The sequence below is a fragment of the Lissotriton vulgaris genome, chromosome 1_2 (assembly GCF_964263255.1).
Source record: "Lissotriton vulgaris chromosome 1_2, aLisVul1.2, whole genome shotgun sequence".
NCBI classification, from domain to species: Eukaryota; Metazoa; Chordata; class Amphibia; order Caudata; family Salamandridae; genus Lissotriton; species Lissotriton vulgaris.
The window spans coordinates 308,921,206-309,065,384 of record NC_141686.1 but is presented as its reverse complement, the minus strand read 5'-3'; the positions used below and the strand labels follow the sequence as shown (position 1 = coordinate 309,065,384).

The 144,179-nt window shown below is 48.5% G+C and overlaps 1 protein-coding gene across 1 annotated transcript; it reads left to right on the top strand.

The window, feature by feature from the left end:
* The first annotated feature begins 37,544 nt into the window (after positions 1–37,544).
* Positions 37,545–113,315, top strand: LOC147736578 (transmembrane protein 176B-like). Its single transcript, XM_086953775.1, has 7 exons — positions 37,545–37,973; positions 50,405–50,623; positions 62,978–63,088; positions 67,448–67,504; positions 97,957–98,154; positions 99,181–99,300; positions 113,095–113,315. Exons 2-7 carry the CDS (start codon positions 50,414–50,416, stop codon positions 113,191–113,193), a joined length of 795 nt encoding a protein of 264 aa, XP_086809901.1. The 5' UTR covers positions 37,545–37,973; positions 50,405–50,413; the 3' UTR covers positions 113,194–113,315.
* The last annotated feature ends 30,864 nt before the right edge of the window (positions 113,316–144,179 follow it).

Sequence of the window (144,179 nt, the reverse complement as noted above, 5' to 3'; positions counted from 1 at the left end):
CCTGCACTGCCCTCTATCTGCCTGCCCCTCTGCTTGCACTGCCCTCTCTCTGCCTGTCCTGCCCCTCTGCCTGTGCTGCCATCTCTCGGCCTGTCCTGTCCCTTTGCCTGCACTGCCCCCTGCCTGCGCTACCCCTCTGCCTCCGGAGCTGCCTGCACTACCCCCTGCCTGCACAGCCATCTGACTGAGCTACCCCTCTACCTGTGCTGCGCCTGCATCTGCTGACCTCTGCCTGCGCTGCTGCTGTCTTATGCTGCCCCTCAGCCTGCCCTGCTACCTGTGATGCCCCTTTGTCAGTACAGCCCCTCTGCTTGTGTAGTGTAGTTCCTATTTTCCCAATAGGCCCTGCGCAATGGAATAACATAAACAGTAGTATGGACGTAGAAGTGCGGATCCTCCAGGTCTCCACTGACTATGCTAAATTTAATTGGGTTTGTTACCAACTAGCTCAGAAATCACTGGAAACTTTCTTGACTGAATAGGAAGTGATCAGCTTCCCTGGTACAGACAAGAAGGGATTCAGTTTTCCAACAATCGCATAAACATGACAACTTTGCTACTTAGAATAAGAGTCAATCTCTAGAGTCGTGTGAAACAATAGACAGTTATTTTACTCAGTCAGTTTTGTGCAGATTACTTTCACCAATATGCAGAGAATAGAGAGACGAGCGTTTTCAATAAAAAGGTATTATTTATTGAACAGTCTTTCTTCTCGTACAAGAGAAATGAATTGCCACAATTGCAAGACTAGTTATTATAAAAAGTGTGTACAGTAAAATGAGGATTGTGAAATAATACTGTAAAAGTATTGATATGGTTTCTTAGCCATACAATGGTTTAAAATGAATAAAACATATATACATTCATATATACATTAGGCTAACGTACTCAACTGGTGCTTCTAACTACGCCTACCCCAGTGTACCTGACCTAAGCCTAATACTTGGGAGGGAGTAAGTAAGTAGCAGTTTTAGTTAAGTTGGTTTTGCCAAGGTTTGCTTCAATAACTCTCTCTAAGGGTTTAGTCAACACCATACCTCTCGAATAGAATGTTGGAGGTCTTGTATCTCCTTCCAGGACTCGATATACCAGTCACTCGCAAGAGTGGGCTGGAAACGCCGGAGCTGGATTTTCTCGGCAGGAGAAAAGACAGCGTCTCTCTCAGCGCGTCAAGGAGGAGGAGGAGGGGCAGCGTCCGTGGGCAGCTTGTATCTGCTGGGCTTTGCAGGGGGACAGCTGTTCTGCTCCTATGGTCACCACACCATCGCTATCATCGATGTCGTTGAGGCAGCGATAGCATCAGCCTCAGCGTTTGCTTAAGGCAACGTTGGTAATATTTATACCTGAAAGGTGCCTGGTTTGACGTAAGTTTTTGGACATAAGACGTCAATAAAGATGTCACTAGGAAGTGATCGTCTCTCAGTGCTCATTAGAGTTCTATTACTAATCAAAACATAGCAAGCGGGGCTTTCCCAGGTTGCTGAGTTTTTATCTTGTTGAAGAACTCAGAGTGTAATCTAGGAATCTTAGATAGTGGCTTCTGCTGTGTCATTTGCTCTAATGAGCTGCAGAGGAAGCTGCAGAGGAAGAGATTCTGAAATGTGGCTCTGATCGTGTGAGGCCAGAGACGAGTTTCTGAATATTGCATTTGATCGTTTATGCCAATATAGGGGTACAAAGGGAATATAGCCGTATAGGGGCATAAGGTCACAGTATTGTTCGGGGTCCTAGATTAGAACGTGACACCCACTCCACGAATTTATGTCCATCAATTTACTAAAACTATAGCAAAAGATGCATGTGTAACATTACCCACCCCAAAATACATATATGCATTTGAAATGGCGTATCTGAAATACGTGGTAATTTTGGTACTGTACGGTTTAAGCATAGAAATCATTCAAAATTATAGCATATGTAATCAATGAACGATTTTGCGAAGAAAAAAATACACATGAAATATCTCTTAATATAGAAAAGAAGGGCGAGATAATTTCATCACATATAAATGCAATTGCTGTAAAATGTGCTAGAGGCTGATGTAAAGTTATTATGTCTCTAGATTTACCTAAAAATAGAAGCTTCTGTTCTTTATGAATAGGTCTACTTTAAGCAAAGAATTTCTGTGCCAGAAAAAGGTAAATATTTTTTTAAAAAGTTTAAATTAAAAAAAAATTCTCGTTGAACGGGGGAATAGAGTTCCAACGCTTTTCAGCAGTTTTTGTTGATCAAAACTGAAGGCGGAATCCAGAGTTCATGGGAACGCTGTGTGTCGGAATGCTTTTCAAAAGTTACTGTTTCTGTTCAGGGGAGAACATCATATCAGACAGGCTCTCAAAAAATTGGTCTACAAAATCAGGTGACAGTTCAACCAAGTTCGATAGTGCTGTAAATTGGCAGGTGTGAGAATGATTGCTATCATCAAAGTCTGGATCAGCAATGCTCACAGAAGGTCGTCCCTGGGTGATGTTGCTTTTGTCTTTCGCTCCACTGTCACCACCTACTCGTAGCACAGGATTCTCAACGAATGCCGTCATCAGGATAGGTAGCCGCTGGGGACAACACAATGCGTGAGCCGTTATCGGACTTAGCAAAGTATCGACATCCATTGATACTGCTGATGGAAGTGCAAGACAGATGTCCAACACGCACTCATCTCCGCATAGCATACATCGAAGCACAGGTAAGATGCAGGTCTGCCATATCGGTCTGAATGAAAGAAACCAGGTCATGTTTAGATCTCTCAGCCTGGCCAATCCAAGGACTCTAGTTATTCTGTCCCGGTAGCGGATTGCTAGGATCGTTTCTTCCATCCCTGTAGGAGTCATGTCTGAGCTTTGGCTTGCCATATCGGAGCAGGAGGGTTAAAAATAAAATGCCTGCTACAAGTCCCAATATCAGGGGTATGCCGCCAAAGACTGAATGGACAAAATTGGGAATGATTCCCAGAATTGCTCTGAATGGTGATAATAGACCCGTATAAATGGTCTTAAATACGCCTGGGATGCCTATGGCGCTAGACATGTTAAGAATTTGGCTAAGCATTTCTGTGAAATGCACGGGGCAATTTGTTGATAAAAGGTCATGTATCTCCGAAGTCGTCCTTGCAACTTGGAGATTATACGTCTCTTTTGATGACGTGATGGGCACTGTTGTCTGTAAAAGCACAGACTTCATTCTGCTTAAAATATCAATTCGTATAGAAGAGAAATTCAGACGAGGCCATAAGGGAGTCTCGGAGTCTCCAGGGCTGTTTGGAAACAATGCTTGCATACAGCATTTGACCATGGATGTTACGCTTACGAGATAGGCTTTTCCTGGCAAAAGGCCACAACAGCTGTGATCCGTTATTAGAATGTAACTCCCATTTGCGAGTTGCATAAAGAAAGGCTCTATCTGCGTTGCAGGTGTGACATGTTGGTGGCATGAAAGATTGTTAGAATTTCCCTCACAGGCTCCGTGTAAATTAATACGTTTAGTGAATGTTTACAGTTTTCACCACTAAGAAATACATTTTTGTTGCTGTCACTATAGCATGTGTGTGTGAATGGTAATTTCCAGGCTGACTTAATGTATCCTTTACCCAATCGTTCATACTGGCCAGTAGGTATGTATTCAAGGCATTTTTTTAAATCGGAAAGTTGTTATCGGAATTGTGATAATCCCGTGTATTATCCATTCAATGACAGGACTTTCTGACATTGTCAAAGGTAATCTCTCAAGTTTTTCGATGCTCAGGATTGTATAGTCTGCTCCTTTCTGTGCCAAGCTGATTTGTTTATCAGTAAGGTTAAAGATGGAAACAATGACGTTGTGTTGATTAAACGCCAAGGCACATAGCCTGAACGAAGATTTTGCAGCGTCCAGCCTAACTGTACAATAGAACGCAATTGTGACTGGCCATGCTGTAACATTAGCAAGTCTTTGTCTATTATATCTATGGCAGATGATACAATGCTGTCCAGTGAATATATTCTGGAGGACAGAGTCATTAACCCATTGTCCACTACAGAAAGTGATTTTTCCAAATTAATACAATCAATTTCTCGTATTTTTTCAGCTGTTTCAATTTGTGTTATTTTCCAAGCCTCGTTGTATGCCGCAAATATACTGGTCGCTATGAAACGCTTTTGACGCTGTTTGCGTGGTCCCATAATGAAATCGCACAAATCAGCACCATCTTTAAGTAAAGATAAGTGTTGCTTAATTTCTGCCAGTGTGGATGATTCTAGCCATTCAAGGCACAGCTTCCCTACACTGTATGTTGTTACTATCCCTGGATGTTGTCTCTGGGAGTATCTAGGGTCTGGTCTGGTCATTGCTAACCCCTGTGTTTTATTCAGGAATCTATCTTGACAGTTGTTTGTGTCAGTAGGGCAGATTAACCACTTTTTCCAATCAGGATGTGTTCTGTTTAGAAGTAAAATTTCGGATATGTCTATCTCAATATCTGTTGTTGCATTATCAGGTATTGGCTTTGGAATAGACGGTTTGTTAAGGTCTTTAATCTTAGCTAGGCCAAGACAAGTTGTTTGTTGAATTGGTTCATTTCAAAACATTATTTGCTCTGGGATCATGCAGGCTCGAAATAGTGCTTCTAGGCCTTGTACCTGCCAATCTTTTGTACCCCAGATTGTTTTTGTTTCAATGTTATTTTTCCAATTATCAAAACCAAATTTCATCATTTTTTCATAAAATGCTTCTGAATATATCAATTTAGTATTTGTCAGCATTGTTTTCAACCCTGTTTTATTTAACAGTTTGTAATAAAACGTTTCTGCATCACTGGTGTTAAACCCTGAGAAGTACTGAAATTTCTCATAGAATGTTTTAGAACTGCTTTTAGGTGGTGTAGCACAATGTTCCCATTGGTTATACTTAAAAACATTTCTAGGTTGTGCAGATTTATGCAAGTAATGATCACCATAGTGTGTGTAGCAGAACATCTGTTCATAACTAGACGAACCTTGTAAATAATCATGTTCTGTGAATCTTGCTGACATTACTAAACCAGACATCATATTGTTAATACTTTCAAAGTCTCAATCATCAGAGAATGTACTAGGTTTTACAAAGTCACTTAAGGAAACCTTGAATTGATGAGGAGACTTCAGGATTTCGACCGGACCATATATTTCATAGTCAGTTTTGTCCCATACTACCCCGCCGGGTATTGGAATGGCTGTGACATTTACTGTTGACAGTTCTCTTTTCTTCACGTGGGATGATCTGTGTGGTTCGAGGACTAAGTTGATGTTCTGACTTGCTGTGTCCATTGTACTATATTTTCCTTCAATGAATTTGCCCAAACAAAGTGCCATGATGAGCCAAAGCAGGAGGAAAAATATACCTAGACCAAACCAGAACTCTAACCATGGAGAAATGAGGTAAATTTCCATGAGTTGATGAAAGAGTTCTGTTGCTTTTTCTTTAAAAGTCTTTTTTGTTTCTGGCATCACTTCGGGGTTGCTTTGATCCTCAGAAAAGTTATCGAAGTTGATGAAGTAGCCAGAGGCAGTTCTGTCAATTGTTGGGATTGTTCTTTCAATTTGTCTTTCAGTAGCACATTCTGATGTTAAATCATTGTAGACTGGTGTTTCTTGACGAACTGTTTCAATCTGTGTCTCCAGAGGCACGAGTTCCATGGCATTATTGCGTAGTCCTTCTCTGTGCACTGCAGGCTGATCGAATGTGATTAGTCTTTCAGTTTGAACCTCTTGGATTGTTGCAAGTTTGGGTATTTCTCGGGAGTCCACTGGGCCTACTGTTGATTATACGCCACATGCTTGTGGTTTTACCAGGTCGATTGATACAACTCTGTTCTCCTTTTTACCAGCCAGGGGCGGTAGTACTACTGATCTTGTTCCTTTGATTGCTAAGACAGGTACTGCTTTTCTGTAAGAAGGCCCAAATTCCTTCTTCACCGCTATTTTTTCTCTGACTAGATCCCCAATCTTTGGAATCCAGACAGGCCTTGCTGGGGCTGGTGGTGCCTCGTCAGTGGTAGCTGGCTGTTGTTTTAACTTTATGTTGCTTAAGGATTTTCTTGTTTCATTCAAGTCCTGTAAAACAGCCAAATGATCTTTGATGTCAAAGTCTGTTTTCTTATCTTTTACCACTGATACCTGGCTATCTAAGTCCTGAATTCGCATTCTAGTTCCGAACAATAGTTTGTATGGGCTGAAACCTTTTAGAGAATTTCTTGGCAAATTGTTTAGGCTTAACTGGACACTTATTAAATGTTTGACCCACCCAGCACCTGAACCTAATACCTTCGCTGTTATAGATTGCTTTGTGTCCCGGTTTTTTCTTTCTACCACACTGTTCCCTTCGGGGTGTGATGGACAAGAATACTGCAATCCAACGCCCATGCTGGCCATGGCCTCCTTATAAGCTCGAGAGCTGAAAGCAGGACCCTGGTCAGAATGGAACATGGCAATTGCGTATGTGCCGATAAAGACTCGCAGATCTCTTATAACCGTTCTGGCGTCAGCCGAGCGCTGGGGCCACATTTTTTAAGTGGGTTTAGCCTTAATGATATACAATGGGACGTGTTTCTCTCGTTTGATTGCGCGGATAGATCGCCTTATGCTTTCTATTAGGGTTTCTGACACGACACTGGCCGGTTCTCCACTGCGATCTCTGTTGCAGTCTTCACAGTTTTTTGCGAAATCATGAATTCCTTCACTCATTTTCGGCCACCAGTACTCTGATTGCAATTCTCTCAGAGAGTCCCTGATTGTTTGGTGTCTCAGACCCAACCCCATATGTGCTTCCTGTAATAGGAAACCTCTCCTGTTCATGTTTGGATTACTCTATCCCCCACTCCAGGGATTCGAGCAAAAGGAACGGAGTTTGCATCAATTACGTATGCATAATTGAGTGGATAGTTCACGGGTAGTGCTGCACAGTCGCCTTTTACGGACGTTTTGACTGCCAGCATGGTTTCCCCGTCTATGTATTTTTCTGAACGCTTTTTTGTGGCTACGGAAGCCGGTTTAGTTGCTTCCGCTGTGGCTGTATTAGCCAATGAATTCCCTGTAACGTGAACGCCATCACGTTGATGACTCAGAGTGTGTATCACGTGAGTCTTTTGTAGTTCTTTCTGTAAAAGAGCTACCTGTTTCCAAAGCATTTTATGCCTTATTGTGGCACCTGTGTCATCTTTGTAATCATTTTCAATCCAGCTCTGTAAATTATTATTGTAAGAGTTGACGCAAAAATGAGAATCGCACACGATTAGTGTCGGGAATTCACGTTCTGCATTTTCAAGCGCCATCTTTAAACATCTGATTTCAGCTTTCTGAGCCGAACAGTTTCTTACTGATTCAGTTTTTGTTATTTTCAGTCTGAATTTACCGCACAGCCAACGACCTTTAACAATCGCACAGGCTGCATCGTAGGATTTGCTCTCTACGTTAAAATGCTGTACAAATCTATCTGTATAGATTATACAGGTGTACTGTGGGAGAGGCAGAAGTTCGATTGGCAGAGGATATTCTTCTTCATAAGTCAAATCATTCAGTTTTTTGAATTGCGGACGAAATAGTATTTCACATCTTCTGCTCCAAGAGAATTTACACACTGTATCCATTTCGGATCCAGTGACACTAGGCAGGTTTACTGGGCTGAATAGCGCCTCGAAGGCAGATTCCGCTGTGAGGATAATAATCCTTTTGCCGTGTGCTAGTTCTCGTTCATTCGCTAATGCAGTTTTTAATGCTTTCACTGTATTTTCTGTGGTACTGAATGTTTTTTCTGCTTGTGTGTACAAGTGAGATTTAATTGAAATTGGTACCTTTTCTCCCTCATTAGAGGTCAGGTACGTGAATCCGCATCTTCCTGGGATGACTCCGATTACAAGATCTCATGTGTTGTCATGTGTATCTAATTTTGTTTTTGCTAACATGTCTGTTTGCAGTGATCTCAAAATTTCTGTGTGTTTTTGAGTCCAGGTGATTGGTTTAAAATCAGGTTTAATTAGTTCGTAGAGAGGTTTAACCCTCTCTGCGTAATTTAGAATGTAAGTTCTACTGAAATTCAGGAAGCCTAGAATCGATTGTAAGTTCTTCAGCGTTTTTGGTGCTTGGAGCACAGCGCACTTCTCTAAGAAGTTGTCCGCTAGGCATTTTCCTTCACTTGACAATTCATATCCTAAAAATAATACTGTCAGATGGGCAATTCGAGACTTTTTAAAGTTGAATTTGTAACCCAAGTATAATGGTGTTCACTCTTTTCAAGTGAGTCTCCAAGTCGTCGTCTGTGAGATAGATATCATCTACGTAAGATAATGCCTCATCATCATACATTTGTAGTAACTCTGTTACTCTAGCTGAGAATAGTCCTGGGCTGTTCTTGAATCCCTGTGGGAGCCTACAGAAATTTTTCAGAGACCCCATTACTGAGAAAGCGGTTAAGTATCTGCTTTCTGGTGCAATGTTTTGACAAAAGAAACCATTTGATATGTCTAATGTAGTTTTATATTTTTTCCTAACTATGTTATTCATTAGTGCAGCACTATGCGAATTTTGTACTGCAAATGTTTTGCAACATGCGTTAAGGTGTCTGTAGTCCAAAACTAGAAGATATGAATTGTCTGGTTTGGAGACAGGAAACAAAGGATTGTTCATTTGAGAGGTGCATGTTTCAATCACCCCCTGGTATTCAAGTTTATCTAAAATCTCCCTGACTTGTTTTTTAGCTTCTTGCTTAATGGGATACTGCCTTTGTGCAGTCGGTTGACTTTTTAACTGGATTTTGTGAGGAGGAGAGTCCTCATCCCATCCTACATGATTTTTATATAATGCTGGTGCCTGGGCTACTGCCCATTTCCTTGCATAAGTATATTTTTTGTGAATCGGAATGTGATTTGAGAAGGCAGGCATAATCATTTCTTCGCCACGAGGGCACTCCCTGACAAACTCTGGGGGCCAGTCTTTTTCAGCTAACAGGATATCATAGCCTTTTGAGAGTTTATCCCAAAATAGATCCCTTATTTTCCTAGTCTTATCACCCTCTATACGCAATGTTATTTCATATATCTTATGGGGTTTGCTAATTCTGGTGTCGGCAGTTTCAACCTGAATGTATTCATTCGTATCCACTGTCTCCAGATGACTCATCAGGATCTTGCGAGCTATACTGATTTCCGCTGCACTGTCTAACATTGTCTGTGCCCACTCCCCGTTTTTCAACTGTGTCCTCAGTATTCTCGGCATGTTCGATTACTCTAATACTGGCTACCTTCTTTTTTGGAAATTGTAACTTTTTACTTTGAGCAGGTTCCTTGTCTTTGGACTTGGTGTGCTCTCCTGGGTCTGACCGTCCTCTTCTTTCCGATTTATGCGAAAAAGATCGAGAGGGACGTCTATCAATACTTTGATATCTATCAGGCTTCTTCAAATTATCCCTATTTCTAAGGTTATATCTTTTCTCAGAGGGCTCCCTCTGGGGAGACTGGTGTTCTCGAGTCGGAGTTCTTTCCCTCCGTCGAGGAGACCTTCCCCTGGACTGGAAAACTTTTTCCTTGGGAGTGGATTGTTTATTTCCATCCCAGCTCTTTTTAGTGTTTGAATTATTTTTAATAAATAATTGTACTAACTCTTTATATGCCTTTGTTAATTCTCTTATTTTAACTAAGAGTTCTTCACTTGACATTTCATCAATGTACGGATGTGGTGTGTAGCTGGCTGGAACCGGCCACGTTGCTCCTGGTCTACCTAGTGGACCGAGCCTGGTAATATGATCATTATGTTTTAGGGCGCCTTTAAACCAGAGCAGATGCTCTTGGAATTTTAATGGGATTTCAATCTCCTCGACAGGAGCGTATTCTTCCGGTGGATCCCCTATTTTGTAATAGTGGAACTCGTGTGTTGCGGCGTTTGCCGCTGGAAATTTTATCCAAGAATAGAATACCTCTGTCTGCCGATATTCGTGTGCCTCTATCACGAAGACGACTGTGCCACCTTCTGTGGGCAGTCCATTGTCTATAAGTTTTGACGTTATAGATTTTCTTAAATGTGCCGGGATGATTATTGCACCCGGTTCAGTAATACCGGTGTCCCTTTGATTTGCATCTACTGCGGTTTCAACGGTCCTGTTTTCAGTGTCTGACATTTTACTGTCAGAAAGGTTTTGCAGAGCAGGTCTCCAAGGAGACAAAGATTAGGTGCACAATATTTTGGAACACTGTATCCTTCAACGTTGAATAAACCAGAGCTTTACATAGGAATCTCTTCCTACTAAGGTCGGGCGGATTTTAACCTTTCATCCATTCCAGACGTCTATTGGAGTATTTACGGGACAAAGGGGTCTGTGTGAAAAATGCACGACTGAGTTACTCTAACGTCTTGCGTTAGTTTTATCGCCTTACTAAACATTGGGCGCCATGTAGTGTAGTTACTATTTTCCCAATAGGCCCTGCGCATTGGAATAACATAAACAGTAGTATGGACGTAGAAGTGCGGATCTTCCAGGTCTCCACTGACTATGCTAAACTTAATTGGGTTTGTTACCAACTAGCTCAGAGGTCACTGGAAACTTTCTTGACTGAATAGGAAGTGATCAGCTTCGCTGGTACAGACAAGTAGGGATTCAGTTTTCCAACAACCGCATAAACATGACAACTTTGCTCCTTAGAATAAGAGTCAAACTCTAGAGTCGTGTGAAACAATAGACAGTTATTTTACTCAGTCAGTTTTGTGCAGATTACTTTCACCAATATGCAGAGAATAGAGAGACGGGTGTTTTCAATAAAAAGGTATTATTTATTGAACAGTCTTTCTTCTCGTACAAGAGAAATGAATTGCCACAATTGCAAGACTAGTTATTATAAAAAGTGCGTACAGTAAAATGAGGATTGCGAAATAATACTGTAAAAGCATTGATATGGTTTCTTAGCCATACAATGGTTTAAAATGAATAAAACATATATACATTAGGCTAACGTACTCAACTGGTGCTTCTAACTACGCCTACCCCAGTGTACCTGACCTAAGCCTAATACTTGGGAGGGAGTAAGTAAGTACCAGTTTTAGTTAAGTTGGTTTTGCCAAGGTTTGCTTCAAGAATTCTCTCTAAGGGTTTAGTCAACACCATACCTCTGGAATAGAATGTTGGAGGTCTTGTATCTCCTTCCAGGACTCGATATCCCAGTCACTCGCAAGTGAAGTGGTGTGGCTCACTGGTTAGAGGCGGCAGACCCGTAAGCAGAGGACGGCCCGGGACCAGGGTTCGATTCCCGACGCGGCAGGGTCGTGGACCAGGGTCAGCGGGCTCGATGATTCTCGCCTCGGTGCCTACTCCAGTCAGGGACCACACTCGGCAACTCTGGGCATTAGCTTGCCTCATCTTCACAACGGCCCCCCCAGACCGCCGGGGATGCTTGGTCGCACCTTAGAGATACCCATTAGGGACCATCTCTCAGGGTGAGCCAGGACGGGTTCCCCAGCGGTCGAAGCGCGGAGATACTCCCCCGGGAGTCGATTCTAGCGCTATATAAACCCGCAATTAAATTAAATTAAATTAAAGAGTGGGCTGGAAACGCTGGAGCTGGATTTTCTCGGCAGGAGAAAAGACAGCGTCTCTCTCAGCGCGTCGAGGAGGAGGAGGAGGGGCAGCGTCCGTGGGCAGCTTGTATCTGCTGGGCTTTGCAGGGGGACAGCTGTTCTGCTCCTATGTTCACCACACCATTGCTATCATCGATGTCGTTGAGGCAGCGATAGCATCAGCATCAGAGTTTGCTTAAGGCAACGTTGGTAATATTTATACCTGAAAGGTGCCTGGTTTGACGTAAGTTTTTGGACATAAGACATCAATAAAGATGTCACTAGGAAGTGATCGTCTCTCAGTGCTCATTAGAGTTCTATTACTAATCAAAACATAGCAAGTGGGGCTTTCCCAGGTTGCTGAGTTTTTATCTTGTTGAAGAACTCGGAGTGTAATCTAGGAATCTTAGATAGTGGCTTCTGCTGTGTCATTTGCTCTAATGAGCTGCAGAGGAAGCTGCAGAGGAAGGGATTCTGAAATGTGGCTCTGATCGTGTGAGGCCAGAGACGAGTTTCTGAATATTGCATTTGATCGTTTATGCCAATATAGGGGTACAAAGGGAATATAGCCGTATAAGGGCATAAGGTCACAGTATTGTTCGGGGTCCTAGATTAGAACGCAACACTTGCACTGCCCTCTCTCTGCCTGCACTGCCCTCTACCTGTGCTGCCATGTGCCTGTGCTGCCCCTCTGACTGTGCTGCCTCTGCCTGCACCATACCTTCAACCAAGAGCTGTGCCTGCGCTGCCCTCTGCCTATGCTGCTGTTGCCTGTGCTCCGCTGCCCCTCCGCCTCCTCTGCTGCTAACTGCGCTGCCCCTCTGCCTGCACTGCCCCTCTGCCTCCGCTGCTGCTGACTTGAGCTGCCTCCGCCTCCTCTGCTGCTGCCTCGATACCCCTCTGCCTGCACTGCCCCCTGCCTACACAGCCCTCTGACTGAGCTGCCCCTCTACCTGTGCTGCGCCTACATCTACTGACCCCTGCCTGCGCTATTGCTGTCTTGTGCTGCCCCTCAGCCTGCCCTGCTACCTGTGCTGCCCCTCTGTCGATGCAGCCCTTCTGCTTGCACTGCCCTCCCTCTGCCTGCACTGGCCTCTGTCTGTGCTGCCCTCTGCCTGCGCTGCTGCTGCCTGTGTTGCTCACTGCATGTGGCGCCCTCTGCCTGTGCTGCCCTCTGCCTGTGTTGCCCTCTGCCTGAGGTGCTCCTTGGCCTCTGCTGCTGCTGCCTGCAATGCCCTCTGCCTGTGCTGCACCTCTGCCTGTACTGCCCTCTGCCTGCGCTGCTGCTGCCGCCTGTGCTGCCCTCTGCCTGTGCTGCCCTCTGCCTGCGGTGCCCTCTGCCTGCATTGCCTTCTCTCTGCCTATGGTGCCCTTTACCTGCAGTGCTGCTGCCTGCCCTCCCTCTGCCTGCCCTGCCCCTCCACCTGCACTACCCTCCTCTCTGCCTGCACTGCCCTCTCTCTGCCTGTGCTGCCCTCTCTCTGCCTGTGCCGCCGTCTGCCTGCGCTGCCCCTCCGCCTGCACTTCCCTCTCTCTGCCTGCACTTCCCTCTCTCTGCCTGCACTTCTCTCTCTCTGCCTGCACTGCCCTCTCTCTGCCTGCCCTGCTGCTTCCACTGCCCTCTCTCTGCCTGCACTGCCCCACTGCCTGCACTGCCCTCTATCTGCCTGCCCTGCCCTCTCTCTGCTTGTCCTGCCCCTCTGCCTGCACTGCCCTCCCTCTGCCTGCCCTGCCACTCCACCTGCACTACCCTCTCTCTGCCTGCACTGCCCTCTCTCTGCCTTCACTGCCCTTTCTCTGCCTGCACTGCCCTCTCTCTGCCTGTGCTGTCCTCTCTATGCCTGTGCCGCCGTCTGCCTGTGCTGCCCCTCCGCCTGCACCTTCCTCTCTCTGCCTGCACTTCCCTCTCTCTGCCTGCAATGCCCTCTCTCTGCCTGCCCTGTCCTGCTGCTTCCACTGCCCTCTCTCTGCCTGCACTGTCCCGCTGCCTGCACTGCCCTCTATCTGCCTGCCCTGCCCTCTCTCTGCTTGTCCTGCCCCTCTGGCTGCACTGCCCTCTCTCTGCCTGTCCGCCCCTCTGTCTGCACTGCCCACTGCCTGCGTTGCCCCTCTGCCTCCGCTGCTACTGCCTGAGCTGCCCCCTGCCTCCTCTGCTGCTGCCTGCGCTGCTCCTCTGGCTGCACTGCCCCCCTGCCTGCGCAGTCCTCTGACTGAGCTGCCCCTCTACCGGTGTTGCTGCTGCATCTGCTGACTCCTTCCTGCGCTGCTGCTGTTTGTGCTGTCCCTATGCCTGCCCTGCTACCTGTGCTGCCACTCTGTCGGTGCAGCCCCTCTGCATGCACTGCCCTCTCTCTGCCTGCACTGGACTCTGCCTGTGCTGCCATGTGACTGATTTGCCCCTCTGATTGTGCTGCCCTTCTGCCTGCACCGTACCTTCAGCCAAGAGCTGTGCCTGCGATGCCCTCTGCCTGTGCTGCTATTGCCAGCGCTGCTGCTGCCTGCGCTGCCCTCTGCCTGCGCTGCCCTCTGCCTGAGCTGCTCCTTGGCCTCCGCTGTTGCTGCCTGCACTGCCCTCTGCCTGCACTATACCTTCAGCCCAGAGCTGTGCCTACACTGCCCTCTGCCTGCGCTGCTCTTGCCTGTGCTGCTTCTGCCTGAATTACCCTCTGCCTGTACTGCACCTCTGCCTGCACTGCCCTCTGCCTGCGCTGTCCTCTGCCTGCCCTGCCCCTCTGACTGCGCTGCCCTCTGCCTGCACTGCCCCTCGGCCTCTGCTGCTGCCTGCGCTGCCCCTTTGCCTGTGCTGCTCCTCTGCCTGCACTATACATTCAGCTCAGAGCTGTGCCTGCGCTGCCCTCTCTCTGCCTGTGCTGCCCTCTGCCTGTGCTGCCCACTGCCTGCTCTGCTGCTGCCTGCGCTGCCTGTGCTGCCCTGTGCCTGTGCTGCCTACTGCCTGTGCTGCCCTCGGCCTGTGCTGACCTCTGCCTGCGCTGACCTCTGCCTGCACTGACCTCTGCCTGTGCTGATCTCTGCCCGCCCTGACCTCTGCCTGCCCTGCCCTCTGCCTGAGCTGCTCCTTGGCCTCTGCTGCTGCCTGAGCTGCCCTCTGCCTATGCTGCTCCTCTGCCTGTACTGACCTCTGCCTGCGCTACTGTTACCTGCGCTGCTCTCTGCCTACGGAGCCCTCTGCCTGCGGGCTGCTGCCTGCTTTTCCTCTGACTGCCCTGCCCCTCCACCTGCACTACCCTCTCTCTGCCTGCACTGCCCTCTCTCTGCCTGCACTGCCCTTTCTCTGCCTGCACTATCCTCCCTCTGCCTGTGCTGCCCTCTCTCTGTCTGCCCTGCTGCCTCCACTGCCCCCTCTCTTCCTGCACTGCCCGCTGCCTGCACTGCCCTCTACCTGCCTGCCCTGCCCCTCTGCCTGCACTGCCCTCTCACTGTCTGTCCTGCCCCTCTGCCTGCACTGCACTCTCTCTGCCTGCACTGTCCTCTCTCTGCTTGTGTTGCCCTCTCTCTGCCTGCACTTCCCTCTCTCTGCCTGTGCTGCTCTCTCTTTGCCTGCACTGCCTCTCTCTGCCTGCGGTGCCCTCTGCCTGCATTACCCTCTCTCTTCCCGCCATGCCCTCTCTCTGCCTGCACTGCCCTCTATCTGCCTGGACTGTGCTCTCTCTGCCTGCGGTGCCCTCTGCCTGCACTACCCTCTCTTTGCCTGCCCTGCCCTCTCTCTGCCTGCACTACACTATTTCTGCCAGTGCTGCCCTCTGCCTGCACTGTCCTCTGGGTGCTTGTGCTGCCTTCTCTTTGCCTGCACTTCCCTCTCTCTGCCTACACTGCCCTCTGCGTGCACTGCCCCTCTGCCTGCGCTGCCCTATGCCTGCACTACACTCTCTCTGCCTGTGCTGCCCTCTGACAGCACTGCCCCTCTGCCTGTGCTGCCTTCTGCCTGTAATGCCCTATGCCCGCCCTGACCCTATGACTATGCTGCCCTCTGCCTGCACTGCCCACTGCCTGCGCTGCCCTCCACCTGCAGTACACTCTGTCTGCCTGCACTACACTCTCTCTGCCTGCACTGCCCTCTCTCTGCCTGCGCTGCCCTCTTGATGCCTGTCCTGCCCCTCTGCCTGAAATACCCTCTCTCTGCCTGCCTTGCCCTCTCTCTGCCTGCACTGCCCTCTCTCTGCCTGCACTGCTCTCTCTCTGCCCTGCCCTCTCTCGGTCTGTGCTGCTCTCTGCCTGCACTGCCCTCTCTCTGCCTGCCCCTCTGCCTGCACTGCTCTCTCTCTGCCCTGCCCTCTCTCTGCCTGCACTGCCCCCTCTCTGCCTGCACTGCCGCTCTGCCTGCACTGCCCTCTCTCTGCCTGTGCTGCCCTCTGCCTGCACTGCCCTCTCTCTGCCTGCACTGCCCTCTCTCTGCCTGTCCTGCCCCTCTCACTGCACAGCCCTCACTCTGCCTGCACTGCCCTCTTATGTCTGTGAAGCCCTCTGCCTGCACTGCCTGCTCTCTCTCTCTCCTGCCCTCTCTCATCCCTGCCCTCTCTCTGTCTGTGCTGCCCTCTGCCTGCACTGAATGCCCTCTCTCTGCCTGCTCTGCCCTCTCTCTGCCTGTGCAACCCTCTCTCTGCTTGCACAACCCCTCGGCCTGCACTGCCCTCTCTCTGGCTGCACTGCCCCCTCTCTGCGTGTGCTTCCCTCTCTCTGCCTGTGCTGCCCTCTGCCTACACTGCCCTCTCTCTGCCTGTGCTGCCCTCTGCCTGCACTAAATGCCCTCTCTCAGCCTGTGCAGCCCTCTCTCTGCCTGTGCAGCCCTCTCTCGGCTTGCACAGGCCCTCTGTCTGCACTGCCCTCTCTCTGCCTGCACTGCCCTCTCTCTTTGCCTGTGCTGCCCTCTGCCTGCACTCACTGCCCTCTCTCTGCCGGTGCTGCCCTCTCTCTGCCTGTCCTGCCCCTGTGCCTGCACTACCCCCCTCTGCCTGCACTGTCCTCCCTCTGCCTGTGCTGCCATCTGCCTGCACTGCCCTCTCTCTGCCTGTGCTGCCCTCTCTCTGCCTGTCATGCCCCTCTGCCTGCACTTCCCCCTCTCTGCCTGCGCCGCCCTCTCTAAGCCTGCGCTGTCCTCTCGATGCCTGTTCTGCCCCTCTGCCTGCACTGCATTCTCTCTCATTGCGCTTCTCCTCTGCCTGCACTGCCCTCTCTTAAGCATGGGCGAATTTTGTGAATCTCGCGTTCGCGAATTTTGCGGATTTGCGAACTCGCAATTCGCAAAATCCGCGAATTCTCGCGAATTTGCTGATTTTTTTTTGTGTTCGCGCGGGTTTCTGCCAGTTCGCGAGGGTTTTGTACAATTTCGCAAACGCGAACTTACCTGTCGGGTCGCAAGTTTTGCGAACTTGTTGTTTCTACGTGTCCAGCCTGTTTGGGACACTCTTCTTCATCACTGCCGCTCTCTGTCACCACTGCCACTCTCTGACTACTCATGCCACCCTCTGGCCCACCCATGCCACCCTCTGTTTCATCACAGCACCCTCTGGTTGTCCAGTCAGTGTACATTATTGTGGCAAAGCAAAGCACACCTTCCCTGCCTCAAGTGACCTGAATTAATTTGGGGCTGATTAATGTGTCACAGAATATTTTTTTAGCTGGTACCTGCTTCCTTAGTGCTTCCTGATTAGTGATCTTTTGCACTTGCTAAGTGCTTTCATTGTTGCAAAATTAGTTACAACACCTGCCCTGCCCCAACTGACAATAATGAATTAGGGGCTGATTAATGGATTTGAACTTCCAGCCTGGCTCCTGCTTGTCTCCCTTAGCTGTAATTCAGGACCTTTGTGGCATATGTGTAACTATTCTGAGGTTCAGAGCAGGGTCACATAATAGTTGCAAGTAGGCAACTGAACTCTGGAGGGGCCCCTCAGGAAGCACTACAGGAAATGGCTACTAATGATGAGTCTGAACTTTTGAACCTGGTAAGTAGTTTCAGTTTTGCTAAGATCGTATTTCTGCAATTTAGCGCTTATTCGCGGGGCGCGAAGTTGTACTGGGAAGCCGCGAACTCACGCGAACAGTGCGAGCAAGCCATAAAATCCGCTGCTCGCGGATTTGCGGATTTTGCGGGAGATTCGCGAATCTCGCGGATTGCGAATTTACCGAAAATCCGCAAAATCCGCGAGCGAAACGGATTTTCCGCCCATGCTTACCCTCTCTCTGCCTGCCCTACCCGTCTGCCTCCGCTGCCCACTCTCTGCCTGTGCTGCCCTCTGCCTGCACTGCCCGCTCTCGGCTGGAATGCCAGAAACCGGTCCTAGGAAGCTTGTTTCCGGTCCAGGGAAGGCATGGCTTGGCAGTTCAGGCTGGACTGGTCCCATGAGGCACAGGGTCAGACTGATTTGCATATGGCCATGTCTGAACTGGGGTGGCAGAGTGGGCTAATGAATGGTGATGGATTAAACCCAGATCTTTTGACTGGGTGTGAGTGTTTAATTGGTTCAGATGCTCCATCCATCACCACCCCCTTTTGTACCACTTTTGGCCGCCATAAGTGTGGCAGGGTATGCTCAGACGTGAGTCCCTTGCTCACTTTGCCACTGGAATCAAGCAAGCCGGGCTGAAGACGGCTGGAATGTCAGAAACCGGTCCTAGGAAGCTTGTTTCCGGTCCAGGGAAGGCATGGCTTGGCAGTTCGGGCTGGACTGTTCCCATGAGGCACAGGGTCAGACTGATTTGCATATGGCCATGTGACACATTAACAGCATATGTAGTTGAAGTGTTAAAATATACGTGCAATGGTGTTTTGAGACATAATTTAAGTCTGTTCACTGAAATACTAGTACACAGACCGCCTTGTTTCTGCTCAAATTGTTTTCTCTTGCTCCCTTGTGGGTTACAGGCCGTACCCACTGTGTAAAAAATCATTGTGTTATTTGTTTATACCACAAAATAAAAATCCTGTCCGGCTGGACAGAGGACATACTCACTATTAAGTGTATGCCTATCATTTTCCTGATCCCTGAAATACTAGGGACCACTGTTCTTTGCAATACGTTACCGCCCAAGGTCCCTAGCCTAATACGTTTGGGTTCCCTTGTTTCTTTGTAAAAGGACTGTTCCCATGAGGCAGAGGGTCAGACTGATTTGCATATGGCCATGTCTGAACTGGGGTGGCAGAGAGGGCTAAAGAACGGTGATGGATTAAACCCAGATCTTTTGACTGGGTATGAGTGTTTGATTGGTTCAGATGCTCTGTTAGACCTGGCCTCGTGGCGTGGTACCCCCAACCCTCTGCGCCCCAACAGTTGCCCCTGTACAGCAGAAACCCCGGTCGTCCCATCTTCTGTCCGCCTCGCTCCCTCCATTACCCTACCAATAGGACGACCATCCCCGTATCCCGCCATCTATCTTCTCGGTACCGGACGCCCCCAACCCACATCAACCCCGAAGGCCTCCGGTAGCCATCACCCTTCCCTAAGATACCTGACTCTATAGCCCCCTGCATGACCCCGGCCCCAGCGAAACACAGGCACCAGACGCGCCATGCCCGGCTGGGGGGTAGAGGGCTGCCTCTGAGTGAGATAGGGTGGAGTAGTTTCGATCACACCTCTGGCCTCCCCCTGAAGACTGGTTTTGATCACCCCTCCGGCCTCCCCGAGAGTGGCCCCACTCCCTGCTGGGTGTCTGGAAACCCCCGGACCCATCTTCAAAGGATCAAAGGGCCGGATAGCAGGAAACCCCGACAATCAGCCACCAGATACCCGCCTGCGAGGGCTCGGACTTCAAAGGGAAACAGGACTATAACCAGGGCCGCTCTGGAACTAGCGGGCAGATGAATCCTGGAACAGAGCCCTGCTGACCTGGTCGCGGCTCAACCATCTCACGGAAAGATCAAGACCCGAACTTTGGAACCGTTGTGAGCCCTGCTGACTTCGTCGCGGCTCCCACGAACTTTAACAACCTCGGCGTGAGCCCTGCTGACTTGATTGCGGCTCCCTTGAAATCTACCGACCTCTGCTTGAGCCCTGCTGACTTCGTCGCGGCTCCCACGAACTTTAACAACCTCGGCGTGAGCCCTGCTGACTTGATTGCGGCTCCCTTGAAATATACCGACCTCTGCTTGAGCCCTGCTGACTTGGTCGCGGCTCCCTCGAACTTTAACAACCTCGGCGTGAGCCCTGCTGACTTGGTCGCGGCTGTCTTGAAACCTCACGACGCTACAACGAACTCTGCTTGAGCCCTGCTGACGTGGTCGCGGCTCCCCAAGAACTGAAGGACACTCCGTTCACTCCTACCCTAGCCCTGCTGACCTGGTCGCGGCTCGAAGAGAACTCTGGTCTGGCTGGACCGACGACACTACCAAAACAACGTAACTCAAGGGGGGTGAGTCGAGCAACCAGTGCGACTGACGCCTACAACAGCCCGTATCCCCCGGCTCGAGGATTGAGAGCCGTGCGCCGGATACGCGTCGTATTAGCCCCAGTACTGTGACTGTCCCGCTTTCCACACCCCTGCAACCAAGAACTTACGAACCCTTGACCTAAATGTAAATACTCGACTATTTTGATCTGAAAGTAACTCATAACTACTGCTTGATAAAGAATCTTTTATTTAGTAGTCTCTGTGTGGTGTCCATTTATAGAGTGGTGGAATCTCAGCACGTACGATCCTAAATACGAAGCCCTCTCCTGTAGGGCCTCACGCCTGTGCTCGGCAGTGTTCCTGGGAGAGGCAGATCACGGGGTGGTCAGGAGAATAACCTCTGCCCCCCCCGGGATCGCCCCTTCTAACATGCTCCGTCCATCACCACCCCCTTTTGTACCGCTTTGTTCGCCATAAGTTGGCAGGGTATGCTCAGACGTGAGTCCCTTGCTCACTTTGCCACTGGATTCAAGTAAGCCTGGCTGAAGACGGCTGGAATGCCAGAAACCGGTCCTAGAAAGCTTGTTTCCGGTCCAGGGAAGGCATGGCTTGGCAGTTTGGGCTGGACTGTTCCCATGAGGCACAGGGTCAGACTGATTTGCATATGGCCATGTCTGAACTGGGGTGGCGGAGTGGGCTACAGAACGGTGATGGATTAAACCCAGATCTTTTGACTGGGTGTGAGTGTTTGATTGGTTCAGATGCTCCGTCCATCACCACCCCCTTTTGTACTGCTTTGTTCGCCATAAGTTGGCAGGGTATGCTCAGACGTGAGTCCCTTGCTCACTTTGCCACTGGATTCGAGCAAGCCTGGCTGAAGACGGCTGGAATGCCAGAAACTGGTCCTAGGAAGCTTGTTTCCGGTCCAGGGAAGGCATGGCTTGGCAGTTCAGGCTGGACTGTTCCCATGAGGCACAGGGTCAGATTGATTTGCATATGGCCATGTCTGAACTGGGGTGGAAGAGTGGGCTAAAGAACGGTGATGGATTAAACCCAGATCTTTTGACTGGGTATGAGTGTTTGATTGGTTCAGATGCTCCGTCCATTACCACCCCCTTTTGTACCGCTTTTGGCCGCCATAAGTTTGGCAGGGTATGCTCAGACGTGAGTCCCTTGCTCACTTTGCCACTGGATTCAAGCAAGCCTGGTTGAAGACGGCTGGAATGCCAGAAACCGGTCCTAGGAAGCTTGTTTCCGGTCCAGGGAAGGCATGGCTTGGCAGTTTGGGCTGGACTTCCCATGAGGCACAAGGTCAGACTGATTTGCATATGGTCAGTCTGAACTGGGGTGGCAGAGTGGGCTAAAGAACGGTGATGGATTATACCCAGATCTTTTGACTGGGTGTGAGTGTTTGATTGGTTCAGATGCTCCGTCCATCACCACCCCCCTTTTTTACCCCTCTCTGCCTGCGCTGCCCTCTACTTGGACTGCCCTCTGCCTGCACTGCCCACTCTCTGCCTGCACTGCCCTCACTCTGCCTGCCCTGCCCTCTCTTTGCCTGTCCTGCCCCTCTCACTGCACAGCTCTCACTCTGCCTGCACTGCCCTCTCTCTGCCCTGCCCTCTCCCTGCCTGTACTGCCCTCTCCATGTCTGTGCAGCCCTCTGGCTGCACTGCCCTCTCTCTGCCTCAGTGGAAGAACTGGGCGGGGACACAGTCCGTTCCCCTACTTCTGTATTTAAAAATGCGTCCCAGGACGGCAGAAATGGTCCGAATTAAAAAGTTATCGCGTGATCGTCCGGCCCTGTGTGTTGCACATTAAGGAAAGCGTCTGCAGTTGACACGACCTCATCCCCCTTCCCCTCCGTGTCTGGGGCAGGGGCCTGCAAAGCAACACTCTAGGAGCAGTCATCCAGCACACGAAAAAGACAACCTTTAGTGGCCCTGCTGCTAGTGTGTGAGGTGCGATTTACACCTCATTTAGAGACAGTGTCAGATTGGGAAGGTGATCAGTCGGGCATGGGGCGACGGGCCGGTGCTTCAGGGGCACCTGTGGACCGTTTTTTTTTAGCCTCTGTCAACTGTCTTCAGCAGGCCAGTGTAATGAGGCGCCAGCATCCCGGGCTCTCTCCTGACCATCTGTATTTTGAGGCTGGGAGCTTGATGTTGCTCTGGCCTTTCGAGCAGTCTGGTCTGGCCCCCTGCCTCGTGGGGCCTGCCTGGCAAGAAGCAGTGCCAGCCCCTGCCGGGTCATCCCCTTCAGGTTATGGGGCAGTGGGGAGGGTGTGAATAGGCATGGGTCTTCATGGGGAGGCTGAAAGGAGAGGTGATTTTATGGCCATTGTGCAATCTCACTCCAGTCTATGGTGGGCTGGCAGGGGGTAAGAGAAGCGGCCTCCCAAGAGGCCAGGTGTTGCCAACTCCGCCCCAGTGTCTTTTAGGCCTTGTTGCTGGGTGCAGGGTTTAAATGACATTAAGATTAATCCTGAATTGCTGCACAAAATGTGTGCCTAGAAAAGTACACAAAGCACTGAGTGGAACAGTGTCAGTGCTGTAAACTAGCACTTACAACAATAGTTAGGTGAACACTGCAGTACAGGCAGATGTCAGCGAGACGTTAAACCAGTGCACAAGTGGTAAAACCAGATGGGCCCCTGATTATAGGAGTGACTGATTAAAGCAGAATTAAACTATTATATCACAAACTGAGAGTCACCTGCAAATCGTGAGCTCCTGTAAAACCAGCTTCATAGATCTAATTATCAGAGGCTCCTTTGCTGTCAGACGGAACGGATGTTCTGCAGCTACAGAACGGGGTTCCTGAACCAGTGTGTTTAGAAGATATTTGATGCCCACAAAGGAGGGGTGTTCCTTATTTTATGGGAGTTGCCCGCAAAAGGTCTGTGTAATTTACACTTCGTGAAAAGTGGGCTACAGTTTTATTTTTAGTTTATTGTTATTCTTTTAGGATTGCAGGTCTCAGGAACATGCAGGCATCTCTGCTTCATGCACAAGCACTTTTAACATGTGCTGCCTGCTTTGGGGCCACTGCAATTACGCAGCAATGGAGGACAAAATGATGCTGCAGTGTTGGCTAAATTATGCAGCAAAGAAAGGCTGCAGCCTAATGTGAGGTACATTTTCCGATACTTTATTATTTTGACTTTTTTACACATCCTACAGTCTCTGCAAAGCTTTTGCCTCAATAATACCAGTTTAACATACAATTGCAGCAGTGAGAATGGTGACCAGCCAACCTTTGAAAAGGGCTTTCTACTTCACAGCAACACAAGTCACATGTTTTAATCCATTTGAGCTACATACAATTGTTTTGTTAAAACCATCAGATTATGCAGCCGATGATGTATTATATGGAAAATATGGCAGAGCCATAATTAGGATATTTTGCCATTCATGTTTGACCTTCCTCGTGCTGTCACTGTTGGGTGGTATTTCTAGACACCTACAGTTCTTTTGGAGAGACAAAGTGTGAAGGTGTTTAATAGTGATTGCAGAGGATAGTAGTCTCAAGGGGGTAAAATAACTGATTGAGATAATCCGAGGAACACTACCTATTACTGACTTTACCACTGTTTGAGTCTCATAATTCAGAATTGATGCATTTGCAATTCTCATGCTAACTAACTTGAGTAGTAATTACACAAACTACTAATATATTAATTGTATCTTATTCATCTGATAATGCTAAAAGCATCTGCAAAACCAACAGGTCTAGGTTGTTTTAGGTGTATATATTCATTTTTGCTTGCTATTTCTAGATACAATAACAGGAAACCAGAAGGCATCTAATGCTGGCTTCATTACATGTTGCGTGAAGCACATAAAAAATGTAGGACTACAATTTTGCATTGACCGAGGGGCACTGAATGATGTACTCAACAGTGCTCCCCAACATGTAGGCCGTCCTGTCATAGAATTTACTCCCAAATTTAATGTTCACAAATGGTTAGGAAAAGGGAAGAGAAGTGCTGATGAAAGAACCAGCATGGCTCGGAGACAACCGGCACCTGGTTCCTCTTATAAGCGTAATTGGGACATTATGTGATTGAAAATGTATCCAACGTTGTAAATGTATTTTAATTTAATTAACTAATATAATAAACCTAAAATAAACGTGTATCCATTGGTTGTGGATGCCAAACATACTAAAAATCGGTATGTATTGCTCTTTTTAGCCTCACGTCTGACTGCTTCCACTGATCCAATCCTCTGGTTATTCCCGCCTCCTGATGCTCCACCCACAGTTCCCCTACTTTTTTCCCCCCACTTCGACCACTGCTCTGCCTGCACTGCCCTCTCTCTGCCCTGCCCTCTCTCTGCCTGCACTGCTCTCTCTCTGCCCTGCCCTCTCTCGGTCTGTGCTGCCCTCTGCCTGCACTGCCCTCTCTCTGCCTGCCCCGCTGCCTGCACTGCCCTCTCTCTGCCTGCCCCTCTGCCTGCACTGCCCTCTCTATGCCTGCACTGCTCTCTCTCTGCCCTGCCCTCTCTCTGCCTGCACTGCTCTCTCTCTGCCCTGCCCTCTCTCGGTCTCCACTGCCCTCTCTCTGCCTGCACTGACTGTCCTCTCTCTGCCTGCACTGCCCTCTCACTGCCTGTGCTCCCCTCTGCCTGCACTGCCCTCTCTCTGCCCTGCCTGTAAAGGGGTGAGTGGCTACGCACGCAGAAACATTATAGAAGGGAGAGACACACACACTATGGATGGTTATTCGACCATTTATTTATACCCTTCTGGCCACGCCTGGCCAGAAGGTGATACAATTGTGCACGTAGTTCCGGCCGAGGCCGGGGCTACCAAGAAACACTAGAGCGCAACATTCCTTCCCAAGTTAGTCTTTGAAACAAACTAGCTTAACATGCAAAGTCTGCGAGTCTTTGGCTGGGCCTAGGGTTAGGCCTGAGATTGTACTGTCTTCTTCCTCTTACCGGAGTGTTCTCGGGGCAGGTTCTCGGAGACGGCGTCGGCGATTCAGGGATTAAGGTGGGGAAGGTGGATACCGGACTGCCCAGCGTAGATCCCGGCGGTTCACTGACGGTGTCATGCCTCTCTCATGTACCGATCTGATGTTCTGTACTGGCAGTTGTTGATGGGATTCGCTTAAACCACGATACGTATCTTGTCACTTCTTCCCCATCGCGTCGGGCTGTCACTGCAGTGCCCCTGCTTGTTCTGACGGTCCACGGTTCAACTTCATATGGTGTTCTGAACTTTCCACCAGGTCTTCGGGCCCGAATGAGCACACGATCCCCTGGGATCAGTGCTCCGTCTTGGGCTCCTCTTTTCCTGCTTGCCTTGTCATTGGTCCTCTTTCGCCGAGCTTGGGCGCTCTCTGGACGATATGGCTCGGGCACCCAGCCTTCTGCCATGGGGAGCAAATCATGTCTAGGTCCTGAAAACATGAGAGACCAGGGAGATCTCTGTTTGGTGCTGTGAGGAGTGCTTCTGTACTCCCGTAGGAAGCATTGGAGAGCGTCTTCAGGGTTGGTTCCTTCTACTGCCGATATTCTCAGCACCTTGTTGATAGTTCTCATGAATCTTTCTACTTCGCCATTGGCTTGAGGCCATTGCGGCGTTATGCGGCGATGGTGAATTCCTAGTCTTTGCATGAACTCCTTGAACTCACTCCCCTGAAAGGGAGGCCCGTTGTCTGTTTTAAGCTGTTGAGGAATCCCAAACATGGCAAATATTTTGCTCAAAATTGGTTGCACGTTCGTGAAGCTTGTAGACTGGGCTACCTCCACTATGGGATACTTTGTGTAGCTGTCGACTAGAACAACTGTGATCCTCCTGTTAGACGGACCGGGAGGGCCGGCTGAGGATAAGGGGAGAGGTCTCCGGGGAGAGCCGTCTCCAGCGATCGTACAGACAAGTAACTTCCCCCCCCCACAGACGTACACCACACAAGGATAAGGTTTAACGATACTTTATAAGCAATTCTTTAGGTACGGTAGAATGGTACAAGGAGGTCTGGACTCAGGGGTCCCCTCGATTCTGGTCTCTGGATTGGGAAAAGGGCAGCGGGACAGTCTTGTTACCAATAGATGAAAATAGCTCTCAATCCTCGAGCTCGGCGTTCTAGATGATCGGGCCGCGGCGGAGCCAGCAGGTCCCGAGATGGACGAAGGAAGCGACGGTCCGCGGCGGAGCCAGCAGGTCCCGATGAAGATGGTAGTTACAAATGGTCCGCGGCCACGCCAGCAGGTCCCGACGACGATGAGGGTTTAACGAAGGTTGCGGCAGCGCCAACAGGCAGGACGATGGTGCTCAAGGCAGAGCTACGGCAGCGCCAGTAGTCCGTCAAGGATGAGTTCCTCTCTGCGTCTCTCGACTCCAGGATACAACTGCCTTCCTGCTCTGGAGCTGCCCCAGTTATAGGGCTGATGCCCTTTGATGTCCGGACCCTCGCACTTGGAGGTCGGGGGGTCCGGGATGAGGGAGTCCAGACACCCAGCAGGGGGGTGGAGCCAGCGCCCGGGGAGGTTGTGGGCGAGCGGCACCTGGCGGGGGAGAACCATCGACACCTCTTTCTCCCATTGACCTGCCAAGTAGTCCGCTCACCTCCTGGGTGGATGGTGGTGCCGGGATGTCTGAGGCCTGGCCAGGCCCAGGGTTGGGGTCGATCGGGGGCCACACGGCCTCGTGGCGGAGTGTCCAAAGATGGCGCCCAGGCTGGGTGCGCGGGCCAGTGGTGGATCGGCCCCACGGGGTCGATATGTTCAGAGGCAAGGGTCCCGGAGGGGACGGAAAACGTGAAGTGGGGGTGTGTGACACTTGGGTGACCGGGCTCGGGCCTGGTCGGGCAGAGGGGGAGCGGCCCTTCATGTGGCCTGTCCAACATGCGTCCCCCCCAGCTGAAGGCGGGGAGAGTCACCCATCCTCTTGGGGATTCTCCTCGTCGAGGCGGAAAAAACGGGACAGGCCATCCGCGTTGGCGTGATCTGGCCCAGGCCGGTGTTCAACAGTGAAGTCCATTCCTTGTAGGGAGATGGACCAACGTAGTAGTTTCGGGTTTTCCCCCCGCATCTGCATCAGCCACTGCAGGGGTCGATGGTCGGTCTGCACCCGAAAGTGTGTGCCAAAGAGGTAGGGCCGGAGCTTTTTGAGGGCCCATACCACGGCGAAGGCCTCCCTCTCGATGGTGCTCCAGCGTTGTTCTCGAGGTAGGAGTCGCCTGCTGAGGAAGGCCACTGGCTGATCAAGGCCTTCGGTGTTCACTTGAGACAGGACCGCCCCAATGCCGTGGTCGGAGGCATCCGTCTGGACGACGAATTCCCGGCTGTAGTCGGGGGCCTGGAGCACAGGGGCGGAGCACATGGCGGCCTTCAGTTGTTCGAAGGCTGTTTGACAATCTGTGGTCCAGTTGACCTTCTGTGATTGATTTTTGGACGTGAGTTCTGTGAGGGGCCCCACTATGGTACCATAGTTTTTCACGAATCGTCTGTAATAGCCCGTGAGTCCCAGAAAGGCGCGTACCTCGGTCTGGGTGATGGGGGGCTGCCAGGACTGGATGGCGGCAATCTTGAGCTGCAGAGGGGCCACCAGGCCGCTTCCCACCTGGTGTCCGAGGTAGGTTACGGACCCCTGACCAATTTGGCATTTGCTGGCCTTGATCGTGAGGCCAGCCCGCTGAAGGGCCTGTAGCACCGCTCGGAGGTGGTGGAGGTGCTCGGACCAATGGTGGCTGTACACAGCGATGTCGTCTAGGTAGGCGGCGCTGAATCCTTCGAGCCCGGCCAAGACCTGATTGACGAGCCGCTGAAATGTTGCTGGAGCATTCTTCATGCCGAAGGGCATGACCTTGAAATGATAATGGCCATCAGGAGTGGAAAATGCAGATCGTTCTTGGGCCCGGGGTGTGAGGCCGATTTGCCAGTAGCCCGCCGTCAGGTCGAAAATACTGAGGTAGCGGGCAGCTCCCATGCGGTCGATTAGTTCGTCGGCCCGGGGGATGGGGTGTGCGTCTGTCCTGGTGACCGCATTCAGGCCCCGGTAGTCGACGCAGAACCGGAGTTCCGGTGTGGTGCCGGGAGTGGCTGCTTTGGTGACCAGCACTACTGGGCTGGCCCAGGGGCTGTCTGAGGGCTCGATGACCCCGAGCGTGAGCATTTTGGTTACTTCTTCCTGGATGCAGGCCCGTACCCGATCTGGTACGCTGTAGGCCCGGTGGCGGATAGGGGGGCTGTCCCCCGTGTCCACGTCGTGCACACACCATGAAGTGACACCTGGAGTGAGGGAAAACAGGCTGGCGAACTGCAACAGAAGGTCTCGACATTCTTGGCGTTGTTCCGGGGTGAGGGCCTCCGAGAGTCGGACCCCATCCACGGAGCCATCTTTCTCCCGAGTCCGTAGGAGGTCAGGGAGGGGTTCGGAGTCTTCTTCGGCTCCATTGTCTGTGGCCATCAGGAGGCTGAGCTCTGAACGCACAAAGTGGGGTTTCAGTCTATTAGCGTGAAGGACCCGGAGGGGGTTCCGTGAAGATTCCATGTCGATGAGATAGGTGACAGGACCCTTGCGCTCGACTACTTTGAAGGGTCCCGTCCATTTGTCCTGCAGGGCGCAGGGTTCGGTGGGGGACATCACCCATACCTGTTGCCCAGGTTCAAATTCGATGGAGGAGGCATTCTGGTCATACCACTTTTTCATGTCCTCTTGACTGGCCTCCAAGTTTGCTTTTGCCAGCTCTCTGAACTGTCGGGTCTGGTTGCGGAGGGTTAGGAGGTATTTGAAGACATCTGGAGGGTTCTTTAGAGGGAGCATTTCCCAGCCTTCCTTGACTAGACTGAGGGGCCCCACAATGTCTATCCCGACCCTCTCGAACGGGGTGGTGACCACGGGAAACGGTTGCAGGGGGGCTTTTAGTTTGCGGCCGCTCTTTCCACTGGCTTGGCACGTGGGGCAAGATCGGCAATGCTGGAGTACATCGTTCCTCATTTTGGGCCAGAAGAAGTGGGTCACCAGGCGGCTGTAGGTTTTATCCTGACCCAGGTGTCCAGCCAGGGGGACATCGTGGGCCAGGTTTAGCAAGAAGTCTCTAAAACGGAGGGGCACCACTAGCACTCGGCTGGCCCCCAACTCCGCGATCCTTTGTTCACTGTATAGCAGATCATTGTCCCAGTAGATCCAATGTGTTCCGGAGGTATCCCCTGCGCTTTGGGCGAGGGCTTGTTGGCGGAGTCCCTCGAGGGAGGGACAGGTCTTCTGCTCTTGGCGAAACTGCTCTTGTGTGGGCCCCCCCTCTTGATACCACTGGTCGAGGCCAGCGAGGTCTGGAGGTTGAGCTGGTTCTGGGGGGACGGCACGGTCGGTGTCCTCGACAGGGGCGACCGGGGGAGGAGGCGCCGGCCATTCGGGTTCCTCTGGTCGGGGATTGGCACGGGTGGCCATGGACCGGGTGGTGACACACGCCCAGTCCGGGATGCCTAACATCCCCAGGTGTTCCCTTCGTTCTACGGCTGCCCACGGGGAGCTTTCAAGGTCATTTCCCAGGAGGCAGTCTACGGGGGCATCATCTCGGACCGTCACTTTCAACATGCCGGAGACCCCTCCCCACTCGAAAGGGACGCAGGCCATCCGACACAGACTTTCTGAGTTATCGGCTGAACGGACAGGGCAGAGAATGTTTGGTAGGAACTGTTCTGGGGTCACCAGGTGACAGCGGACGGCTGTTACACTGGCCCCGGTGTCACGGAGGGCTTCGGCCTTGCGTCCATTGATGCTCACCCATTGGCTATACTTCCGGGTGTTAGCGGGTAGGGGGATCCGCGGGACCATGTCTTTCCCCCCTAAGCATGCTAGAGCCATGGCGGCTGGTTCCCATTCTTGATGCTCTTGCTCATATTCTTCTTGCTCCTCTGAGATCTGTTCTTCCCCCAGAGCAGCAGCGGCCACTTGGCGGGGTCTTGGGCTCTGGTACTGTGGGCAATTTGGGTCGTTTGCATAGTGGCCGACTCGTTGGCATCGATGACACGTGACATTGGCTCGGTATCCCGGTCGCGCCGGGGTGCTGCCCCGGTTGGCCGGGGGGGTGGTGCTGGTAGCGGGGGCGACCGGAGCGTTGTCTCTTCCGCGTCCTTGGCCCCCTCCTCCTCGGGGACGGTGCTGACCGTTGCTGTTCCGGTTCTGTTCATAGGATCCATTTCGGCCCACTCTGGTGATTTCCCACCGGTCAGCCTCGGCTGCGAGCTGCCGTGGATCAGTCAATTTGCTGTCGAGGAGGTGCTGGCGGAGCTCAATGAAGCAATTGTTTGATAGATGCTCCCACACCATGAGATTGAAGAGCTGTTCGTAAGTTGTGACATTGCTTCCTTTGATCCAGCCCTCGAAGGCTCGGCTAAAATAGTTCACGTAGTCCACCCAAGTTGTACCCGGGATGCGGGTGCAGTCTCGGAACCTCTGACGGTACATCTCGGGTGTGAGCCCATAGCGGATGAGGAGGGCAGCTTTCATGTGGTCATAGGAGGTCATCTGGTGGTCCGGGAGCTGTAGCAGGGCATCGCGGCCCTCATTGAGGAATCTCCCCCATAGACCGGCTCCCCAGTCGCTTCGATCGATCCGGTGGGCGGTCATAGCGATTTCGTAGGCCTTGAACCATTGCTGGATGTCGTCCTCTCGGAAGTATTCTCGAACGACATCCTTGGGGATGTGTACCTTTTTCTCTGTTGCCCCTGGGGGGTGGGGTTGCTCGGGCACCCCTAACTCTTTGTTCTGCTTGCGTAAGTCTATCTCAGCTAATTTGCGCTCGTGTTCATATGCCAGTCTCTTTTCCTCGAGCTCCCTTTGTCTCTGTTTTTCCTCTCTTTCTTCTCGGAGACGCAGGTGCTCTAAGCTCAGTTTTTGTTCGGCCAACTTAAGTTCAACATCCATTTTGAGCCGGGCCATTTCTAGTTCATGTAGACGTGTTCTTTCTCGTTCCTGGATCTCGTCCTGCGAGAGACCCGTTCTTTGCTCCTCGGGGGCCGTGCTGTTTTTTTCTACTGCTGCGATGTTTTGGTCGGTGGTTCCGACGGCCCCGGTTTCTGCCCAGGACTCTAGGGCACGCTTGAAATCGTCTTTTGTACTTAGACCGGTGGTAGCGATACCTAGTTCGATGCAGAATTGTTTTAATTCACGGTGGTTGTACTCGTCCAATTTCTCCATCTGAAATTTCTCGGTGGATCCGCTTTCTTTGGTTGTCATCGTGATTTCGTCGTGGGGTGAGCTACTTTCTGTACGATTATGCGGTGATTCGGATCGCGCCGCTGGCCACCAATGTTAGACGGACCGGGAGGGCCGGCCGAGGATAAGGGGAGAGGTCTCCGGGGAGAGCCGTCTCCAGCGATCGTACAGACAAGTAACTTCCCCCCCCCACAGACGTACACCACACAAGGATAAGGTTTAACGATACTTTATAAGCAATTCTTTAGGTACGGTAGAATGGTACAAGGAGGTCTGGACTCAGGGGTCCCCTCGATTCTGGTCTCTGGATTGGGAAAAGGGCAGCGGGACAGTCTTGTTACCAATAGATGAAAATAGCTCTCAATCCTCGAGCTCGGCGTTCTAGATGATCGGGCCGCAGCGGAGCCAGCAGGTCCCGAGATGGACGAAGGAAGCGACGGTCCGCGGCGGAGCCAGCAGGTCCCGATGAAGATGGTAGTTACAAACGGTCCGCGGCCACGCCAGCAGGTCCCGACGACGATGAGGGTTTAACGAAGGTTGCGGCAGCGCCAACAGGCAGGACGATGGTGCTCAAGGCAGAGCTACGGCAGCGCCAGTAGTCCGTCAAGGATGAGTTCCTCTCTGCGTCTCTCGACTCCAGGATACAACTGCCTTCCTGCTCTGGAGCTGCCCCAGTTATAGGGCTGATGCCCTTTGATGTCCGGACCCTCGCACTTGGAGGTCGGGGGGTCCGGGATGAGGGAGTCCAGACACCCAGCAGGGGGGTGGAGCCAGCGCCCGGGGAGATTGTGGGCGAGCGGCACCTGGCGGGGGAGAACCATCGACACCTCTTTCTCCCATTGACCTGCCAAGTAGTCCGCTCACCTCCTGGGTGGATGGTGGTGCCGGGATGTCTGAGGCCTGGCCAGGCCCAGGGTTGGGGTCGATCGGGGGCCACGCGGCCTCGTGGCGGAGTGTCCAAAGATGGCGCCCAGGCTGGGTGCGCGGGCCAGTGGTGGATCGGCCCCACGGGGTCGATATGTTCAGAGGCAAGGGTCCCGGAGGGGACGGAAAACGTGAAGTGGGGGTGTGTGACACTTGGGTGACCGGGCTCGGGCCTGGTCGGGCAGAGGGGGAGCGGCCCTTCATGTGGCCTGTCCAACACCTCCCATCTGGAAAACTGCCAAAGTCCAGACTAACCCATGACCACGGTGCTGGCGCGTGGTCCTCTGTGATGATCGGTGTAGGTGCCTCAGTCCTCCCTGTTAGCTGGCACGCTCGACAGTTCTGTACTATTGCGTCAACATTGTTCTCCAGGTTCGGGAACCAAACTTTCTCCCGCATCCGGGCCTTCATTCTCCTGGTGCCTTGGTGGTTTTCGTGGGCCAACACTGTTGCTTTTTCTTGCAGAGTTATTGGGATTATTACTCTCGAGCCTCTCAGGATAAGTCCATTTTCTGCAATGCTGATCTCGTTGTGTATCTTCCAGAAGTGGTTTAACCGTAGGCGGTCGTCTTCACTCCATCCGTGCACATCTCGCAGGAAGCCTTCCCATGACCCCGTGTGTACAGCATTCTCCACTCTCTTCAGGACTGCATCGTTGGCATTTGTTCTATGATTTTCTCGGCTGACATGGCTTGGGGACATGCTCCTTGTGACACCATGTTCACGAACTCCTCCGTTTGTCTATCAGGCTCTTCCTCCGGCGCCTCCTCCTTGGCTGGGTGTCGCAACAAAAAGTCTGCCGGGTTCTTGGCTCCGGGTCTGTACACAAGGTCCATTTGGTACTGTTAAATTTGGATCGCCCATCTCTCGATCCGCGGTGGCGGGTGAGGTGCCGTGCCTTTGAACAATGGAATGAGTGGCTGGTGATCAGTCACCATCCTGAATGGGTGTCCAGTTATATAGAGGTGAAAGTGGTTACACGCCCATTTCACGGCTAGTGCTTCTCTTTCAATTTGAGAGTATCTCGCTTCAGTGGCGGTGAGGGCTTTGCTCGCAAACGCTAATGGCGCCCATACTCCCGGTTCTGTTTCCTGAGTGAGGAGGGCTCCTAGTCCGACCGGGCTGGCGTCTACTAGTATTTCGGTGTGTTTGGAAGTGTTGAAGTAGGCCATGGTCGTTCCATCTAGCAGTGCATTTTCGATCTTCTTGAACGCCTCTTCCTCGGTTTCCGTCCACTTCCACGGATTCTCCTTTTTAGTTAGATTTCGCAGAGGTTCGGCAATGGTGGCCAGGTTCGGTATGAACCTTGTACAGTATTGTGCCATGCCCAGGAAGCTCCTCACTTCTGAGGCTGTGGTCGGCGCTGGTGCATGCTTAATGGCTCGTGACTTCCTGGGATCGACTTGAACTCCATCGGAATTAAATATGTAACCGAAGAACTCTATTGATTTCTGAAAGAACTTGCATTTATCCTTGTGCAACGTTACTCCATGTTCAGCTAGTCTTTTGAACGTGGACCTCAGACGCTGATGATGTTCCTCGCTGGTCTTGGAGTGTATCAGGATGTCATCGCTTACGTTTAATACTACTTGTAGGCAAGATAGTATTTCCCTGATGGTATTTTGAAATATTTCAGCCGCTGAGGAAATTCCGAAGTTTAGTCTCTTGTACCTTCTAAGGCCTAGGTGGGTTGAGAATGTCGTTATATACCTGCTTTCTTCAGCTAGTCGTAGCTGGTGGTATCCAGCGTTTAGGTCTAACTTGGATAACCACTGGGCTCCGTTCAGGTCTGTGAGTATGTCATCTACAGTAGGCGTTATATGTCTTTCTCGCTTTTTTACCTCGTTGGGCATCCGCATGTCAATGCAAATCCTTATTTTCCCTGGTTGTCGGGGTTTCTCCGCTATCACCATGGGTGACACCCATGGCGTCGATCCAGTAACTTTTTCTATTACTCCTTGTTTCTCCAGTTGTGTCAGTTCTTGTTCAACTGCGGCTCGTAGGTGAAACGGAACCCTCCGGTGTTTCAGAGCTATTGGCTGGATGGCTTTGTCAATATGTAGCTTGACAGGTTGTCGTTTGATTGTGCCTAGGCCTTTGAAGAGTGACGGAAATAGTTGTAGTATATCTTCGGTTTGAAGTGTTTTGACGGCGTTAGCGAATGCAACAAGGTTAAGGCCTTCTGCCGTGTGGCTCCCTTCTAGAAGATCTGCTTCCTTATCGATTACGTGAAACGTCATTGTTACTTCACGGTCTTCCGCCTTAACTTGTACCTGCATTTTTCCTCGTAGAGGAAGCAGAGTTTGGCTGCCATATGTCATTATCTTGATTTTAGATGGTGTTAACTGCGGTCTAGGGTTAAGGCTTTTGTAGTGCTGTATGCCCATCACATTCACTGTTGCACCGGTATCTATCACTCCGGTGACTTCTGACCCATCAATTTGGATTTGGCATTTCGGTTGTGGTCTTCGCCTTCTCTTCAGGTCCTTCGTGAAGGACACAAAGTAACACTCGCCCTCATCTTCTGTAGAGGAGTCATCCAACCGTGCGTGGCGGTGTTGTCTGGACAACATGGGTCTTGACTGCTGAGTTTCTTCCAGGCTAAGCTGTCTGACTGCCCATGTTATGGTTTTTCTTCCTGCTGTGTTTCTTCCGCGGAATCCTCCTCTGCATACACTGGCAAAATGGTTCGGTATTCCGCACTTAGAACATGTCTTCCTCTCGCAGGGCAGCCATCTTGGCTGTGTTCGTCACGTCCGCAGTAGCCGCAGGGTGTTCGTCACGGTGTTCTGGTCGGCCATCTTCCCCGTCCGCCCCTACTTGAGGTGCGGACGGCAAACACTCTTTCTGTTTTTAAGACGGCTCCGGCTTCTGCTTGAGGGTTCATGGCAGCTTCCATCGCTGTAGACCGGACATCAGATAGTTTGTGTGACCGTGCGAGCATGAGTATTTCTTCTAGTGTGATGTTGGGTTGGAGCAGTATTAGTGTTCTCAGAGTCTTATTCCGGCATCCTTAAATGATCTGTGCCGTGACTTCCTTCGTGTGATCATCTTCGGTACATGTGCTCACCAGTTCCCTCAGCCGGGCATAGAAAGCATCCATCGTCTCACCTTCTCTTTGTCTAGATTGTCTAAATTTGAACCGTTCATAGTGTGGGTTGAGTTGGGGGTCAAAGTGCGCATTGAGCGCTCGCACTGCGGCATCATAATCATTAGCATTGCCAGTGTCTGGAAGGTGAGAGAAGTAGATCTCAGTTCCCCCGAAGTGCAGTAACAGAGAGCGTTTGACCGTATTATCGGTTTCACGGGTAGCTACGAAGTAGTTGTTCAGTTGTCCGATCCAAACTGCCCATCTCGGTGCCGCTGTGGATGGGTCGATTAGCTCACTGAATGGTGGGAGGGCTTGAATCTGTGAGTGGGCTGACTGGTGTGTTAGCTGGACTGGGGGTACTGCTTGCTGTTGTGCTGCTGGTTGTTGCACCACCTGTTGTTGCGCTGCTTGCTGTGGTGCTGCTTGTTGTGGGGCTGCTTGCTGGTTCTGATTGCCTCCTACGTTGCCTAGTGGGTTTGACATTGTGTTTGTGCTTATTCACTGCCTGTTGTGCGTAGGGAGGTGTTGATGAGCTTCTTTGTGGTTGGCTCAACTGTTCATTAATTGTTGCACAGTATTTTATGACCTTTTACAGTAGTGTTATATTTTCTTTATTTTTTTTTCCTTGAATTTGCCAGTGCTTGTTTGTTCCTCTCGTGTCCCCCACCTACGCTGGCTGCCTGACGCGTCTTCAGCGTCTGTTGTGTGCTTTTCCCGGCAGGTGCAGGGTCGATTTTGCGCGTCTTGCCGCTTCGTTCGGCCCTCGCGCTCACACGCCTCACTCTCCGATGCTCTTGCCGGGCCTTCCACTCCTTCTGCGCATGCGCGCTCGATGCGCCTGGGCCTTTCCACACGCACGCGTGCAAACGGTGCTCCCGGCCCTCTCTCGCTCGCTCTTTCGCCGTGCCGGTGCCCCTATGCAGTTCAGGGCTTACGCTGCTCACCGGTGCGGCTGGGGATGTCGTCGGACCTCTGGATCCTGCCCGGGCTCTCCCGTCGGGCGTTTTGCTCGGCGCTGGCCTCTCTTGTTTCTTTTGTGTAGCGCTCCGTCACGCCTGGTGATTCTTCAGACGGCGTCTTGACTGGGATGGCGTCATTACCTGTATCCCACCCTCGTCGCCAGTGTAAAGGGGTGAGTGGCTACGCACGCAGAAACATTATAGAAGGGAGAGACACACACTATGGATGGTTATTCGGACCGGAAGTCCCGAGCGACCTCCGACCATTTATTTATACCCTTCTGGCCACGCCTGGCCAGAAGGTGATACAATTGTGCGCGTAGTTCTGGCCGAGGCCGGAGCTACCAAGAAACACTAGAGCGCTACACTGCCCTCTCACTGCCTGTGCTTCCCTCTGCCTGCACTACCCTCTCTCTGCCTGCACTGCCCTCTGCCTGCTGCTCTGCCAAGGGGTGTGTCCGGCTTGCAAGGAGGGTGCGCTTAGTCCGCATCTTGTGGCCTCGTTTTGGGTTCAGGTCACGTGGGCCTGGAGATCAGGGCGAGCCGCGTGCCCAGGCCCCTGCCCCCTGCCCTCCGCTGGGGCAGCCTGTGAGGGCGCTCTGTCCCTCTGCTGTGGGTGGCGGGTGTGATGGGATTATTGCCCAGGCACCCCTGTCCCGGCATGGCCCCTCGTTTCACATGCACACTGTCCCTTGCAATGCACTCTTTGACCAGCAGAGGGGGCATTTGTGTTCTTTCATCTTCTGGGGCGAGGAGCAGTCTTGGGCGTTTTAGGTGGTCAAGGAGATAAAGGGGCAGATTTACAAGTCCCTTGCTCCACTTTTGCGTCACTTTTCCCACGTTAAAAGTGACGCACAAGTGGCGCAAGGGGCTTGTAAATCTGCCCCAAAGAGTCTTACACTTTAGGGGGGGGGCGCCATCTTCTGGGGAAGGGGGGAGGGGCGTCAGAGGGCCCCTCTGTGTTCTGGATGCACCGGTTTCACATACATTGCCCCCTTGCACTGCACTCCACTCTTCGGCCAGCAGAGGGGGCACTTGACCAGAGAGAGGCCCTTGGACGTTGCTGTTTCCACCCCGGGCTGGTAATAATTCATTTAGCGCTGGAAGAAACCTGCCCTGTGGGGCCCTTGGAAACTCTGCCCCCTACAAAAGTGGGTGGGTTTCCTTACATTACTATTAACCCCCCCCCCCCCCCCTCCTCAATCCCCCCCACCCACCAAAGACCTGCTGCACCCCTCAGACGCGGAGCCGCACGCTCTGTTAATATAATTATATTTTGATCTTTAAAAACGGAGAGAGGCCACGCATGCCACAAAGGCTTGTTTCCAAAATCGAATTTAATCCCCCCCCCCCCCCCCACACACACACACACACGCCCCACAGAAGAAATGACATCTCTCATTTCAGTTTTTGTAGTTGTATATAGCGCGCACTCACCCCTAGGGCATTGCAGCGCTTTACGTGAGCACCGGTGACATTACACAGGGTGACACGTGAAAGGGTGTCACATTTCGGAACTCAGGGACCTCATTGAATCTGTGAGCCCTCCTCCTGCAGAAAGGGGAGGCCGGAGGGAGAGACGGTACCTGCCCTAAGAGGAGAGACGCACCTGTCCTAAGAGGAGAGACGCACCTGTCCTGAGAGGAGAGACGCACCTGTCCTAAGAGGAGAGACGCTCCTAAGAGGAGAGACGCACCTGTCCTAAGAGGAGAGACGCACCTGTCCTGAGAGGAGAGACGCACCTGTCCTAAGAGGAGAGACGCACCTGTCCTGAGAGGAGAGACGCACCTGTCCTGAGAGGAGAGACGCACCTGTCCTAAGAGTAGAGACGCACCTGTCCTAAGAGTAGAGACGCACCTGTCCTGTCCTGAGAGGAGTGACCTCGGAGCCAGGGTCCAGCGAGAGACCGTCCCCATCACTCTGAGAGGGGCACAGGTGAGCAGTGAGAAGGGTATGGCTGTGTCCTCTTCACACCTCACACCGGAGAGAGGGGTGGGGGGGTTGTGCTGCGCGGTTGCTGATATCTCACAACCTCCCTTGATTTTTAGCCTTTAGGCACGTTGCTTCCTGGTACTTTCTATCAGGGTTATTTGATGGTGGGGTAACAGGGAGCCATCAAATGAGACCCAGGATGTGCTGTCCCAGACCTCTGCTTCTCTTTTGCAGCTCATTGTTTGCAGGTGCATGAGCCAGGACTACAATTCCCAGAATACACAAGGTTATTCAACGAAAACCAGGCTTGGACTCTTTGATGAAATGGAGTCCTCTGGGGACTTTTCTTTTAACAGGATAAGCATGGCCTCAAAACCCCACTCTGCAGCACGTGACACGGTGTGCAGAAGACCCTGAACATGTCATCTGGTCTGCGATGGACACCCGACGCGCCACAAAGCCACTGAAACGGCAGACGGTGAGCTATACAAATGTCAATAACGCAGGATGTTCACAAAGCAAGCCGTTTCCGGCACACTTGGCGTCCTTGAAAAAAATATGAGCACCTCGAAGCGACTTTGAAAGCAAAATGAATTGGGGAGCCATCTTCTTCCATATTTCCAGACAAGAACATTTGCAGTTGGTGTGCGCCAGTCCTCCTAGACGTCCCTCCTCGCTGGGGGTCTCTTCCATGCTTCGAGGCAGGGAAATACGGAACGTGTTTATGGATCAGTAGCGGGCCTTGCTATAGAGTCAATAAGTCGGGCTTGAGCTTTGAGTCCTGACTAAAATATATATATATATATATTAAACATTCTTGTATAAAATGCTTCCAATCAGCATGCTCTCTTCATGAGGCTCCCCAAAGTGAAAACTAAATGCCTCGTCGGATCAATTCAGTCATTTTCACCACTAATGGTGAATGGCCCCGTCTAGCACTGGTGAACAGGTTTGGGCCGCCTATAAATAACTTTCAACTAAGGATGTGGCGTAACGGGAGAGGAGTAGAGGTGGCCAACATGACCATGTTCCTAGAAAGCTGGCTGCTCTCATGGATACTGACGGAGGCGCTGTCCCAATGGTTTGTGATCGAACGGGCCCATAGGTTACTGGACCGGAAGCCTCCACCAAGACCAATCCCTGCCCGGACTGAGCCTGTCTAACTCTTTCCTGGGATGTGAATGGTCCCCTAGATCGAATCAGGAGAACAGCTGTCTTCACAATACCAAGCGGGAACTGCAGCTCCTGGAAGCTAATGTTATGGGCACACATTGTCCAGTATTGTGTTGATAAAGTTACGACTGAGTCTTGCATGTCTTTTTCTCCAGAGGTTCAAAGGGAGCTGCCGCCCTGCTACACGGGGGGTTCCCCTCGGTGATCCCTGCATTTTCTATTTCTATTTAAAATTATTTGTACAGCGCACGTACACCAGCGGTTTCTTGGCGCTAATAACTGAAAGAGGTCAGAGAAGAAGTCCCGGGGTAGGCGAAAAAAAGAGAGACTAAGGAATTAATTAAAGGATTTGGCAAAAAGGTATGCCTTGAGTTGTTTTCGAAATAACAGATATGAGGTTGAAGCTCTGAGTTCTGCAGGCAGAGAGTTCCAAAAAGTCGGGGCGAGGGTCGCAAACTTCGAGCCTCCCCATTTCTTTCTTCGAAACCGTGGGACAGTGAGGAAGGATTGGGAAGATGACCTTAGTTCCCTAGATGGAACGTAGGGGATGATCTCTGAAGAGATGAAAGCTGGCGCCGTGCCCAGTCGTGCTTGGAAGGTGATAGATGCAAGCTTAAACTGGACACGGGCCCAGACGGGAAGCCAATGTAAAGCTTTCAAAAGGGGAGTGGTATGGGAGGATTTAGGGAGTTTGAACACCAGGCCTGGTTCTGGATCTGCTGCAAACGCCGAAGGCTATATGCAGGGATACCTGCATATAGGGCGTTGCCATAATCCAGGCGGGATACGACCATGGCAAGGGTGATAAGTTTTAGTGCATCAAAAGAAAAAAAACGGGACACCTTGCGTATGGTGCGAAGAGCCAGGAAGGAGGAAGAAACCACAGAACTCACCTGGGAGTGAAGGGTAAGTTGTGAGTTGAGCTTGATGCCAAGGGTTTTAACCGAGGTGGAGGGAACAGGTGGGGCACCAAGGGAAGGGGGCCAGAAAATGGGGGACCAGGGGCTGGATGAACCACCCGTCAACACCAGCTCGGTCTTATCTGGGTTGAGCTTACTCTGACTCTGATGCCCAGGGCCGGTGTAGGGGGGTCACGGGGACCCTGGAAGGTACCAAACAAAACTTCACGGGCATGTATGTACCTCCACAATTCATCAAACGAACCTTAGCCGCATACCGCACTGCCTTGCTACGCCTGCCACAAGGTGCCGCGATGTTCAGAGGGGACTTCAGTGTCATACCCGACCCAGCCGAAGACACTACAACTGCTGCTAGCACTGCTTTAAATGGAGAAATAGAAGTGCAGGCACTCTGTACCGGACAGTACCGGCCCATTTAAAGCACTGGTTAGTATACACAGAATGAGTAATGCGAAACTCTGGACCGCCTGGGTGTCATCTCTGGGACACATGGAGGAAATGCCAATACTATACAAACACGTCCGCAGCACTCAAGTCTCTTTCTCACACTGATTTGCGATTCCTTCCCGCGCCGGATGTCCTGCAAAGCACCTTGGTGGAAGTGCTTCCACATGGGATCTCAGACCACTCCCCTCTCCCTCGGAGCTTTGGGACCTGTACAAGGACCCCCCGCCCAACTTGGCATCTCAACGCCTGGTATTTGATAACGCCGAATAGGACTTGCTTTTTAGCTACAGAAATGTGAGCATGTTTTGACACCATCTGGGTTCCGTCTCCTCCGCAGCCACACTTTGGGCAGCTGGGAAGAGAGCTGGCAAAACGGTCAAACACGGTCAAAAAGAGCGAGAGAAATTGCCTCAAATAACCGAACTAGAAACACAATGACAGAGCAAGAGAGGAAATGCCAGATAGAGCCATCTGTGACGCTCCAAAGTCCCGTTACCCTCACTAGAGAACTTTTACGCCCCCTAGCCCTGGAGGAAGCCCATCAATGCTGGGAGGCCTCCTTGAGCAGAGTGCGTGAACACGATGAAGTCCAGCAAATTGCTTTATTGGCTCACCACTGGGGACATGACCTCGCAGATTGTACCCCCCATTCTTGACAACTGGTAAGACGAGACCACAAACTACCGACATTGCTGATCCGTTTGCCACATATTAGCACAATCTCTACTCCCCCCTCCCCCCCCACCTGATCCACTGCTTTAATAGGACGACCCTCTCAAAGACATCCCGCGGACTTCCCTCTCTCCTACAGCTCGAGAGACCTAGATGTGCCCCTTGAAGCAGAGCAAATTAGCGGGGCCCTTTCTTAAATGAAATCGGGGAAGACTCCCGGCCCGGACGGGTTCCCTCTTGAACACTGTCGCAAATTCCGGGGGTTCAACTCAGCCCCTCTCTTTGCACTCTACAAAGAAGCCAAGAAAATGACAGCACTTCCCACTGAGCTAGATCAAGCCACCATAGTTGTCCTCTACACATCAGGACGCCCCCCATATCAATGTAGAACTGAAAATCTTCACAAAAATCCTCACTCGTAGACTGATCAAAGAGCCCCTGGCCTTGTCCACTCAGACGTGTGGGTTTATCCCCGGGAGCAGCACCGCACCAGACATGGGGCCTCATTTATGAGGCCGTGCGTCATTTTTACGCCGCCGGTTCTTCACTTTTTGTGACGCACCTGCAGCGTAAAAAATGCGCCTTGTTGCACCATATTTACAAAGTGACGCATCTAGGTAGATGCTTCACTTTGTAAACCCCTGCTCCACATTATACCTGCGCTAGGTATAATGTATGCAAGGGGGGCACATTGACGCAAGGAAGGGTCGTAGAAGTGACGCAGTGAAATCTATGCGATTTCACTGCGTCACTTCTAGGACGCTGTTGCGTCAAAATCTTGCGCCTGCCTCACAGCAGGCGTAAGACTGACGCAGGCGCTTTCACATGGGGCTTGCCCCATGTGAAAGCTGGAGTTGCGTCACTTTTGTGACACACTCCAGCAATGCGTCACTTTTGCGCTTACAGATACGTCAGAAATACTGACGTATCTGTAACTCCTTGCGCAATGATGCGTCATAATGTAAATATGACGCATCATTGGTGTCGCAAGGAGGGTGCAATGAAAAGTGACGTATCACTGTCTTCACGCAGCGATGCGTCACTTTTCATAAATGAGGCCCATTGCATCCAACGCCTCCTTGGGGCACTGGCTCAGGCACATGTCATCCAAGACCCTCCGAGGCCCTGTACTGGTAGACCTTGAGAAAGCCTTTGATTCAGTGGACTGGTCCTTTCTATTCTTCTCATTATCCGTAAGGAAGAAAGTAAACAGCAAAGGCTGGAAAAATTCAAATGAAGTACTGACCGGACGGTCGTTGAATCGAGTAGTTGAAGACTTTCCTACCTAGAGCAGGGGGTAAATTAACATTTCATTTTGAAGCATCAAAAGAGACGCATTTGGGGATCTCCTGGCCCTTTTGCGTGGCTTATCATGGCCACCCTGTAACTATTTAATGACCGTCCAGTCATCATTAGGTGGCGACCATCACAGAGGAGATTACTAGAGTTTCTACCTGTGTTCACACCAACTACTTAGTTCGAGGTATTCTCTGAATTAGGTATGCTAACTTCTACTTTAGGAGAACTTCCAGTTTGTTAACATGGTTATACAGCCGAGTATAGCTTCTGACTATTGAAAAGGAGGAATTTTTCCAGTCTCATATGTTTATTTTCTGCCTTACGTATGTTATAAAGCTTTGAAAAAGTTGTATGTAGCCGAAACATGTCGGCTTACAGGGCAACTCAAGATTGGGTGTTCAAGAAGATTTGCAGGACTGTTGAAACTAAACCCATGAACTAAGACTTGTGACTTTATTTTGTCCTAAAATAATACGTGTTTAGTTGTAAATACACTGAAAAAGGTGGATCAATACATCTATTGATATGGTATTTTAACGTGTGCTCCGGTATCAACATATCAGAATATGGTTTTGTGGATTTTTCAATTCACAAACATCATACACTGTAGTGGTAGCAGAGTGTAGGCATATCATCTGAGCACCGTATTTGTGAGCGATTATTTTCTATACAATTGTTTACTTACTCTACCTGGACGCTTTGATTGAGGATGTGTGATGATGTAAACCATTGCTGCCAATAATCTTTACAATTTAACATCCCAGAGCCCGGACCCGCCGGACCTACGACGCCACCGAATTCAACACACTCAACACCGGCCGGATCCCCGGATGCTACGGAGCCACCCCGAGACAAACCCACGGACCCTTCAGCTGCCATTCCTGCAACTTCTCCTGCATCCGGACCTGCACTGCACCCGCACCCGCCAAGCCGAGCCCTAACAGCAACCACCTGAAGTGCATCCTTCTCAACACTCGCTCCGTCCACAGACACGCCGTCCAACTCTGGAACCTGATCGACACAACATCACCAGACGTCGCCTTCCTCACGGAAACCTGGATGAACGCCTCCTCAGCACCCGACATCGCCATCGCCATCCCGGACGGATACAAGATCACCCGGAGGGACCGCGGCAATCAGACCGGAGGAGGCATCGCCATCGTCCACAAGAACACCATCCGCATCACGACCAACACCAACGACACCCTTAAAGCCGCCGAACACCTGCACTTCCAGATCCACACCGACCCCAAGACCACCCTCAAAGGCACTCTCATCTACAGACCCCGGGACCACGCACACAGTTCAGCGAAGACATCACCGACTTCATCAGCCCGCCTGCCCTCCCCTCCACTGACTACATCCTCCTCGGGGACCTCAATTTCCACCTGGAGAACAACAACGACCGCAACACCACCACCCTGCTGGACAACCTCGCCGACCTCGGTCTCAAGCAGCTGGTGACCACCCCCACCCACTACGCCGGTCACACGCTCGACCCCATCTTCTCCTCCAGCAAGGATATCGCCTTCAGCCACGCCTCCGGTCTCCACTGGACGGACCACAGCTGCATCCACTTCAGCTTCAGAAAGAACACAATCCACCACCACCAGCAACAGGTTGCACGCAGAAGCTGGTACAAGATCACAGCCGACCAGCTCGCCGCATCCCTGAGCCAGGAGCCCCCCGCCAGCTCAGCGAACCCCAGCCAGGCCGCCAACAACCTCACGAAGTGGATCAGCAGCTGCGCTGACGACCTCGCCCCTCTGAGGACCCCGCCCAGCAGACCCGGCAGTAAGAAAGCCCCATGGTTCACCGACGAACTCAAGAGCTCCAAGAAGAACTGCTGAGCCCTCGAGAGAACCTGGCGCAGAGACCCAACACCAGACAAGATGACCACCCTCAAGCTCGCCACTCGAAAACACTCGTCAAAGAGCTCTCCACCCCCAACGCCGGAAACAACGACATAAGTTCAAGTTCAAGTTCGGTAATTTGTATAGCGCACTGCTCACCCAGAGGGTCTCAAGGCGCTTGGGGAGGGGGTTCGTTATTTTTCGAATAGCCAGGTTTTAAGTTCTTTTCTGAAGGAGATGTGGTTCTGAGTAAGGCGAAGGTGAGTAGGGAGTGAGTTCCAGGTCTTGGCAGCAAGGAAGGAGAAGGATCTGCCACCCATGGTGGATTTTCGGATGCGCGGGACTGCGGCGAGGGCTAGATTGGACGATCTTAGTTGGCGGGTGGGTTTGTAGAAGGACAGTCGAATGTTGAGGCATTCAGGTCCAAGGTTGTAGAGGGCCTTGTGTGCGTGGGTGAGAAGGCGGAAAGTAATTCTTTTGTTGACGGGAAGCCAGTGGAGGTCTTTTAGGTGACCGGTGATGTGATCTTGGCGAGGGATGTCTAATATGAGTCTCGCTGATGCGTTTTGGATGCGTTGGAGTTTTTTCTGTAATTTTGCTGTGATTCCGGCGTATAGTGTGTTACCATAATCCAGTCGGCTCGTCACCAATGCGTGGGTGACAGTCTTTCTTGTCTCGAGGAGGATCCAGCGGAAGATCTTTTTGAGAATGCAAAGTACGTTGAAGCAGGAGGATGAGACTGCGTTGACTTGTCTGGACATCGAGAGAGAGGAGTCTAGGATGAAGCCAAGGTTGCGCGCATGGTCTGTGGGTGTGGGTGCTGTGCCCAGAGCGGATGGCCACCAAGAGTCGTCCCAGGCAGAGGGGGAGGGTCCTAGGATGAGCACCTCCGTTTTATCTGAATTGAGTTTGAGGCGGCTATGTTTCATCCATTCGGCTACTTCTTTCATGCCTTCGTGGAGATTGGTTTTGGCGGTGTTGGGGTCTTTGGTGAGGGAGAGGATTAGCTGGGTGTCGTCGGCGTAAGAGATGATGTTGAGGTTGTGTTGACGAGCGATGGAAGCAGGTGGACTCATGTAAACATTGAAGAGGGTGGGACTGAGTGAAGATCCTTGAGGTACACCACAGATGACTTCAGTGGCCTCTGAGTTGAATGGGGGAAGTCGGACTCGTTAAGTTCTCCCTGCAAGGAATGAGATGATCCAGTCCAAGGCTTTTCCTTATATGCCGATGTTGCTAAGGCGTTGTATAAGGGTGCTGTGGCAGACTGTGTCAAAAGCGGCGGATAGGTCGAGTAGAATGAGGGCCACTGTTTCTCCGTTGTCCAGAAGTGTTCGGATGTCGTCGGTCGCTGCAATGAGGGCGGTCTCTGTGCTGTGTTTGGCTCGAAACCCGGATTGAGATGGATCGAGGGAGTTGTTGCATTCAAGGAAGGCGGCGAGCTGGCTGTTGACGGCTTTCTCAATGACTTTGGCCGGGAATGGGAGGAGGGATATGGGTCGGTAGTTTTTGAGTTCGGAGGAGTCTGCTGTGGGTTTCTTCAGAAGGGCGCTGAGTTCGGCGTGTTTCCAGCTTTCTGGGAAGGTGGCAGAGTCGAACGAGCAGTTGATGACGTCACGGAGATGGGGTGCGATGATGGAGTCAGCTTTGTTGAAGATGTTGTAGGGGCAGGGGTCGGTTGGCGAGCCAGAGTGGATTGAGTTCATAAGGCGGATGGTGTCTTCGGTGGTGATTGGGTTCCAGGCGCTAAGGTTGTTAGTTGGCGGGGTGGGATCTAAGGGGGGTGGGGAGGGTTGATCGTTGGGAGTAGTCTCGAAGCTGTTGTGAATGTCGGCAATTTTGTTGTAGAAGAAGGAGGATAGCGCATTGCAGAGGTCTTGGGAGGGAGTAATGTCGTTAGATGCTGCGGCGGGGTTGGTGAATTCTTTGACAATGTTGAAAAGTTCCTTGCTGTTGTGAGTGTTGTTGTCAAGGCGGTCCTTGAGAGCTGATTTCTTGGCGGATCGAATCAGTTGGTGGTGTTTGCGGGTGGCTGCCTTGAGGGTGGCCATGTTGTCGGTGGTTGGGTTTTTTCTCCATGCTTTCTCCAGGGTGCGGCATAGCTTTTTGGATTTTTTAAGGTCATCATTGAACCAGGGAGCCTTTTTGCTGGCTGATTTGGTCTGGTGTTTTTTCAGGGGTGCTAATTCGTCAGCACTGTGGGTAATCCATTGCTTGAGATTGGTGGCCGCTTGGTTTGGGTCCAATGAGAGGGTGGGAGGGTTTAGGTTGAGTGATGTGAGGAGTTGGTCGGAGGTGATTTTGTTCCAGTTTCTCCTAGGAATAGGTTTTGGGCAGTTGTGGTTCAGGGTGGTTTTGTAGCTGAAGTGAACGCAGCTGTGATCCGTCCAATGGAGAGCTGTGGTGCGATCGAAGGAGATGTGTTTTCTGGAGGTGAAGATAGGGTCCAGCGTGTGTCCGGCTGTATGGGTGGGGGTGTCGACAAGTTGTTTGAGTCCAAAGTTGGCCAAGTTGTCCAGAAGGGTGGTGGTGTTGCTGTCGTGTTTGCTTTCAAGGTGGTAGTTGAGGTCTCCTAAAAGAATGTAGTTCTCGGAGGCGAGGGCATGTGGGCAGACGAAGTCAGTGATGTCATCGCTGAATTGAGTGCGGGTACCTGGAGGCCTGTAGATGAGGGTGCCTCTAAGTGTTGTCCTAGGGTCGGTGTGGATCTGAAAGTGGAGATGTTCGGCGGTTGCAAAGTTATCGTCGGAGCTGGTCGTGATTTTGATGGTGTTCCTATGGATGATGGTGATGCCTCCTCCTGTTTGGTCGGTGCGGTCTTTTCAGATAATCTTGTAGGCGTCTGGTATGGCTATGGCGATATCGGGTGCAGATGATGAGTTCATCCATGTTTCTGTAAGGAAGGTGATGTCCGGTGACGCGGTGTCGAGAAGGTCCCAGAGTTCAGTTGCGTGTCTGTGGACCGAGCGGGTGTTCAGCAGGATGCACTTCAGGTGGTTAGGTTCAGAGCTGTGTGTGGAGGAGGTGGGTTTGGTAAGGGTTCTGAAGCAGTTGAACTTGCAGGAGAGGCAGGCGAAAGGGCCGTGGGTACGTCCTGGGCTGGCTTCGCAGCATTGTGGTGTGCGTCCGGGGTTGAGGGCGAGGAGGGTAGCGGCATTGTATGTGATTCTAGATGGGTGGGAGTGGCGGGGGCCAGGGGGACAGGCGCTGGGCGCGGTCCAGGCGCGGACGGGCGCAGACGTGCTTACCTTCGGCGCGAATGGGGCGCGACCGCTGCGCGTGAACGCTGCGCGCGGGAGCATCTGTCATATGTAGAAGTTGGAGTGGGCGGGGGCGAGGGAGGCTCAGCTGGGAGGCGGGAGCGAGGAGGAGACACGGGCCAGGAGAGGGAACAACAACAACAAAATGGCTACGTAAGCAGGAAGCGAGATGGGGCACAGCCGAGGACTGGCAATGTAAACAAAAGCAAGTTCCAGCAATTATGTCCAAGCAATGCGGCGCCAACGTTTACATAAGCAATCTACTTGCGCAGTAGCGAGTTTCCAACAGGCACGTTATGAAATATTTAGATTGGCAATACGGCGCAGGAGGGTTCTAATAGCGCTTAGAGGCTACGATACCAATCGCTGTGAGAAGCTTTAATTTCGGAACCAGCAAGGTAGCAGGCTGCAAAGAGGCACACAGGCAGGCAGCAAGCTTCCACATCAAGATCGCAGACATACACAACAGCTTCAGCACACGACCGCACCGGCACCCCCCACCACCACCCTCCGCGCCTGGACCCCGATCAACACCGAAGAAACGCAGCGCACGATGAACTCCATACACTCCGGATCTCCAACCGACCCCTGCCCCCACCACGTCTTCAACAAGGCCGACGCCGTCATCGCACCCCACCTGCGGGACATCATCAACACCTCCTTCGACACCGCTACCTTCCCGGAGAGCTGGAAGCACGCCGAACTCAGCGCTCTACTGAAGAAACCATCAGCAGACCCCACCGACCTCAAAAACTACCGCCCCATCTCGCTCCTCCCGTTTCCGGCCAAAGTCATCGAGAAGACCGTCAACAAGCAGCTGGCCGCCTTCCTCGAGACGAACGGATCCCTCGACCTCTCGCAGTCTGGCTTCCGTCCAACCACAGCACCGAGACCGCCCTCATCGCAGCCACCGATGACATCCGAGCCCTGCTCGACAACGGGGAGATTGCGGCCCTCATCCTCCTGGATCTCTCCGCGGCATTCGACACTGTCTGCCATCGCACCCTAGTGCAGCGCCTCAGCAACGTCGGAATCCAAGAGAAGGCGCTAGAATGGATCATCTCCTTCCTCGCCGGAAGGACACAGAGAGTCCGCCTCCCCCCTTTCAGATCAGAAGCCACCAAAGTCATCTGCGGCGTTCCTCAAGGCTCCTCGCTCAGCCCCACCCTCTTCAATGTCTACATGAGCCCCCTCCCGGCCATCGAGCGCCAACACAACCTCAACATCATCTCTTACGCCGATGACACCCAGCTGATCCTCTCCCTCACCAACGACCCCGCCACCGCCAGAACCAACCTACACGAAGGGATGAAAGATGTAGCCGAGTGGATGATGAATAGCCGCCTGAAACTGAACTCAGATAAGACGGAAGTCCTCATCCTGGGATCATCACCCTCCGCCTGGGACGACTCCTGGTGGCCCCCTGCCCTGGGCAGCGCACCCAAACCAACGGACCATGCACGCAACCTGGGCTTTATCCTGGACTCCTTCCTCTCCATGACCAGACAAGTCAACGCCGTCTCCTCATCGTGCTTCAACATCCTACGCATGCTATGTAAGATCTTCCGGTGGATCCCCACCGAGACCAGGAAGATGGTCACCCAGGCCCTCGTCACCGGCGGACTGGACTACGGCCACTCCCTCTACGCCGGAACCACTGCCAAACTCCAGAAGAGACTCCAGCAGATCCAGAATGCCTCAGCTAGACTCATCCTCGACATCCCCCGACACAGCCACATCTCCAGACACCTGAGAGACCTGCACTGGCTCCCGGTCAACAAGAGAATCACGTTCCGACTCCTCACCCACGCACACAAAGCCCTACACAACCAAGGCCCAAGATACCTCAACAACCGCCTCAGCTTCTACACTCCCACACGCCAGCTCCGTTCGACCAACAACACCCTCGCCGCCGTCCCCCGCATCCGAAGAGCAACCAAAGGAGGAAGGTCCTTCTCCTACCTGGCCGCCAAGACGTAGAACTCCCTCCCGACCCACCTCTGCCAGACCCAGGACCACCTCACCTTCAGGAAGCAGCTCAAGACCTGGCTGTTCAAGCAGTAGCGGACCTCCCCAGTCCCCAAGCGCCTATATAAATGCATTGATTGATTGATTGATTGAACATCTTAGCAAATCTCCTTACTTGACGTCTCATGTACCAGTCCATCCATGCAGATCTCTGATTCCCACACGCCCCCACATTGGTCAGTTCCTGGATGCATTAAATCAAAATGGATGACCTCTGCCAGCAGAGGCAACAATATTGAAAACTAAAGGAAAAAATACCAACAAAATAAAGTGACCCAAAGAACTAGTCAAAGTGTCCATCGTAACCCAAACTATAAAACTGTATGTCTGTCTCTCACCCTTCCTCACCCACCACCCTGCTTTCCATGCCCTCCTAGAGTAAGGGAATTTAATCAGAGAGCGACTGAATGGGGAATGGTGAAATGTCCTCCAACAACCAACTTGTGAAGAGAAATGTCTTAATGTTGGTGGCTTTTACGCATCTAAACTAAATGTTTGATATTAACCTACTCATATATGACAAAGTTTTGGGAGGAAGTATGGAGAGATTTAAAGAAAAAAATGGGAAATTCATTTTCACATTTATTTTCATTGTATTGGGTGCAATTTTGAGCAGGAGAAATGTGAAGCAACATTATTTTTCGCTTAAACAATCAGGAGGCTCTAGCCTTTTGGGGGATGCTGGCTTGGTCTTCTGATCAGATGGAGAATGCGCCCATAGTTTGGTTTGTATTTTAGGGTACGCACTGCAGGCTTCCCTGATTTCTCTCTTCTCTTTCCAGACAGGCACCATGTCTTCCAATATCGTCTGCGTCAATGGAGTCGAAGTGGCGAGCGATTCCTCCAAGCCGACTGTCATTAACATCAGCCTTAGCCAGCCCTTGGGCCTGGGCTCCCTGCTGAAGTCTGCCAAAGCACCATGTAAAGGGCAGAAGACCCCCTCTGAGGACGCTGGCGAGACCCCTACCACCTCCATCAGAGGGGAGCAGAAGGTCTTGGGGGTATGTGAGTAAATTATGTCGGGCATTGCTCTCAACTGTTGACTGGCATGATACTTGTGGTTTGGAGATATACTGGCATTTTAGAATGCCAGGGTGGGTTGTAAACTGGCATCCTTGTGTTGTCTATGAAGATAAGTCGTAGGCTTGATGCTCATCCATGCTGGGACAAATAGTTGCTGGCGTAAGTCTTTCCTCTCCTAGATGGAGGAGGCAATGTGTAGCACTGGGGATGCTCTGGGGAAAGCAACAGAGAACAAGGAGGGCTTTCATGAAAAAGATGTGGCTGGGGGAAGTTGTTTTAGCGGTGAGATTGTCGGCACGGAAGATAGATTTGTAAGATACGGTGTATAAGGAGGATCATAGGGTTGAAAAGCAATTGTTTTGGCTTATGGTAGAGAAAATGGGAACAGAGTGGTTCATAGAGTTGAGAAAGGGTACCATTGATCACATTGTGTTACGTGTACATGGCAAGAGTGGGGTGAACGTTTGCGGGTTCCCATGCTTTCTTCAGGTTGGGGCTATTGTCGAGGTCCAAGGACCGTTGCAGAGTTGGGCGAAGGTGGCCATCCCAATAGCAGAGTCGTTGTGAGAAAGAGTGGTTCTTATGGTTATTGAATAAGAGAAGGAAGAACGTGCCTATGGGGGAGTGTTAGTTGAGTGGGAAGCCAGGTTAGTGGAAAAGAATGGTGGGTGTCCATTTGTGTCCAGTTTCAGAGGAGTGCAGCTACATAATAGTCTTTATTTATGACTTATTCAAGGTGCGCAGGGGGTGGCAGGCAACACTCACTCAAGTCTGTTGCCAAGAGACCTGACCAGGATAGTAAGATAATATTCGGAGTCCACCTACCCTGTTGAGGGTACCACTCAAGGACATGACCAACACAGGTGTGTAACAATCTATTGCAACTTCCTGAAGGGTTAGAGTCATCAGAGGATGATGCAAATAACTGAATGAAGATTCAATTAAACTCCTCTAGAAAAGAGCAGTTTGACCATAAAAATGAGACAGACCTCAAAAACAAATATTAGAACATTGGAATGTTGGGAGTTCCATTGAAAACAATGGAGTGCTCTGGGCTTATAATGGCTGGTAGAAGCCTGGAGCTCCAACATTCCAATGTTTCTTTGTTCACAGCTCTGGATGTGAACAAAGGCTTCAGGGAACCTGAGGGGATTCCAATCACCTCACGCTCCCAAAAGGCTTTGTTTTTTTTTTTAGAACATTCTGTCCTCTAGTGTCAGAATGTTCTAATAGCCTTATAGCCCTTCGTAGAGGGCTATACCGCTATTAAAGTCCCTCTCCCTTGTTAAAGGCCCTCGCCTTCGGCTCAGGGCCTTTAACGCTGGAGAGGGCCTTTAATAGCTGGTATAGCCCTCTACGGCGGGCTTTAAGGCTATAATAAGACTACTTTGAGACTATTGAGAAACAGGTGTTATGTCAGTTCTGGAGGAAAAAACTGAAGTAGAACTGTGTAAATATTCACTTTGGTCAGCCCTAGACTGGTGGGAGTGCAATCTAATCCAGTATTATAATTACAGGTATTTCACAGAAGCCGTATCTGAGCAGCTCAGGTCTTCAAACCAAGAAGCAGAAAACCATTGGGCAAACTGATGGAAGGAATTCACTCCGTTTCAGCTGCGTCACCGGAAGGAGCACGAGGTGACCCCAAAATGCAAGAATAAAAGTCTGAAGTCCACCTATGAGAGCAAGTGCAACGTATAAAAAGGCAACTAAACAAGTTTGGTGATGCAATGTAAATACTCAAAAGGATTGGGAGAGGATCCCAGGCAAAGGTGAGAAAACGTGTGACCCTCAAACACAAGGCGGTGAGACTGTTGGATGCTGTCAACGAATGCATAGCGACAAGTGCGTTCATCTAACGGGTCCACCCAAGAGTGGCGAGAAGCGAGTGAACCGCTGGTGATGCCAAACACAGAAATGTAGGAGCCTGTGGAGTAAATACAAGAGCGGAGCTGTGAAGACCGGAATGCAGCAAAGAGGTTTCAGACCACGGGTTCTACCCAAGAGCTACAGAAGGTCCAACCCAAGGAAGCCACAAAAGCATCACCTATAGCAGCCAAATGGAGTCCACACAAGAGCATCTGGGTTTAACCCAGGACGCAGCCTAAAGATCTGGTACCCTGAACTGTGGAGTGCACGTGTGGTGGAACTCAAAAGATAAAAGGTACCAAAGTAATTTATGAGATGCACCATGGAGCGAAGTTACAGCTAAACTCTTGCATGCACCAGAGATAAAATAAAAATGGCTTGTGGCCACTCCTTTTCATTCTCAGCTGCTAAACACTGTAGATCATGGCATCCTTTCCCTTGAAACCTCACTAACTATCTTAATCTTAGGAAACAGCTGAAGATCTCACTGTTACACATTTTGTTTCCGGCTGGCTTCGCTGAATCTTGCCTTCCCTCCCTAGCAAAGGTCTGAAGCGCGCTTGACAGCCAAATGATCTAGTTGGTCGATTAAACAATGGAAAAGGAGATGGAAAACCATAGCTGTACATCAGAGTTTTCAGAAAATTAAAGGTGTTAAAGTTTGGGTCCAAACACCGGCCGTACATTCCATTTGTTGTTCTCCATTGGGGACCAGGAGAAGTTCAGGAAGAAGTCCTTGCAAGATGGGTCTTGCAGTGTGTGTCACCTGCAGCGTTTTGAACGTACATCCTGGGACAGGGAATACCACGTGGTCAAGAAGTGAAAAAAGCATTGGCAGTCCAAGATGGAGGTGCTTGGTCCAATGGAGGAATGGCTTGTTTAACATGGGCAGGCATCTGACTGCAGTGATTCATTTTGGCTAATCCGCATATCTCTCATTGCAGCAATTGAGTGAAAACTTTACATTGACAGAGCCTGGTTTTCCTGGGGACCGGCAGGGGAACCCTGTTTTAAGCTTGATAGAGCTGCAAGTAGTGGCTGACTCTTCTGTTATAGGCGCGCTGATAATGTCCACTTCCTGCACCTTACTTGAACAGTTCATCTCTAAAAGGAATAGGAGCGGTGAAGGAGTCTGCTCCCTTAGGGCAGGTTGACCCTCTGGCCAGACAGAAGAATCACAGACTTGGTTAGGTTTACAGGAAGCAGCCTTTTGCCCTCACCTGCTCGAGGTGTGGTCCCCTCCTGCTTTGCTGCATGCCTATCTGCCTGCCCAACCTCCCTCCCACCACCAGACCCCACCCGGGCTACAGTCCCAGCAATCCTGGAGATGGGGCTTGCTGGTCGGCACTTTTTGCACCTCCCAGCACCAAATAAAGATGACCAGTGGCTCCCACATCGCAGGACACTCACGGGCGACACACAGGCCAAGGACGGGCTCTTCCGCACCTATCAGAGCCCAGAGGAGGCCAGGGTGGGCCACCCCTCTTACGCCTGACCCCAACAGAAGGTACTGTGCCGCTGTGCCTGTGTCACTTGCTGTCCCACCACCACCTGCTTTCCCTCTGCTGCCTGCTGTCTGTTCCGCTGCCACCTGCTGTCCCCATCCTGTGCTGCCCATTCCCCACCCTGAGCCCAGCGCTCTGGCCCAACAGGACCACTAGAACCACTTACCAGGTCCACCAATGGTGGCAGGTCCACCAAACAGCTAATGCACCACCGGTTGGACAACGGCCACCACCAGTGCCTCCATCCCTACCGCCACCCAACCGTACACTACAAAGGCACTCCTGGACCTGGACCCCGCACGCTCAAACAGCTGCCTCTCCTCCTTCCCATGATCCACCAAAGGACCCTCCACCTGCCAACACTGCCACTTCTCCTGCAACTCATCAGACAAAAGATCCCACACCACTCTTGTCCACAAAACCAAAATCACCCCACAACTACTCCATTGTATCCTACTCAACACTCACGAATTCTGCAACATGCCACAGAAATCTGGGACACCATCACCACTCTCTCCACAGACGTTGCCTTCATCATCGAAACCTGGCTGAACCCCTCCTCGAACTCTGATATCACCACCACCACTCCCAAAGATGATACCAGGAGACCGCACCGACAAACAAGGCGGAGGCATTGTCATCCTCTTAAAGGAAACTATCTGATGTACAATCTTCATCGACAACCCCATGCCTCTCATGGATCACCTCAACTTCCTACTAGAAACTTATGCAAGGACCACAATAAGAGGCACCCTAGCCTAAGGAGCCCCGGACACCGAGCAACATTGTGCGGTTCCATCCCCAACCTCAATGCCCCCCAGCAATCGACTCTCACCACTACGTTAATCTCGGCAACCTCAGCTGCAACATCAATGACCCCAGCGATGCCAACTCCATCTCCCTCCTGGGGAACCTGGACAACATCAGCCTCACCCAACTTGTCAATGAACCTACACACGAAGCTGGACACAAACTCACCTGACTGACCACGCCATCATACACTTCACCGTCGCCGACGCCCAGCACACCATCAATAAGCATCACATCTCTTCCCACCGTAGCTGGAACAAGGTTGATGAATGCCAATGGACACAGGCCCTCAACTCCACCCAACCCAAAGCCTCAGCAGACCTTGGCCAGGTCATCGAACATGTTGCTGCCTGAATCATTGACCGTGCCGACTGTCCTCCCACTGAAACCTACTAAACCCACCAAACTCCAAACATGCCAGCTGGTACATCCCAGAACTCAGGATGACCAAACACAACTGCCCCCAACTGGAGAAACAATAGCCCACCACCAAGAACTCTTCAAAACACTCAACGAATTCTCCAGCCCAACAGCTACTGTGAGCCCCATCCACCCCTGCCAGACCTCCATGACACCGTCTCAGACTACTTCCACAGCAAGATCACCAACATCCACAACAATTTCGACCTCCAACCAGCCCCTCTCAACCCGAATGACCTAAGCAAACCAGCAAAAACCAGCCAAACCACTACCACCTGGTCTCCTCTCATGGCCCTGACCACGTCAGCCATCGACTCCAGAACGCCCACTGACCCCTGCCCCCATCACCTGTACAGCCTTGCAACAAACCCTACCAGCATGCATCACACCAGCATCCTCTGCTACCTGTGCGATCTCCCTGCTCCACTACCCAGTCAAAGTACTTGAAAGCCATCAACCAGCAGCTCACCGAATTCCTGGAACATAACCACCTAATGACCGCCTCACAATCAGGATCCTGGGCAAACCACAGCACTGAGACCGTGCTGATTACTGGCACAGACTACATCAGAACACTCCTCAATCCTTCTTGACCTCTTCGCTGCCTTCGACACCGTGTCCCACAGCACCCTCATCAACCGACTCTACAACATAGGCATACAGTAGGATGCCCTGAAGTGGATCACCTCCTTCCTTATAGAATGCACAGAGGACATCATACTACCTCCCTTCACCTGCACACCCAAAGACCTCCTATGCATTATACTAAAAGGATCATCCCTCAGCCCCACTCTGTTCAACATCTACATGACACTCTCTTGCAGACATCTCTCATTTTACGGACTGCACATAATCTCCTACGCAGACAACATTCAATTGATCCTCTTGGTCAACTTAGACAAAACTGAGTTGCTTATCTTAGGAAAGACCACCTCCTCATGGGACCGCAGCTGGTGGCCTACAGAACTCAGACCCCCACCAACTCTACCAACCATGCACGCAACCTCTGCATCATCCTTCACAGCCAACTGACGATGAAACAACAAGTCAACACACCACAGAGTCTTCAGATGGATCCCTACCAACACCAGAAAGACCGTGACTCAGGCCCGCCTCACCAGCTATCTCGACTACGGCAACTCCCTCTATGCCGGCATCTCCACTCAGCTCCTCATAAGACAACAAACAATACAGAACGCCGCAGACAGACTCATCCTGGACCTTCCCAAATTAATAGATAATGGTTTGTACTGCGCGCACCTCGTTTTTGAAACAATAAATCCTAAATCTAATTTTAATCCTATGTTTAGTGTGGGCGTGCTGGAGGGGAAAGGAGGTACCTACCTCCTTGATATGAGAATCAGCCAAATATTTCGGATGTATGACGTTACAACGCATGCTTTTACCACGCATGCCTTTACAACGCGGTTTTTACAACGCATGCCTTTACAACGCATAGTGCTTTGGGGCGCTGGATAGTAAATAGTTTAATTTACTATTCCAACTCCAGTCCCCGTGGATAGTAGGGAAGGTGTTGGATAGTGAATTAAACCTATTCCCTATCCTAGAGCGCCCCCCAGCGCAATGCGTTGTAATGGTTTGCGTTGTAAAAGTTGCGTCATAAAGGCACTGCGTGGTAAAAGTTGCGTTGTAAAGGATGTTTCCCAAATATTTCAAGTGTCACCGATCACTTGACCCTGCCCGCACTGCGTGTTGCAAACAATGATTTGCCAAATGTATACCCACAAAATTCTAGAAACTTTCATCCATTTCATATAATTATCATACATCATACATTGCGTGAACAATGTCATACAAAGAAACATTACACAAAATAAGTTGTGTTTAAACCAATATTCATTTGGTCTGTACAATTACTTTTTAACAAAAATTACAATGATATTAACAAATGTGACTGAACATATGAAATTCATTTGTCGTTTATCCCAAAATGCATTTCGGGATGCAGCATCCCCGCTTCAGGGCAACTGTGGAATTAAAACATAAATCAAAACATAAACGTTTTTTTCTTTGTCGCACAACCGTAGTGGAACAAATCACATGTGACTGTCTCCCAAGAATCTGCTAAAAAGGAATTAAACACTGCTGCCTGGTTGTATAGCAGACCTTCGCCAAAATAAAACACCCAGTGCGTGAGTGAAAGAAAGAACTTACTTTAGCAGTACCACTTACCAACAATAAATTAAATGCAACCGTATAGCACTGTGAAAGCCCAGCCCAGCTCGTGATGCAATGTGTACTGAAACCTAAGAACGAATAATTGTTCAAAAAACTAATTACCAAAAATAACTGCTTCAATCACTGCCATCTGTTAGCCAAACGAGTTACCCTAAAACAATGGTGCCAGCTGAAATATCTGTGAACTGTAGGCCTGAGCGGTACATTCCAATCCGCTCGAGGAATTTCGGTAATTTCTCGTTCCGCAGAGACCGCAAAATCGCCCAAAATTCTGCGTTCCGTGACTTTGCGGAATTTTTTGCTTGTTCGCTTTCTCAAAATGCGTGTTTGAGATATTTCCCCCCGAGCACACAAACAGCGACTGCGAACAGGAAAAAAGCATCATGAACAAGCAATTCCGCGTGTTCATGAAATTTCAGCGTGTTCGCGGAGATTTTTTACCATTTTGCGGAGATTTTCAGAACGCGACGACGCAAATTCTGCCCACCCCAAAACTCCACTGGTCCTCCCCAAGGGTAATCACTGAAAAATATGGGTGCGCTATGAGCATCTAAAATAGAACAATCCTGGGTAATATGGCTGAAATAACTGCATCAAAAGTGATTTATTGATCCAATCTCGCAAATATCCTGACGACGAACCACTTCCATAAAGCGAGCGTGTTCTCACTCTAGAGCGTTAACTTCAGTAGTGTTCTTAACCCTTTTGATGCTCATGACGAGCTGAGCTCGTCATGACACCTGCAAAATGGCAATTTTCAGCACAGGGGGGGGAAAACGCCTAGCAGCCAAGGTGTTAATATGCTGAGAATAGCTTGATGCAAGCAGGAAAAAACAATTAACAATAACCTTATGAGGATGTTCATTATAAACCAGTAACAAAACTTAGTCTCAACTAGGCCTCATACATAAATATTTGGTTGATCCTCCCCAAATTAAACCACATTGACCCCACCTGAGAGACATCCACTGGCTCCCCATCCAAAAGAGATGCCAGTTCAAGATCCTCATGCACATGACCGACGACCTGCCAACCACAACCAGTGACTGAACTTCAACCAATGCTCTAGACACATCCGCTGCTCCTCACTTGCCCTTGCACCCCCCCCCCCCCCTTCAACCGTCGCAGCCGCAGGTGTGCCGCTCCTTCTCCTATGTCGCCGCCAAGACCTGGAATGACCTTTGTGTCCATCTCCGTACATCACCCTTGCTAGCAGACTTCAGAAAGAGACTCTAGAACTAGCTCTTCGACGCAGACACAGCGCCCAGATACCCCGAGTGGGTGACAGTGTTGCACAGTACAAATGCTGTTTGATGGATTACTTCTGGGTGCACTTTGTGTGCTAAACCGGATCCCCATTTGCCCTGAGCCTAACACCAGGTGCTTTGCTCCCACAACCTTGTGGCCTGCTCGTGAGCAACCACCAACCGGAGGCCCTCTATTCTCCATTGGATAACATTGGGCCTCAGCACTCTGCACCAGGCCATCCTAGTGCCGCTGAGAGTGCTTTCAGGGTGCCTCGTGACCCTGGGGGAACCCTGGTTCTAATCCCAGAATACCAACTCCCACAAACAAGTACTTCAGTGTGGAGTTGGGTTGTGTGAAAACTTAAAAACTGCATATGTGTAAAACTGAATTACTTACCTTTTGACTAGGAAATGTTTCCGTGTGATATCTAGGCGTACCACACTGATTAGCAAAAGTAACTTAAAAAGTAATCAAATAAGTAATGTGCACAGTAATCTGTGAAGTAACTAAAAAGTAATTACGAACTGTTGACTTACCTTTAATTCAACCAACTGCATTTAAACCTGCATTCATCTGAAAAGCATTGCATGGAATTTTGCAAAGTATTATTTCACTTACCTGCACCTGGCTTGGTTCTAGATGTAAAATAACACAATAATATTTTTGATACAAACAAATTGGTCTGAGTTCAGTCTTTGAGTATGTGACATCATTTCTTGACTGAGTGTGTTCAGCAAATGCTTAACACTACTCTCTGATAAAGCCTTACTGCTCTCCCACACTACCACAAATAGAGAGTAAGGTGCTCTCTACTTTGACCTCTGCCTACCTGTGGGGTTCCACTGCACTCTGTGCACACTATACCTCACTTTGGTATAGTACATGCAGAGACAGCTTCCTACAACCGGATGCTATGGTTAACCTCTACCTGTCATTGTTTGCAGGCTGTACAGCGGGCGTGGAGAGGTGTTAGTCAGGAACAAATGCTAATGTTAATCTTTACGTTTCTTTGTTTGCAGGCCCTACAGAGTGTGTGGAGGCTTGTTAGAGAGGAGTGAATGGTACGGTTCACCTCTCATTGTCTTTGTTCGCAGGCTGTACAGAGGGCGTGGAGGGGTGTTAGTAAGGAGCTGATGCTATGGGTAATCTCTCCTGGGCTTTGTTTGACGGCCATAGAGAATGGGCGTGAAGGAGTGTAAGTGAGGAGTGGGTGCTATCATTAACCTCTCAGTGTCTTTGTTTGACGGCCGTAGAGAGGGCTTGAAGGGGTGTTAGTAAGGAGTGGGTGCTAACATTAACCTCTCAGTGTCTTTGTTTGACGGCCGTAGAGAGGGCTTGAAGGGGTGTTGGTAAGGAGTGGGTGCTATCATTAACCTCTCAGTGTCTTTGTTTGACGGCCGTAGGGAGGGCTTGAAGGGGTGTTAGTAAGGAGTGGGTGCTAACATTAACCTCTCAGTGTCTTTGTTTGACGGCCGTAGAGAGGGCTTGAAGGGGTGTTAGTAAGGAGTGGATGCTATCATTAACCTCTCAGTGTCTTTGTTTACAGGCTGTACAGAGGGTGTGGAGGGGTGTTAGTAAGGAGTGGATGCTATAATTACCCTCTCATTGTCTTTGTTTACAGGCTGTACAGAGGGTGTGGAGGGGTGTTAGTAAGGAGTGGATGCTATCATTAACCTCTCAGTGTCTTTGTTTGCAGGCTGCACAAAGGGTGTGGAGGGGTGTTAGTAAGGAGTGGAAGCTATCATTACCCTCTCATTGTCTTTGTTTACAGGCTGTACGGAGGGTGTGGAGGGGTGTTAGTAAGGAGTAACCTCTCAGTGTCTTTGTTTACAGGATGGACAGAGGGTGTGGAGGGCTGTTAGTAAGGAGTGGATGCCATAGTTAACCTCTCAGTGTCTTTGTTTACAGGCTGTACAGAGGGTGTGGAGGGGTGTTAGTAAGGAGTGGATGCCATCGTTAACCTCTCAGTGTCTTTGTTTACAGGCCATACAGAATGCTTTGGAGGGGTGTTAGTAAGGAGTTGGTGCTATGGTTAACCTCTCAGTGTCTTTGTTTGACGGCCGTAGAGAGGGCTTGAAGGGGTGTTAGTAAGGAGTGGGTGCTATCATTAACCTCTCAGTGTCCTTGTTTACAGGCTGTACAGAGGGTGTGGAGGGGTGTTAGTAAGGAGTGGGTGCTGTCATTAACCTCTCAGTGTCTTTGTTTACAGGCTGTACAGAGGGTGTGGAGGGGTGTTAGTAAGGAGTGGATGCTATCATTAACCTCGCAGTGTCTTTGTTTGCAGGCTGCACAGAGGGTGTGGAGGGGTGTTAGTAAGGAGTGGAAGCTATCATTACCCTCGCATTGTCTTTGTTTACAGGCTGTACGGAGGGTGTGGAGGGGTGTTAGTAAGGAGTAACCTCTCAGTGTCTTTGTTTACAGGCTGTACAGAGGGTGTGGAGGGGTGTTAGTAAGGAGTGGATGCCATCGTTAACCTCTCAGTGTCTTTGTTTACAGGCCATACAGAATGCTTTGGAGGGGTGTTAGTAAGGAGTTGGTGCTATGGTTAACCTCTCAGTGTCTTTGTTTGACGGCCGTAGAGAGGGCTTGAAGGGGTGTTAGTAAGGAGTGGATGCTATCATTAACCTCTCAGTGTCTTTGTTTACAGGCTGTACAGAGGGTGTGGAGGGGTGTTAGTAAGGAGTGGATGCTATAATTACCCTCTCATTGTCTTTGTTTACAGGCTGTACAGAGGGTGTGGAGGGGTGTTAGTAAGGAGTGGATGCTATCATTAACCTCTCAGTGTCTTTGTTTGCAGGCTGCACAAAGGGTGTGGAGGGGTGTTAGTAAGGAGTGGAAGCTATCATTACCCTCTCATTGTCTTTGTTTACAGGCTGTACGGAGGGTGTGGAAGGGTGTTAGTAAGGAGTAACCTCTCAGTGTCTTTGTTTACAGGATGGACAGAGGGTGTGGAGGGCTGTTAGTAAGGAGTGGATGCCATCGTTAACCTCTCAGTGTCTTTGTTTACAGGCTGTACAGAGGGTGTGGAGGGGTGTTAGTAAGGAGTTGGTGCTATGGTTAACCTCTCAGTGTCTTTGTTTGACGGCCGTAGAGAGGGCTTGAAGGGGTGTTAGTAAGGAGTGGGTGCTATCATTAACCTCTCAGTGTCTTTGTTTACAGGCTGTACAGAGGGTGTGGAGGGGTGTTAGTAAGGAGTGGGTGCTATCATTAACCTCTCAGTGTCTTTGTTTACAGGCTGTACAGAGGGTGTGGAGGGGTGTTAGTAAGGAGGGGGTGCTATCATTAACCTCTCAGTGTCTTTGTTTACAGGCTGTACAGAGGATTTGGAGGGTGTTAGTAAGGAGTGGGTGCTATCATTAACCTCTCCGTGTCTTTGTTTACAGGCTGTACAGAGGGTGTGGAGGGGTGTTAGTAAGGAGTGGGTGCTATCGTTAACCTCTCAGTGTCTTTGTTTACAGGCTGTACAGAGGGTGTGGAGGGGTGTTAGTAAGGAGTGGGTGCTATCATTAACCTCTCAGTGTCTTTGTTTACAGGCTGTACAGAGGGTGTGGAGGGGTGTTAGTAAGGAGTGGGTGCTATCATTAACCTCTCAGTGTCTTTGTTTACAGGCTGTACAGAGGATTTGGAGGGTGTTAGTAAGGAGTGGGTGCTATCATTAACCTCTCCGTGTCTTTGTTTACAGGCTGTACAGAGGGTGTGGAGGGGTGTTAGTAAGGAGTGGGTGCTATCATTAACCTCTCAGTGTCTTTGCTTACAGGCTGTACAGAGGGTGTGGAGGGGTGTTAGTAAGGAGTGGGTGCTATCATTAACCTCTCAGTGTCTTTGTTTACAGGCTGTACAGAGGATTTGGAGGGTGTTAGTAAGGAGTGGGTGCTATCATTAACCTCTCCGTGTCTTTGTTTACAGGCTGTACAGAGGGTGTGGAGGGGTGTTAGTAAGGAGTGGGTGCTATCATTAACCTCTCAGTGTCTTTGTTTACAGGCTGTACAGAGGGTGTGGAGGGGTGTTAGTAAGGAGTGGGTGCTATCATTAACCTCTCAGTGTCTTTGTTTACAGGCTGTACAGATGGTGTGGAGGGGTGTTAGTAAGGAGTGGGTGCTATCATTAACCTCTCAGTGTCTTTGTTTACAGGCTGTACTGAGGGTGTGGAGGGGTGTTAGTAAGGAGTGGGTGCTATCATTAACCTCTCAGTGTCTTTGTTTACAGGCTCTACAGAGGGTGTGAAGGGGTGTTAGTAAGGAGCAGGCGCTATGGTTAACCTCTTTGTGTCTTTGTTTACAGGCTGTACAGATTATGATTGGCCTGGCTTGCATCTCCTTAGCAGTGATATACTGCTTTGTACTACAAGGCAACATGTTCTACACCAAGAGCGGGTTCTGGACTGGGGTCGTGGTGAGTAAACACTGAGGTCGGGGCCACAAAAGAGAATGGACAATATTCATGAAACAAGATTATAGAAGGGGAGGGTCTTGGAGCAAACGTCATTTCAGTCAAACACTAGAAGGGCCATGGCTATGGGCTCTAGCTGGCAGAATATTGGTTAAATAAGAAAACTGGGAATTTGAGGGTCTGTAGGGACAAATTAGGATGGTAGTGTAAATTAAATAGGGAAGGTGAGATCTGTTCAAAAATCTGAAAATGTAAATTTAACATTTGTGAAAACCTACATATATTTTTAGACCTAAAATTTTCGGGGGAGAGGGTGAGTAGTAAAGTCTTCGTCTGGTAGGCAAATTGCAAACCTCAGCTTCCACGTGACAGAGGGCCATATGTATCAAGCCAGATTGACTTCGCAAACGCCGAAATTCGCAGAATTTCGGCATTTGCTAATGTAAATTGGACTAATGGAATGTATCAAGAAAATCTGCGTGAAAAATAAGGAATCGCAAAATTTGCGATTCCTTATTTTGCGATTGCATTTAAGGAATCGCAAATTTTGCGATTCCTTAAACGTAATGTAAGAAGCCAAAAAAATTTGCAAATTGGCCTTAAGGAATCGCAAATTACCACCAACTTCTAGTTGGTGGTAAGTTGCAAATACCTCGAAAAATGCATATTTTTGCATTTTTCAAAGTGCCATGTGACGCACATACATGTCCTTAGGGCATGTATGTGCGCCACATGTGCACCCATGCATATTTCTGGGGTGCAACACGGTGTCCTTTGGACACCACTTCACCCTTGAAAATATTGTCAATTTGCGATTAACAAATTGCGAATCGCAAATTTCTCATTCATTCCTATGGGCCTCCTGGCCCTTAGAAATGAATGGGAAAGTATTCCTTAATTGCGAATTCACAATTTGCGAATTCGCAATTAAGGAATATCAAGAAATCGCTAACAAATTTCGATTTTCTTGATACATAGCAATTAGCGAGTCTGAAATAGCTATTTCTTAAAAATCGCTATTACAGAATCGCTAATTGCTACCTTCATACACATGGCCCAGAGTGATTAATACCCATTAACGTTAGCGACCAATCAGTGCTATAACTTTAAAGAAGAATAGGGCTTTTCTCTCTATGTAGGTAAAGGGGGGACTAAAACTGTGTCCCCCCTGTAAACTAGAGCTTGCCCACAGTCTCTGTGTACGAGAGATGATTTCAGATGCTATGGCATAGGTTTTTTTCCAGTAGGGCTTGCTTTGGGTTGTCTCAGATCTTCACAACTAGTCGGTCCCTGACTTTCTACGAGGGCTTTGCCCTTTAATTTGAGCATGTCCTAAGGAGAGCGATGCAGTGCTTCTAGGCCAAGTCTGTATACTGGTCCAGCCTTGGGTACCAGACTGGGCAGCTCGGTAGCCTAGGTTAATGAGATTGCAGCATCAAAAATGTTACTGGACCACAAATGCCAGAAACCGATCTCCCACACAGCTAGGTAGATCACTAGGAAGGGACATTTGTAGGTGAGGTGCTTCCATGTTGCACTGGCAAGACACCACACTTATACAGGTGCCCATCGTGAAGAGTCTAGGTATTAAATTGGATTGCAAGCCAACATTGACAACATTGACAAGCCAGGTGACTACAGTCATAAGGATTTGTGTGGGCCTTTTGAGGCAACTCCAGAAATTGGTACCACTCTTATAATTTCCATTTATGCGAACTGTAGTGATGGCTCTGATTGTGTCACGATTGGACTACAGCAACGCGCTATATATTGGGCTTCCAGACAAGCTGGTAGGGAAGCTTCAAGTTGTAATCAACGATGTGGCAAGACTAATCTTTAAGCTCCCAAGTCGATCACATGCCACACCTCTGCTGCAACAACTGCATTAGCTCCCAATCTATCAGAGGAATAGGTCCAAGGGCTTATGTATTGCACATAAAGCCCTGTATGGGATGGCTCCAGAATATATCAAGGTCCACCTAAGGACATGCGTGCCGGGACGCTGCCTCCGATCGTCTGAGGCAAGCCTGTTGTCCTGGCCGCGGTTTGACAAAGTCACCATGGGTGGACGAGCTTTCTTTGCATTGATTTCCCAGTTGTGGAAAAAGCTGCCGGAGAGTATGCGCTGAGAAGTCTCTCTCCCTCCATTTAGGAAAAAAACGAAAGACTCTTTTGTTCACACAGGCTTTTGGGACAAGATAAGCTCTGACGGAGTAGGTATTGGGACAGGTAACTGCTGGTGTTGTTCTTCAGTTTTCCCACAAGTGCTAAGAGACTGTTGGTGATTACTTTCCATATATAAATGGCATTTATCATAACATAACAAGTGCAACCGGGCAGATTTCCCTCTGGTAGCAAATTTTCTCTCGAATCCCTGGGCCTTCCATAGGAGTACTGGTTACTGGCTCGAAGATTGGGGTGGGAGGAGAGCAGTATTTATCCTAATCGGGTGGACACGGCAGGCAGTTGGGGACAACCCAAGTGCTGCATTGGTCAAACTTAGAAAAACCTGACAAATTCTCAAGGAGGGTGTCTTCTGGTGTTGTCCAATCTTTCTCAGGCTTTCAAGAAAGGAGTTACAGGTGAAACCATTTGAGACTAATATAAGCGATTTTTTTGATTAGAGATTAGACAGGGCCATGCTCTGGCCACCGTTGCCACTGTGACCAGCACCATCACAGGAAGATACACATCAGTGGCTTTTGTTAACAAACGGAAACCTCTTGTTAACAACACAAAGGAGTGGAAGACTGCACAGCCACCAGGTAGAACCAGTTTCGGAGGGTTCCGCTGTGATGGAGTATGTGCAGGCTGGAGGTTCAACCTTCTACAAAGCTAGTCTTCTAAAAGGAGGGCCACCATCTTTAAAGGTAGCATGCACCTGGCTTCCACATGGACCTCACCAGGTGCTGTCACCACTACATCACACACACAGCTTTCATGAAAATGGCATGCCGACACATGACCCCAGACATGGCTCTTACGTGGTTCTTTAGGCAGTAGGCATCAGCGTTACAAGGAAAGAGGCGCGTGTCCCTTCTGTACTAACCACCGTCAGTCACTGGATAGCATAGGCTGGGGGGCAGGAGCGACCCTCACTCACAATGTGGCACAAACCTTGCATTTGCGGCCCGCTTCCCTCAGGAAGCAAAAACAGCTCTGATAATGACCCATACCGGATACGGTTGAACGCCTTCTGTAGTCTCATCACATGACTGTCCAGGTCAGTGGGGGATAAGCACGAGGCTAGTCAGAGGGAACATCAGCCCCTTCGAGCTCCCAGCGATGAAGGGATCAGAATGACTCTTCTCTGCTAGGTGGTTCTAATCTACACAGACCACTTGACCACTAGGCTTCAATAAAGAAACAAGGGGGTCCACAGACACTCCTGCTACCCAGAAAGGCACAGCAGGTTTAGCATCGGACACTCGTACCACCAACACCTCCTAGCCGAACACCTGTCGGGTATTGACACAGACTTAGGGTGCAACCCCTAAGGGGGGTGTGGGATGCAGGGTTGCAGTATTTGTGATTGGCCCGGTTTGAACACGATTTGTACATATGGGAGTGAATATTGGTGGACTGAGTGACCGGTTTCCTAATCAACCCCCTGTTCCTATTAGCATTAATACAGTATCCTTTGTTCTCTGGAGCCTTCTAGGGAAGACCTACAGACTTTAGAACGTTTTTGGTGGATGAAATGCCTAAAATCTTTTTGGTTTTCAATTAAAAAATTCCTTTTAAAATAAGTCTCTATTTCTGCCAGCAACATCAGCTCATGCTTTCGACAAAGTCTGGAGGGAAACAAAGTTTATGACGCAAGACACACAACCCGGTACTTTACAACTCGGTCGTTACAATGACCGCGTTGTTACCACGCTAGTTATTACATCGCAAGTCGTTTCAACGACTTGCTCTAGGGGGCGTCCTACACCAGGGAATGTGTTGGATTTCAAATCCAACACCTTCCCTACTGTTGCACAAACTGGAGTAGGTATAGTAATTAATACTATTCATAAGTTCAGCACTCCCCCTAGAGCAAGTCATGTTGTAATGACATGTGTAGTAACAATGCGGTCATTGTAACAATCACGTTGTAAACGTGTCCGTTGTCAAAGCACACGTTGTAACGTGCTATATTCAGTCTGGAAGATTGGCAATGGTACCAGTCTGGTACAGAACATGTAGAGCTTTACTGGTTCTTAAAATACTTGCTATTTATTAAGGAATGCATGTAAATAGTCTCATTTATACAATATAATAGACATATGACATAACTGCATTTCCTTACATCTGCAATTCCTATCTTCTCCACTATTATCTCTTTGATTATGCCTGAGACATTATCTTTTCCATCCCCAGTTCATCCTGACTGGAGCAGTCTCCATCATTGCAGAAAAGCGTGCCAGCCTCATCTGGGTAAGTGTTTCAGCACTTCCACCAACCACTTGCACTTATGAACTACTTTAAGTGAGTGGTCTTATGAGGGATACACCGCATTGAGACATGGAGAAGTGATGCTGGCATGGCATGGAGACGTGGTGCTGACATGGCATGAAGACGTGGTGCTGGCATGGTATGGAGATGTGATGCTGGCATGGCATGGAGACGTGGTGCTGATATGCATGAAGACGTGGTGCTGGCATGGTATGAAGACTTGCTGCTGGCATGGCATGGATATGGTGCTGGCATGGCATGGATGCATGGTGCTGGCATAGCATGGAGATGTGGTGCTGGCATGGTATGGAGATGTGATGCTGGCATGGCAAGGAGACATGGTGCAGGCATGGCATGGAGAGATGGTGCTGGCATGGCACTAAGGCATGGTGCTGGAATGGCATGGAGACGTGGTGCTGGCATGGCATGGAGACATGGTGCAGGCATGGCATGGAGAGATGGTGCTGGCAGGGCACTAAGGCATGGTGCTGGAATGGCATGGCGACGTGGTGCTGGCATGGCATGGAGATGTGGTGCTGGCATGGCATGGAGACATGGTGCAGGCATGGCATGGAGACATGGTGCTGGCATGGCACTAAGGCATGGTGTTGGAATGGCATGGAGACGTGGTGCTGGCATGACATGGAGATGTGGTGCTGGCATGGCATGGAGGCATGGTGCAGGCATGGCATGGAGAGATGGTGCTGATATGGCATGAAGACGTGGTGCTGGCATGGCATGGAGACATGGTGCTGGCATGGCACTAAGGCATGGTGCTGGCGTGGCATGGAGACATGGTGCAGGCATGGCATGGAGACATGGTGCTGACATGGCATGAAGACGTGGTGCTGGCATGGTATGGAGATGTGATGCTGGCATGGCATGGAGACGTTTTGCTGATATGCATGAAGACGTGGTGCTGGCATGGAGACATGGTGCTGGCATGGCACTAAGGCATGGTGCTGGCATGGCATGGAGATGTGGTGCAGGCATGGCATGGACACATGGTGCCGACATGGCATGAAGACGTGGTGCTGGCATGGTATGGAGATGTGATGCTGGCATGGCATCATGGTGCAGGCATGGCATGGAGACATGGTGCTGACATGGCATGAAGACGTGGTGCTGGCATGGTATGTGCAAGGCCTGGGGGTCTCTAGTTGGCTGAGGTATGTATCTTAGGCCAAATAGGGACCCTAGCTTCTAATTCAGGAAAAGGAAGGACACCTTCTCAGATAGCCCCTGCTCACCCCCTCGGTAGCTTGGCACGAGCAGCCAGGCTTATCTCCAAGGCAAATGTGTAAAGTATTTGCAACCACGCTTTCAGTAACCCAATGATAACACCACAAAAGGACTCCACACGAGTTTCATAAACAAACAATTATGGGCCCGATGTAGGTAAAATTGATTTACCGATTTTAAATTACTGAATTTTACCGATTCGGTAATTTAAAATCGGTAAATCAATGGGTCCGATATGTAGGTATTTCAGATGTGCTGGAATACCGAATCGGATGAATTCGGTATTTACCGATTCGGTAAATACCGAATCGGTAATGCCCATTCATTCCTATGGGCTTTGAAGCCCATAGGAATGAATGGGCATTACCGATTCGGTATTTACCGAATCGGTAAATACCGAATTTCTCAAGGGTGCAGGGGGTGTCACTTTGACACCCTCTGGCACCCCCAAAACAGGCACAGGTGCCATGTGGCAGGCATACCTGCCCTAAGGGCAGGTCTGCCTGTCACATGACATAGGTGTGCATGCACACATGTGCATGCACACCGGAATCGGTATTTTACCATGAAGTTGGATTTCATGGTAAAATACCGATTCGTTAAGGCTCCTGGGACTCTGAAGAGTCCCACCTACATATGGGTGGCTCCGATTCGAAAGTTACCGAATCGGTAACTTTACAGAATCGGTAAAGTTACCGATTCTGTATTTTATAGAATCGGTAACTTTAACGATTCGGTAAAGTTACCGATTTGGTAATATAGTGCACCTACATGTCAAATCATGTATACCGATCGGTAACGGCCGAAAATACCGATTTTCGGCCGTTACCGACCGACCTACATCGTGCCCTTTATGGTTATATAAAAAGATATACAATGAGACTACACAACAAAAATCGAACATGTGCATATTTGTAATATTACCCCTGGCTGGTTATTAGGCCAGCAGGCCCTCGTAAGTTCTTGAAGTATTAATTAGCAATTCACAATAAGTCCTAATCCAATGCTAAGCAGTTCAAAATGCAAGAATCAGGCACTTCGTAATGTAAAAATAATGCAGTTCCTTATGCAACAATCAGGCAGCTCATAATGCCAAAACAATGCAATTCGTAATGCAACAATCCGGCCGTTCTTAATGCCAAAATAATGTACTCCGGCACCAATCGTGCTGCTCGGGACAGTCTCTATGCCACTCTTACTGACTTGCGATTGGCTACTGCTAAAATTAGCCCCCAACACGGTTTGGGATGGAAAACAAGGTGTAGCTCCACACTCCAGCCCTGGTACTCCTCGGCATGTACGGGCCGCAATACGGACTTCAGCGGAGGCTCGCACAGCAAAGTGAGGAAAGGCCGAGAGCATCTCACTCGTAGCCTGCATCCTGCCCCAGGCACGACTCATATGCATGCTTGCTGAGCGTTACCTGGGGAGTACGATCTCACTCTCCTCTCCTCTTCCTCGTGGCTTGGGCCTCCAATGCGACTACATTGATCTTGGTAGTGTAACACCCCACCCCGACAATGGGGATGGTTAAATCAGCAAACTGCAGGCCAGCCCCAGAACACACAGCAAGGGTCAGTCCTTTCCTTCTCTTCAATTGTTTCTTCCTTGGCAGAGGTTCCACTTGACCACGAAGTAGTTTCAATCCTTTTCAGTCTTGAACAATCCAATGTTCAAGTCTTTGTATTCAGGGGGGGGCACTGACCTCTGCCCAAACCAGTTCTGGGTGTCTCCCTGCCAGTGGTACCTTCTGGATCCTCAATCACTCAGCAGGAGATGGAGCCATTGCTTTGAGGCGGCAGCCCAGGCCTCTTCACCTCCAGGAGCTACTCCTCCCCCCTACACTCAAGATGCAGGTCAGCCTGTTGCTGTCTCACTTCATCCCTGGCTCAAGACATTACCCAGATCCTATCACATTCAAATCCAGACAGTCAATCCACAGCCAGGCAAAAACACACAGAATTGTTAGAACACAAAAAAACAGCCACTTCTAAAAGTGGAATTTCTAAACACACAATGCAAAAACCACCTTCACAAAAAGATGTGTTATTAAATTGTGAGCTCAGGCACACTAAACTACACCTCTCCATCTTAAGCCTATGGGAAGATAGGCTGGTGACATATTACACAGCCTCCCCCATTCTGTCCTATGGGCAAGATGGCCTTTCAACAGTGAAAAACGAAATGGAGCGTATTTCACTGTCAGGACATGGTACACACCTCAGTACATGTGCTACCTTTCACATACACTGCACCCTGTCCAGGGGGGTACCTTGAGCCTACCATAGGGGTGTCTAATTTCATAAAAAGGGAATGGTAATGCCTGGCAAGTGGGTGCACTTGTCCTGACAACAAGGCAGTTTAACAAACTGTGCGCAGGCACTGCAGTGGCAGGCCTGAGTTCCCTCTTTAAGGCTACTGGTATGGGTGGCACAATTAGTTCTGCAGGCTCACTAGTAGCATTTGTGTTACCAGCCCTGGCACACATAGTGCACTTTACTAGTAAAACAAATATACCAATTATGGACAACCATTTACCATAACACTTTATACAGGGAGCACTTGCACTTTGACACTGGTCAGCAGTGGCAAAGTGCCCAAGGCATCTAAGTCACCAAAATGAAATCCATCCCAGTATCAAAAATAGAGGTGGTAGAGGCAAAAAGTCAGGGGTAATCACGCCAAGAAATACCAGGACTAACAGTATGCATATGTGGTGCTGGCATGGCATGAAGACATGGTGCTGACATGGAGACATGGTGCTGGTTTTGACATGGTATGGAGACATGGTGCCAACATGGCACTGACCCATGATGCTGACATGGCATGAAGATGGTAACTCCTGCGTATACAGAACCCAGACCCTCGTGTGCAGCTAGTATTAAGCCTAATTTGCAATCCATGTTTGGTATTTAGTCTATCCCCCATTCCTGGAATCTGAGCACTTGGAATGTTATTAGTATCTAACTTGTAGGAGTACTTGAATGGAAATGTCTTTAGTACCGCTGAGTTGTTGCGTGTAGCAATATCTGCTTCCATTATGTCTCTGTCTATTCTCATCTTAGAAGGAGTGATTGCAGCTATGGCAGCAGTTCGTACTGCCCCTTTTGCTGCTTCACCAGCCAATGAATTCCCTTCAACATGAACGCTATCAGCTGAGCTTTTGATAGTTCACTTTTCAACTCTGCTATCTGTTCCCATAGAAATGTATGCTTGATTGTTCAATCTTTTGAGTCTTTAAACCCATTCTGACCCCAGTAGTGGAGATATTAATTATACGACTCGATACAGTCAATTGAATTTCACACTACCAGTGTTGGGAATTCTCAATTCGTATTTATTAGTGCCAGTAATAGTGATTTTAATTCTGCCAGGTGTCATGCAGTCTCCTAGAGGCTGTGTCTTCGTACTGTTAGGATGGAACTTGCCTTCCTGCGTACGGCCCTTCACAATCGCACACACAGCACTAAATTGTTGTTTACTTCATCAATGTAAATAATATATTCATACTGATCTAGAGTCATTATTTAATTTGGGAGAGGATATTCTTGTTTGCATTGCAGGAATGCTTGGGTTTTAAGTGTAGTCTCAAATTTGTAGTCTACATCTGTTGCAGTAAGAGAATTAGCCCATTCTATCCATCTTGGATGTAAAGCTTTAGCATTGGAACGCTTGCCTTTGTAACAGCCTCTAAGGCGAGTACTAGAGTTACAACACTTATCAGTTTCCCCTGGGCCAGAGCTCTTTCTCTCACTACAGCAGTCTGTACTGTTGTCCAAAAAATTACTGTTGAAGCAAAACGCATTTCTGCGTTTGTATACTAGTGTGATTTATGTGCTATTGGTACAGTTTGACCTTCATTGAAGGTTAGGTACGTGTTCCCCGATCGACCCGCTATAACACGGATTGCCAAATTTGTTGTGTTTACACGTGTTTAGGTGTTTGGAAGCTATCATATCAACTTATAGGGAACAAAGGATACCTGTGTGTTCCTGTGTCCAATGTCTCACTGAAAAATCAGGTCTGATTAAGTCGTAGAAAGGTTTTACTTTTTCTACGTAATCCAAAATGTAAATTTTGCCAACAATTTGGAATCCCAATATGGATTGGACATTTTATAAAGATTTAGGAGGTTGGACAAGTGCACAATTTTCCAAAAAGTTAGCTTTAAGGCTTTTCCCTTCATTTGAAATCTCATATCCCAAAAATAGGACTTTGAAATGTGCTATTTTTGATTTTTTAAAGTTACATTTGTAGCCCTCAGAGACGAACCCCAAAATTATGTTGCTCACCCCGGTCAAATGATCCATTAAATCATCATCCGACAGATAAATATAATCCAAATAGGACAATGCCTCTTCATCCACATTCTGAAGTAACTCGGTCACCTGAGCTGAGAACAACCCAGGGCTATTTTTATTAAGCCTGAGTGGTACATTCCGTTCCGCTCGCGGAATTTGGGTCATTTCGCGTTCCGCGGAGAACGCAAAATTGCCCAAAATTCTGCGTTCCGCGACTTCACCGAATATTTTGCTTGTTTGCATTCTCAAAATGCGTGTTCAAGAGATATTTCCCCCCGAGCACACAAACAGCGATTGTGAACAGGAAAAAAGCACCTCGAACAAGCAATTGCGTGTGTTCGTGGAATTTCTGCGTGTTCGCAGAGATTTTTTACCATTTCGCGGAGATTTGCGTAACGCGATTACGCTAATTCCCCCCGCCTCAAATTCTTATACCCTTGGGTGAGTCTCAAAAATTGTCGCTGAGAATGCTGTCAAATACCTGCTTTCAGGTGCTATATTTTGGCAGAAAATCCATTTGAGGTATCTAGTTTTGTTTTGTATTTTTTCCACACAATGTTATTCATAAATGCGGCACTGTGTGCATTCTGTACTGCAAATGTTTTAGTGCATGTGTACAGATATCGGTTGTCTAAATCTAGATGGTATGAATGATCAGGTGTCATTACAGGACATAAAGGATTATTAATTGAAGAGATGCAAGTTTCTATTACACCCTGGTATACAAATTGATCTAAGATGTCTCTGGCCTGTTTTTTTGCTTCTTGTTTAATATTGTATTGTCTCTGTGAAGTCGGAGTAGTTTTTACTGGGACTACAAGGTGAGGTGTCTCAACATCCCACCTAACATGGCTGCGATATAATGCTTGAGCAAGTGCTACTGCCCACTCCTGCAAGTATGAATGTTTTAAGTATACTGGAACGAGGTCGAAAAAGCCGGTAAAATTACATTGAGCGGAACTTCAGTGTCCTCTTACGGACAGTATTCATCTGGTATTTCATCTTCAGTGTAAGATTGAAATGTATTTGTGCATGCATGTGCTGGTGGAAATTTAACCTATGAATAGAATACCTCTGTTCTGTATGACTTATGTGCCTTAATCACAAAAGTTATTGTCCCACCCCTAGCTGTGACTCCATATTCTTCTATTTGTAAAGTAAGGCAGTTCTGACATTTTCTGTAATGTTTATTTCACCTTCCTGTTCTTCCTCCCTTGCTGAAGCCGCACGTAGTGCTGGCGCAGCAGCGTCTTTGTCAGCCATTATTGGAAAAAAGAAGAAGTTTCAAGGAAACTGAAATAAGATTTTATGCACAACAGGAAACTATTTGCTCTTCAAGCTTTATAAACCTACAGCCTAGACTTAAGATATGCCTACTCAGCTGTGGCGGATTGTCCTCTTCCCACTCCAGACGTCTCTGGGTAAATGTGATTAGGGGTCTCTGAGAACAGCATGACTAACCTACTCAGATTTGACCATTAATATGTACCAAACCAAAGTTGGTGGCGCCATGTCGTGTAGTTCCTATAAACATACATAGGATCTGTGTGTTTAGTCAAGTCAAGTCAAGTCAGAAATTTATATAGCGCGCTACATACCCAGAGGGTCTCAAGGCGCTTGAGGAGGGGAGGGGAGTTACTTGTCGAATATCCAGGTTTTAAGTTGCTTTCTGAATGCTAGGTGGTTCTGTGTGAGACGTAGGTGGGTGGGGAGTGAGTTCCAGGTTTTAGCTGCGAGGTAGGAGAAGGATCGACCTCCCATGGTGGTTTTATTGATGCGAGGAATGGTAGCAAGGGCTTGGTTGGAAGATCGTAGCTGGCGAGGGGGGGTGTAAAAGGAAAGTCGTGTGTTGAGGCATTCGGGTCCAAGTTCGTAGAGTGCTTTGTGGGCGTGGGTTAGGAGTCGGAAGGTAATCCTCTTATTGACGGGGAGCCAGTGGAGGTTTTTCAGGTGGTTAGAGATATGGTCTTTGCGTGGGATGTCTAGTATGAGTCTGGCTGATGCGTTCTGGATGCGTTGGAGTTTTTTCTGGAGTTTTGCGGTGATACCGGCGTATAGGGTGTTTCCGTAGTCCAGGCGACTTGTAACCAGTGCATGGGTGACTGTCTTTCTGGTTTCGGTGGGGATCCAGCGAAATGTTTTTTTGAGCATGCGGAGGATGTTGAAGCATGAAGATGAGACTGCGTTGACTTGTCTGTTCATCGAGAGAGAGGAGTCCAGGATGACGCCCAGGTTTCGTGCGTGGTCCGTCGGGATGGGTGCTTTTCCAAGGGCCTCTGGCCACCAAGAGTCGTCCCAAGCGGAGGGGGAGGTGCCTAAGATAAGGACTTCTGTTTTGTCTGAGTTCAGTTTCAGACGGCTGTGCTTCATCCACTCTGCTACTTCTTTCATGCCTTCATGTAGGTTGGTTTTGGCGGTGTTGGGGTCTTTGGTGAGTGATAGGATCAGTTGGGTGTCGTCTGCATAGGAGATGATGTTGAGGTTGTGTTGGCGAGCGATGGTCGCGAGGGGGCTCATGTATACGTTGAAGAGGGTGGGGCTGAGTGAGGAACCTTGGGGTACGCCGCAGATGACTTCAGTGGCCTCGGACTTGAAAGGTGGGAGGCGGACTCTCTGGGTTCTTCCGGTGAGGAATGAGGTGATCCACTCCAGTGCTTTTCCTTGGATCCTGATGTTGTTGAGGCGCTGTAGGAGAGTGCTATGGCAGACTGTGTCGAAGGCTGCGGAGAGGTCGAGGAGGATGAGGGCGACATACATACACTGCAGGATTGGTGCCCAGACTGATTCCGGACACTTTCACCGGGTATGTTAGCCAGTATACCAGCTAGCTCACAAGGAGAGAATAGTTCTTGGCAACTATTAAACATGACAACCCTGTCCCAGCAGGGATCGCGGAAACATTATAGTTCTTTTTGCTCAGTCACTCGTGCTCACTTCGTCTCAGAGAAATACACAGAATAAACAGTGGGAACGTTTTCAATAAGCATTTATTGAGCCAGCATCATTCTAATGTAAATCGGTGTGGTGAAACAAACATTGAGGTTCCGTGACAATTGTAAGTGGTGTTTTCGACTCGCACGAATATGGTCGAGTCTGGTATCTATGAACCGCAAATGACGAGTTTAGTAAGTGTGCGCAGTTTCGCTGTGCTAACTTAAACCGTTCGTTTGTTATGTGGGCTTTTCATCTGTACCCACGGGTTCCATCTTAGATACGGCATCCATTTTGTCTCTTGCCCTCAAGTAGCCAGCGAACGGACGCTGTCCGCTTCGCGACCCTGGGACTCCCAAGATATTTGCGGAAGACACATGTTCTTTGTAAGTGTCTTTATGACGAGGGGGTTGCTGCTGTAAGGCAGATGGCGCCGCTCGAGGCTCATCTTGCCGCACGGACTTATTGTCTCAGCCGTGCATCTCATTAGGCACGTCCCTTTGATGCCTGTATCTCGTGTTTCTCGATACCTCCCCTTTTACACCCTTTCCGATCTCCCCACTGTCTCCGTCTTCCTCTGCACCTGTCTTCGTTCCTATTTCGATCTACTTTACTGCTGATTGGAATTTGCTAATGGTGGGAAGATGGGTTTTTACAGTTGGGAACCGCCAAATGTTTCCGCACTTATGTTCCGGACCTTGTGTGTTTCAAAGTGACCAAAGCGACCCCTCTGGGAGCTAAATGTGGGAACCGGGTTGTAAACTTTTGTGTTCAATGTTATCCTATGGGTAAAAACTGTATAAAAGGAGCGATCCACAGAACCAATTTGAAGCAGTCTCCCCGAACTACACTCGATGTACTTCCTGTGACTTCTGTGTTCCCTGCAGCAAATAAACCTTGAATCTTTGACGCCGAAGGAAGTGTCCCGTGTCTCTGTGACTTGTACGCCGGAGCAGGTTACCCACGAAGGTTTCAGGTGTTGTGCCCTGGCACCGCTGGGTCCAAAAGAACCCAGTCCTTCAGTTGGCGCCCAACACGTGGGGCTGCATCAGTGGTACCGGTCCAAGCCCGACGATCGTGAGGAACTTCGTGTGAAATCTCCGAGGGAAGGTGCACCCCGCTTCATCGATCCTGTTGTCGAAATAAGTGGCCCGAAGACTTTTCCCGCGAAGATTCCCGCCTCCTGACGGCTGCGACGGACTGCTGCCCTGACTGTAGACCTGTTTTGGCGCCTGGCGTAGACCTTGGTATAGCGAGACGATTGACGGGCCTTCCTGGTGACGCCATCGATCTTTGAGTTAAGTATTTGTGGGTCGCTCCCAGAGTTCTTGGTTGTTGACACTTTAGCGAGTGTCTTTGTTGTACACGCTGTGTGAGTGTTTTTTTCGGTGACACTTTGCTAGCGTACTTTGTTGTTGTATTGTTTGACGACTGCAGCCGCCAAAAACCGAGGGTTTTGTTCTTGCTGGGACTTGGTAAATCCCGTAACCCTTGAAGTTTGTGAAACTCGGCTAGTGTGCAAGATGCCTGGTCGCAGTACTTTGTTCAGTTGTTTTAGACCTTGTGGTGCGGATTCCCTGCTGGAGGACTCGTGTCCGATACCTCCGGTTGGAACTCCTACTTATGACTTATATAGCAAACATGGGCTAGGCCCGATTGCTTTTAACGATTATTGGATAAAATATACAAAGAAAGACGGCGATCTTCGTTGGCCACCTCACGGTAGCTTCGAAGCGTCGATCTTAGATAATTTGGAAATAAAGTTGTTCGAACGTAAATCTAGGCCGGCCATGTTTGATGCCTTTCGGTTGTGGCGAAAAGAAGCCCGACAGAAAGAAATCAGACAGAATAAACGTAGTCAGCGAGATAATGTTGCTACCATAGTGAAGAAAGCTGAGCAGTTTCAGCGTGATAAGGAGGATAAGGATAAGGAAGTGTTTGAGAGGCTACAGCGTATGTCCATAGATAAATGCTATCCTGCTTTGCCTACGGAGTCGGATAAGAAGGAAGAGGCAGTTGAGGATCCTTTAATGTCCTATCTTATGAAGTCGCCACCTCCGTACGTACAGGGTACCGCAGCTCCTGTGGTCCCTGCCGTACCTGTTCTTCCACCTATTGTTCCTCCACCAGTTCCTCAACCTGCACCCGCTCTTCCAACTATTCCTGCTCCTTTGTCTATTTCTATTCCTACTGCTCCTCCGCTTCCACATACTCCTGCTCCCGCTACTGCTCCTGTGTTGTTAACCCCTGTTGTTGCTACTGTTTCTACTCCTTCTCTTGTTAGTCCTGTGTCTTACTCTTCTCCCTCTACTCGTAATCGTAACTCTCCCCTTGCAACAAACTTCTTTCGGTCGCTCGGACCTGTTTTTGGGTCTGCTGGTTCTGATGGACCTCAGAGACGTAGCCAGCTTCCTGGTAATAGAGAACGTGTTGCGCTATATAATATGGCGATGGGTTGGATGGTAAACCCTCTTAGAAATCCACCCCGTGTTGTCCTCGAAACGTTTAATCAATTCAACATACCAACTCAGAGATATGTGTTTGATGAAATGTGCAAGTTCCTTCATGATCAGATAGCGGCCAATGCGCCTGACGAGGTGCTGACCGCCCTGTCTGAACTTCGACTTCAGTTCGCTACTGGACTGATAGTAGATACTAATGTCCGACGTGCTATTGAGCGGTTACTATCTCTTCGTCCCGCTCCTATTCCTCATGCATTGTTTGTTGAGGACATTGAGCAACAAGACGAGTCTGGCCAATATCCTATGCGTGAAGTTCCGCCGGTTTGGATACCAGCTGATAATACTGGTGCCCAGCCAGTAGCGGCACATTTCCAGAGAGTGTGGATACACCTCCCATGGAAACGATCGGAAGTGCTTCAGGTGAAACAATCTTTGCCCGATCCTCGTAAAAATCCTACTGGGTATTACAAGGAATTATCGCAGCTCGTAGACGCTACGGTAATGAATCTTGCCGATATCGACATGTTGTTTGGCAATGTCGTACCGCAACCGGTATGGGCCAAGATTCGTCACCAAGATCACGCAAATGAATTAGGTGGTGATTGGGCTGCCATTACAGCGGCAGACGCTGGACAAGTGGCTGCTACTAAACCCGATCAGTTGATTGCTGTTCTTCCCCAGCGAATCATTGCATTAATGAAAACACTTATGCCAGCTATGAGGGTCAATTGGGACAAGTTGTCAGCCTGTAAGCAGAAGAAAGATGAGAGTGTATCAGACTTCTTTACGAGGTTTGAGGAAGCATTCATTGATCATAGTGGACAGGATATGGGTACTGAGGGTGGACAACGGTTGTTTGTGGATAAATTCGTGTCGAACTTACTGCCCGATTTGAGCGTTAAATTAAGGAATTCAGAAAGTGCATGGGCCGTTTCTACCTCAGCTCAGATATTGGCTACGGCACAATATTACGAGAATAGAGAGAAAGAGGAGAATGACCGTGCTGATAAAAAGACGAAAGAGCTAAAAACTAAAGTGTTGTTACAACAAGCGTATCCGCCGCGTTCTAATCAGAGTGCGCCTCAACAGAATAGATCGCAGACGCAATCGAATCGATCGCAGCCGCGTAATGATTCCTCTTTCCAAAGATCTTCGTTAGGGTACAATCAATGTGCTTATTGTAGACAGGAGGGACACATTAAATTTGATTGTCCTGCTTTAGATGGACGTAATAGCGGTAATTCATCTAAAGGAGGCCGTGGTGGTTCACAGCACGCATCACGTGGTAGAGGTCGTGGTGCTCAGAACGACCGTTCTGACCATTCCTCAAATTCTAATAACTGTTTCGATCAACGTGGATCATCGCAAGGACGATCTGCGCAGTACAATGTAGACGATTATTACGTCGATCAGGGAACTGACGATAGTACTTACTAGGACAGCCAAAGACAAGGAGAGGGAGTGGTATCAGTTCCGGTTGATCAGAGAGGGCCTTACGTCGCAGTTGCTACATCGGGCGTCGTTGAGCCTTTTCTGTTGGACACTGGTGCAGCGAAAAGTTCTATCATGCATTCGAAACTCCCTGGCGCACCTTTGTCTGGCTTAACAAATGTTTCCGTTGGATTCTCTGGCGCCCCCGTTAGCAATCCAGTTTCACGCCCTTTGCCCCTTAAAATTGGGCCTCGTGAGCTCGAAGCTCCGTTGATTTTGACCACTGGTTGTGGTGAAAATCTTTTGGGTCTGGATTTGCTTAAACGTTTGTATGCAACTTTGTATTGTTCTCCTGCGGGTGTAAAGCTTACGTTAGGAGAGAGAGTAGTCTCTCCCATGTATTTGTCTCTCGATAAGCTTCCACCGGAATTGGATTCTCTTCCTGCGTCTTTGTGGGCGACGGGTCCAAATGACGTGGGCCTACTTGATATCTCCCCTTATGTTGTTCAGTTGAAATCGAATGTGCGATTGCCACGTATTCCCCAATACCGTATCTCCCTTGATGGTGAACGAGCTTTGTTAGCGATCATCTATGATTTGATCGAGAAAGATGTTATTGAGGAGACTCGGGGAAACGTGTGCAACAGCCCTGTACTGCCCATTCTTAAACGTACTGATCCTACCAAACCGCCTGTTTATCGTTTTGTTATCGATTTACGGGAGGTAAATAAAATTGTGGTTCCTCAATTCCCTGTTGTGCCTGACATCACGGCGCTACTGACTCTGATTCCAGCTACTGCTTCGTGGTTTTCGGTGATTGATTTGAAAAATGCGTTTTTCAGCATCCCGATTGCCGAAGAGAGCAGGGACCTTTTCGGTTTCTCTCTCGGTGGACGTAGCTTCCGGTTCAAACGCGCTCCTCAGGGCTACTGTGAAAGTCCATCGATTTACAGTCAAGCCTTGAAGGGTCAACTGGATGCGTTTAGGTTGCCGGTTGGTGCGGCTTTAATCCAATACGTCGACGACTTATTGGTGGCTGCTGATACTCAGGACATTTGCAAAATTGCTACGGTATCGTTGCTGCAACATCTCTGTGAGTTAAATCACAAGGTGTCACCTTCTAAACTCCAATATTGTTGTCAAGAAGTAACCTATCTAGGTCACTTATTGTCAAAGGAGGGAAGGAGATTGACCCCAGAGAGAATTGCAGCGATTGCGCGAATGGCTGTGCCACAAACCCAAAGAGATGTGCGTGCCTTTCTAGGTATCACGTCGTACTGCAGGCAGTGGATTCCTAATTTTTCATTGCTAGCGAAACCATTGGTGGCTCTTACGTGCAAGGATGTTTCAACTCCTTTACCATGGACGGAAGAATGTCAGAAGAGTTTTTCTGAATTACGTGATTCATTGTGTTCGGCTCCTGTGTTAGGTACCCCTGATTACAGTAAGCCGTTCACGTTATATGTTCACGAGAGGGAAGGTTGTGCTTTGAGTGTCTTAACGCAACCTTTTGGTGGTAAGCAACGTCCATGTGCATATTTTTCCTCGACCTTAGACCCAGTGGCTAGAGCATTGCCGAGTTGTTTGAGAGCAACTGCGGCAGCTGCGGTCTCCATCCGACAATCAGCAGGATTGGTCATGGATAATATGCTTACGGTGATGGTTCCGCATGCAGTCGATACTCTTTTGAATCGAACGAAAACTCAGCACTTGACGAGTGCGAGGTTATCTGGGTACGAATTGACGCTCTTGGCAAGCCACATTCAGATAAAGCGTTGTAATGTCCTAAATCCGGCAACTTTGTTACCAATTAGTGCAGAGTCAGATGAAGTAGCAGAACATGACTGTTACTTGCGGACAGAAGAGGAAACAAAAGGTCGTGTGGACCTTAAAAACACCCCATTGGAAGACCCGGATGGCACTCTGTATGTGGATGGGTCATGTTTTAAGTTGCCGAATGGCGATGTGACTACTGCTTATGCTGTTGTAACGTTGAATACTGTTGTTGAGACTGCGAGATTGAATCAGAATTCTGCCCAAGCTGCAGAGCTGATTGCTCTCACTAGAGCATGTGTGTTATCAAAAGGGAAACGTGTGAATGTGTACACCGATAGCCAGTACGCTTTCGGTGTAGCGCATAGTTTTGGACGATTGTGGCGAGAGCGTGGTTTCTTGACGTCGCATGGCACGAAAATCCAGCATGGACAGCTTGTGAACGATCTTTTGGATGCATTGACTTTACCTGCACAAGTTGCAATTGTTAAGTGTAGTGCGCATCGTAAAGTGACGGATGATGTTGGTCGTGGTAATGCGTTTGCAGATGAGATTGCTAAGGAGACTGCCCGGAACCTTAGCACTCGAATGTATGTGACGAGTTCGGTTAGGTGGCCTACAGAATCGAGTATGTGTGAGGATACTATAGAGAGTGTGAAAGCAATACAGAATGAGGCCACTGATACTGAAAAGACGAAGTGGAAAGAAAGTACGGGAAAGTTGGATGTGAATGGTTGCTGGATTGATTTGTCAGATCAGAAAAGATGGATGTTGCCTGATGCGTATGTGCTGGCCGTTGTGACAATGGCACACGGGTTAGCACATATTAGCGCGAAAGGTATTTGCAAGTTGTTGGCTGCTGTGTGGAAGAATGATGGCATTACGAAATGTGCTGAACGTCTGGTGAAGAATTGTATGGTGTGTATAATGTACAATCCTGGCAAAGGAACCCCAACTCCCCCTGGCAGTTTTGCTCCTCCTTCGTATCCCTTTGAGGTGATCCAATTGGACTTCATCCATATGGAGCGATGCAATAACCTGAAATACGTTTTGGTTGTGGTTTGCGCATTCTCCCGATGGATTGAGGCCTATCCCCTCAAAGATAATACTGCTTTGTCTACTGCAAAAATCCTACTGAAGGAATACTTTCCTCGGTATGGAATGCCTAGAGTCGTGTGGTCAGATAACGGAAGTGAGTTTGTTGGAAGTGTGATGAAGAGTGTGTGTAAGGGCCTTGGAATTAATCAGAAATTCCACAGCGCCAATCATCCTCAGTCAGCTGGATTAGTCGAGGGGTACAATGGCACCCTTAAACTAAAACTAGCGAAGATTCAGGCTACGACTGGACTTTCGTGGCCTGACGCTTTGCCTCTAGCATTACTGTCAACTAGGGCGACTGTACACTCCCGAATAGGGCTTAGTCCCTATGAAATAGTGTTCGGCCGTCCTGCGAATGTGTGGGGGGTTCCTAGGCCAGGAATATTCTCTGATCTTGAGTATCCGATGTTGATTGACTACTTACATGACTTGACTGCTAAACTGAGGTTAATTCACCAACAGGTTTACGACGCCTTGCCGACGCAGACGGAGGGTCCAGGCCACCAGCTCCAGCCTGGGGATTGGGTGGTTACCCGTAACTTCTCACGCAAGAATAATCTGGACCCCCGATTTGTTGGACCTTACCAGGTGCTCCTGGCCACGAGGACTGCCGTTCGTCTTGAGGGGCGGAAGAATTGGGTACATGCTACCCATTGTAAGCGAGTCCCTATTCCTTTGCCGGCAGACCCGTGGGTGAGGAAAGGCATTGCGTCAACAGAAACAGAAACATTGCCGGCGTCTGTGCCTTTCAGCGACGCACAGCTTGTTGGAGAACCCTCAGCGCAGCAGAAAGCCACTGTTGAACACTTGTCAGCAAAAGACTCAAGACCAGAACAATCAACTGATCAGCAGGACGCTGTTTCTTCAACGGATCCTTTGTTCGACGAGCAGACACGTCCCGGGAAACATCGATATTCTTTGCGTTCTCACACTAAGGACAAATAAAATATTTTTGCTTTGCTGAAATTGATAACTGCAATATCCTCGTTTCCCATGATCAACTTTTGAACATTCGTATCATTGAAATTTTTGTACATATATTAAGCTTCCTTCCTTGTATCTTTTTACTTCCACAGCTGAGAAAAATTGTGCTTATATATATACATATTGTGTATTGAAGGCCGTAGGGCCGCGCGCGTACTTCCTTCTGGACAGTAGGTCTTGACGCTAGGTTAAAGGCCGTCGGTTCCTAGGAACTCCTGGGGATTGACTATTGCTGCACAGAACGAAGTGCGTCAAGAAACGTTGCGGACGGTCGTAGGGAATGGCATTTTCGAAGCTGAATGATTTGGAAGGAGCTCAGGTATACAGATTCAAGCTGCAGCAACTCAGTCGTACCAAATGTTTTATACTTCAATTGTTTGTGTTGTTTCTGACTGCATCTGCATTATTGGCGGGTGGGGTGTATTACACTATGTCTTACTTTTTACCTTCTACACCTACTCCTACTCCTCACCCTAATCTTACCACTACTGCTTCTCCCCATTCCTTTCATATGTTACCGGAACACGAGCAGGCTAGACGTGTAGAATTCCGCAACAATTCCTTTATTCAGCTCCTCCATCAGCATCAGTTAGTGGTTAACGCTACTAATTGTTGGGTGTGTGGGTTGATGCCACATACTGCGGGTAAGGGAATTCCATATCTGGTGTTACCGTATAGTTCCCAAGGGTCAGCTCGAGCATTCCAAACAATGTTTCGAAGCACACTGGGTTTCCACCCCACTCAAGAACAACGTTCCCCCAACTCTGGTCCTACCTCGTATCAGAGGCTGCTATCAATGGCAATAGAGGATATGGAAGATGAGATCCATGATCCAATCAATCAATCAAAATATCTTTATTCGACTGACAAGAAAGCAGTCATAAAAGCACACAATACAGTAATATACAGTTCATTCATACAAGAAAATAATTTATATCTTCCAGTGAATTTAGGAAAGAAAAAGATAATAAACGAATATTTAAAAAGGCATATTACAGTGGACCTATGTGCATATATTTAATCAAGATGGAGTTGTATCTGTAACATAGTTCAGTTTGGAGTCAACCTTCCATGCTTAGTCTATACTTTAGAGCTGTTTTTAAAAACTTGCATATAAAAAAAGTGCTGTCTTCATGCAACATTTGAAGGTATAGAAGTGCGGGCTTAATCTGTATAAAATTCATCTTTTTAAGCAACGGTTTTAAAAACATATTACGTGGACTTGAGTAATAAGAACAAAGGAATAAAAAGTGAGCCAAGTCTTGCGGAGACTTGTTGTCGCAGCCGCAAGCTGGCAACACTTGACCTCTATGGGCTCCACTTGGTACAGCTAAGAGCAGATGATAGAGATCAAATCGGAATCTGCTCAGCAGGAAGCGTTCATATCTGGATATATTCCACGACAAATAAGGTTCAGAGAACACACAGGTCTTTGTTAGTGCATGGGTCCTTACACTGGACTTTTTAAACTCAGTTTCTTCCCTGTAAAGTTGTCTCTTCAGATAAAAGGTATTTTTTACAAAGTTGACATCCTGCTTGGTGATATTCTGGGGTGTTGTATACAGGTCTAATCTGCCCAGATCTTTACAGCAGTTCCGAATGTATTTCATCCAGGGTAACTTGAGTTGTCCTTCCCAGGTAAGGGCTTCAGCCAGGATGTTATGGGTCAATGGAATCTCTGTATTGCGCCAACAACTTAACCAGCAAAGCAAAGGATTTGCAGCAATTTTGTCAGCTAGGTAAGGGGTTCCCAATTCCTCATGTATAGAGAAATTAGCGGTACTCTTTGGTAAGCTCATAACCTGTTTCAGAAAATTGTTTTCGAGAGCTACTAGGGTATCTACTGGTAGGAACCCCCACAGTTCGCTTCCATAACATGCCACCGCGACAGATTTTGCCTGATAAAGCTTCAGTACGGCGGACACTGGTGTGTTACCCAATTTGCGAGCGAAGTCCATTATACCAGAATTGGTCCTCAGTATTTCTCCTTTCTTTTTAGTTATGGCAGGGCCCCAATTGAGTTTATGATCGAAAAGTACACCCAAATACGAGAATGTTTTTGTTAGTGGTATGTATTCTCCATTAACTGAGAAGGGGTATTGTTTTTTGGGAGTTAAACCAACCGTCATAACAAAAGACTTGGAGTTGTTAATAGTTAGACCACGTGAGGACATGAATTGAAAAAAAGAATTCAACAATTTTTGGAGTCCGAGTGCGGTTCTGGATAAAAGAACAGCGTCGTCCGCATACAACAGGACCGGTACGCCTGTTTTGCCAATTCGGGGGTAATCCGTGTCTGTTTTTACCAGGTGATCTTCAAGTCCATTAATATATAAGTTAAAAAGAAAAGGTGCTAATATACAGCCCTGCCTGACTCCTCGGTTAATTTTAAAATCTCTCGTTACTTTCAAGTCTCTTGTAAAACGCACTTTAGCTCGGGTGTCACTGTGTAGGTCAGCCAGGAAATTGATCAAATTATTTTCTACGCCCATTTTTTGCAGAACTTCCCAAAGTTTGCTCCTATCAACACAGTCAAAAGCAGAGGAAAGGTCCATAAAGGCCATATACACAGTTCCCTCTCTTGCTTGGGTGTATTTACCACTAATTAGATACAGATTCAGACACTGTGTTGTTGTTGCATGACCTGGTCTGAATCCATATTGTGCTGGGGTCATTATGTTGTGATGTTTGGCCCATGCGTTCAGCCTCTTTAGTAAAATCCCACCTACTACCTTCGCAACAGAGTTTATCAGGGAGATTGGTCTGTAGCAGGCCGCTTTTGTTCTGTCCCCCTTTTTGTAAACAGGGACGATGGTAGATGCTCCCCAGGATTTAGGAGCACCCACTTTGACCCCGGCGTTGATGACAGAGGTAAGAATGGGAGCCCATAAAGTGATGTTAGACTTGAATAGGTCAGGTGGAAGACCATCAGGGCCCGGGGCTTTGTTACTGGAAAGACCAAGTATCCCTAGTTCAATTTCTTTAGTCGAAAATTGTAGCGGGTTACTTTCAGGAAGGTGGAATGGCTCTGGAGACTGTGGGGCGTCGCTCTTAAAGATAGCTCCAAAATGGGTGATCCAGTCATCCTCCGATATAACTGTACCGAGACTCTCATCGTTTGGATTGCCAAAAAGTGGTTTATTTATTATGCTCCAGAATTTTGAGCTGTTGCCCAAAGTAGAGGGGTCGAGCAAAGATTCCCAAGTTTTGGTTTTAATTGACTTTTTGCGTAGAGCAAGGGCCTTTTTGTAGTCCATCCGAAGGGCCTTAATACGTGCAGAGTCTCTCGGTTTATTTTTAAGAGCAGCTTTTAGTTTGCGGTTTGCAGAGGAACATGCATGATCAAACCAGCGGGGGTGTAGAGCAATAGATCCTTTGGTTGTTACCGTCAGTAGTTGCTCTATTCTTTTAGACACAACCACAAAGGCGGATAAAATAGATTCTGGAGGAGCGGAATTTGTAGCACAGAGCTTTAGTTCGTGTTCACAGTGTAAAGCGACGTCCTCATACAATTTGTCACTGTTTACCAAGTTCCATTTTAAGCGGCGCTTATTATTAACTAACTTGAGCGTCCCAGGGTCCTTAATGTTTTTATGGAGCACTTTCGGGCCGCATTGCAATTCCAGGTGCAAAGGATTGTGATCGCTGTGAATGCTCTCCAGAATATCAAAATTTAAAACCTGTTGGGCAACTCCAGTTGACAGGAGAATATGATCTATAAAAGACCCTGACTCTGATCCTTTGTAAGTTGGAGCTTTGAAGATGAAGGAGTCGTCTTTCATAGATAACGCCAAGGTCAAATTCAAGGTGTCCGTTAGAGTGTTTAGTTTGGTTCCCCGCTGGCAGTGTGTAAAATGGGGACCTGTTCTGAGCCCACAGCCCAGAGTCCCTAAGGTGGTTGAGAGTGGGTTACCACAGATGTGTGTATTAAAATCACCAAGAAGAATTTTATCCTGTGGTAGTTTTGAGCCAGATTCATTTAGGTAATTTTCAAGACTAACAAGATTACAATCGTTCGGATTTGCGACGGAATTGTAAAAATTAATTAGGGTTATGGCTTTCTTACCCCGTCCAAGAGTCAGTACCTGCATATTCCTGTTATCCAGCTGCACTTGATTGATCTGCATTTTAAGGGACAGGCTAACAAATGTTGCCAGTCCTCCCTTTGCTCTACCACTGAGGGAGGGAGATGCGGGAACAGAAAAGCCTTGATAACCCTCAATACAGATATTGTTATCTATTAGCCATGTTTCTTGGAAGCACAAGATGGTGTAGTTTTTGACAAAGGCTTCCCACGACGGGTCAATAATTTTTGAGGCCAATCCTGCGAGATTCCAGGATAGTATCTTGAGTGTATTAGGGGCATAGTGAGCTAAGTTTGAAATGGGTGTTATAACAGATGGAGGATACAGATTTTGAATATCCCTTATAACAGGGTTTGCCCTTAGAATTTCAGGTGATACATGTGGCTTACAAATTGTTGGTAAGGAAGAGATACCTGCCTCATCTTCTGAGTGGGACAAGACGTGGTTTATTTTAGGGTTGACTCGGTGTTTTAAATTCGTCGTGCAGATGGTACTAGAAGAAATGACCACTGGGGGATTAGGTGTATTAGGTATAGTCTTCATGTTTCCTACCAGGCAGTTTATTTTTTCAAAGAGTGAGATAGGAAACAGGTCAGATGGCAGTCAGTCTACCTCCTCCAGTGGGTCGTGGCTAAGGAGAATATCATAACGGTTAGATATAGGAAACCCATAGTCATTGTATTGTGAGGTGGTGTGGTTAAAGGCCCTGTGGTGACCATACCCATAGCGTTCAGCTGTTTCTATTGGTTGGTAGTTGTGGGCTTTGTTTCCCCATAAGTGAGAGTAAGGATGTTGATCTAGGGCCATTGGCGTGTCTAGGCAGGGTGGGACAGAGGTCAGCCAGGGTTGATTGTTCTGCTGTGTCCTGTAAGATCCTTCTTGAGTATAGTTATAATTTATTTTATTCCTGTGGGGATCTGAACGGACTGGATAGAAGTAGCTAAGACCCATGGTTCGAATAAGGCTTTTTGTCCCGGTGCTTCTCCATCCTGCGATGAATTTCGCCGGGCCTAGATATTTGAAGGTGACCACAATACAGTCACCCTCTGTAGATTTAAAGCGAGTGCCCACCCACTCTACTCTTTTAACATGATGGATGGTACCTATTATATTTGAGGGAAGAGGCCTATGTATAGAAAGCCATTGCATTGCTTTGTTTCTCAGTTCCTCCCGTGTTTCTTCCTTATCAGCAGCAACTTTTGGTACCCCAATCATGACTATTGTATAAGGGTTGGCCTGTGGTGGCAGATTAATATGTGTTAACGGACGTGTTGTGATAGGTCTGGGGGGCTGTATTCCTGTGTCTTTGAGTTGAGTGTTTCCTTTGGGAGGGGCCATACGACTTTTTTCCTCGCATATACCTCCGTTGGTATTAGGTAGGTGGCCCTCTGCAGCCCACTCACTATCATCCTCATCTGTTTGGGTGTTAAGTGTGTTAGGCATAGATGTATTTGGGATCACAGTAGGGGTAGAAGCTGATTGAGAATTTGGTGTTTGGACAGTGATAGGTAGACACTGAGGTTGTGGGTGGTTTAGTTTTCCTGTGTTCTTTAACGTGTTATCTATTTTATTCACTGTTTTTGAGTTTTTTACAGTTAGGGTTGATGAAGATGGAACAAAGGTTGAGGGCGTGTTCGCTGTTTTAAGCAATCTGAGGATACTGGATGATACATCATTTTGTGCTCTCTCAAATTTACTCAGCGCCCTCTCTATATTGTCGATCTGATGTTGAATGGGTTGTAGAATTGTTTTGATTAGGGTTTCAATCTCTCTCATTGTTGGCAAGATTACACTGCTCTGCTTCTCAATGTGTCCTGTTTCCTCATTTACTAGGGAGACACCAGTTTTGGAATTGATATTCCCACTTACATCATAGACCAGTGGAGAAGTTGGTAGGGGCCTGCCCCGCTTTGAGACAGGGGGTTTCTCTTGACTATTCTTCTGCCACATGTCTTTGAGCGATCGCTTGGGTTTGCCTGGTATGTGGTGGATTTTCTTTTTAGGAAATATGACTCTGGGCTTTTTTCTCTTGGATTTTGGCGTATTGCATTGTTTAGGTGATTGGGTTTCAGTTATAGCAATGGTTAATGTGGGAATCTCCATGATGTGAGGTTTCAGTGCGGAAGCAGGATCTTTTCCTTGTTGAGTATTATTTGCACTATTAGTGTGAATCATAAGGCTATTATCCAAGGTGTTCGCTAATAGGTCCGTGGAAGAGGAATTTGAGGGTTTTTCTTTGATATGCGATCTTGGTAGTTCTGAGAATGATTGCATAAGAAGGGACTCTTGTGATGAAGTTGAGTCCTCCATATTTGGGTCTTCTACACTAGTATGTGAGGACAGATTTGGGAAACATAGATTGGGAGTCAGAGAGAGCCTCCTCTCGGTATCTTGAATGGCGTCCGCCACTACATTGATAGTTTTTTGGAGCATTTTATCTATGGCGGTTATAGTGGGCAAAGGTGTACTCACTGTTTTAGATCTGCTGGTTGAACGAGTGGCCATCGGGGTTTTGCAGGTTTTTGTCATCTTTGTCTTGTGTAAGCTACCACTTTTCTCTGGGTGCGGCCTAGGTTTGACTTGTGACTTCCGAGGGGCGAGCTGAGAGGGGTGGCCCGACCCGGCCACTTCAGGCCCCTGAGGGCCACAGAGGGCCCGCCCTTTGCCCGGGCTTCGCCCGCGCGCGTCCCGCGATGCGCGTGCTAGGCCCTGTTTAAATAAGTGAGGTGTAGGGAGGGGGCGGGGCACTGGGAGGGGGCGCGGCTCACGCGGGAAGAGGGAACAGCTGATGGTACTGACGCTGTCCCTCGCAGTCCCCGGGCCGCGCCTCTCACCTCCGCTGCGGCCTCGCTTCTCCTCACGCAGGGTCTCCTGGCAGATTTCGCTGGTAGGCTGCTCCTGCAGCAACGAGGGTTAAGGCTCTGTGGATATTGGCAAGTCTTTAACGGAACAAACTCTCTGGCGAGCGGCACCCGCAGAGCGGGGGCCGCGAGAGGTTTTAAACTCCTTGCAGGGGGCGGGGCACTGGGAGGGGGCGCGGCTCACGCGGGAAGAGGGAACAGCTGATGGTACTGACGCTGTCCCTCGCAGTCCCCGGGCCGCGCCTCTCACCTCCGCTGCGGCCTCGCTTCTCCTCACGCAGGGTCTCCTGGCAGATTTCGCTGGTAGGCTGCTCCTGCAGCAACGAGGGTTAAGGCTCTGTGGATATTGGCAAGTCTTTAACGGAACAAACTCTCTGGCGAGCGGCACCCGCAGAGCGGGGGCCGCGAGAGGTTTTAAACTCCTTGCAGGGGGCGGGGCACTGGGAGGGGGCGCGGCTCACGCGGGAAGAGGGAACAGCTGATGGTACTGACGCTGTCCCTCGCAGTCCCCGGGCCGCGCCTCTCACCTCCGCTGCGGCCTCGCTTCTCCTCACGCAGGGTCTCCTGGCAGATTTCGCTGGTAGGCTGCTCCTGCAGCAACGAGGGTTAAGGCTCTGTGGATATTGGCAAGTCTTTAACGGAACAAACTCTCTGGCGAGCGGCACCCGCAGAGCGGGGGCCGCGAGAGGTTTTAAACTCCTTGCAGGGGGCGGGGCACTGGGAGGGGGCGCGGCTCACGTGGGAAGAGGGAACAGCTGATGGTACTGACGCTGTCCCTCGCAGTCCCCGGGCCGCGCCTCTCACCTCCGCTGCGGCCTCGCTTCTCCTCACGCAGGGTCTCCTGGCAGATTTCGCTGGTAGGCTGCTCCTGCAGCAACGAGGGTTAAGGCTCTGTGGATATTGGCAAGTCTTTAACGGAACAAACTCTCTGGCGAGCGGCACCCGCAGAGCGGGGGCCGCGAGAGGTTTTAAACTCCTTGCAGGGGGCGGGGCACTGGGAGGGGGCGCGGCTCACGCGGGAAGAGGGAACAGCTGATGGTACTGACGCTGTCCCTCGCAGTCCCCGGGCCGCGCCTCTCACCTCCGCTGCGGCCTCGCTTCTCCTCACGCAGGGTCTCCTGGCAGATTTCGCTGGTAGGCTGCTCCTGCAGCAACGAGGGTTAAGGCTCTGTGGATATTGGCAAGTCTTTAACGGAACAAACTCTCTGGCGATCCATGATCCTTTTCTTATCCCTAAAGAGGAGGTACAAGCCTATAGGGTCCTAAGTAGAGGGGAATATAGTATGTTCACTAATGAAAAGCAGCTTAAAAGCTCGCCTCCAATATGGGTCGTACCCCACACTGGTAATCTTTGTCTTGTGGGTCGTGGTTCGCACGCCCCACTTGGAGCAAGTGCTTGCACTGAAAGTTACGTTCTGCCAATATTCTCGTCCCCTGTGTTTCTGGCTGCCAAGGGTACATACTTCATCTGTCATGATCGTGCATATACATGGTTGCCCGCAGACTTCATGGGCTCATGTTTTATTGCAAATTTGTTATCTCCGACGTTCACTGTAGATGCCGATTACCATAAGACTAGAGTTGTACGAGGCGTAATTAGCGAAGAGGATACTGCCGGTCAAGAGGCAGGAGACTTTTTCAAGGGTTTCCTCCCGTTTTGGGGACCTATGGTTAATAGTAGGAACCTGAGACAGTTGACTCGAGTGGTAGAATCGACAGCTAATATTACTGCCAGTGCCCTTGGTAATATCACCACAGAACTTCAGGCGGAGAGACTTATGACGTTACAAAACCGTATGGTTTTAGATGTCGTCTTAGCAGATCGCGGTGGGGTATGTAAAGTGATCCATTCGAGCTGTTGCATTTTCATTCCAGATAATGCTCCTACTGTCTATCAAGCCATCTCGAAGTTGCATAAGATCTCCGAATCCATACACGTGGATGTAGGGGATTGGACGCTACTTGGGTGGTTTTGGGGCCTGATATCGACTTGGGGTTGGAAGATTCTGATGATCATCGGGGTTGTGGTAGTGTTCCTGTTCACGTGTTGCCTTTGTGTGCAGTGTGGTCCTGCCTTATGTGGCCTCTGTGCTACAACGTGTATGAGACAACCATCTGTTACCAAGGGGACTCGATTGGACAGAGCTATGCTACAACAACATCTTGATGGTCTGATGAATATCGAATATGATTCCGACTAGTGCTTGCCTACATGAGGGCAAAAGGAGCGTCTGAGGTTCCGTGACAATTGTAAGTGGTGTTTTCGACTCGCACGAATATGGTCGAGTCTGGTATCTATGAACCGCAAATGACGAGTTTAGTAAGTGTGCGCAGTTTCGCTGTGCTAACTTAAACCGTTCGTTTGTTATGTGGGCTTTTCATCTGTACCCACGGGTTCCATCTTAGATACGGCATCCATTTTGTCTCTTGCCCTCAAGTAGCCAGCGAACGGACGCTGTCCGCTTCGCGACCCTGGGACTCCCAAGATATTTGCGGAAGACACATGTTCTTTGTAAGTGTCTTTATGACGAGGGGGTTGCTGCTGTAAGGCAGATGGCGCCGCTCGAGGCTCATCTTGCCGCACGGACTTATTGTCTCAGCCGTGCATCTCATTAGGCACGTCCCTTTGATGCCTGTATCTCGTGTTTCTCGATACCTCCCCTTTTACACCCTTTCCGATCTCCCCACTGTCTCCGTCTTCCTCTGCACCTGTCTTCGTTCCTATTTCGATCTACTTTACTGCTGATTGGAATTTGCTAATGGTGGGAAGATGGGTTTTTACAGTTGGGAACCGCCAAATGTTTCCGCACTTATGTTCCGGACCTTGTGTGTTTCAAAGTGACCAAAGCGACCCCTCTGGGAGCTAAATGTGGGAACCGGGTTGTAAACTTTTGTGTTCAATGTTATCCTATGGGTAAAAACTGTATAAAAGGAGCGATCCACAGAACCAATTTGAAGCAGTCTCCCCGAACTACACTCGATGTACTTCCTGTGACTTCTGTGTTCCCTGCAGCAAATAAACCTTGAATCTTTGACGCCGAAGGAAGTGTCCCGTGTCTCTGTGACTTGTACGCCGGAGCAGGTTACCCACGAAGGTTTCAGGTGTTGTGCCCTGGCACCGCTGGGTCCAAAAGAACCCAGTCCTTCAACATAATACAGAAATAGATATATGTGATTGTAAGCACCAATATAGAAAAATGTTGGTATATTCTTACCATAGTGCTAAAACAATGAATACAGGCAAGCATAAAAATACATGACAGTAATAAAGCGTACTCCTATGATACAACCCTATCTAAATGTACCTAAGTGTACCTAACAAGTATGTAGGTGTGGAGCCAAGAAATCCCCCTAGGAAAAAGCCAACCCCACTACCTGAATTGAAAGACTGTGGGACCCCGTCTTGGTCTCGAGATGGACACCCAGCGAGGGATGTCGGATCACTGGGTGCTGGAGTCTCTGTGTGCAGGAAACTCAGTGGTTCCCGTCAGTGTGTCTGCATGGAAGTCCTTTTCTCCTCTGCCTGCCTTTGCAAAGATATGGGGCCAGATGTATGAACCCTAATACCGATTGGTAACGGCCGAAATTACCGAATTTCGGCCGTTACCGACTGGTATTAGGCATTTGCTGGCATGGCTTGAAGACGTGGTGCTGGCATGGCATGGAGACAAGGTGCTGACATGGAGATATGGTGCTGGCATGGCATAGAGACATGTTGCTAGCGTGGCATGGAGACATGGTGCCTGTATGGCGCAAAGAGATGGTGCTTGCATGGCATGGGGAGGTGGTGCTGACATGGCATTGAGAGGTGGTGCTAGCATAGCATGGAGACATGGTGCTGACATACATGGTATGGAAATGTGGTGCTGGCATGGCACAGAGTTGTTGTGCTGGCATGGCATGAAGACACAGTGCTGGCATGGCACAGAGATATGGTGCTGGCATGGCATGGAGATGTGGTGCTGGCACGGCATGGAGACATGACGCAGGCATGGCACTAAGGCATTGTGCTGGCACAGCAGTTTTTGTCTTAGGTACAGTATTTCTCAGCCCACCTTCCTTATTATTTCTGAATTAGGACCAGGTATCTGATTTTTCAACCTTCCAATTCCAAGCTTGTTATTTGGTGGCACTGCACTCACCAGTTCGATCCCGCAGACCTCCTTGCTTGAGGTGTGATTGGCCACCGCTGCTCATGTTGCTCCTTAGATCTGAGGACCTGCCTCTGCTCTACTGTATTCTCCACCCCAAGTCCTCTGCTCCGACAGCCATAGAGATCTTCATAGCATCTCCTAACACATCCTTAATGTCATGGCTGATTGGATTCATCCCTTACCACCACAGCTCGCATGTTGCTCTTTTGGTCTGATGACCTGCCTCTAATCCAGGGGTCTCCAACCGGTCGATCGCGAGCTACCGGTAGCTCGCAGAGGCCCTGTGAGTAGCTCGAGCCAGCATTTTTATTTTGTAGCCCTTTATTGTCCTTGGTGTTTTTTCGGCCTTTTTTCAGTAGCAGTTGCCCGCCCTCACCCAAACCTGCTGCTCTGATAAGCTCAATTAAGCTTAGCTGAGGCTGGCGGGGCGGGCTGAAGAGGACGTCATTAGAGTCATATTTGCGCCACCTGCCTTCCGCAGCCAGGCACCGCGCTTTCATCCCGCAGGTCATGTTTCAGTGCAGAGCAGCAGGGGCTGGAGAGCTTTGGAGTGAGCAAGTGGTATGGCACAGGAAGTATTGGACTGCTACCCCACCAGTACCCGCGCCATTAGCATTTTCCAGGCAGGCACCGCTTCTTTGATCCGTTTGTGAAGCAGCAGATCGACCGGTAAGCCCTGGCCTGAATTAGTTGTTCTTGCTGTGTAGTTGTAAGTGCAAGCTGACTAAGCGAGAGGACGCTTCCTACAATTCTTTCCTAGATTTTGATCAGACCGCTTTTTGTTTCAGGATGGCACTGTGCATGTCCAATGTTGTGCGTTTGCAGCCTGCAGAATCTCTTGCCTGAATTAGTCGTAGCATAATTGTGTGCCCGTACCTCAGCATTAGTATTTCTCAGCCCCAGGCGCCAAAAATATTCTTGCCCAGAACCACGGTCCGATCAAGAGTATGGATGGCGTGAAGAGAGTGAGGAGGGGGAGAAGTGATTTGTGATGCCAACCATTAAAATAAAAATGTCAAAACGTACTTCATATTATTGGTAGTGAAACACACCTAAACTGATCGTACCAAAATTCACTAATTTAAAATGCACTTGTGAATTACAATGTTTTGTGCAACATGTCGATTCCCAGAGATAGCATTCCCTGATGGAAAATAAAACTACGGTGGCCGTTTCCTGTTTTAAGCCTTTAAGATGCTGAAAATTGATTTTTGGTGACAGTTACACTTAAAGGCCAAGAATGTGCATCGCGTGCCATGATGTCTAACTCAATGGCAAACTTTTGGAGTGAGCAAACATGGCAAGGACTGAAATCTAAACAAGTTCTGCAAACAACATCCGTGGGATGCAACAAAAAGAATTAGCAGGATAGTAAAGATTTCACAGCAAACTTCATTTTCATCACGATATAGATTGCTGGCTTATTATATGAAATATTCTAAAAATAAAATGATTTGCAGGGGGATCTTGAAGTACAGATCCCCTGATTGAAGCTCTCAAAGTATAGTGGGTGTGAATGGATGCCAACTCAGAAGTTATAAATACCTCTGCTCAGAGATGTTTTTATACATGGGCAAAGTGGACTCTGGCCCCCTGGAAGGCCCCAGCCTTCCGGGGGGCCATGATAGAGCAAGTTCTGTTGTTCACAGAGTCTTGCCTTCATTCATAACTGTGAATAGTTCTTCAACATATTGTTTAACTTTAATTTATTGTTAATGTCTGTGAAAGTCTATTACAGACGTTTTTGCAGAGAAATGAATGTTGTATTTATGTTTCTTGCAACATCCATAAATAACGTTCCTATTAGATCAAAACAAGACTTCCTATATGAGAAATAGGAGGGTGTCACATGGATTATTTGCAGTAATATTAGTGAGCTGCTGCATTACAACATTGAAAACACACCCCAGTATACCTGAATATATCAAATGTAACAGCTTTAGAATTTGGACAGAGGTGCCTGTGCACTGTCAGTGACCTAGCATCGAGGGCATGAAAGAGCTGAGAATGGATCATAAATTCAAAGCTGTCCCAAACAGGGGCCCCCAAGATACCTTTGGCACAGGCCCCCAAAGTCCAAAAGATGTCCCTAGCTCTGCTTTTGGCCTGGCTTATAACTCTTCCACTAGGGGACATATTTGCAGTCAGGGCAGGAGAGGAGGGCGGCTCACCTTGATGGGAAGTGGTCTTATGGGAAGCAGTAAGGGAGTCATGTGTGGCCTACAGGTGAAGGCCAGAGATCATCACCATGAAGATTAAGGGTTCATTTCCTCCCCTCCACCCATGGTTACCATCTGTTTAAATTTGATTACATTTCGACTAATTAAAGGGTTCACCAACATGGATAATGGGAAGGATTTCATGTTGAGAAGCACGGCAAGGCCAACCAATGCGCTGATTAGCTCAGATGTGGTCAGCGTTTCTAGGGAACTCAAGTATTTTGTTCATACCACAGTATGGGCTCTGAATAAATTAGGCGTGCCTTAAAAAGTCAATGAAGCTGCGCGTGAGAGAGTCTCTTGGAAAAATTCGCCTGTTGCTTGGCCCTTAGTAGCTCACGATGATTTTCACTGATCAGAAGTAGCTCTCACTGCAGAAAAGGTTGGAGACCCCTGCTCTAATCCATCCCAAGTCCCCTTCTCCAACAGCCATTGAGAACTTAATCGCAACTCCTAACGCTTCCTTCATCTCTTATGTGATTGGCTAGTCTCCATGACGTGATCCACCATGCCTCTCCTGATCATGCTTTGCAGTTCCTCTGCAGGAACTGCTGACACTGGGAGATCCGTCCTTTCCCATTGTGCAGTATTCCGAGGCCACTATGTAATCGGGAGATCACTCATATCAGTGTTCAAAATTATTATCCCTGAAGGTCCTACATAGAAACTGTTTTTGATTAATCAGGAGTTCCTCAAAAGTTGTTTGCCTTTTTGTTGATACAAAGTCATTTCTATGCACATTGGCCCGTAAGGTGAAGCCCTGATCAAAGTACAGAACCGGATGCTGAGAATGCGTGTTTAAACCCACCTGTTATGTGTGTTTGTGACTCCACCTTGGGGTGCGAGACCCTTGCATGTGGTGCTTATGATGATTTTGTATATTTGGTCTACAGTTGTCTCTTGCGTGGCTGATGAATCTGGTGAGCTTCGCTGTGGCCATTGCAGGGATTGTGATCATCGCCTACGACTTCATATGGTTCAACTGGTACAACCATCTCTCCTCTGAACTTTGTACTCGAGTGTATTATGGCTCCTACTTTTCTACTCGACCACCGTCCCCAGACTGCTTGAGTTTGCTTGACAAGTTCATGGTAAGTAGAGGCTCCATTCCTCATCCCTGAAGGCTGGGACAAGGAACCCACGAGTCTGCCTACACACAGCCACATAGCGACTAGCATGTGTTGAGCACCCCCACCCCTGAAGAACAAAGATGCATGCCATTGACATTCGGGAAAGGGCAGTACACTACTTATTTATTCCCGGGGGACTGAGCTATACACACGAATGATAATCCGCAGCATTAGTAGAGTTGAGAGTAGGCAGCCCTCTGTTGCCTACGCTGCTCTAGTATTAACATGTGGGATATTCAGAGAACTGCTTGACCTCGCCATGCCTGTACTATGCAGACATCATTCTTACTCACCACCGGCCCCTCTCTATCCCTCAGAAGGTCCTCCTCTGCTTCTCTGTGGGGCTGAAAATTCACCAAAGGCTCCCCTGCCTTACGGATTGGTTTGTACTGTAGAAATAACACAGACACAGTGACCAGTGGCCATGACTTAGAAGATGAGAAGCGAAAATGGCAGCGAGTGAACCAGACAGGGAGATGACAGAAAAAGAGGAGAGATTTGTTGGCAGAAAAGGTGACCGGGTGGAGGAGATTGTGGTAGACAGTAAAGACAACTAGTACAGATAGTGTGAATGAAAGGATGAAAGCAACAGGTATTGACAGGAACAAGAGGCGTTTCTGACATCCAAGAATTAGTGGTGTTGGGAGACCAAATCTTAAGGTAAGGGGTTTATCTTCAACCTTGCCAAGAAATTGTAAAAAAATTGATTTAATATGAAGACCCAGAAATTACCACCTCAGGCAGAAGAGCTCCTCTCCAGTGGCTGGGTTATGGTGGTGGGTTATGGTTGAGGGCAAAGAACCCATACGCTAGAGCATCCGACAGCAAAGCAACCGCGCAGACAAATCATACATGTGCCGGCTTCAGACAGCCCCTGAACTTGATTTGAAATGAGCTCCTGGTTACCTTCAGCGGCCCTGGTTCTTGGAGAGGAGGGTGTCCATGAGTGATGATGCATCTAAGTGTTGTTTCTTCTCTCCTTTGCAGAGTGTGCTCACTGGCATCAGGATCCTGCTGCTGGTGGCCACCTCCCTGGCCCTCTGCATTGCCTTGTGGTCCTTAGGCTATGGCTGTAAGACCCTCTGCTGTAAGCTGGCCTCACTAAAGGTACATACAAGGGCTTGTGGTGCCTGCCTGTCCTGACTGCTTCTTCTGAATGAGGTGGCGGGGTATGAAAGGATGTGTTCTGTGGTGTTGTGAATCATCGCACTGACACCCGCAGCTGTTTTTGGATGAACCCAGGTATATGCCCCCAGCAGTCTTCCTTCCCCTAAATACCGTTCCGCCAGCCATACTAAATGACACTGTCTTGTGGTTTCCACTTTCCAGCAGGAACTGCGTCTGTTGGACAACATGAACATTGGGATTGGTGCTAGACTGATTCTACGCACCGCCTCAGGATATGTTTGCCTACAGACCAGCTAGCTCACAGTGTCCCCATAAGCACCCCACACCCAAGCAAGGTTACGAAGGGTCTGGGCAACATTAGACAACCCAGATCCCCTCTGGAATCATGATAACCGATCTAGAACCCTTTCGCTCAGTCACTCTGCTCTCTCAGAGAAGTATACAAAGGATGCACAAAGGGCCGTTTTCAATATTTATTGAACCATTGCTGTTATGTATAAAATATATGTGCTGCGATAATCAATAGACTGAAACAGATAAAGGTGATAGTAATATGAGGACAGTGAACACAATGAACAGCTCTACCATCGTGCTAAAACTATGTGTATGTGCGGGCGTATAAGTACTCAATATAGAGTACCCCTACAGTGCGTTTCTAAACCTAGGGTGTCTAGAGTGCACGTATGCTCTGCCAGGAGTCCCCTATTGGATGATCCGTAACTTTTACCCGAAGGCAAAGTATGTATGTCCCCGTCTTGGTCTCGATCTGAACCTCCCTCCTCGTAGAGGGATCGACAGGACCTAGCTGGACAGAAACACCAGCATCGTGGTGACCTCCCAGTGACCACTGACTGCTCCCCCAATTGAGTACGGTAGTGAATGTGTATTTATAATAACGGTGACCATGCTGCCGTGTCGTTGCCTCAGCTGGGCTGACATTGTTTACGATTTCTTGATAGCAGAGTCGGCTTATGGGTGAAACAACAAACGACACCCTTTGCACAATGCCCGTACACAGAATGCTCAAGGCACCGTGGTAGTGTACAAGCGAAGTGATTTTGTAAGCAATACAGTTTCAGACAAACAAGTCCTGCATTGCCACACATGCAAATGTGTCAAAAGGCATTGTGTGGAAGAGAAGGCAACTTAAGAAAACGCATCCGTAAAAAATGGCGGCATTTCTAACTGAGCCTGAACAAGTCAAGTGACAGCAGAAAGCACCTCTCTTTTTTGACTGTTGTTTTTCGCAGCCTTCCATCGTGCAAAGGAACTTTAGAAACCCTGGTTAGCAGTCGAAACATGAGAATCGGACACTTACTATGTGAGGGGCTCTCTGTATTTCAGTGTTTGCCGCACTCTGATGATAATAGGGTGTGGGAGCCAGCAGACTCCTAAGGGAGTCTGGACAGACGTCATGTTTGGCCCCCGCAGCCAGAGTGAAAGACAGGCCATCAAATATTTAGCATATGAATCGTGCAGCAAATGTCATATAAAAATAGAAAACTCTTTAAAATTCCAAAAAGGTTTATATTCTTCATCTTCACCTTCGTGTTTAGGTTTAGTACATCACCGCACTGAGTGACAGTTATTAAACGTAATAGCTTCAAAACCTGAACTTAGTAATAGTCAAGAATCCCTGGAGAACAAACAGACAATACACAAACCAGGAGACAAGGCAGACTGCCGCGCGATGTCTGAATGGCACATATTTTTATTTTCGGCGTAGTGACATCATCTTTTAAAAATGTCCAAGGGAGCTTTGGTATGACATTTAAACTGACTTATTGTAGTAATAGAGCGCGGGTTCACCTGCCTAAGATTTTACCATACTCACCTGGGCCCATAAACACATATACACTTTGAACAGGTAAAACTACGCCAAACCAGTGATTTATTTAACCTTTTAGGACCTATACCTTGAGTTACCATTCCATGTCACCGGTACCTAATGTCCTAAGGGATCAAGGGAGTTAGCAAGAAAATAGGTAGCAAATAAACATTTGCACTCATAAATAACCACAGACTCGGGAAAGATTTAAATGCTTTATCTAAATATTTTCTTACTAAATTAATCAGAGGTTGATCAATTAGAAACAATATAATCAGAGTAAAACGATGCAGAAATATTGTAAGACTTTTGTTAAGCATTGAAACATAGGAAGGGTAAAAAGAGGGAAACAGCACAATGACATATCCTGCTCAGCTTTATATTTACCTAGAATGGTGTGAAGACCAACCCTGGCCACGGGCTGGGATAAAGGACAGGACCCCCGATAGTTCAGGTGCCAACAGGACAGGACAGGTGCAGACCAGAATCAGGAAAGTACGGACCAAATTGGATCAGGACAAGACCACCGCAGGTTAGGACTGGTACCCACAGCTAAAGTGCAACGCCAGCGTCACACTCCTCTCTGCAGCTAACAGTCGAACCCAATTGGGTTAGCAAATCTTCTCCCTCAGGAACCCCTATTGGGTTATCGAACTCCTTCCCAGAACCCCGACTGGGTTATCGAATCTTCTGACAGAGTGCTCTGCCAGCACCTCTGCTCCCGAATTTTCGGTCAGAGTGCTCCGCCAGCACCTCTGCTCTCGATCGCCTATTGAGTGCGTTGGGTCAGTGACAGGTCAGCTATTCGGACAAGTCAGGCAATCTAACTAGCTAAGCCTACCTTAGATATACCATTTTCACGGGTAGTGTACCACCCCCCAATGTTGCAAATGTGTGAATTCCCTCAATTTGATTGGTCAAAAAACGAGGAGAGGTCATCACACAGTACCAGTTATGACGTCATTTCTTTAAATTATTCAAATTGATGCTCCCTCCCATGTTCTTATTTTCTCATGCACTTTTATTCCACCCAACAATGGTTGCTTCAATAACAAATACAATGCATAGAAATATTGGTAAGTTGTCTTCCTCAGAGGGTAAAAGTTCATTTTCCCTGTCGCATCTTCCTGTCAGGCTATCACTGGCACTCATTCAATGCCATGGCTTGTGGACTCTTGGAAATGTAGAGCATGCGCAGTAGCGGGACCCAAGATGGTGCAACAAAGTATTTTGATTTGATAAACAAGAGCTAATAACAAAGTCAAAGAAAAACAGTTTTAGAACTTAGAATAAATGAATGTACTGTATACCACTACTCTCTATTCTATTCCCATTATTTTATTTTAACTATAGCATTAAGGATTAAGCAGAACGAACAGCTTAGCGAAAGCAGCAGTGCAAGCTTTATCACTTTAAAACACAGAGTAGCCATCTTACTTCTATTGCGCAGAAGCAAGAATTTCCCACCAAGCAGAGAGAATACGTCATGTCACGTGAGTGTGACAGACGCATGCGCAGAAAAGTTCCCGCGTTGTGGCAGCCATTTTAATGCTTTTGAGTTACGATTAGTAAAAGCACATAGAAAAGCTTCCCCTAGATACTAGAAATGTTGTGTTTTGTATTGTTAGTAATATGAAACATGTTGGTCAATACATTACTCATTATTTTGAGAGAATTGAGTCCAAGCAAGGCGCTTTACGTGCGAAACCTTGCTCTATCAGTAGGTGTTTGTAATGATGAGAAGCCCACAAGTGATCATATGGTTATATGATAGTTTATTCCAAGTAACATAGAGAGACCCCACCAGGAGCATCCAGCAAGGTGCTTAGCCCAGCCAACCGTGTACTCAAGGCAGAACACCAACATTCTGATAGAAACATCACATGAACATTCCATTAGTGGTAGAGAAGGAATGCATTGAGAATACCAAAATACCACACATCCTCTTTTCTCAAACAGAAAACAAAAAGCTAAAAACAGCCACAGAGAACAGGAGGAAATGAAAGCAAGTAAATTGAGCAAAAGCGGGAAAAGGAACAGCAAAGAGTAAACACCCATAAAAAAGAAAAAGAAAGAAGAATGGAAAAACATATAAACCATCCTCCCTTCTTACACCATATAAACCATCATCCCTTCTTACAGAACTTTAAGGAAGAAAAAGAGTGGAAGGCAATAAGAAAATAGAAAGAACAAAAGAAACCTTCATTTCAAGAACAAGGAAGATGAGGAACAGTAGAGGTGAAACCTCATCTAAACACTATTATCTCTAAGCAGAATACAATTACATAATGCAAAAGATAATAGTGCAAAGTGCACAGTACCTTAGAATTGTCACAGCGCTCAGTTGAGGATGAGGGAAAAATTTCACTTGTCCTGCTGTCTGCTGCATCGCAATACATAAACGTGTGAAATAAAAACGGCCAGAATGGTTGGCATTAAAACTCCGAAAGACGTTGAGGCAGACAACGTAAACAGCGCTGGTAACATCAAGGACTCCCAAAACAAACATGGCGACACGCACAGTGACGCAAAGCAGGGTGGCTCACGGCGCTTCCTCACACCAAACCACATCGGGAGATCCGGCAGAGAAGACAGCACGTCACAGGAGCTCCGTTGAAGACAGCAGGTGAGAGCGTGCACAGTGAAAGACACGCGCTGAATTTTAAAATGAGGAAAAGCATTTGAACTGACAATGGCTTCAGTGGCTCCTATTTTCGCTCAGAAACAAAGAAAATAATGTACAAAAAAAAAGGAATCTCCACAAAAAATTATTAAGCTTTGGTATACCTTGGTGGTAAGCGGGCGAAACAGGCAGAAATCACCACAACGCATCCTTTGTTCACTCACATGACATGGAGCGAGCTCTGTAGAGAAAAGTCTCCTCTGGGCAAAGACTTTAAATAAGTTAACATCCAATAGAAATAAGTCACTGCTGCATAATGTATCCATACTTGAACAGTCGCACATCTTCCCCAGAGAGATTAATGCCTAACCTCACGTGAACAATTCAGAAAAGGGGGTGGTGATGAACAGAGTGTCTGAATTAAGCAGACCACTCTTACCCAGTCCAAAGATCAGGGCTTGATCCATCACCGTTATTTATCTCACTGCACCATCCCAGCTCAGAACCTGGCTATATGCAAATCAGTCTGTCCCTGGCCCAGTGCATCATGGGAACAGGGCAGACTAAACTACCAAGCCAATTCTTCACCAGAAAGGAGACAAGCTACCGGGGACCGGTTTCTGGCATTTCAGCCTTCTTCGGCCCGGCTTGCTTGAATCCTGATGGTGCAGTGAGAAAGGGACTCATGTCTGAGTATACCCTGCCACACCTATAGTGGCCAAAAACGATTCAGAAAAGGGGGTGGTGATGCATATAGCCAAGTTCTGAGCTGGGATGGTGCAGTGAGCTAAAAAACGGTGATGGATCAAGCCCTGATCTTTGGACTGGGTAAGAGTTGTCTGCTTAATTCAGACACTCTGTTCATCACCACCCCCTTTTCTGAATCATTTTTGTCCACCATAAGCGTGGAAGGGTATACTCAGATGTGAGTCCCTAGCTCATTGCACCATCAGGATTCAAGCAAGCCGGGCCGAAGACGGCTGAAATGCCAGAAACCGGTCCCCGGTAGCTTGTTTCCTTCCCAGTATAAGAATTGGCTTGGTAGTTTGGTCTGCCCTGTTCCCATGATGCACTGGGCCAGGGTCAGACTAATTTGCATATAGCCAAGTTCTGAGCTGGGATGGTGCAGTGAGCTAAAAAACGGTGATGGATCAAGCCCTGATCTTTGGACTGGGTAAGAGTTGTCTGCTTAATTCAGACACTCTGTTCATCACCACCCCCTTTTCTGAATCTAACCTCACGTGAATGCACTACACAGGATGAGCCAGGAACTGTAAAGATTTGTGTTTACTCTTGAGGGCACAGCTCCAACACAGCATATAGTAGACTCTCCTTGTAAATAGGACAACTGGCAGAGTTGGCAAATAAAATGCTTACCCTCCTGTGAGGATGGAGCGTGAGTCCCAATGTGAAGAAAAACAGGCTTACCCAGCGTGAGGGCACAGCTCCAACTTAAAATTTGTAGACTCACTGGTACACAGGACAACTGCCAGACTGCTGTGGGCGCCGGTTGTAGGTCACTGGTGGAGTCATGCTGGCAGTTGGGGAAGCTTTTCTTGTTGCAGGAGGTCCTTTCTTAATTTGTAGTTTTCTTTCTTAATTTGAAATTGTTTAAAGTACTTCTAGACTTGACAGATGTAGGTTCTTTCTAAAGATCGTCGCCAATATGTAATGATGAGAAGTCCACACGTGATATTATGGTTATATGATAGTTTATTCCAAGTAACATAGAGAGACCCCACCAGGAGCATCCAGCAAGGTGCTCAGCCCAGCCAACCGTGTACTCAAGGCAGAACACCAACATTCTGATAGAAACATCACATGAACATTCCTTTAGTGGTAGAGAAGGATTGCATTGAGAATACCAAAATACCACAGTGTTCTCAAAATAACTCGACACTGAGAGGATATAAGGTGCAGTGAAGTGAAGTGATTACTCTGATATCACACAAGGAGGTGGGACTTGAGCTAGGATTCCTGGTTCCAAATTGTGCGTCCATCCCTTAGATGGACCGTTAGTTTGTGTTTGTTTCTCTAGCTTAATAAATTAGTAGTCTGAGTTCAGCTTCCAAAACAAATCCTGTTCAGTCATTAGAACTGTTTACTTAACAAAGTTCATTTCATTTTTGTTTTAAATGAGGCAAAATCAAAAACAGTGCATAGGTTGGTCCACACAAGGTAATCCAGCAAACAGGAATGGGTTTAATTTGCATCAAAATTTGGGTTCATACCAATGGCAGGGGGACGTGGGGGAGGAGGAGGGTGTTAAGAAAAAAATACACATGCCTCTCATGGCGGCATCTCTCCTCCGTCATCTCTTCCTGACGAGTCCTGGAACGGAAGCAGGAAGCACACAGGCTCCCCAAGCCAATCACAAAGCTGTGGTCCCCCTGACAACAGTGTTGCGATTGGTCTGGGCACCGTGGTTCAGCTCTCAGACAGGGACTGCGAGCCTGTGCGTGTTCTCCACCCAGGCTGTGCCTTACAGCCAGGGGAGAACATGCTAAGTGCGCATGACTGCTTGGCCGGCTCAAGATGGCTGGGCAAACAGTCATGTGCACTTAGAGACGGTTAACAACTCCCCCCTCTGCTCTGAGGGCAGCCCCGCTGTGGACCGCAAAACTGCCTCAGCAGGGAAAAGCAAAATGATAATAAAATTGTCTAATTATCATTTTATTTTTTCCTTTTTTTACACTGTTGAAAAGCAGTAGGATGACACTCCTCCACCTTAGCGGAGGAGCCGCACTGGTTCCTACTACAAAGTGAAGTGGACGGAAGAGTGGGTTTTATTTATTTTTTTAATTCTTTTTGTTAGCAAAAGAAATCAACAATACAACACACAAACAATGACCAGGGGTTATCGGGTGACCACAGTTACATATTTATGGATGCTGCTCCCGACAATGACAGCGTAAGATTAAGAAGAAAGGAAACGGGCCTAGGCGTCCTCCCTGTCCATTTCTGTAGGTTCCAGGTCTGGCGGCTCACAGATATCACCACAATAGGCATTCCAGGTTCCCCAGATCTTGACCCATTTGCGGGGTCGCCCCCTGGATAGATACACTGACTTCTCACGAAACATACACCAGTCAAGATCTTCCATCCATTTCCTTACCCGAGGTGCCCGAGAGGCACCCCAGAGCTGCGCTATGTTTCGTTTAGCGATCACACACGCAAGGATCGCCCAGACCTTACCATAGCTCGGTAGGTCCGTAGGCTCCCACACATTCAACAAGCATCTCCTGGCCTCCAGCTCAACCCTCACTCCCCATACTTCACTCATTTTTGAATGTATCTTGGTCCAGAATTCACGAACCCTCTCACACTCCCACAATATGTGCAGGAACATTCCAGGTAGCCCACACCCTCTTCGGCAATCAGCAGACCCAGCCAAGCCCATCCTCTGCAATCCCGGGCCCGTGACATAGGAGCGATGCAAAATCCTAAGTTGGACCAAACAGAGCCTCATAGGGAACGCTACTTCCTTGGGGCATGCCACCGCCTCCCTCCAATCCTCCTCATCAAGAACAAAGCCATCAGCAACCCACTGTCTGCGCAACAACACCAAGGGGTCCTCTGTGTGGTTGATCAGCTTGCTACACGTTAAGGAGATAACTCTAGTGGGTACTAGGCCATCGAGCAAACAATCCTCTAATGGGGAGGCCACTGGGGGTGTCTCACCGCTGGGGACAGCGGCGCTCAGAGCATGCCTGATCTGGAGGTACCTAAACCGTTCTGTCTCATTCAGCTGATATTTAGCCTGTAATTCCTCAATTGTCAGCAACCTATCCTTACCCCATATATCGCGAACTTGCGTTATACCAATTAAGTTCCAGCGATCAAACCCCTTGGTCTTCCAGAGCATCCCCAGCATCTCATAACTCCACAAGGGAGTAGCCAAAGTCAAGCGACCAGCTCACTTGAGGTGCTTATTGGCCTCATGCCATACTCTAGTGGAGATCGAAGGAGGCCCCACCAACGGGAATCGACCACGCTTCGCATATAGAACACAGGTGTACTCTCCCCCCGGCACTTGACCGCGGTCCATCGCATAACCAGGGTCTATCGGCGAACCGTATATAGCATGGTTTATGGTGGCCAACTGTGACGCCCAATAGTATTTCCGAATGTTAGGCAAACCAATGCCTCCGTCGTACCACGGCAACATCAATTTTGGCAAGGCAATGCGCGGCCTCCCCTCCCACAGGAGGCTACGCTGTAAAGACTCAATCTCACTGAAGTACGACTGTGGCACAGGGTCGAAGGAGTTCTGTAGTGCATATAGGAATCGTGGGAGAGCCATCATTTTAAAGAGGATGGCTCGGCCCAGAGGGAGAGTGGGAGCGTTTTCCACCGTGCAACATCTGACCGGAGTCTAGCTAAGGGGGGCAATAGATTCAACCGGAAGCGCACCTTGGGATCACCGGAAATCTGGATCCCTAGATAGCGAAAGCTAACCGACTCCAGTCTCACAGGACAATTTTCAGGCACTCTAGGGGGGTCTTCGCTCAGCACAAAAAGGACGGATTTCGCCCAATTGATCGCAAAACCAGAATACCTGCAGAAGATGCCCAAAACGTCCATAAAGACAATAAGGGAGCTGCGTGGGGAGGTCAAGTATAGTAAAATATCTTCAGCATAAAGCGAAATCTTGTCCTCCCAGTCCACGGTCCAACGCAGCCCTCTGATCGAGCGGTCCCACCGCACCCAGGCCGCTAGCGGTTCCAAAGCCAAAGCGAATAAAAGAGACGAGAGGGGGCATCCCTGTCGTGTCCCTCTTCCAAGAGAAAAGTCATGCGACCTATGGTTATTCACGACCACGCGAGACATGGGGGCCGAATATAAAAGACGGACCCAGCCAATAAATACAGGGCCAAATCCCAGCTTCGTCAAGACCGCAAATAGGTAAGGCCACTCCACGCGGTCAAAAGCCATGGTGGCGTCGAGTGACAACAAAACTGATGGTTCATGGATGTGAGACGCACCCGCCACCACCCCATGCAAATGACAGAGATTAAGTGCGGTGTTACGCCAAGGCATAAAACCGGACTGATCTGGATGGATCAAGGTCGAGATAACCTTCACCAACCGGGTGGCTAGCAGTTTGGCCAAAATCTTGGGCTCCGCATTCAACAAAGAAATAGGGCGGTACGAAGAGCAGTCTAGTCTAGGTTTATCCTCCTTATAGATTACAACAATGTTGGCGACTTGTTGGTCGTACGGCAGGATGCCCCGATCCCGGCTTTCCATGTACATATCCTTCAGATACAGAGCCAATCTGTCTGCATGTGGCTTAAACAACTCGATGGGAAGGCCATTGGGGCCTGAAGCCTTACCAGAGTGGGCCCCTTATAGCCATTGCCACCTCATCGTCGGTGAGGGCGGAGTCTAGTAAATTCCTATCATCGTCCGACAAGGCAGGCATCGGTATATCACGGATCATGTTGGCGTTGTCGACCTCTGTAAACATTCCAGCCGCGGTGTATATCTCCTCATAATATTGCGCAAATTCCTGAACTATCGACTGGGGATCCGACGTGACCGCGGGGCCCACATTCAGTTCCGGGACCAAACGAGACCCCCAGTCACCCTTTTCCAACCAGGCGATCAACTTCCCCGCCTTGTCGCCGTGCTCATAGATTCTACTCTGCGTTGAGGCGTGTTGCGCCTTCACGCCATCACGCGTCATAGACTTGTATTCTTCCCGGAGTAGCCCGAGGCGATGACTCGCCCCAGGGTCGCTCCCCGAGGAAGCTGCGATATCCAGTGCCACAAGCTCCGCCTCCACTCTATCTAGTTCCTCCCTCCTCTTCTGTTTCTGCCCGGATACAAGGGAGATGGCCTCTCCTCTTATTACAGTCTTGTACGCCTCCCAAAGAGAACACCTCGATGTGACCGAACCTTCGTTTTCGCGAAAAAAACTATCTGTGACCCGCTTAAGTTCCTTTTTCACCACAGGGTCTTTCAGATACCACACACTTATGGGAGCTATTCTACCAATATCACCCTGCCCCAAACACAGCCGAAGCCAAATCGGTGAGTGGTCGGAGACCCCCCTCGCCAAATGGGCCACTTCACTAATTAAGGTCGCCTGAGCCGCCGGCAAAAGGACATGATCAATTCTGGAGAGGGAATGGTGCGCCGCAGAGGCATGTGTATACTCAGTGGCACTCGGATGTCTGAGACGCCAAGCCTCTAACAACTCTGACGTGGAAATGAAGTCGGGTAGCCACCTACGAGAGGGCAACAACACACGGGAGGGGCGCCTATCCATGACTGCATTAAAATCCCCGCCCAGCACCATAATGCCGACGGGCAGTGTGAGAAATATCCGACCTAAGTCACAAAACGTGTCAGCCTGCAATGCCGGGGGGACATAAATAGACACAAACGTGACCGGCTTACCCTTTCTGAGACCAGATACACCTATATAGCGACCACGATTGTCATACCAAGTAGATCGGATCGTGAAGGGAAAGGAGTTCTTCACTAATATGCCCACTCCCCTTGATCCAGAAGTAAAACCAGCGTGAGCAACAAGCTTATACCCTCCCCTGTACAACGCCATACATCGCTTCCCCATTAGATGCGTTTCCTGCAGCAAAACGACATCAGGCATGTGCCGTCTAATGAGTTGACTCACAATAGTGTGTTTTATCTTGTCACCCAACCCATTCACATTCCAGCTAAGGACGGAGAACCCCAGGCCCTGTCTAGCAGCAGCCATGCATCCTTCCAATAAGGAACAGGAGATCCGAAGGCCCCCTTAGCAATCTCTGGTCACTTACAACAAACAAAGCAACACATAGAAGTTCCCAACAACCAGACCCCCAACCCCCACCCTGCATCCCTGCATATAGTAAACGCTCATCCCCAACTCGCAGTGTGCCTGTCTCCCCCACAAACAAGTATCTAAAAGTAGAAAAACTGAGGAGGACCTTACAACAGGCCGCCCGCCCCCACCACCCCAAACCAACCATTATCCCCCCATACCGGAAGAATAACATGTATGAAGAGTCTTGAGCAGAATGAATTAATAGAGAAAAATTGTCCAGAAGGGGGGTGGGGGGGGGGGGGGGGGGAAGAACGAACAGCCCCATCCAGACCCCCTGCACCAGCGATAGAATGAGTGCGGCTTACAGTCATAAGCAGTATGCTATTCTTCGCGATCCGTTCGGGCCTGAGCCCCGGAGTCCGATGCTTCCACACGGTCCAACCAGTCAGCGGCCACCTCAGGGTTATCAAAGAACCAAGTCTTATCCTCAATCGTGCGGGATACAGCATTGAGTTTTCACATCCCTGTCTCTCAACCGCCGCTTTACGGACATAAAGCCTTGTCGCTGTCTCTGGACCATCTGAGTGAAGTCTGGAAAAAACAACAGCAAAACGTTCTCGTATGCCAACGGACCTGTGGACCTCGCCATTTGCAAGATGGCGTCCCGGTCGCGAAAGTTCAGGACCCGAGCAATAATGGGATGCGGAGATGCCCCGACCTTCGGGCGGCCTCCGGGAATCCTGTGTGCCCTCTCCACAGTGAAAAAATTACTAAGGCCCTTTGGCTTGAGATGGTTCAGGATAAGGCCCTCGACAAAGAGGTCCGGGGTCGCCCCTTCGGATTTCTCCAGAAACCCCAAAATGCGGACATTATTGCGGCGTGCCCGACCCTCATACTCATCGAGCTTGCTATCAAATTGGTGCCGGGCCTCCTTGAGGTCGCCCACTTCCTTTTGGAGCTCAGAGACGTCCTCAAGGAGGCTCGTTGTTTTAACCTCCAAGTTCTTGACCTTCTCGGTAGTTTTGGTGAGGTCAGCCCTGAGAAGGCCCACCTCAATTGCGACAGTGTCCAGTTTTGTGTCCATCTTGCCCAAGGAAGATTGGACCCCAGTAATCGCGGCCATTAGGTCCTTCATAGTGGGGTCATCGCTGACTGAATCCCCTTCGGTACCTCCAACCGGAGGTCGTTTCGCATCACTGGGGGACCCCTTGGAAATGGCATATTTGTCGATGCGATTCGACTGGACCTGTCGATTAGTTTTCGAGGTCTTCTGCTGAGGCTTTTCAGAGTCTCTCAATGCCATCTCAAACGTAAATGCGGGCGAAACCCACCACTCCTCAATCGAGTATGGGTTGGTGCTGCGATGGTCGAACTCCAAGTCAGGTTGAGAGGCGTACGTTGTCCCAGTCGCGACCCAAATGCGACAAAGCAGGACCTGCCCGGCCACTTCCGGTCTCTGTGGCCGATGTTGTTGCACTCCATCCCGGATGGTTCCTGACCCGGATCCCCGGTCTCCGAGACCACAGGCCCCAATTTTCTCAACGACGATATTCGGTCGCCGCGGCCACCAAAAGAACCAGAATTTTGCCTTGTGACTCAGGCGCTGGTCCACCACCCGATGGTAGGGACAGGGCTCAGGATAATGTGCCGGATAGTCGGTCAGGATGTGGCGTCTTGGTCGCTGGCTCGACTCCTCCCCAAGAGTGGGTTTTAAATTCACATCATTGGCTTTTCCTGACTACATCATTTAAAGATGGGTCTTCCGCCCTAAATTGTGTGTAACAGAGGTCAAAGAAATCCCCACATTTTTCTCTCTGGTCACAAGGCTTCAAAAGACCACAGGAGAAGTTCTGGTGGGCTGCAGGCAGCAGGCATCATATGTTCTATGTTCAAACTCCACTTTCAGTGGAAAAGGCTGTAGCAGAAAAGCTGCCTTTCAGGTTTCTACATGGCTGTGTGTACACAACTGTCAGCTGTCCTTCATTTATCAGTTTTTGTCTTTATAAACGAGCATGCAAGAGGGAACGGCACTGCCTAGTGTCTTGGGCTTGGCACTGTTTGCGCTCACCAGTTTCATGGGACATGAGCCAAGCGCCAGAGCCAGCCATTCATTCCAAGCCTGGCTGCAGCTTTGACTAGCGCGTCCTATAGATGATTCTGGCTTTATACACCATAGGCACCCCACTGCCAGTTTGCCCAACACAGCACACTGCACCATGCACCTATGTCCCCCCACCCGAAGCTGTTGTTATTCCACTATGCCCACAATATGTCTTCGGAGTGGCACCCTCCTCCATAGTGTATTTTCCTATGAATGATCTTCGCCTTCTATAACCTCTATTTGGTCTCTTGAAGCCTTTGTGTCCTAAGTGGATGTGTGGCGGGCTTCTCACTTTACGCTTGTGCACTGTCGCCATCGATTGATGCGTCTTTTGGACCCCGAGCATCTATTGAGCTTCCACTTCAGTTCCTCCAGTGCTTAACTAAAATCTGCAATCACAAACCTCATATGATGGAGTCTTTTTCTAATCCCTCTTTGTTTTTCAGGAAGAAGATGTGTTCGCAGTCCATTACGACAAGGAACCGTTGCTCGCCTCCAACCCCATACAGAGTCCTGAGAACCATCCGAAGGTGGAAACTGTGTAGAGGCTTCCCAAGGGTCACCAAGTGTCCATACAAGAGACAAATGGAGCTGACTCCTCAGTGCTCTTCTTTAGTGCTTTTAGTAGAATGTTGCATATTTCCACGTAATAAAGACTATCAATTTCATAATTGTGTATTTTGTCTCTGAGTGCTGCAGGTAGGTGTTTGATGGACAAAGCGCTTGTGAGGTTGCACAGGGTGTATGTTAAGTTGCACAGGGTGCATGTTAAGCAGCACAGGATGAATGTTAAGTAGCACAGGATGGCCCATAGTGTTCAGGCACAATTTTTGTACTATTGGCACCACCCCATTCCATTTCAGCCACACGTGGCTATAGAAATCTATACGGTTGCACTACTTCCGCTTAACACAGCTGTATTTAAAAAATATAAGCGCCCGCAGTGCGAGATTGACACTGTTGAGACTATGCGCTGGGCTTGGAAGAACATTGCAAGGAGAGCACATCAGGAGGTGTTGTATGCGCCGTCGATGCCCCTGGGTGGCAACCCGTTGATAGGTCCCCTCCTGGACCAAGCCGTTACACTCAGAGCACAGGCACATGAGTTCCATAAGGGTGAAGCTCTGTATCCGGGCGGTGAGTTCCTGCCATTACAAGAGATGTGCGACCCACAGACCCCCACGGCTGCAGACATGCTCCTCTACTACCAGCTGCGAGCAGCGTGTAGGGCTACATTTCAGGAGTTCCCACGGGAGCCCCCTACACTGCCAGCGCTGGAAAATGTACTGTCAAACTCATCACCCCGCAAGCTCATCACACGTATTTATAGCATCACACAGAGGGAGTCTCCGCTAATTTGCACACGATCTCGGGAGGCCTGGGAGGAAGAGGCCGAGTTGGCCATTACAGAGGAGCAAAGGGTGTATTGCTGCACTCAGTTAGAATACCTTTCGCCCAACTACAGACTGCGACTTATTCACTTTAACTACCTACACCGTTTATATCGTACTCCGACACAGATGCATAAAATGGGGGTCCAGACAGATACACGATGTTGGCGTTGCAGAACACAAGATGCTACATTCGCACACATGGCATGGAGCTGTCCTCCTGTAGCCTGCTTTTGGGTAGAGGTGTTTAAGCATATCGATCTCATGGTGGAGGGGACAGTGGAGATATTTTTGCTGCTGGCAATGCTGGACCATATGCGGGATGTTCCGATGACACATCACAGACTTGTAGCTATGTTGCTATTGATGGCCAAAAGGCAGGTGGCGATACATTGGAGGAAACAAGGACCTCCCTCCGTTGCGGGCTGGTTGCGTGCAGTTATATATTGCAAGGACCAACTAACAGCCTTCTGGGAACAGATGCCTAGTGGGTCTAGGCCTCTAGATATTTGGGCTCCTTTTGTTGCATGGTTGAGGTCGGGAGGCGAGGATCATCTGTCAGAATAGATTGTGTATCATAGATCTATTATTACATAGGCCGTCACATGTCGAACATCTCATGCTGTTATGGCTGCACACTTGAGCGAACACATAGTAGAATTATCACACTTACCTGGCGGCACTCTGTATTGGTGAGATAGACAGATAGTAACAGATTATGATTCAATACTGGCATAATACATAGTAGATTGGGATCGTACAGGGGGGTGGCATGGGAGTATTGTATCTATCTATCTACTTGTTGGTACAAGACTGAACTTTGCATATCGCAGCGAGACCATCGAACATACAATATCATTGAGACTGCTTCGCTGCCTGCCCCAGTGGTTGTTGGCAACATAAAGCTGTGTATGTCGAACATTGTAAGTCCGCCGCCGGCCTCCGGGTTGTAGGCAAGTGGCAGTGTATTTGCAGAGTTGTGAAATAAAGGTTTTGGGGAAAAAAAATAAGTAGCACAGGATGAATGTTAAGTAGCACGGGGTGTATTTCAGGTTTGACAGGGTGTATGTTGTTGTATGTTAGGTTGCACAGGGTGTATGTTAGGTTGAACAGGGTGTACGTTGGTGTATTATAGGTTGCACAGGGTGCATGTTAAGTTGTGCAGGGTGCATGCTAAGTGGCAAAGGGTATATGTTAGTTTGCACAGGGTGTACGTTAGGTTGCACAGGGAGTAGGTAGGTGTAGGTTAGGTTGCACAGAGTGTATGTTATGTTGTACAGGGTGTATGTTAAGTACCACAGGGTGTTTGATAAGCTGCACAGGGTGTAGTTATGTGCATGCTAAGTGGCATAGGGTGTATGTTAGTTTGCACAGGGTGTACGTTAGGTTGCACAGGGAGTAGGTAGGTGTAGGTTAGGTTGCAGAGGGTGTATGTTATGTTGCTCAGGGTGTATGTTAAGTACCACAGGGTGTATGTGAAGTTGCACAGGGCGTATGTTAAGTTGCAGAGGGAGTATGTTGTATGTTAGGTGGCAGAGGGCGTATGTTAACTTTACACAGGGTGTATGTTAAGTACCACAGAGTGTTTGTTAAGCTGTACAGGGTGTAGGCTAGTGTATGTTCGGTTGAACAGGGTGTTTGTCAAGTTACACAGGGCATATGCTAAGTTGCACCGGTTGTATGCTGGTGTATGCTAGGTCGCTCAGGGTGTATGCTAAGTACCACAGGTTGTTTGTTAAGCTGCACAGGGTGTAGGAAGGTGTATGTTTGGTTGCACAGGGTGCATGTTAAGTTGCACAGGGTGTATGTTAAGTACCAGAGAGTGTTTGTTAAGCTGCACAGGGTGTAGGCTGTTGTATGTTCGGTTGCGTAGGCTGTATGTTAATTTGCACCGGGTGTATGTTAAGTTGCAGAGGGTGTATGTTGTATGTTAGGTTGCACAGGGTGTATGTTAAGTTGCACAGGGTGTATGTTATATGTTAGGTTGCACTGGGTGTATGTTAAGTTGCACAGGTTGTATGTTAAGTACCACAGGGTGTATGTTAAGCTGCACAGGGTGTAGGCTGGTGTATGTTCTGTTGCACAGGGTGTATGTTAAGTTGCACAGGGTGTATGTTAAGTTGCAGAGGGTGTATGTTGTATGTTAGGTTCCACAGGGCGTATGCTAAGTTGCACAGGTTGTATGCTGGTGTATGCTAGGTTGCACAGGGTGTTCGTTAGGTGGTGTAGGGTATATGTTAAGTTGCACAGGGTGTAGGTTAATTTGCACAGGGTGTATGTTAAGTACCAGAGAGTGTTTGTTAAGCTGCGCAGGGTGTAGACTGGTGTATGTTCGGTTGCACAGGGTGTATATTAAGTTGCAGAGGGTGTATGTTGTATGTTAGGTTGCACAGGGTGTATGTTAAGCTGCACAGGGTGCATATTGGTATATGTTAGGTTGCAAAGGGTGCATGTTAGTTTGTAAAGAGTGTATGTTAAGTTGCATAGGGTTTATGTCAAGTTGCACAGGGCATATGCTAAGTTGCACAGGTTGTATGCTGTTGTATGGTAGGTAGTATGTTTGGTGGCTCAGGGTATCTGTTAAGTTGCACAGGGTGGATGTTAAGTTGCACAGGGTGTATGTTATTTTGCATAGGTTGTATGTTAAGTTGCACAAGGTGCATGCTGGTGTTAGGCAGTGCAAGGGTTGTGCAGGATGTATGTTAAGTTGCACAGGGTGTGTGCTATGTTCCACAGGCTGCTTTGTAAGTTACACAGGGTCTACGTTGGTGTATTTTAAGTTGCATAGGGTGCATGTTAGGTTGTATAGGGTGCATTTTAAGTAGGACAGGGTGTATGTTAAGTTGCACATGGTGTACGTTAGGTTGCACAGGCTATACAGTAGGTTGCACAGGTTGTATATTAAGTTGCACAGGGTGTATGTTGGTGTATGTCAGATTGCAGAGGGTATATGTTAGGTAGCACAGGGTTTATATTAGGTTGTAGAGGCTCCATGTTAAGTTGCACAGGGTGTATGATACGTTGCAAAGGGAGTATGGTAGGTTGCACAACATGTATGTTAAGTTGCACAGCAGGCATGTTAATTTGCACAGGCTGTATGTTAAGTTTCAAAGAGTGAATGTTATGTTTTACACGGTGTATGTTCAGCTGCACAGGGTGTATGTTGGTGTATGTTAGGTTTCACTGGGTGTTTGTTAAGTTGCATAGGGTGTACATTAGGTTTTGCACATGGTGTACGCCAAGTTGCACAGGGTATACATTAGGTTGTGCAGGGTGTATGTTAAGTTACACAGGGTGTATGTTAAGTTGTACAGGTTATATGCTTATATATGCTAGTTTGTACAGGGTGTGCGTTAGGTTACGCAGGGTGTCTGTTAAGTTGCACAGGATGTCTTTTAAGTTGCACAAGGTGTATGCTGGTGTATGTTAGGTTGCGCAGGGTGTATATTAGGTTGCACAGGGTGTATGTTAGTTTGCCCCTGGTGTATGTTAAGTTGCTCAGGGTGTATGTTAAGCTGCAAATGTTGTATGCTGGTGTATGTTAGGTTGCACAGGGTGTGTCTTAGGTTGTGCAGGGTACCTGTTTAGTTGCACAAGGTGTATTCTGGTATATGTTAGGTTGCGCAGGGGAATGTTAGGTTGCACAGGGTGTATGTTAAGTTGTACAGGGTGTATGCTAAGTTGCACAGGGTGCATTGTAAGTTACAAAGGGTGTACCTCGGTGTATGTTAAGGTGCATAGGGTGCATGTTGGGTTGCATAGGGTGTATTTTAATTTGGACAGGGTGTATGTTAAGTTTCTCACAGTGTACGTTAGGTTGCACAGGCTGTACGTTAGGATGCACTGGTTGTATGCTAGGTTGCACATGTACGTTATGTTGAACAGGCTGTATTTTAGGTTGCACAGGGTATACGTTAAGTTGCACAGGGTGTATGTTGACGTATGTTAATTACAGTGGGCATATTTTAGATTGCACAGGTTGTATATTAGGTTGCAGACACCCTGTGTTAGGTTGCACAGGCTGTACACTAAGTAGCACAGGCTGGATGCTATGTTGAATAGGCTGTATGTTTGGTTCCACATGGTACATGTAAAGTTGCACAGGGTGTATGTTGGTGTATGTAAGATTGCAGAGGGCGTATGTTAGGTTGCACAGGGTTTATGTTAGGTTGCAGAGGCTCTATGTTAGATTACACAGGCTGTACGCTAAGTTGGATAGGGTGTGTGTTAGGTTACACAGGGTGTATGTTAGGTCACAGAGTGCATGTTAAGTTGCACCGCATGCATGTTAAGTTGAACAGGCTGTATGTTAAGTTTCAAAGAGTGTATGTTCAGTTTCACAGGGTGTATGTTAAGTTGAATATGGTAAGTTGCATAGGGTATATGTTTAGTTGTATAGGGTGTATGCTAAGTTGCAGAGGGTGTATGTTAATTTGAACTGGGTGGTGTTAAGCTCCAAAGGGTGTATGTTGGTGTATGTTAGATTGCACAGAGTTTATGTTAGGTTGCACAGGGTGTATGTTAAACTGCACAGGGTGTATCCTGGTGATTTTGACCCTAGGGACCCCATCACCAGCGGCCTGGCTTTTTATTTTAAACTGAAAGGCTTCCGGGATCGATTTTGGACCTGGGGACCGAATCACCCGGGGCCCGGCCTTTATTTATATATTTTAAACATAAAGGGTAAGTGGCCTGCTGGAGTCTTCCTCCCTGGGCAAATAGCCTTGGGGACCCTATCCCCGGGGCCTAGCATCGCCATTGGGGACCACAGATGAGCCTCAAGGCCCCCGTGGTCCCTGCCGGCTCCCTGCATCCTGCGGGAGCAGGCTTGCTTTGCAACCAAGGGAATGGCTAAACATACAGTTTCCTGGATCTCAAAGCAATTTGTCTGTTTCCCGGTTTGCTTCACAGTGTGAAGGGATTAAGACACATGCTCCGCTTTCAGCAAGCGAGAGATTTTTTTTCTGCTCTTGCTTACTGAAAGAGGAGCATTTGCTGTTGCTTGGCTGGAAGCTCCCGCCAACATTTGTAGTGTTCATTGCCACAGGTAGGGGGTAGTCCTGGTGGCTTTGCATAGGCCTAGGAGGGGGCCATATGAGCCCCACTCCTTCATGCCCCCCGGGATTTGGCACATATGGGGCCCTTAAAAAAAAGATGCACTGGAACCAGCGTGTGTTTTTTTTTCATGTTGTTGCGGATCCACCCGCGATTGTGGCTTAATGAACAAGCATTGGCATAGCCAATAGGTCTCGCCTTTGGGACCTTATAAGTGTTTAGCCATATAGCCATACAACAGTTGTTGCACCAAGGATATTGCACTGGTTAACTAAACACTTATAAGGTCCCAAACGCGATACCTATTAGCTATTCCTAAACCCTCTACTATAGCAGCTAGAGGTGTGGTGGGTGTTGCAGTGAGCCACTTGGCTGATAGGGCACTAAAATGTTGACTCTTTTGTGGGTGGGCTTCGTCTGTCTTCAGGTTTGCAGAACAGAAAGAGCTGAGGCATGTATGTCAATGGCTGACAACTGAGCCAAGTGCATGAAGGAGACAAAGGATTGAATGAATAAAATGTGGAAAACCAGAAAAGTAGAGGCATCAAACAGATAGAGGTACAGAAAAAGATAAGAAAGTAAAAATCAAAGAGGGAAGAAAAAAAGATTGCTAAATATAAATGGTGAAATGAGGAAGGGAAAAAAGGAAGGACCGAGGAAGGATACAAGTATGAATGGTAGGATGAAACAAAGAAATGTGAAGGGAAGAGTGGAAGTAAGTGTGAAACAAAAGAACAGTGCAAAGAAGGAAGTGTGGAAGGAAGAATTAAAATAGGGACAAAAGGAAAGGGGGTTGGAGGAAAAGAGGAAAACAAAGAAGGGTGAAAGAAGGTTGGGAAAGATGGAAGGACGAGTGAAAGGATGGATGAATGAAAATAGGACTGGAAGACTGCTGGAATAAAAGGATGAATGGGTAGGTGGAAAGATGGAAGAGTGCATGGAAGGGAGTTGGGTGGCTGGATGAGTTGAGAATGGAAGGAAGAAATGATGGGTGAATGGATGAACAGAAGAAGGATGACTGGGAGGATCGATAGAGGACTGGAAGGAGGGAAGGGTGAAAGGATGAATGAGTGAATAGATGGATATTAGGTGAAAGGATAATAGGAGAGAAAGGGATTGATAGAAAAATGTGTGCGTGGAGGGAAAGGTGAAATAGTGGATACATGAATCGTGGATTAATTAAATGGTGATTGAAGAAATGGATTAATAGGTGAATGGGGGAAAAGGATGGATGGGTGTATGAAGTGGAAAGGACGAATAGAATAATTGATGAAAGGAAGGGTGGAAGGGAAGTTTCGTAAGGAGGATTGGGCTAGCTTGCTCTGCTCGCTCGGTGTCATTGGACATATGATTCAAAGTGGTAGGTATCTTAATTGTATGCACATTTCTTGGTTTAGAGTGAAAGTATCTTGTAGTTACTGTGAAGCAAAATCTCGCAGGGGCAAAAAGGTAAGTACACTAAGAAACGTTGCAAACTTCACAAATAAAAAATAATTGCAAGTTCTGCCAGGTGTAGGAAATGGCATAGTTGTAAGTAGCATATTGTTGGTGACTAGAGGAGCGGTTAGTGCAAACGCTTATTTATTGAATTTAAAAAAAGGTACATTTAGCACAGTGTGCACTATAGCAATGAAATGGTCAATTGAACGCAGACAATAATATACCAAGAACAGTTCATGAAGTCGGGGCTGGCATGTGTTCCTTCTGAACAGAGTGAATAGAAGAGAAATGTAAACTGACACACACATTCTGTGGAACTGAGCATAAACCAGCATACACCCTGAGCAACTTAACATACACCCTGAGCAACTTAACATACACCCTGTGCAACTTAACATACACCCTGAGCAACTTAACATACACCCTGTGCAACTTAACATACACCCTGAGCAACTTAACATACACCCTGTGCAACTTAACTTACACCCTGTGCAACTTAACTTACACCCTGAGCAACTTAACTTACACCCTGAGCAACTTAACATACACCCTGTGCAACTTAACATACACCCTGAGCAACTTAACATACACCCAGTGCAAGTTAGAATACACTCAGTGCAGCTTAGCATACACCCTATGCAACCTAACACACACACACAGTGCAACATAACATACACCAGCATACAACCTGTGCAACTTAACATACACCATATCCAACTTAACATACACCCTGTGCAAACTGACATACACCCCCTGCAACCTAACATACACCCTGTGCAACCTAACATACACCAGCATACACCCTCCGCAACTTAACATACACCCTATGCAACCTAACATACAACCTGTGTATTTTAAAATACACCCTGTGCCACCTACCATACAGCCTGTGAACCCTAACATACAGCCTGTGCAAATTAAGGTACTCCTTGTGCAACTTAACATACACCTGTGACACCTATTGTACACCCTGTGCAAATACTCATACACTATCTTCAAATTAACATACACCCTGTGAAACTTAATATGCACCCTGTACTATTTAACATACACCCTGTGCTACTTAGTTAACATGCACCTTGTGCAACCTAATATAAACCAAGATACACCCTGTGCAGTTTAACATACACCCTGTGCAACCTAACATAAACTTTGTGCAATCTAACATACACCAACATACACCCTTTGGAGCTTAACACCACCCTGTGCAAATTAACATATGACCGTCCTGACCTGGTCAGAAACGGTCGCTCCACCCGCTCCTGGCCGTCCTTGTAGCGCATCAACACTCTGTGCCAGACTGTGCCCCCAATCTAGCCTGCATCCTGGGATATATCGTATCTGTGCCCTCAATCTCGCCCTGCTTGGTGTGGTATTGTATTTGCTGCTGTAATTAGTGTCTGTGCCAGACTGTGCTTCGCGTGGTATCGTATTTGCTGCCTTCATTAGTATCTGTGCCAGAGTGTGCCCCGATCTCGCCCTGCATTGCTTTGTTGTTGTCTGGTGCCATTTTGTTGTCCCAGCCCGTCTCTCCTCCCCGCTCCCTGCCGCTGCTCCCCCGCGGCCCCACCCCCGCTCCCTACAGCATCTACAATCAATCCCCTCCCCACTCGCCACCCCGCTCCCTCCTCCCAGCTGCTCCTCCCTCGCTCCGCCCCCCTCCACTCTCCACTTATGACAAATACTCTTACGCGCAGCGGTCACGCGCAGCGGACGCACTTCGGCACGCCAAAGGTAAGCCCGTCTACGCCCGTCCGCACCTGGACCGCGCCCAGCGGCAGAACCCCTGGACCCCGCAAAGGCCACCCCTCACGCCGAACTTACGACGCCAACACTCTCACTGCACTCAACACTGGCCGACTCCCCGACTGCCACCAAGCCGCCCAGGACGCACCCACGGTCCCTTCACCTGCCAATCATGCACATTCTGCTGCATCAGGACCCACACTACATCCACAAACGGCAAACAGAGCTCCGACAAGAACCACCTGAAGTGCATCCTGCTTAACACCCGCTCCGTCCACAGACACGCCGTGGAACTATGGAACCTACTCGACACCACATCGCCGGACATCGCCTTTATCACGGAAACCTGGATGAACGCCTCATCAGCACCCGACATCCCCATAGCCATCCCGGACTGACACAAATTATCCGAAAGGACCGCATCAACCAAACAGGAGGAGGCATCGCCATCATCCACAGGAACACCATTCGCATCTCGACCAGCTCCGAAGACACTCTCATAGCCACCGAACACCTCCACTTCCAGATACACACAGATCCCAAGACCACACTCAGAGGCACCCTCATCTACAGACCTCCAAGACCCCGCACACATTTCAGCGAAGACATCGCTGAATTTGTCAGCCCACACGCCCTCCCCTCCAATGACTACATTCTCCTAGGGCACCTCAACTTCCACCTCGAGAATAACAACGACAACAGCACCACCACCCTGCTGGACAACCTCGCCAATCTCGGACTCAAACAACTGGTGAATACCCCCACCCACTACGCCGGACACACGCTCGACCCAATCTTCTCCTCCAGCAAGCACATCTCATTCAATCACGCCACGGGACTCCATGTTGGATTTCTCCCCAACTGTACCCACACCACGGAAGCGAGGATGGCCCCCAACCCTCTACCCCTATTTGGAACGCAACACGCCCTTCTTATCACAGCGTGGCCGCGAACCGAACAAAGGGAGAAGGTAGGAAAAACAAAACAAAGAAAGAGAAAACGCCCAGGCTCTTTCTATGTCACAGCTAGGTAGACTCTGTATTGGCATATAGGATAGGTCTTCTAACCTGCAGCAAAACAAGACAAGAAGCAGAGAAAAGAACAGAATGTTACTCAAAATCCCAGTGTCCTCTCACCTGAATCCCCCTCCATTCACCCGTAACACTGCCCAACACAACCCAATTCCCCTCCTTACTTGTGTGGCATAGACAAATCTTCCAATGGGAGATGAGTGGAGTGAAGTCCAACAGGCATTAGCAAACAAACTCCCAATTGCTAGCGTTTTGTTCATAAAGGGGAAAAAGTCATAATCCTGACATAAAAAACCCCTTGAAAAGTTATTACCAGCAAAAATCGCTGTACTTGCATTAAATATATCCTACTTGTGGCCACAAACTAAAGCGCGTTCCTAGAGAAACACCAGAAGCTACATGCTTCGTGAAAAAGTCCAAACATTCACATAACGATGTGAATCGGGTACTCAAGAACCCGGAAATCGGCACCGCCAAAAATCCCACTGTATCAAGGGCGAACTCAAAAATAAAACAAAAGAAAAACTAAATGTCCCAATTCTCTTCTGTCCTCCTAGGAACAGAAGCGCAACTGAATTCTCCCGTAGAAAGCAACAAGCGGGAAGGCGTCCGAAGCGTAGCGCATCCGGGAAGCAGAACGAAGCCTCGTTCTGCGCAGCACTGCTTACAGCGTCTCAACTCCGAGTTCGGAAGAACACACCCAGCGGGATTCAAGCTAAACCCCTTCAACTCGTTCTGGAAGTAGAACAACTCCAACCAGGTAAGAAACCAAGCACCGAGCAGTGGCGCTGGCACCTAGTTATGGAAAGGAGGAAAAAAGGGGCGGAGGCTACCAAACAAAGGTGGAAACAGAAAGAGGACACCGGAGCAACCAGGCACAGAGACACAACGAAAGGAGAAAAAACTGCCTAATTCCTAACAGTACCTCCCCTCAAAGGCCTCCCAACAGGACGGGGTTTAGTCGGGTGACGGAGATGGAACAATCTGATTAAACGAGGAGCATGCACCCCTGTAGCTGGTTCCCAGGATCGTTCCTCAGGAGGGTACCCTTTCCAATCAATTAAGTACATCAACCTCCCCCGTCTCCTCCTAGCATCAAGGATAGCATTAACCTCGTATTCTTCCTCTCCCTCAACCATCACTGAAGGGGGAGGTGGCAAGGTCTGATCGGTGTTTTTATATGGCTTCAACAATGAAGTGTGGAATACCGGATGAATGCGATATTCATCAGGCAACTCCAGCCTCATAGCCACAGGATTAATCACACGTGCTATAGGAAAAGGACCCACATATCTTGGTTGTAGTTTCCTGGAGCCTTCCAGTCTCAAGTTCTTTGTTGACAACCAAACACGATCACCAACTACATAAGAGGGGGAAGGTACCCTGTGTATGTCAGCCTGCCGTTTCATGTCCTCCTTTGCCTTTGTCAGATGTTCCTGAGCAATGCCCCAAATCCTACCCAATGCCATTCCTAAGGAATCAACCGCAGGCACTAAACCCGAAGGTTGAATAAGGATGGCCTTGGGATGAAACCCCATAGAACAGTAACAGGGGGACATACCCACAGCGGAATGAACGCTGTTGTTATATGCAAATTCCGCAAGAGGAAGGGCTAACACCCAATTACAAGTCAAAGAAGTCAACAGACACCACAGATACTGTTCCATTGTTTGGTTGATCCTCTCAGTCTGACCATCTGACTGAGGATGATAGGCAGAAGACAGGCAGATTTTCATTTGTAAAGCCTCACATAACTTAGTCCAGAAACGGGACACAAACTGAGCCCCCCTATCGGACACAATGGCAGATGGTAAAACGTGCAATCTCACTATAGATGACACAAAGACTAAAGCCATTACCTTAGCAGTAGGCAGTTTAGGTATAGGGATGAAGTGGGCCATCTTTGTGAAGGAATCAACCACAACAAAAATCACCGTACAACCTGACTCTTCCGGTAGATCTGTAACGAAGTCCATACTAATCGTATGCCATGGGGCAGGGGTACAGGTAAAGGTTGTAACAGGCCAGATGGACTGGAATGAGATGGCTTACTCACAGCACAGATGGGGCAGGAAGCCACGAATTGTTGCACGTCATGTGTCAATGACTCCCACCAAAACCAACGTAAACAGAATTCTCTGGTTTTATTTATTCCGGGATGACCTACTAAAGCCGATGAATGACACCATTTCAACACGGTTTCCCTCAAAGCAGAAGGAATGAACAACTGTGTTTCGCGATACAACAATCCTTCTCTCATGGAAAAGAAAGGCTGAGATTCCCAAGGAGTCAGATCTATGCTTTTCAACCTGTCTTTCACTGTAGACAAAAAGCCATCCAAAGAAACGCTGCCTACAATCTTTTCTGGCGCAATGAAAGACCCCAAGTCTTTGTTAGTCCCCCACTCGTTCTGTTTCACATGTATTCTAGACAAGGCATCTGATTTCAATTGCTGTGCGGCCGGCCTGTAGGTAATTATGAAATCGTATTCATTGAAGAATGAAACCCACCTCATCTGCCTAGGGGTCAAGGCCCGAGCGGACCTGAAGAATTCAAGATTCTTGTGGTCCGTAAAGATGGTAATGGAATGGCGAGCCCCCCACAAGTGGTGTCTCCACTCCTCAAAGGATAGCTTGATTGCCAACAATTCACGTTCTGCTACCGTATAGTTTCTTTCAGCAGGTAACAACGTCTTTGAAAAGAAAGCTATAGGATGCATAAACCCAGTCTCTACATCTCGCTGAGACAAAACTCCCCCCACAGCCCCCAAGGAAGCATCCGCTTCAACAAAAAAGGGTAACGCAGGGTCAGGATGGACAAGAACAGGGGCTGAGGTGAACCGTTCGATCAATTGATCTAACGACATTTGCGCCAAATAGGACCATACAAAAGGAAATCCCTTCCTCAACAAAACAGTCATGGGGGCAACAATCTCCGAGAAATGGGAGATAAACCGCCGATAGAAATTAGCGAATCCAAGCAACACCTACACCTCTTTTACACATTTAGGCGATGGCCATGAGGTTATAGCCTCGATCTTACGTGGATCCATTCTAATGCCCTCAGCAGATACAAGGAAACCCAAAAACTCTACTCTATCTGTATGGAAACTGCATTTCTCTGGCCTCACAAACAACTGATGATCTTTCAAAGTTTGTAAGACTTGGCGAACGTGGGTTTCATGTTCCTTCACCGTGCTGGAGAATATCAATATATCGTCTATATAGACGATCACGCTCAAATCCAAATATTCCCTTAGTACTTCGTTGATGAAGAACTGAAAAGCAGCCGGAGCATTACACAATCCTAAGGGCATTACACAATACTCATACAGACCGAACTTAGTCCGGAAGGCAGTTTTCCACTCGTCGCCTTCACGGACTCGTATGAGATGGTATGCCCCTCTGAGATCCAATTTTGTAAAAACCGTTGCATGCCTCAGTTGATCGAGCAACACAGGTATCAAGGGAAGAGGATACTTGTTCTTAATAGTACCCTTATTGAGCGCCCTATAGTCTACAGAAGCGCGGAGGCCGCCTTCACGTTTGGGAATGAAGAAAATAGCCGAGGAAGCAGGAGAGGAAGAAGGACGAATGAACCCCTTAGCCAACATCTCGTCTATGTACTCCTTCAAATGATGTTCTTCTGGTTCAGACAAGGCATAGATGCGACAACATGGCAGAGTAGCCCCGGGAACCAAATCAATTCTACAATCGAACGAGCGATGGGGAGGCAAGTCCCTTGCTCGTCCTTTGTCGAACACCTCGGCAAACTCTACATATGCCTCTGGGATCTTCTGCACGTCACACCTCAACCCATCACCAACTGCACAAGTTAAAGGAGTAACCCAATCCGTGGCGACCTTATAACAACTTTTCAGACAATAGACTGAATCAAGAGTCACAGTTCTTCGAAACCAATCAATCCTAGGATTGTGTGATTGCAACCAAGGTACCCCCAACACAATACCAAAAGAAGGAGCATCAATTAAATCAAACCCGAGATATTCGGAATGTCCATTGTCACATATCATACACAAGGGTTCAGTCTGTTTAGTAATAGTACCAGAAGACAACTCGGTTCCATCTATGGCCCTCACAGGTTCAGGTTGATCTTTCAGGATCCAGGGCACCTTTAATTGTTCTGCTAACTTGATATCCATGAAATTACCCGTGGCACCAGAGTCCAATAATGCCGATACAGGAGCCCTATGGCTATTAGATATAACCAAACATACGGTGATCATGAAATGTTTAGGGACTCTCTTGACTATACCAGAAATCTGATATGATGGATTAAGTTTATCTACCACCAAATCCTCGGGTGGCTGCACGCATGCTACCACTTTTTTAGAAGAAATCGAAGATGGTTTTACAGAACAATCTCTGGCATAATGACCTCCTTGCCCACAATAAAGACACAAATTCTGAGAACGTCTTCTACTCTTCTCTTCGGCAGACAGGGGACCCCTAACTCCACCTATCTCCATAGGTTCCGGAGTTGATCGGCCCTCTCCTGTGCTCTTGGCTTCACTTCTAGCAGGAACTACTCGGGATACCTGAAAGCGGTTTTTCTCACCCCTCCTTTCCAGTAGTCTGTTGTTCAACTTCACGACTAGATCAATGAATTCCACACAGTCCTCAGGGGGATTCACCACCTGTGAAACAATATCCTTTAAGTCTTCTGACAACCCTTGATAGAACAAAGAGGTTCTCTTATCAGCTGGCCAATGGGTCTCGGATACTAAACGATTGAACGTGGACACATAGGTCAATAAATCCTGTTTCCCCTGTCTCAATTTTAACAACTCAGCATCACTGGCTTGCATAAAAGTATGTTTCGCAAATAGACAACGCATCTGCTCTTTAAATGCTCCATAGTTATACAAAACAGGGTCATCATTGTCCACCAAAGGTACCGCCCAAGAGGCAGCAGTTCCCGCCAAATAAGAAATAACAAACGCCACTTTGGAGGAGTCGTTTGGGAATGAAGCAGGACGACACATAAAGTGTAAATGACACTGATTCAAAAAACACACTGTATTTACTAGAATCTCCTGTAAACCTCTCAGGAACAGCCAACGGGACAGGGGTAGGGGTAGTAACGTTCACAGTTAAAGGGGGATTACTAGCACTTGTACTCCTGTCAAAATGGAAAGTAGCAGGCTGGACTAAAGAGGGTTTACCCATTCCCCAAACTGGATCCTTAGCCTTTCCTGCACTCATTTCCTGTCGTAGCCCTTGATTCTCCTGTTGTAACTCCTTTACTTTGATTTGAAGGGCATTAACAGCCCCCATCAATTCATGCATCGTAGGGACCCTCTCCTCCAGAACATTCCCATCCTCATCCATTCTCGCTCGGGTGGTGTAAAGTTCGTGGGCTTGGTTTTCTGTTGGATTTCTCCCCAACTGTACCCACACCACGGAAGCGAGGATGGCCCCAACCCTCTACCCCTACTCGGAACGCAACACGCCCTTCTTATCACAGCGTGGCCGCGGACCGAACAAAGGGAGAAGGTAGGAAAAACAAAACAAAGAAAGAGAAAACGCCCAGGCTCTTTCTATGTCACAGCTAGGTAGACTCTGTATTGGCATATAGGATAGGTCTTCTAACCTGCAGCAAAACAAGACAAGAAGCAGAGAAAAGAACAGAATGTTACTCAAAATCCCAGTGTCCTCTCACCTGAATCCCCCTCCATTCACCCGTAACACTGCCCATCACAACCCAATTCCCCTCCTTACTTGTGTGACATAGACGAATCTTCCAATGGGAGATGAGTGGAGTGAAGTCCAACAGGCATTAGCAAACAAACTCCCAATTGCTAGCGTTTTGTTCATAAAGGGGAAAAAGTCATAATCCTGACATAAAAAACCCCTTGAAAAGTTATTACCAGCAAAAATCGCTGTACTTGCATTAAATATATCCTACTTGTGGCCACAAACTAAAGCGCGTTCCTAGAGAAACGCCAGAAGCTGCATGCTTCGTGAAAAAGTCCAAACATTCACATAACGATGTGAATCGGGTACTCAAGAACCCAGAAATCAGCACCCCCGAAAATCCCACTGTATCAAGGGCGAACTCAAAAATAAAACAAAAGAAAAACTAAATGTCCCAATTCTCTTCTGTCCTCCTAGGAACAGAAGGGCAACTTAATTCTCCCGTAGAAAGCAACAAGCGGGAAGGCGTCCGAAGCGTAGCGCATCCGGGAAGCAGAACGAAGCCTCGTTCTGCGCAGCACTGCTTACAGCGTCTCAACTCTGAGTTCGGAAGAACACACCCAACGGGATTCAAGCTAAACCCCTTCAACTCGTTCTGGAAGTAGAACAACTCCAACCAGGTAAGAAACCAAGCACCGAGCAGTGGCGCTGTCACCTAGTTATGGAAAGGAGGAAAAAAGGGGCGGAGGCTACCAAATAAATGTGGAAACAGAAAGAGGACACCGGAGCAACCAGGCACAGAGACACAACGAAAGGAGAAAAAACTGCCTAATTCCTAACACTCCACTGGACAGACCACAGCTGCGTCCACTTCAGCTTCAGAAAGACCACGACCCACCACCACCCGCAACAAGCTCCCCGCAGAAGCTGGAAAAAAATTACCACCGACCAGCTCACCACATCACTGAACCAAAACCCTCCCGGCAGATCAACGGACCCAAATCAAGCAGCCATCAATCTCGCACAGTGGATCACCCACTGCGCTGATGAATGAGCACCCATGAAAAACCATCCCAACAAGCCCGGAAGCAAAAAAGCCTCCTGGTTCACTGACGACCTCAAGAACTCCAAAAAGAACTGCCACACCCTCGAGAAAACCTGGCGAAGAAACCCAACCACAGACAACATGACCGCCCTCAAGAACGCCACCCGCAAACACCACCAGCTGATCCGCACCGCCAAGAAATCAGCATTCAAGGATCGACTAGACAACAACGCCCACAACAGCAAGGAACTCTTCAGCATTGTCAAAGAACTCACCAATCCCAACGCCGGCAACAACGACATCACTCCCTCTCAAGACCTCTGCGACTCTCTAGCCTCATTCTTCCACAGCAAGATCGCTGACATACATAACAGCTTCGGCGACCACTCCACTCCCCTCACCACTGAATTGAAGCCCCCCACCACCACCCTTCGCGCCTGGACCCCGATCAGCACCGAAGACACCATCTGCTTGATGAACTCCATCCACTCCGGATCAGCAACCGAGCCATGCCCCCATCACATCTTCAACAAGGCCGACTCCGTCATCGCACCCCAACTCCGGGACATCATCAACTGCTCCCTCAACACCGCTACCTTCCCAGAAAGCTGGAAACATGCCAAACTCAGTGCCCTCCTGAAAAAACCCACAGCTGACCCCACCAAACTTAAGAACTACCGCCCCATCTCGCTCCTCCCATTCCCCGCCAAAGTCATAGAAAAGACCGTCAACAGTCAGCTCGCCGCCTTTCTTGAGTCTAACGGCTCCCTCGACCCTTCACAGTCTGGCTTCCGAGCCAATCACAGCACCAAGACCGCCCTCATCGCAGCCACAGACGACATCCGGACTCTGCTCGACAACGGGGAAACAGCGGCCCTCATCCTCTTGGACCTCTCCGCAGCGTTCGACACGGTCTGCCACCGTACCCTTGTACAACGCCTCAGCAACGTTGGAATACAAGATAAAGCATTGGATTGGATCATCTCGTTCCTCGCCGGAAGAACCCAGAGAGTTCGCCTCCCCCTTTCAGATCAGAGGCCACCGAAGTCATCTGCGGCGTACCACAAGGATCTTCGCTCAGCCCCACCCTCTTCAACGTCTACATGAGTCCTCTCGCATCTATCGCACGCCAACACAACCTCAACTTCATCTCCTACGCTGACGACACACAGCTGATCCTCTCCCTCACAAAAGACCCAAACACCGCCAAAACCAACCTACACGAAGGGATGAAAGACGTAGCCGAGTGGATGAAGAACAGCCGCCTAAAACTGAATTCAGACAAGACGGAAGTCCTCATCCTAGGGTCATCCCCCTCTGCCTGGGGCGACTCATGGTGGCCCCCGGCCCTAGGCAACGCACCCAAACCAACGGACCATGCTTGCAACTTGGGATTCATCCTAGACTCCTCCCTCTTGATGACCAGACAAGTGAACGCCGTCTCATCATCATGTTTTACCATCCTACGCATGCTCCGAAAGATCTTCCGATGGATCCCCACCGAAACAAGGAAGATGGTCACCCAAGCACTTGTCACAAGCCGACTGGACTACGGAAACACCCTCTACGCCGGAACCACTGCCAAATTGCAGAAAAGACTTCAACGCATTCAGAACGCCTCCGCTCGACTCCTCCTAGACATACCCCGCCACAACAACATATCCGGCCACCTGAGAGACCTACACTGGCTCCCCGTCAACAAAAGAATCACGTTCCGTCTCCTCACCCACGCACACAAGGCCCTCCACGACCTCGGACCAAGTTACCTCAACACCCACCTGACCTTTTACACCCCTACCCGTCAACTACGATCGTCCAACCAAGCCCTCGTTGCGATTCCACGCATCCGGAGAGCCACCATGGGAGGAAGATCCTTCTCCTACTTAGCGGCCGAAACCTGGAACTCCCGTCCCCACCCACCTCCGCTTTACACAGAACCACCTCTCCTTCAGAAAGCAACTCAAGACTTGGTTGTTTGATCAGTAATGAACTCCCCTCCCTCAAGCGCCTTGAGACCCTCTGGGTGAGTAGTGCGCTATACAAATTTTGGACTTGACTTGAGGAGCGTGAGATTGCAAACCACTGAACTGAGTAGAGACAAAGCACCCCATGCATTGACAAAGCCAAAAGGTTTTGCAAATGGGAGAGCTATTGGCTTTGTCATTGTCTATTACCCATGTTGTACAGCTTATATATATATATATATATATATATATACATATATATATATATATATATATATATATATATATATATATATATATATATATATATATATATATATATATACATTACCTACTGGCGTCTCGCCAGTAGGTATATATAGTTAGGATTTTTTGTCTAAGGAACTTTTGAAAATTCTATGTCTAATAACTTTGGCGTTTGTGGACGGAATCGGCTGAAATTTTCAGGAAAATGGCACATTTTGTTTCTGAGCAGCTCTTGAAAATTTGGGGGGGTTTCGTCAAGGGGGGGGCCGAGAAAAAAGGGGGGTCCCAAAACGGGTCCCAAAACGCGTTTTCCCCATGTTAATTTCCATAGGGCGGTTGGCCTCACTTTTAGCTCGAACGGCTGAATGGATTTGCACGAAATTTGGCAAAATTGTAGGGACTGTTAGCCCGATGTGCCTTTGCTAGGTCTCAATATATGTGCTCCAGTGGATTTTGAGAAATTAACGTTCAAAACAAGATATATATCTGTAACAGCGCTCCGGGCTGCGCTCCGGTCTGCATACTTTTCGCGAAACGGAACTTTGCGATGCGAAGCTGATTGGCTCTCCGGTGTCTGTAAACATTCTAAACAGTCCGGAGCGGCCGCCATCTTATCTCTCGGTAGGATCGAGAGAGAAGAAGAGGTGAAAAACGAAGGGGGAATTTAATGAAAGGGGGCAAGGTAGACCCCTCTTGACCCCCTAGGAATGATGTCGGGGTTATTAAAGGGTCCCGTGGGGAAAATAAAAAAGAAATTATTTTTCACGGTAGAAGCGCTTCTCGGGCCGCGAACTGGGCCGCAAACTGGTAGCGAAACGGGAATTCGCCATTTTGTGTTTCGTTTTATTTAAATTACTAGGTATAAGGGGGTGCGGGAGACGTATTCTGATCCCTTATGTTTTCTGAGGGTGGCTGAGGAGGCTCATATATGTTGATACATGTCTTCCAGCGGCAGTGCGTGTTTTTTTTTTTTTTTTGCTGCGTGACGTCTGTTAACGTTCGATTCGATGGAAATCAGGAAGTGTTGACCGCCAATTTGTCACTGCGATAAAATATTTTGTTATAAAAGAATCCTTATTGATAAACATTGTCTGCGCCATCTTGCCTTTTTTCCAATGCCACAATTTTGTCGTGCACGGCAGCCATTTTAGATGCCAGGCCGGTCCCAGGCTATCACCTAGCCCTGCGGATGTAGTTTATGGCCCCGGCTGTAGAGAATCCAGACATACCAACCCTCCCGATTCAGGCGTGAGACTACTGATTTCAGTGCTAGTCTCCCGCCTCCCGATTTCTGCAAGCAAAAACCCGGGGGCATATTACCAACAACTAGCGATAATTTTTGTCTCTAACTTGTTTAGAGACAAAAATTATCGCCGCACATTGGCGATTTTTATCGCAGATAAACCTTGCTATTAGCAAGGTTTATCGCAAATGCGAGAAAAAAACGGCCGCAATGCATGAATATCGCTGAAAAGTCAGCGATATTCATGCATTTTCGAGCAAATGCTCTTAGCCATGTTATCCACCTCCCATTGGATAACATGGCTAAGAACTGCTCAGGGCAGGTGTTAGCTTTTGGAGATATTCGCGTTTAGCGCGAATATCTCCAAAAGTTGGTAATAGGAGATAGCGATGTTAGGGACTGTTTCCAGTCGCTAACATCTTGGCACGCCCACTTTGCATGTCATTAGTGATAAATATCACTGACATGCAAAGCGGGGCCCAAGATGGTCGCTATCTCCTTTTAGCTGTCACTAACTGGTGTTAGCGACAGCTTGGTAATAGGGAGATAATTTTATCTCCGCTTTCTTGGCTTTTAAAGCCAAAAAAGCGGAGATAAACCCCCTTGATAATATGCCCCACGATTACTCGGGGGTTTCAGGTGACAGGGCTTGGTATTGTGTTACGTGGTAATTCTTCCAGGAAACGTCAGAGGGTCGATGCAGGGGTTCTAGAAGGGGTGATAAACCATTTAAGCCTCATGAACAAGCGCATGGTCTTTTAAAGATCTGTGAAGTACTCGGGGCGGCGGTGTGTGTGTGTCCTCTTTCAGGAGCGGGCGGGGGGGGGGGGGGCACTGCCAGCAACTTGCCAGGCCAGGCAGTGTTCAACACTTGCATCACCCTTTCTCTGCCTGCTATTGCGCTCCATGCTTCGGAAAGGTAAGAAAAAGAACGTGCATTTGAGTTTGAAATGTCCGATCCTGTAGCAGTACACTTGCAAAGCCCACACATGACAATAACCCGATTCAAGGCCCCATTCACCCGATTTTTTAAAAATATATAGCACTCCAACAAAGTATGATTATAAAACTTTATTAACTTTTAAATATAACGAACGGAACAAAAACTGTAAATACATTTAAACATTTTTTAACAAAAAAACAACAATGGTCAGAAGCTGTCTTTTGTGCGAATAGTCCCAAGGCAGCAGAACGCGCTGAGATGTGGATGGCACCCAGGTGATGTCCAGTAAACTGCCGCACTGGTTTTGGTATCCTACAATGCTGCTCCGAAAATTGGCGTGGGGCGGCCCGGGGGGGGCGTGGGGGAGGCGGCGTGAACGGGCCTCCCCAGGTGGCGGCCATCCAGCTGAGTTGCGCCCGCTCTTGCGGCTACAGCGTCTCGCTCACCATGTAGTTGACTTCTGCCCACTCTTGCAGTGCAGCGATAGGCGGCTGCCACAGGACTCTCAAAATGGCGGACGGCTCTTCGGTTTTGGGCCTGGTCCACTAAAATGGCCCTGGGACACCTTGGAACTCGGACGCTTGCCTGCTAGGGCTTGGGCTCCATTCTCGAAAGCGTCCCCTCAGCCGTGAAGATTCTACAAAAGTCTTGGGGGCCCTCGACTCCTGCAGGCTTCCGGTGGGGAGCGGCTGCCATGATTGGTCGCGGAATGACCACGACGGAGCCACGAGATGGTGGTGCTCTCATGCTGACGCCAGCTTCAGTCTGAAACATCCAGAAACAAGGTGGGGCTTTCATCGTTTGGGAAAAAAAATGTTCTAAACCAATGAAAAGTGTTATTTTTAGGTCATATGACCAAGCCTTCCATCTTTAGGAAACCAAAAGTAAAATGAACCAATGAAAAGTTTTATAAACAAGTCACATGACCTGTTATGCGGCATAGGGCTACAAAAAGCGTAGAAAATCCGTTGGCACGTGAGGCGGCGTCAGTAGCGGACCGATGTGCGAATAGGCCGAAGGCAGCACAACGCGCCGAGATCCGGATGGCACCGAGTTAGTGTCCAGCAAGTTGCTGCACTGGTGTGGCTATCCTACAATGCCGCGCCGAAAATCGGCGTGGGGCGCCCCATTGGCCTGTGAGGTCGCGTCAGTCAGTGGGGGCTGTGCGTCTCCCCCAAGATGGAGGCTCCTCGGCTGCAGTGGGGCGCCCCTTATCTTTTCACTCGCCGTCCAACTGAGTTGCGTCCGCACTTGCGGCTACAGTAGGCCGAAGGCAGCACAACGCGCCGAGATCCGGATGGCACCGAGGTGGTGTCCGCACTGGTGTGGCCATCCTACAATGCTGCGCCGAAAGACGGCGTGTCCAGCTGAGTTGCGGTCACTCTTGCGGTACAGTGACTCGAACGCGCAGAGATCCGGATGGCACCGAGGTGGTGTCCAGCAAATTGCCGCACTGGTGTGGCCATCCTACAATGCTGCGCCGAAAGACGGCGTGTCCAGTTGAGTTTCTCACGCTCTTGCGGTACAGTGACTCGAACGCGCCGAGATCCGGATGGCACTGAGGTGGTGTCCAGTAAGTTGCCGCACTGGTGTGGCCATCCTACAATGCTGCGCCGAAAGTCGGCGTGGGGTGCCCCGTTGGCTTATGAGGTGATGTCAGTAGTGGACCGATGTGTGAATAGGTCGGAACCAGCACAAGGCGCCAAGATCCGAATGGCAAGTCCTGGATGTTGAGTGCCATAGTTGAGAGTTCTGAGCAGTGCTTGTAAGACTGTTTGAAGCTTTTTTGCACCTGCTGCAGCTTTACTATTGCCCTGGTGTGGCCAAAGGTCGCACATGACATAGGCGGCCGGCTCCCGAGGTCCGGCGGAACTTTTTTCCTTTTCCTTTTTGCTTCTTGTCCCACAATCCGTTTCACCTGAAGGCACGACCAGGTCCCTGAATGTGTGCAGGGGGACGCTATTGATTGAATGAAAATGGCGGCTTGACACAAAGCTGACTCAAGCGTTGCTGTTGATGCTATACAGACAAAAATTGGTTTTCAGTTTGTACATTCTTCAGGATTTTTTTTTCCATCCAAGGCTGATTGAGAGTTTGTAGAAAAATGGCTTCAGATTTTCCACATATTACTCTTCAACATTCTTCCTAAATGTAACAATGTGAGACTCACTAGGAGAACGGCTGTTTATCTTTCCTTTCAAAATGCTGCCAACAATATTTTCTGAATGGAAGACACCATCTTGTAGCATAAAGGGCCGAAAGGGGTTCTGGTCTGGCCGATGGTTGGTGGAGACATTTTGACTATATCTTAGACCTGCCCGGCCTCGCCCAAAATGGCGCCAGTATAAATGGGACTCGTAACTCCTTGTTGTGGACTGGTTGAACAACCTTGATATCACGAGATATGAATGCAGTTTTGATGCTCATGGCGGGCGGGGACGAGAATTGATTGAATATTTCGACATCCCTATTGATATTAAGTTCTGATGTGTTATTGATTACTGTACTATTGAAAGTTCGAATTAACGTCACCCATGGTACTTGCACGCAAATGTATATCTAGATAACTTTTTTGTAAGTGGCCCTGTCGTATTTTAATTACAAAATGTACGTCCACCGATTCCGCAACTGTTAGACACCTTAGTTCTTGCAACCTAATGGCTCGCTCGTTACGTTCCTCTATAATGTAAATGTCTCCTCATCATATACGATTTCAGTTTGCTCCGTGGCCGGCCCACGTGGTTATAGGCCCGTATTTGTATACTGACATTTTCACAATAAAGGTTTTTAAAACAAAACATGGTAGTAGTATTTACATTGGTAAAGTTTTTACTTTTAGTCACTGTTTTCGAATCAGTAAAAGGCAAGTGAAATAAAGCAGTCCAATTACATGACGGATAAAAGGTATAATATGTAGGAACGCAGTAAAGATAAATGGTCAAGGGCAGTTGTGTTTTCCACTCCTGCAACATAAAGTGATCGATAAGAATCTGATAATCAGGCGTATCGGCGACTAAGACAGCAGGCCGAGTCTCTTTTACTCAACGGCTCCGTCATGGAACGAAGAAACGCCCTTTTTCTCGAAAAAGGAATATATTTTACTTGCAGGACAGTTGTAAATTTTCCGGGAAAGTACATTAGCCTGGAATATTATAACATATATGTTTTTTAAAAAAAAGTTCGAAATCAATAAAAAGCGTATTTTTTAGGTCATATGACCAAGCTTTTCATTATTAAAATAACAAAAGTAAAATGAACCAATAAAAAGTTTTATTAACAAGTCACATGACCTGTTATGCTTACGTTACGCGCTGCGCGCCGCGCCCCGGATCACTTCCGGGTGCGCTAACGCGGCGTGTCATATAACGCATTACGCGACAACGTAGGTCAAGAATATAGTCAAAATGTCTCCACCAACCAGCGTTCGGAACACAACCCCTTTCAGCAGTCCAAAAAGTTCTGTTAAATGACAACAGAGGGGACAGGCAACAAGAACCATCAGTCAAAGAGGGGAGGGCAAGTTCTTCTCTACCGGGTCATGTTGGGGCGCTACCGGAACTGATCGAATTGGTAGTCTACAGTGTTTCTGGATGTTTCAGACTAAAGCTGGCGTCAGCATGAGAGCACTACCATCTCGTAGGTCCGTCGTGGCCATTCCATGAGCAAACATGGCATCCGCTCCCGACCAGAAGCCTGCGGGAGTCGGGGGCCCCCAAGACTTTTGTAGAATCTTCACGGCTGAGGGGACGCTTTCGAGAATGGGACCCAAGCCCTATCAGGGAAGCGTCCGAGTTCCAAGGTGTCCCAGGGCCATTTTAGTGGACCACGCCCAAATCTGAAGAGCCGGCCGCCATTTTGAGAGTCCTGTGGCAGTCGCCTATCGCTGCACCGCAAGAGTGGACGCAACTCAACTACATGGTGAGCGAGACGCTGTAGTCGCAAGAGCGGGCGGTAAACAGCTGAATGGCGGAAGAGGCACAGTGTAGCAAAAGCGGGCGGAATGGCAACTGAAACGGTAAAGGGGCGCCCCACTACAGCGTGTCTTCAGGTCAAACGGATTGTGGGACAAGGTCCAGAATAGAAGAGTCATCAAAAGGCAAAAAGTTCCGCCGGACCCCGAGAGCCGGCCGCCTATGTCGGGGGCGATCTCAGGCTAAACCGGTGCTATAAGACTTGGGGAGGGGGTCGGAGCCAAGCGTCTTCTCTGAGTCCGTGCCATCACACTGCCTCTCGGTGCAGTCAGGTCCACTTACCCTCACTTACTTTGAGAATAGTGAAGCTGCAGTAGGTGGAAATAAGCTTCAGACAGTGTTACAAGCGCTGCTCAGAACTCTGAACTATGGCACCCAACATCCAGAACTTATGCCATTTGAGAATGGCAGTGACATCGAAGCAACTCAGGGACCAAAACCATTAACGTACTTTCACGTATGAAAATCTTACTTGGGGAGAGGGCAGGAGCGAAGCACCCCTCCCAGTCCGCGCCACCACACCGTAGTTGAAAATCTGAAGCCATCGTTCTACAAACTCAACCAACCTTGGATGGAAAAATCTAGAAAAATGTACAAACTGAAAACCAGTTTTGGTCTGCATAGCATCAGTAGCAACGCTTGCTATCAGAGTGCATGAGTTTCATGCTCGATCGATTGAGCTAGCCGGATCGGGCAATAAAAAGTATAAAATAGTTATGTAAATAGTTATTTAATAAAATGTTTTACCCTGTTTCTTTGCTGGTGTGTTGTATTTATTTTTAATATTTGCATAGGGTTTGTCGTTATTTTGGGCGGGGTGGGTGACGGAGCCGAGCTGTCTTGCAGCCCTCATGGTGTGGAGCTCAGTTCATCTCACTATTTTCGTATTTCTCATGAAGGGTTGTTCCTAATATTTCTATTTTAGCGAGGTCAAAAAGAGATCCAATTAGTGGCCTACTGATTTTGCTCGATTAATTTTATTTTTTTACACGATTTTTCACGATTTTTCACTATCTGCAAAGACTAAACAGAGTATTGCGACTTTGTGCTTGTTTGTAAATAGAGAATGAACCAAAGAGAATCAATTGTAAAACAGTAAATGCTTGGATAACAATCAATCAAATGGAGAGACAAGCAGGCACGACGGATTACAACGGGGGTAAAGGCCTGCGTTAACTACTCTTCACTATCTGCAAAGAGAGAGTACTACTAAGAGAAAAGAGGGGGGGGGGCAGCGTTCAAAGCACATCAGCGTGCATAAACACGAAAAAGTTTTTACCTATCACGTACTTGACATTTGACAGCTTTTGATATTTGCTATTAAAAAAACAATGAAATTCACTGAAAAAACCATAGGTTATAGGCCATATATAGTTAGGAATTTGCATTTACAAAACCTTGAAAATTCACTGAAAAAACCATTGGTTATAGACCATATATAGTTAGGGATTAGCCTTTTCAAAACCTTATTTTACTCACACAAAACCATTGAAATTTCATATATAGTTAGTTCCACTAACTATATATCGCGCACCCGCAATCCACTGCTGATGATGTCACATATTACATCATTCATGACATGGTTAGTGACATCACTGATGACATCACTGATGACATCTCAAATGACATCACTGATGACATCACTGATGACATCTCAAATGACATCACTGATGACATCTCAAATGACATCACTGATAAAATCACTGATAACATCTCATTTGACATGACTGATCACATCACTGATGATATCATTCATGTGATAATACCATGAACCTCTTCAGACTCTAATATAATCTTAGATACAATCAGTGTAAACAGACAGTCACAGACTGTCACTCATCCATGGAGTTACTCACACACCTAGTCAGTTATGCAAAGAATCAATCACACCTCCATTTTCTCAACTATACAGTTATACACACCTTACTTATTCAAAGATATACTAACACATATTTACTTTACTCTCTTATACAATCCCTGATACATGTTCACAATGATCCATACAGCCACTCACACATTCACTGGCTCTTATGCACAGTTATTTATATATGTTAACTCTCACATGTACTGTGTTTTACATTTGTACTTACTTTGACATGTAGCACTGAGATATCCATTCACTCACTAATACACTCATGCACAGTCAACCGCCCATACAGCTGTTTCCACATGCACTTTTGAACCCATACATATAGTGAATCAACTACTCACACATCTATGTACAGAGTCACACACCTCCCAGCCACCCATACACACACACTCAGTTTCCCATACAAATACTTGGACAACCAATGAATAACCCATACAGTTACTCATATAGCTACTGATCAACATATGCAGCAGTTTGTAGAACAACAGATATAATGATGCACAAATTAAAACAGTTTAGTCACTAACCCATGCACTCAGTGAGACACATTTAATCACTCACTCATACAGTCAGTCATGCACCTACTAAATCCTTCATCCAGACACTTATACATCCACTCATTCTTCAATATGTAAGACATATTTTAACTTTACAGAAACATACAGTCACTGGATGTTGTCATCAGTGATGTCATCAGTGATGTCATTTGAGATGTCATCAGTGATGTCATCAGTGATGTCACTAACCATGTCATGAATGATGTAATATGTGACATCATCAGCAGTGGATTGCGGGTGCGCGATATATAGTTAGTGGAACTAACTATATATGAAATTTGGGGCGACCATTCGGTCCCCCCGAACGTATGGTGGAGTACCACGATCCCCCCGGGAAGCCATCTTGGGCGGGAGGCGAGTCTCGGCTGGTATGCCCGAAGCGGCGTAGCCGGGGCGCGCCTTGTCCCGCCCTGGAGTGGGGAACGAAGAGCCAATTTTGACCCACCCACCAGCCCCTGAGGACAGCTAGTTGTTTTGAATAAAGTTTTGATGTGGTAACTCTATTTCTTGCAGGTTGTGACGATTGTCGGGATATTTTGAGTATGCAATAAAGAATGGTCATTTTCAGTATGTTTTTCTTTTCAAATAAAGTAATTCTGCACTAGTGTTGATCAGTAATCATGCTTGTAATAGTTATGGTTGTTTTGTAATTTAGTAATTTAGGTAAATTGTCGTATTTATTTTGGTCGGGCGGTAAGGTCATGATCGGTGAGCAGTAATTGGAAGATCCCTATGGGGGGGCGTCACCCATTACGGATGGGAGCGCTCGGGGGAGGTGGCCATTGGCCCCTCAACGGGGAGGCGGTCCCTTCTAAGGATAGGCCGCCGGAAGGAAAGGAAAGGTGGTCAAGGCCCCTTCCTGGATAGGAGGGGCTACGGGCCCTCCTGGGGAATTTCCCGGGGCCAGGACATCTGCGACGGCAGATGGGGTAAGTTGTGTGGGGTTTGGGAGGGGGTTTACGCTACCTTTTAGACACCTCACACGAGTCCTCGGACGACCGTTAAATGGCGTCGAGTTCATTGGGGCCCCCGTCAAGTCCAAGCGAAATTGGTAGATGCACTTGAGGTACGCCTCTGTGCGGTCGCTCCCCTCACAAGTGAGGGGGGTATTTCTGGTTTAGGGATCTGACACCGGTTACGACCTTGCCGTTGGCCCTTAACGTTAGGATGTACAATTTCAAGTCAAATGTTTTGGAGGATGTTAGTTCGGCTAGGAGAACCTTTGTATTAGAGATCTGTTAAGGTTAGCCAAACATCGTAATGTGGAAATGAAATTGTACATAATATGAAACTGTTATTTTAATGTTTTTGATTTTGTTTCATATTTTAATAAATACGGCCGGGAGGGTCACTCCCTCCCGCCTTCCAAAAGTTCAGAACCGTTTCCGGTTTCCCATCCTTGGGGATTGTGTTGAGAGGGGGTGGCGGGTATCTCAGCCATATAGTGAATCAACTACTCACACATCTATGTACAGAGTCACACACCTCCCAGCCACCCATACACACACACTCAGTTTCCCATACAAATACTTGGACAACCAATGAATAACCCATACAGTTACTCATATAGCTACTGATCAACATATGCAGCAGTTTGTAGAACAACAGATATAATGATGCACAAATTAAAACAGTTTAGTCACTAACCCATGCACTCAGTGAGACACATTTAATCACTCACTCATACAGTCAGTCATGCACCTACTAAATCCTTCATCCAGACACTTATACATCCAATCATTCTTCAATATGTAAGACATATTTTAACTTTACAGAAACATACAGTCACTGGATGTTGTCATCAGTGATGTCATCAGTGATGTCATTTGAGATGTCATCAGTGATGTCATCAGTGATGTCACTAACCATGTCATGAATGATGTAATATGTGACATCATCAGCAGTGGATTGCGGGTGCGCGATATATAGTTAGTGGAACTAACTATATATGAAATTTCAATGGTTTTGTGTGAGTAAAATAAGGTTTTGAAAAGGCTAATCCCTAACTATATATGGTCTATAACCAATGTTTTTTTCAGTGAATATATATATATATATATATATATATATATATATATATATATATATTTCCTACTGGCGGTCGCCAGTAGGTATATATAGCTAGGACCTAGCTACCATAGGAAATCCGCAACATTCTATTGGGAATAACTTTGGTGCCGGTTGAAGAATTTGCGTGTAATTTTCCAAAATTCAGGCCAGCTCCGCTCCGCTCCTTCCCTGGAAGTTTTGGGGGGTTTCGTCATGAGGGGGTCCCAAAACGTGTTTTGCCCATGTTAATTTCCATAGGAAGATTAGGCACGGCTACAGCCCGAACGGCTGAACGGAATTACACCAAACTTGGCAAAATTGTAGGGACTGGTACGCAGAAGTGCCTTTTCTATATTTGGTGAAAATTGCTCTAGTGGTTTTTACGAAAATTAACTTCAAAAACACATATATATCTATATGCGCGCTTCGAGCGCTTACAGGTACGCGTACCGGGGAGCGCACCCGGCGCGACACGGGAGTGCGCGAGCGGAAAGCTGATTGGCTCTTGGGTGTCTGTCAACATTCCAAACAGTCCGGAGAGTCCGCCATCTTGTGTCTCGGTAGAATAGAGACACAAGAGGTGAAAAAAAAGGGGGAAATGATTATAAGGGGGCAGAGTAGACACCCCCTGACCCCCTAGGTTTTCTAAGGGGGGCCTAGAAGGACCCTGTGATGCAAAAAAACTATTTTTTTAAAAAAAAAATGCGGGGTAAGCACTGGGTGCATTCCCATGTACGCTTCCAGGTACGCGTACCCAGAGCGTACCACAGGGAAAAACAGTGAAAGAAAATAGTGTGAAATAAGAATTTGGATTGCTTAGAGGTAGGGTAGCTCTAAAAAGAGCTGTTGTGTTATGTGAGTGATTTAAGTACCTACAAGTAGGTACCGATGCAGAGTCTAAAATTCAAGAGAAAGACTCTGTTCCCCTCATCTGCGAAATGTACACCGTCTCCTCTGTAGATATCTTGCATGTTGTAATGCAAGTTATTGTGGTATATGGAACTCATACCATAGTCTCTCAGGAAAGCAGAAACAGATCCTTGTGGGACCCCCTGAGCAGGCCTAGGGGGTCAGGGTGCTTCTACCCTGCCCCCTTCGCGTGTTTTGCACCTTTGTTTCACTGCTTTCTTGTGCCTTGGTTCTACCGAGGCACAAGATGGCTGCCAACACTTTCTGGTTTGGAGTGTTGACAGACAGTGGCAGCCAATCAGCATGCCTTCCCGAGAAAGCTGCATGCTCATTGGCTGTCAACTCTTCTAACCAGGAAGTGTTGGCATCCATCTTGTGCTAGTGTTGACAGACAGTGGCAGCCAATCAGCATGC

Coding starts and splice junctions, on each gene's coding strand:
- LOC147736578 (XM_086953775.1), top strand. CDS start 50,414: ATGTCTTCCAATATCGTCTGCGTCAATGGAGTCGAAGTGGCGAGCGAT. Junction 50,624..62,977: donor GGGAGCAGAAGGTCTTGGGG/GTATGTGAGTAA, acceptor CTTTGTTTACAG/GCTGTACAGATTATGATTGG. Junction 98,155..99,180: donor GTTTGCTTGACAAGTTCATG/GTAAGTAGAGGC, acceptor TCTCCTTTGCAG/AGTGTGCTCACTGGCATCAG.